At 43.9% G+C, this 139,850-nt stretch overlaps 2 protein-coding genes across 5 annotated transcripts in view; both read right to left on the minus strand.

Annotated features, from left to right (window-relative positions):
• Window positions 1–33,863: 33,863 nt before the first annotated feature.
• ephb4a (eph receptor B4a) lies at window positions 33,864–120,574 on the minus strand. Its single transcript, XM_042311271.1, is given in 17 exon segments — window positions 33,864–35,406; window positions 35,657–35,815; window positions 36,272–36,615; window positions 37,464–37,679; window positions 37,915–38,162; window positions 84,170–84,283; window positions 84,423–84,487; window positions 86,023–86,122; window positions 86,378–86,546; window positions 87,391–87,515; window positions 87,616–87,951; window positions 89,171–89,284; window positions 89,287–89,322; window positions 96,405–96,795; window positions 97,044–97,325; window positions 101,445–101,515; window positions 119,588–120,574. Coding segments are annotated over 17 exon segments (2,955 nt in total). The 5' UTR covers window positions 119,667–120,574; the 3' UTR covers window positions 33,864–35,300.
• Window positions 120,575–132,848: 12,274 nt separating this feature from the next.
• Window positions 132,849–139,850, minus strand: part of LOC112231273 (disks large homolog 4-like) — a 117,280-nt gene continuing 110,278 nt past the window's right edge. For all 4 annotated transcript variants that reach the window (XM_042311432.1, XM_042311430.1, XM_042311431.1 and 1 more), the window contains 6 exons: window positions 138,363–138,410; window positions 138,158–138,259; window positions 137,864–138,036; window positions 137,035–137,147; window positions 136,789–136,880; window positions 132,849–136,515 (listed from right to left, as the gene is read on the minus strand). In XM_042311432.1, the coding sequence (XP_042167366.1) occupies window positions 136,409–136,515; window positions 136,789–136,880; window positions 137,035–137,147; window positions 137,864–138,036; window positions 138,158–138,259; window positions 138,363–138,410 (635 nt within the window). In that variant the 3' untranslated portion in view covers window positions 132,849–136,408. The remainder of the gene's footprint in view (window positions 136,516–136,788; window positions 136,881–137,034; window positions 137,148–137,863; window positions 138,037–138,157; window positions 138,260–138,362; window positions 138,411–139,850) is intronic.

Below are 139,850 nucleotides of genomic sequence, written 5' to 3' on the forward strand. Positions count from 1 at the left end.
ATAAAGGAGTACAGGAGATATGCATCAAGATATGCATCAAATTGTATGCATAGAAAGCTTGATGAAATTTTGCTACCATTTCTGTCAAGCTGTCTACGCATAGCCTACAATTTGATGCATACCTTTGATGAATCAGGTGTATGCACCACAGAACGCAAGGCGAACACAGTGTCCCCATTGGAAATGAATCTACTTCTGGTGTACCAAAACGCAATGATGCTGTCGGTGTGGCCGAGGCATTAGTTTCTTCTCCACAATGTGGTGAACAAGCAGCAAAATATCTCAGTTTGAGTCATCAGGAAAGCTGATGACAGTGTGTTTGCTAGATGCCAGACAAAAGGCAATTTTAAAACCCGCGACTGCTGTCATGTCTACAGACATCCCCAAAACAAAAACCGAATCTCTGAGACAGAGACTTCTATTGCAGCAGTCTAACGCCTGGATTACACCTAAAAAATCATTGCAAAATGGTACACAGCATCATCTGGATATGTATGCAACAAAGTTCAACATTCACCTTCTGCTACCATTTCTGTCAAGCCGTCTACGCATACAAGTTGATGCGCATGTTCGATAAATCCAATGTATACACCACACAAAGCAGAACACATTGCTAATGCCTCTGCAATGCAATGCTGCAGGGCCATTGTAGCATTCCATTGGAAATTAATGTACCTCTGGTGTACCAAAATTTACACCAGAAGTACATTTCTGTACATCAGAAGTACACTTGATTTGTGATCAAGGCATTATGTTGAAGAGCTCTGGCTAGTATTTCTTAGTCAGCTACACTCTTAGAAAAAAAATTGCTATCTAGAACCTAAAATGGTTATTGGTTATAGAAAATGGTTATAGGATAACCCTTGGAAGAACCCTTTTTGGTTCCTGGTAAAACCCTTTTGGTTACAGGTAGTACTCTTTCCACAGAGGGTTGTACATGGAACCCAAAAAGGTTATCCTACGTGGACAGCCAAAGAACCCTTTCAGTATCTACAACAGATACTAGAATGATGAAGTAAGAATCTACTGATAAAAGGAGCCTATCTCAGCAGGAGCAAATACTCTGCTAACTTTTCATAATAACTTTGCTTTACAGAGAGTAGACTACTGAGACTGAGACCAACACACTGTCATCAGCTTTCCTGATGACTCAAACTGAGTTATTTTGCTGCTTGTTCACTACATTGTGGAGGCAATCAAATAAGCTAAGCGTCACTATAGAGACAAAGTAGAGTTGCAATTCAATGGCTCAGACACAAGAGGTATGTGGCAGGGTCTACAGTCAATCACGGATTACAACAAAAAAAACAGCCCCATCGCGGACCAGGATGTCTTGCTCCCAGACAGACTAAATAACTTCTTTGCTCGCTTTGAGGACAATACAGTGCCACTGACACGGCCCACTACCAAAACCTGCGGACTCTCCTTCACTGCAGCCGAGGTGAGTAAAATATTTAAACGTGTTAACCCTCGCAAGGCTGCAGGCCCAGACGGCATCCCCAGCCGCGTCCTCAGAGCATGCGCAGACCAGCTGGCTGGTGTGTTTACGGACATATTCAATCAATCCTTATCCCAATCTGCTGTTCCCACATGCTTCAAGAGGGCCACCATTGTTTCTGTTACCAAGAAAGCTAAGGTAACTGAGCTAAACGACTACCGCCCCGTAGCACTCACTTCCGTCATCATGAAGTGTTTTGAGAGACTAGTCAAGGACCATATCACCTCCACCCTACCTGACACCCTAGACCCACTCCAATTTCCTTACCGCCCCAATAGGTCCACAGACGACGCAATCACAACCACACTGCAAACTGCCCTAACCCATCTGGACAAGAGGAATACCTATGTGAGAATGCTGTTCATCGACTACAGCTCGGCATTTAACACCATAGTACCCTACAAACTCGTCATCAAGCTCGAGACCCTGGGTCTCGACCCCGCCCTGTGCAACTGGGTACTGGACTTCCTGACGGGCCGCCCCCAGGTGGTGAGGATAGGTAACAACATCTCCACCCCGCTGATCCTCAACACTGGGACCCCACAAGGGTGCGTTCTGAGCCCTCTTCTGTACTCCCTGTTCACCCACGACTGCATGGCCATGCACCGCCCACAACCGTAAGGCTCTCCAGAGGGTAGTGAGGTCTGCACAACGCATCACTGGGGGCAAACTACCTGCCGTCCAGGACACCTACACCACCCGATATCACAGGAAGGCCATAAAGATCATCAAGGACAACAACCACCAGAGCCACTGCCTGTTCACCCCGCTATCATCCAGAAGGCGAGGTCAGTACAGGTGCATCAAAGCAGGGACCGAGAGACTGAAAAACAGCTTCTATCTCAAGGCCATCAAACTGTTAAACAGCCACCACTAACATTGAGTGGCTGCTGCCAACATACTGACTCAACTCCAGCTCACTTTAATTATGGAAATTGATGTAAAAAATGTATCACTAGCCACTTTAAACAATGCCACTTAATATAATGTTTACATACCCTACATTACCCATCTCATTTGTTTTTACTGTACTCTATACCATCTACTGCACCTTGCCATCTTTATGTAATACATGTATCACTAGCCACTTTAAACTATGCCACTTTTATGTTTACATACTCTACATTGCTCATCTCATATGTATATACTGTACTCGATACCATCTACTGCATCTTGCCTATGCAGTTCTGTACCATCACTCATTCATACAGTATATCTTTATGTACATATTCTTTACACACTTGTGTGTATAAGGTAGTAGTTGTGGAATTGTTAGGTTAGATTACTCGTTGGTTATTACTGCATTGTCGGAACTAGAAGCACAAGCATTTCGCTACACTCGCATTAACATCTGCTAACCATGTGTATGTGACAAATAAAATTTGATTTGATTTGATATGGCAGGCAGAAATGCATGCAGGAGGAAGCAGAGGAGATAGACAGAGAGGAAGCAAGCAGAAAGAGAGTGGTTCCCAAACTTGGGGTTGGAGGCCCATGTGGGGTCCCCTGAGAAAATCTGTACTAATATTATCAAACAAGTTAGGAACTTTAAAAAATAAGATATGTTTCACTATGAACACCTCCGCATGGCCTTCCTTCCTATCGCCCTACATTCATCATGACATGGTGTCAGAATTAAAGAACTCACACGCCGAAGAGTAGTTTGGAAAATGTTGAAATTCTAATGTGGTGATCGAAAAACTGAATCCACATTTTGTGCCACGGCGCAACATGATTCACGAATGAGCATGTTTCCATAAACGGATTCAACATGAGGGAGAGACAGTGGAATATGTTGTGAGGAATCTGTATGAGCTAGCTGAACACTGCAAGTTTGGAACTACAAAGAACGAACAAATAAGGGATTGGCATTGTGATTGGCATTATGGACAGCGATGTTTCACAAAAGCTGCAGCTCTTGCCAGACTTGACAGTGACAGATAAAGAAGCAGCACGCACCAGTCTGACGTGTCTTTACTATCATTAACTGAAGACTGATAGTTTTTTTTATCAAAGAGTCTCTGTAATTAGTTACTGCGCCATCAACTGATTTATCACGTAACTAATTAACTAGGAAGTTGGGGCACCAAGGAAAAATATTCAGATGACAAAGTTATCATTTCCTAAAATAACTTTTCAGATATTTTATCTGATTAATTAGTCTTCGAATTAAGGAATTATTTACTTTACCTCACGTTAGTCTCACTCCAAATGTAGTAAATTGTTGGTTATCTGCACAAACCCAGTGTTCACTATGAGTCATCCATACATCAATTGTCTCAAATCATTTATTTATTACTAACTAAGTAATTCACAGAAATGCATAAACAAACAAACAAACAAGTTAAATGTAATGATAGGAAAATGTGCCCCAGTGGGCTGAACCGGCATTGCGGCTTGTTAGACAAAAAGGGGAAGTGGGGGTCAACTAAGAAGTCACTACAGAGTTAATAATTATAACAATTGAAATGCTAATCCTTTACACATGAACGCTCACGCTCACTCATCAACAATTGCAATCGATATATATATATTTCTGCTCAGTGTGTCGTCTTGATCGCTGGTGAAAAGTCTGTTTCTTTTGTAGAATTTTCCATCTCTCTCCCTCTCTCATGGTTGTGGTTAGAGGGGATAGTTCAGAGTGACATTGTTTATAGAATGGATGTTTCGGCGGTTGTCGTTCTTCGCGTTCAATGATACCGAATTCCTAGCTGCAGACTAGTAATTATTATTATTATTATCAAAGACTTGTTCCCATTCTGTCGGTATCGATAGTCTAAGAGTCTAACCACGTGGTATGGTTAAAATATTCAGCAATGGTCCACAACCTCTGTCCCTCCTAATGGAGAAAACATGGTCTGCAACATTTAGCCATCTCGTAATTGAGGTAAGCTCGGTCTGCTGATCGAAAACCCGAGTGGGGTTTTATTCGGAAGGGCCGAAGAGGGCTGTCTCAGGATGTCTGGCCCTAACTGGGCTCAGGGGGCAGTCCTCTGATTTAGTTCAAATCAAAAGGGAATTGTATTTTTCTTCATTAAACAGTCCAAAATCATATTACATAATTATACAAACAGTATCATACTCACTCATTCATCTTATACAACAATTAGATGTAAACCTCATATCTGAGGCTATTATATAAACAGCGTTATGGTAATGTGGCCACACCGTCTCCCATGAGCTTCCCAAGTTGTGACAAATGGACCAATTCGTAGCTGGATTCTTCACCGATCTTTTATAATTTCTCCGGAACATGAAATTTGTTCGTACCTCAAGTTCTGTAAGGTGGAAGGATTTCCTTTGTTCTCCTTGAAAAACTACTCTCTATAACTGTGTGTCCATGAGGTCTTCTCAGGAATTTACGACCTCTGACCACAGCAGCCTAGTTGAAGGAGGCAAGGAGGAGGCAGGGAGAGGGGGATGGGGTTGCTATACCCAAAGAAGCCAACGTCATGACAAGTCAGAGCAGATAAAGAAGCAGCACGATCCAGTCAGAGCAGATAAAGAAGCAGCACGATCCAGTCAGAGCAGATAATGAAGAAGCACACTCCAGTCAGAGCAGATAAAGAAGCAGCACGATCCAGTCAGAGCAGATAAAGAAGCAGCACACTCCAATCAGAACAGATAAAGAAGCAGCACGATCCAGTCAGAGCAGATAAAGAAGCAGCACGCTCCAATCAGAACAGATAAAGAAGCAGCATGCTCCAATCAGAACAGATAAAGAAGCAGCATGCTCCAGTCAGAGCAGATAAAGAAGCAGCATGCTCCAGTCAGAGCAGATAAAGAAGCAGCACGCTCCAGTCAGAGCAGATAAAGAAGCAGCACACTCCAGTCAGAGCAGATAAAGAAGCAGCACACTCCAGTCAGAGCAGATAAAGAAGCAGCACGCTCCAATCAGAACAGATAAAGAAGCAGCATGCTCCAATCAGAACAGATAAAGAAGCAGCATGCTCCAGTCAGAGCAGATAAAGAAGCAGCACGCTGACATGCACGCGGGAGCTGAGAACTACATTGATGAGGTGAGACCCAAACTACAGCATTACAACAAACAGATCAAACAGTGTAAGCGAAGAAACAGTCAGTCAAAACAGGGAAATTGCTCACGTTGTAACCGTAGCCATGAATAGAGTGAAAATTGTCCAGCATTCACAAAAGATGCAGGAAGTGTAATAAAATGGGACATTTTGAGATTTGTGTGCAAAACAAAAATGGTCACGAGACGTTACAGCTGAGGATGAAGAGGAAATACAAGGGGCATTCTTTTTAGGATCAGTTACTAGCAGTCTGATTCTGAAGATCAGTGGCATGTTGATCTCCCAGTGAATGGCACAAAAAAATTGACACTGGTGCTGATATTACATTGACGTCTCAGAGCACTTTCCAGAGCTTGCCACAGCGTCCCCTGCTGGTTAACATTGAAACTGATGTTCGCAGCCCAGGTGGCAGGATTGATTGTATGGGGAAATTCCAATAGCCACGATTGAAAGAAATACAAATTCTGGATCTTTGTGATTCGAGGACCATATGCTAATAACCTACTTAGCAGAACCATTGCATGCACGATGGGTTTGGTCCTCAGAGCAGATGAGATCAGCACAGATGTGCTTGGGGAGATAGGGCTACTGAACTGTGAACCGGTCAAGATTGAGTTTAGGCCCGAGGCAGTCCCCTATTCTTTGACTTTGCCACACAAAAGGAGGAAGAAACTGAACAGAATGGAAAGAAATGGCATCACGGAGGGAGTCACCGATCCTAGACTGGTGTGCTCCCATGGTGCTGGTGATTAAGAAAAATGGCAAAGTGAGAACATGCGTAGACTTAAAACGACTCAGTGGAGCAGTGAAATGGGAGAGGTTCATCTTCCCCAGCTTGAAGGATATAGCACCACAGCTATCCGGGGCGAGAGTCTTCTCCACACTTGATGTGTCTAGTGCTTTTTGGCGGATACTGCTTGAAACCAGCTGCACAAATCTGATGACTTTCATCGCTCCCTTGGGGAGATTCTGCTTCAAGCGCCTCTGGAATAACCAGTGCACCAGAGATCTTTCAGAGGCACAGTCGTCGTGACGGATGACGTAGTGGTCTACGGTGCAAACAAGAAAGAACCCAACAGGAATCTGAACAAAGTGCTACAGACCATCAAAGAGTCAGGACTAAAGCTGTGTGCCACTTTGTGCCACTTTGGGAAGTCGGAGATTAACAGGATGGGATAAAGCCGGATGACAGCAAAGTGAAAGCCATTTCCAAGATGCCCAGTCCAACAAACATCACTGACATTCTCCAAATGCTGGGACTGGTGAACTACTTTGGCAAATTCTTGCCAGGACAGTCATCAGTGCTACATCCCATCACTGAGCTGTTGAAAAAGAGACAGGGTGGACGTGGGGAGACCCACAGGAGCAGGCCTTCCACAAGGTTAAGACTATGTTAGTGTCAACACAGGTATTGGCATACTACGACGCCGGCAAACCAACTGTGGTCAGTGCGGACGCAGGCAGCTCTGGCCTCAGAGCTTTATTCCGACAGGAACAAGAGGGTGGCGAGCTCCATCATGTTGCATTTTGTTCACTAACAGAGACTGAGAGAAGGTACACGCAAATGGAAAAAGAGTGCCTGGCAGGTGTATGAGCATGTGAACGGTTTGACCGCTACCTGCAGGGCACGGGCAGCTTTGTCTTACAGACAGACCATAAGCCACTCGTTCCATTGATCAACACGTACGACCTGGACAAAGCACCACTCAGGTGTCAGCGACTGCTCATGCGCCTCATGCGTTTCAATGGGAAAGCAATGTTCCTGGGAAGCAGTCAGTGTCAAGAAACCCACTGAAAGAAAACACGTCACATCACGAGAAAAGTGATGTCATGCAGTTTCTGTACAGAGAAAAAACCAACTCAAAAGAGAGAACCACTCGTCATGACACCTTTACCTAAGGGTCTGTGGCAGAAGATCGCAGCCAACCCATGTGAGCTAGAGGGCAAGAAATACCTCATTGTGGTGGACTACTATTCTAGGGACATAGGAATAGCTCATCTGCCCATTACGACTAGCCAGCAGGTCATCACTCACCTCAAAGGTATGTTTGTAAGACGGGGGATACCTACCGAGCTTGTTAGCGACAACGCTACTTAGTTTGTCTGCACTGAGTTCAAGGAGTTCAGAAAGAAGTATGGTTTCGTTCATACCTATAGTACCCGCAGGCAAATGGAGCTGCGTCGAGAGCTGTGCAGACAGCTAAGCAAATTCTTAAACAACCAGACCCACAAGGCTCTGATGTGCTACCAAGCCACACCCATCAGCGCAACAGGAGCAAGACCAGCGCAACTCATGACTGGACGTCAGATCCAGACGACGGCCCCCGTGCTGGATGGAAAACGCATCAGCCACAATAGTGTTAAACAGAAGGACCATTGTTATTATTTGACCCTGCTGGTCATCTATGAACATTTGAACATCTTGTCAATGTTCTGTTATAATCTCCACCCGGCACAGCCAGAAGAGGACTGGTTCCTCTCTAGGTTTCTTCCTAAGTTCGGGCCTTTCTAGGGAGTTTTTCCTAGCCACTGTGCTTCTACAACAGCATTGCTTGCTGTTTGGGGTTTTAGGCTGGGTTTCTGTACAGCACTTTGTGACATCAGCTGATGTAAGAAGAGCTTTATAAATAAATGTGTTTGTTTGTTTGTTTGTTTGTTTGTTTGTTTGACCAGAAAGCCAATGAAGCTTACCAGTTCTTCTATAACAGGAGGCATTCAGTGTGCCCCCTACCAGAATTACACCCTGGACAGAGTGTCAGAGTCAAGCTGGATGGAGAGAAGGGATGGAAAACCCTAGCAGTTATTATCAGCAAATCTCCAGAGCCGAGATCCTACGTTGTGGAAACTGAACACGGCACCATCGCTCGGAGAAACAGGTGACACCTTCAGGCATTTCCAGAGCCACCTACTCCAGAGAGACAGCAGCAGAACAACAAAGGAGTCACCTAGTATACCGGTGAGGGCACACAGTCCCCACCTGTGAGCCAACCAACTCCTATCCCCTCAATCGTTTATTCCATGTGTAACTCTGTGTTGTTGTTCTGTGTCGAATTGCTTTGCTTTATCTTGGCCAGGTCGCAGTTGCAAATGAGAACTTGTTCTCAACTAGCTTACCTGGTTAAATAAAGGTGAGAATGACAACTGGTGAGAATGACCTCCAGAGGTCGAGAGGTAAAACTACCACTGAGGTTCAGAGACACTTGAAAAAAAAAAAGAAAAGAAGGAAAGCGGTATAGGAACAGCGACAGCGACTGTTTCAGGGCAGAATAATCCTTATGCTGCTGTGGACAAAGGGCTGTCTACCCCCATGTCCTAGTTGACACAGTTATATGTATTGTTGATGTTAAAGAAAAACTAAATGTTTGTTACAAAAAATATATATGTAATTGAAATATAAAATAGTTTGTTTTGGAACGGTCCACAGGGTGAATATTTGTATTAGGTAGAGAGGATGTTATAGTTTTGATTTCTCTCTGACAGGGGGAGATGTAGTGATGTCTGAAAGATATCTCCATAATGGATTGGTTATTCGTGTCATCGTCATAATCGGATATGTCTAACCTAGCAATGAGGGCTAGCATATTGTAGCTCGGTGGACTGCATGTTAATTGTCTGATTTAAGAGTTATTAAACTAACTAAACCGGATAATTCACTGCCTCGTCTCCATCATGACAAACGGGAAGTGATAACTATGGGAGAATTTGACTTCTTGGTAACCCAAGATTAAAATACAAGCAAGATGTAAACAATACAGCTCTGAAAATGTCATATGTTTTCCTTTTGTCGCTGGTGCTACGTGTCAATGTGAATGATTTTTCATATTTCACCCCCTTTCATGGGTATAGCATTACAATTGTACAGCTAATAGGCTATGTGTTTGTAGATCGACTGAGGTGATGGAACCTACAGCCGTCAAGGTGATAATGGCCGGGGTCTGTTCTCCAAATAGCATTTGAAAGCATTTTAATTGTAAAGAAATGCAGTAAATGAGCTTCAACTTTCAAAAAGTTGGAAGGAGGACCTCACTAAAACTCAAACCCTAGTTACGACCCAGATAGTACAGTAACGCCCTTCTAATGTACTGTAATAACAGCAGTAGGAATAATAATGGTATAAGCATCAGTAAGGCAGGGTCCATCGGATTTACCAGCATCAGGAATCACTGATTCATTAGTTTGTAAGCTGAACATCACAGTAAGGTACAGAACGTTGGATTTGCTTGCTGGGGAGTAAGGAGATCCCCAGCTCTGCTAAATACATTGACAACTGTGTGCCATTTTCAAAGGACTGTTAAATAAACTTTATAACTATTTGGTTGCAACATCATCACCTCTTGAAGAGCACAGTCAGAACTACAAATGAACTAGCTTTAACGGTGTGCCACTGAAAAATCATGTCTTAATAAAACACAATTTTCCACCACCATGCTAGAGTGGCTAATGCCACTTTCTGATGTTGGCCACCCTATTCAGCCAGGTGTAAACAACAGACTGCTGCAACCTGATTGGCTGTACGTGAGGTGCAACATCCGGAAGTTGTCAAAAAATCTGAAAATTGTGTTGGAAAATGGTGTTTTAATGAGACGGTAAGCATTTTTTCACAGTGTCACACTGGTAAAGCTAGTTAAGGAGGAAACCGACCAGGGGTTAAAAAACGTTTACGGAACACAACCAAAAGACAAAAAATAACAAACTTTTTGAGGAACGGAAACAGAATAGGAAACGAAAGTGATCCGGAACAGAACCATTCATTTTTTTTCTTGAGAACTTTTCTTGAGAACGTTCCTTTTTTTCCCAAGTATATAATCTGTAATATAGTGAAGTTAGGATGCTAGTAATAGCCTAAAAACATTCCAATTCACGTCACATAATGATCATGTCCAGCACTTCAAGCCAAGCCTCCTCCAAGTCTACCCCTCTCTCCCACTCTCTCCCCACCGGTGAAATTTCAGTCTCTTCTCGTGCCTGTCCATCAAACACGTTAAACTACACTACATGACCATAAGTATGTGGACACCTGCTCGTTGAACATCTCATTCCAAAACCATAATTCTATCCTACTGATTCCTGCTTACAAGCAAAACCTACCAGTGACTCAATCAATATGGAAGTGGTCAGATGAAGCAGAGGCTAAGCTATAGGACTGTTTTTCTAGCACAGACTGGAACATGCTCCGGGATTCATCAGATAGGATTGAGGAGTACACCACATAATTTCTCAATAAATGCATTGATGACATTGTCCCCACAGTAACCGTACATACATATCCCAACCAGAAGCCATGGATTATAGGCAACATCCGCACTGAGCTGAAGAGTAGAGCTGCTGCTTTCAAAGAGCAGGACAGTAATCTGGATCCTTATAAGAAATCCCCCTATGTCCTCCGACTAACCATCAAACAGGCAAAGGGTCAATACAGGACAATGATTCAAACCTACTACACCGGCTCTGACGCTCACCGGATCTGGCAGGGCTGGCACACTATTACAGATTACAAAGGGAAGCCCAGACGCGAGCTGCCCGGTGACACGAGCATACCGGATGAGCTAAATGACTTCTATGCACGCTTTGAGGCAAGCAACACGGAAGCATGCATGATTGCACCAGCTATTCCAACTGTGTGATCACGCTGTCTGTAGCCGTTGTGAGACCTTTTGAACTGGTCAACATTCACAAGGCTGCAGGGCCAGATGGATTACCAGGACGTGTACTCAGAGCCTGCGCTGACCAACTCGTATGTGTCTTCAATGACATTTTCAACCTGTCCCTGACCAAGCTTGTAATGCCTACATGTTTCAAGCAGACCACCATAGTCTCTGTGCCCAAGAACACCAACACCATCATTAAGTTTGCCAACGACACAATAGTCGTTGGCAACCTCTCCCTCAACGTGATCAAGACAAAGGAGCTGATCGTGGACTACAGGAAAAGGAGGACCGAGCACACCCCCATTCAAATCGACGGGGCTGTAATGGAGCGGGTTGAGACAACAAACTATTATGGTCCAATCATGGTCCAAACACAGGGCACGACAATGCCTATTCCCCCTCAGGAGACTGAAAAGATTTGGCAGATCCTCAAAAGGTTCTACAGCTGCACCATCGAGAGCATCCTGACTGGTTGCATCACCGCCTGGTATGGCAACTGCTCAGCCTCCGACGCAAGGCACTACAGAGGGTAGTGTGTACAGCCCAGTACATCACTGGAGCCAAGCTTCCTGCCATCCAGGACCTCTATACCAGGCGGTATTGGGAAGGCCCTAAAAATTGTCAAAGACTCTAGCCACCCTTGTCATAGACTGTTCTCTCTACTACCGCATGGCACGCGGTACAAGATCGCCAAGTCTAGGTCCAAAAGGCTCCTTAACAGCTTCTACCCACAAGCCATAAGACTGCTGAACAGTTAACCAAATGGCTACCTGGACTATTTGCATTGACCCCCTTTTTTTAAAGCTGCTGCTACTCAATGTTTATTATCTATGCATAGTCACTTTAACCCTACCTACAGTACCAGTCAAAAGTGTATTTATTTTATTTCATAGTGTTGATGTCTTCACTATTATTCTACAATATAGAAAATAGTAAAAATGAAGAAAACTTGAATGAGTAGGTGTCCAAACTTTTGACTGATACTGTACATATGACCTCTACTACCTCGACTAATCTGTACCCCTGGACATTGACTCGGTACCTCCTGTATAAGGCCTTGTTATTGTTATTTTATTGTGTTACTTTTTTTACTTTAGTTTATTTAGCAAATATTTTCTCACTCTGCACTGTTGGTTAAGGTCTTGTAAGTAATCATTTCACGGTAAGGTCTACCTGTTGTATTTGGCGCATGTGACAGATACAATTTGATTTAATTTGTGGAGATTGCATGGCTTTGTGCTCAATTTTATACAGTTGTCAGCAACGGGTGTGGCTGAAATAGACAAATCCACTCATTTGAATGGGTGTCCACATACTTTTGCATGGCTTACCTGTTCCATAGCAAGCTGCTCTATCCACACCAATGTTCGGAGTAAATTAACGAGCTAAATCTACAGTAGTTTGATAATAGGCCAGAGAGGTAGTAGAGGTGGTAGAGATTGGAGCGAGAGATGGTCACTTACAAAAATGTGTTGGTCTTGTATTTCCATGGTTTCCAGGCGGAGTGGAGCGATCGCCCTGACCTAGATAGTGTTCAAAGGCAGATCTCTAGATAGCTCCTTTCCCACCATGTACACTGTCAGGATAGACACACAGGTATTATTCACACTCTGCAACGTAGCAGAAATGAATACAATGGAACAGGGTGAACGGTCACCAAACACACAAGCAGCGAGCGCGTGCATATACCTAAACACACAACACCTACTCTGGCACTGAAAAACCTCTCACAGTTGAGACCTTGAGAATAGGATAATATCCATAAATGGGTTCAGGGCTAGCTGTCTGAAGGTCTACATAGCGTGTGTCCTGGATATAACTCTAGAGGGCACTGTAAACGTAGCTAAATACACAAGATATAGTCATATCGTTATATCTTGCCTCCCAGGTTTTCTGCTAGTCTCTCTAGCTGTAAGTGAGGTTTTTACTATGTTTATGAAGCAAAGTGAAGTCAACAGAGATAACGTGAAAGGAAGCAAGCAAGATGAAAAGGGGTTCCAAGTGGATTGTGCTCTTTTATAATGGATTTTTATCTAATTGTATATTTCTAATTGTATAAGCTTGAAAGCATGGTTTCTACAACTGTCTTTTTGTGACAGAACCATATAAACTGACTCAGAGCTCACCGATAATATTTACATTCAGCGAAAACCCACATTCCTCTCTTCCTCTGGTATAGCCTTGTTTTTTATTGAACTGATTCTCAGGCTCCCACTGCCTTGGGTTTATTGTTGCTTTAAGGGAGAAAGGCAGAGTAATCCTGAGAGATCCTGTTGCAACAGACCTCTGTTATACAGACCTGTTAGACTACAGACCTCTGTTGCTACAGACCTCTGTTATACAGACCTGTTAGAGTACAGACCTCTGTTGCTACAGACCTCTGTTATACAGACCTGTTAGACTACAGACCTTTTTTCTACTACTACTACTACTACATACCTAGACTACAGACCTGAGGTTTCTGTCTCATTTTACAGGCTCATCCAGCTCTGTAATTATCTACACACACTGGAGTGCCCTTCCTGTTACATTAATTACAGCCTTTCATATTCTTTGTGTTTCGTGTTTTACAGAGAATTTGCAACAGTGGAAGGCAGGGAGAGAGAAAGAGAGTGGGGGTGATCGAGAGAGAGAGAGAGAGAGGGAGAGAAAGAGAGTGGGGGTGATCGAGAGAGAGAGAGAGAGAGAGGGAGGGAGGATGGAGGGGGGAGAGAGGAGCAGTGGGGAGAGATATGGAGGGAGGGAGGTGGTCAGAGACAGGATGCAGCCGTCACAACCCTGTCAGAAGACCATCTACAGTGCATTCGGAACGTATTCAAACCCCTTCCCACTTGTTACGTTACAGCCTTATTCTAAAATTGATTAAATACAATAATTCCTCATCAATCTACACACAATAACCCACAATGACAAAGCGAAAACAGTTTTACCTTATTTACATAAGTATTCAGACCCTTTGCTATGAGACTTGAAATTGAGCTCAGGTGCATCCTGTTTCCATAGATCATCCTTGAAATGTTTCTACAACTTGATTGGTGTCCATCTGTGGTAAATTCAATTGATTGGACCTGATTTGGAAAGGCACACACCTATCTATATACGTTCCCACAGTTGACACTGCATGCCAGAGCAAAAACCAAACCATGAGGTCGAAGGAATTTTCTGTAGGAAAAATTTAATGATCTGCAGCATTGAAGGTCCCAAAGAACACAGTGGCCTCCATCATTCTCAGATGGAAGAAGTTTGGAGCCACCAAGACTCCTAGAACTGGCTTCCCGGTCAAACCTGAGCAATCGGAGGACAAGGGCCTTGGTCGGGGATGTGACCAGGAACCTGATGGTCACTCTGACAGAGCTCCAGAGTTCTGTGGAGATGGGAGAACCTTCCAGACAGACAACCATCTCTGCAGCACTCCACCTTAATGGTAGAGTGGTCAGACGGAAGCCACATCTCAGTAAAAGGCACATGACAGCCCACTTGGAGTTTGCCAAAAGGCACCTAAAGGACTCTCAGACCATGAGAAACAAGATTCTCTGGTCTGATGAAACCAAGATTGAACTCTTTGGGCTGAATGCCAATTGTCACATCTGGAGGAAACCTGTTTCCATCCCTACGGTGAAGCATGATGGTGGCAACATGCTGTTGGAATGTTTTTCAGCGTCAGGGACTGGGAGACTAGTCAGGATCGAGGGAAAGATGAACAGAGCAAAGTACAGAGAGATCATTGATGAAAACCTACACCAGAGCGCTCAGGACCTCAGACTGGGGCGAAGGTTCACCTTCCAACAGGATAACGACCCTAAGCACACAGCCAAGACAACGCAGGAGTGGCTTTGTGTCAAGTCTTTGAATGTCCTTGAGTGGCCCAGATTGAACATCTTGAACCTGATTGAACATCTCTGGAGAGACATGAACATAGCTGTGCAGCAACGCTCCCCATCCAACCTGACAGAGATTGAGAGGATCTGCAGAGAAGAATAGGATAAACTCCCCAAATGCAGGTGTACCAAGCTTGTAGCGTCATACCCAAGAAGACTCAAGGCTGTAATCGCTGTCAAAGGTGCTTCAACAAAGTATTGAGTAAAGGGTCTGAATACTTCTGTAAATGTAATATATGTAATATATTTTTTGTATTTTTTTGCAAAAATGGCTAAACCTGTTTTTGCTTTGTCATTTTGGGGTATGATGTGGAGATTGATGAGATTGATTAGAATAAGGCTGTTAAGTAACACATTTTTGAAGAAGTCAAGCTGTCTGAATATTTTACGAATGCGCTGTATATAAGGAGAGAGCGATTAGGTTCATTTTTAGTTGTAGGAAGAGATGTTGTTATGGTCAGTGCAGATTTGATGATTTATCACCGTAACCACAGGAGCAGCAGTTGTGTTGTTGTCCTTCTCCCTTTCTCTCTCCTCAGGAAGTGGCTCAAGGAGAGGAACACAAACACTCACTGACCACAGCCCACAACCCTGTTTACACTCAAACAGACTTAGCGTCTATCAGTCTCTGTCTCTACATCCGAGTCCTGGTGCTTTTAATTCACTACACTAAACATGCCGCCATGGCAGACATTATGGCCTGATGTTCTGGTCTCAGTATTTCCTTCCAGTACTATACCGCCATAACAATTTTCTCTATCCCTTTTATATTCCCCTCCACACGCTCATCCTTTCTTGTATCGCACATCTGAGTCTCTCCCTAAATCCTAATAACTCAGAAGCAGCTATAATTTACCGACATGGACTTCAACATGCTGGGAGACTAAGCTGCTGTACTTCGGGGAGCTCATTTATTCCTGTTAACTGCATGCTGGTACGATCCCCAATAAAGATTCACATCACATCCCGAGAGAAAAACAGTGGACACAGAATCACAGATAGCCAGTTGGGGATTTGTTGTGATGGAGACTTCATTCATAATTGATCAGAGCTAATTAGGGAGCAGGTCTTTTGTTGAGACGATGCTAATTATACATGCAAATTAGCAAATCAGAAATTGCCCGAGTCTACATTTTAAACAGGAACAAAAAGATAAACTTAGAAATGGGACTTTATGGAAGTACTAACACAAATAGACACTAGTATACACTATATAGGCTCAGAGACCACACATTTAACAAAAACTTAAGCTCAGAACTGCTCATATACATTGCAAAGGCTTTGTAAACTAAACAGTTGGTTTACCATGGTTAAGAGCTGGGACACATAATGAGTTTGGGATTACACACTGCCGTGCCAAAACCAGTCATGGGCAATAGGTCTGGAAACTGTGATCGACACAATCACTCACTGTGGAACATTTTCCAACCTGACATCAAAGCTCATAGAGGGGGAAACACATTGAAACGTTTAATGCTCAAAGGCGAGAGGTTGACTAAGTGGTGGTCAGATGTCTGTTAACGAGAGTGTGTGGTGCAGTCACTGCTCTAACATTCAGATCATACAATCCAGGACAATGAGCTCAACTCTCTCCTGGAATACAGCACAGTCCCTTCGCATAGCACACATTCGTTAAAGCAGGCATTTCAGTCAGTATAACACACAACAAACGGCTTCCTATGTAGTGTGGTGTAACCATCCGCCTCAGCCTACGTGTGAGGGGCTCCACAGATGAGCAACACTTCAGTCAGCGGGTGTATTTGGTCCCTCAGGCCATTTAGGAAGACAGGTTGTGTGAAGAGGCCTCTTATGCTCTGTCAGAAGCCTCATTTAAACCTGGTTGTAACATGTGTCCTTCATCCTGATATTTTCCTGATCTTGTTCGTTTACACTTAACAATCAGATCACAATGACTCTTTTAATCGTCTACACCTGTCTAAAAATGTGGGCACAATCAGAATGTGGACAAGATCAGGACAAAGGACACACATTATTATCAGGTATAAATGGGGTTATAGAGGCATGAGTACGGTGGTTCCACCACTCTGGTTCCACACAATTAGTCCCTGTATTACCACCACCTCCAGATACTAATTCCTGGCTCCGTCATGCTTCTTGGCTCTTGCTGCTCATCATCTACCACAGAAGTATAGAGGGTTTTAGATTGTCTGTCTCCATGTTGAAAACAGTCTTCATCCGTTTCTCTGGACCAGTGGTCAGATGGTCAAGAAGTGAAGCCACGTATCATTATGGAACCTTGGCTTTCTCAAACCACTGAGCCTCTGAAAATGTTTCCCTGTACTTTTCCTGTCATCTTCAAGTGACCAGGTTCAAAAACACACATCTATTTTAAGTTGTGGGCAGATGCCGCAGTGTGTCCAGTTGTGCTTGTGACCTTTGTTAGCTAAGACCTGGAGAAAAGGGCTTTCTGCAACTTTACCTCATTCATTGGGTTCAATCGAACTGAGAATGTATATGCAGAAAAGACACCGTTGGTTCTTCTTCACACCCTCAACATCTGAAAGACACCGTTGGTTCTTCTTCACACCCTCAACATCTGAAAGACACCGTTGGTTCTTCTTCACACCCTCAACATCTGAAAGACACCGTTGGTTCTTCTTCACACCCTCAACATCTGAAAGACACCGTTGGTTCTTCTTCACACCCTCAACATCTGAAAGACACCGTTGGTTCTTCTTCACACCCTCAACATCTGAAAGACACCGTTGGTTCTTCTTCACACCCTCAACATCTGAAAGACACCGTTGGTTCTTCTTCACACCCTCAACATCTGAAAGACACCGTTGGTTCTTCTTCACACCCTCAACATCTGAAAGACACCGTTGGTTCTTCTTCACACCCTCAACATCTGAAAGACACCGTTGGTTCTTCTTCACACCCTCAACATCTGAAAGACACCGTTGGTTCTTCTTCACACCTTCAACATCTGAAAGACACCGTTGGTTCTTCTTCACACCCTCAAAATCTGAAAGACACCGTTGGTTCTTCTTCACACCTTCAACATCTGAAAGACACCGTTGGTTCTTCTTCACACCTTCAACATCTGAAAGACACCGTTGGTTCTTCTTCACAACCTCAACATCTGAAAGACAACGTTGGTTCTTCTTCACACCTTCAACATCTGAAAGACACCTTTGGTTCTTCTTCAAACCCTCAACACCTGAAAGCAAACAAAGACATGATAATCCCTATTTTTCAGAATGAGCTCTGTTTAATGTCAGTTATGTGTACAATCAATATCATGCTTAAAGACAAGTATTTAAACTGACTCCTAAATGAAAACGAGAGAATTATTGCTTTTGAGGATTGAACTCAAAAGTGGGTTTCAGTCAACCTGAATGACAGGAGTAAATGTTGCTGCAAGAGTTAAACGTAGAGACACAATTAGAATAATATTTGTGTTCAATAGCAGGACAATTATAGTCTCTCTAGTCTGTGGAGTAAAGACAGCTTTGAAAACATGTCAGTTGTTCATGAGTGAGTGGGATTTGCGGGGTGTAGAGGAGGGATGTGATCTAGTTGGTACATTCATGTGGTAGTAGTGATCACAGCTGAACAGCCTCCTGTGTCACTGAATGGCCAATAAGTGGTTGTATACAGACCAGGGAGAGACAGAACATGAAAATATGAACACACATGTTTGTGTGTGTGTGTCATTGGAGAATGTTGGATGAGGTTTGCAGTATAAAGACAGAGGACAAAAAAACACATCTTACTGCATTGAAGAAAATCTCAATCCAATCCAATGTTATTCGTCACATGTTTGGTAAACAACAGGTGTAGAGTAACAGTGGAATGCTGACGTACGGGTCCTTCCTTCCAAAAATTACAACACAAGGAACAAATACACAATGAGTAACTTGGCTACATACACGGGGTACCAGTACAGAGTAGATGTGCAGGGGTACGAGGTAGTTGAGGTAGCTATGCACATAGGGATAAAGTGACTAGGCATCATCCCACACACAAGCACATGGACACACACACACACACACATACACACAGTGCATCCTTTGGGAGTTGAGGACTTTCATGGAATAAGAGGCTCAATTAGATAAATGAACACACAGTTATTACAGTCAGTTATGGCAGTCATTAAAATGGTCTTTAGGGGTAGTGTTGGGAAAAGGCAGTGGTCGGGCTGAACTGTGTCTGGGAATGTGGAAGAAGCAGGGGATAATTGGTGGCATAATATTGTGACAGCGTGTTTGATGGATGAGCCTCTAATTTTGAAAACCACAAGGGAAATCAGTGATGGAGAAAGTGAGTTACTGTTGTTAGCAGAGACACAGAACTCCAGGTACCTCAGTTAGAGCAGGCACTCACTGTCACCTCATAAAACAACTGATATTAATGCCAGCCTGAACCCTTGGGACTCTGAGTCACAGAAGATTATCTAACAGCGCTGAATCCAACAGAAACAGGAAATGTGAATTATTATGTGGATTATAATTAATGAACACTTTTGTAGCAGTTGATACATTTAATAAGGGAAAATCAAGTCTGAAATGTCAAAGTGGAAATGACAAACTTGAGAAGTCAAGTACACCACAAGTTTTACATTTCCTGCGTTGCAAGTGTAACCGATGTGAAATGGCTAGCTAGTTAGCGGTGGTGCGCGCTAATAGCGTTTCATTCGGTGACGTCACTCCCTCTGAGACCTTGAAGTAGTTGTTCCCCTTGCTCTGCAAGGGCAGCAGCTTTTGTGGAGCGATGGGTAACGATGCTTCGTGGGTGTCAGTTGTCTATGCGTGCTGAGGGTCCCTGGTTCGAGCCCGGGTAGGGGCGAGGGGACGGACTAAATTTAAACTGTTACACAAGAAAGTTCTCCTGCAACAGGGTGATCAACTTAAGACTCTACATCTGTACTAGGAAGCCTCTGAAATGAAGTAAGATATGAAACAATGTCCCAAACCACGTGTGTGGAGCCCGACCTACAATGCGCAAGCATAAGCAATAGTGGAGAGAAACTGAAAAAGAACTGAGCATGAAAAAAGAGTGAAGGAACTGTAGAGAATGGCAAAGTAGCATATGCAATATCACATTGGTCCAGCCCCCTAGAGAGAGTAAGGCCAGCTATGTAACCTTATAGATGCAGTAATGGGAGAGAGGGGGGATCTGAATGGATCTAGGATTTTAGAGAAAGATGAGCAAAAACCGTTTGATGCTAAGCTAACTTCTAACCTTTCCTACATATCTATACATTCTGAGCCCTAGCACCTAGCATAAAGCACAGATAGGGTTTCATCAAAATGAGCCCAAATTGACCTTAAATGTTCCCTCTGCATCACCCTCGCAGGCACGTGACCAGCTTGATTAGCTACGTACCCTCTTCCTACCCTTTGCATGTTTACCACTAGAAGAGCAGGGGCCTTGGGGGAGGGGTCTGCTGCTGGTTACAGAGGTGAGCAGAGAAACCTGCCTTTCATTACCAGCAGAGAGAAGGGCCAGGGGTTCAAGGAGAGGGTAGGTTCTGTTCTCTGTTACATACGCCTTTCTGTGATCTCACACACACACACACACACACACACACACACACACACACACACACACACACACACACACACACACACACACACACAAACACACACACACACACACACACACACACACACACACACACACACACACACACACACACACACACATGCACACACACATGCATGCGCGCACACACACACACGCACATACACAGGTATTGTGAGGTACACTACAAGGTGACATCATGCATATTCTGTCTCTAATGTGGGACTAAACAGAGAAAAGATGAGGTAGTTGACCTCCATTTTCCAGAGGCATCCACAGGATGATTTACTGCAGCCATTTTGTGTAACAACATCTTCAAAACTTCCCTGAACATAACAAATCTGCTTTTTAGAAGGTGATGACAGATCTTTATGAACTGTCACCTGTAGTTATACATTGTCATTTGAGAATAAACACAATTATGGCTATTGAATATGTTTGGCTACATTTCATTGCAGCCTGAGACAAATAAGTATTGAACTTCTGCAGTAGCTTTCCTCAGACATGCTTCTAATACTGAGTGCTCTGATCTCCTGGAGGAATTCAGTGGTCCCCTAACCAACAACACACACACACACACACACAACCTCTGAAAAACATGCATATTGACACCAGATGCCAGATAAATCAAGCCATATGCTCTGTCCTCAAGTTTCTAAGTATCTGCATGGTGAACAAAGATACAGGGATTCAAAGAAGCACACATGCATAAAGGATTGAGTTCCCTGCAGACCGTCATGATGGGAGTTCCCATAAACCATGCTGGCGGTTTGTAGAACAGGTCAGTAATGAGCGTGAGTGAGCATGTGTTTTCAGTCTAATGAATGAGTGATTATGAGGGGCTGTAAATCATCCACATGGGTCTGAAAGGAAAAGGAGGTAAGTGGGGGTTCAGGGGGACTCAGGGCGATGTGGGGGTGGAGGGTTCAGGGGGACGGGGGAGATGGGGGAGAGTCAGGGGGAGGTGGGGGCGGGGGAGATGGGGGAGGTGGGGGGGAGGTGGGGGGCCTCAGGGGGAGATGGGGGAGAGTCAGGGGGAGGTGGTGGGGGGCTCGGGGGTGGGCCTCAGGGGGAGGTGGGGGCCTCGGGGGGGAGATGGGGAGAGTCAGGGGGAGGTGGGGGGCCTCGGGGGAGATGGGGGAGGTGGGGGGCCTCGGGGGAGATGGGGGAGAGTCAGGGGAGGTGGTGGGGGAGAGTCAGGGGGTGGGCCTCAGGGGAGGTGGGGGCCTCGGGGGAGATGGGGAGAGTCAGGGGAGGTGGGGGCCTCGGGGGAGATGGGGGAGGTGGGGGGCCTCGGGGGAGATGGGGAGAGTCAGGGGGAGGTGGTGGGGGGCTCGGGGGTGGGCCTCAGGGGGAGCTGATGGGGGCTCATGGTGGAGTTGGGGAGTGTAGTGGGCTGAGGGACTTGGCCCAGGGAGGAGATTCTCATTCACTCACTGTAAATGGATCTTATCAACTAAAGACGTCACTGATGATAGCTGTTCGTATTAATAAACATAAAAAACAAATGTGTTTTTCCATTTGGTTTCATCTGATTCAAAACCAAGCATAGTCTCCCCTCCCCTCAACAAAGGTAGTTTTTAATGTCCTGCCCAATGCGTTTGGCAAGTAATCAAGCCTACTTTTGGTTCTTTAGACTGCTTTGAAATAAATCTTAATCACTGAAGCTTAAAAGATCAAGTTTGGGGGTAGCAGGACAGTGAGCGGACATCTGTTTTGCAGGGAACGGCAATACATAGAAAGCCCTTGGATCAATAAAAACTAAGAAAAAGGGTTTTTACAGGAACTCAGTTTTGGTCTCAACTTACTGCATAGTAAAATACACAAGATGTAATTTTGAAATTTGGTTGTGTTTCAGCAGAATTTCTCTTGTTATATCAGTCACTGACAGTCACTCAATTAGCCATGTCAGCTAACATTTTTTAGATTGGTACGTTAGTCTAGTGGCCAGCTATCTAAACTTAGTAATCATGGTCAAATTACCAGCCGGGGGGCCTCATTGATTTTGTTAGTCAGTCTAACTAAAAATATCATCTTAAAAACTGCAAACATTCCTCTCCACCCCATGGCAAAATGTGTAGAATTGCAGAAAATGATCTGTAAACATCATTTTTAGCCAGCTCCTGTTTTGGTTGTGTGTAAAACATCATTTTTAGCCAGCTCCTGTTTTGGTTGTGTGTAAAACATCATTTTTAGCCCGCTCCTGTTTTGGTTGTGTGTAAAACATCATTTTTAGCCAGCTCCTGTTTTGGTTGTGTGTAAAACATCATTTTTAGCCAGCTCCTGTTTTGGTTGTGTGTAAAACATCATTTTTAGCCAGCTCCTGTTTTGGTTGTGTGTAAAACATCATTTTTAGCCAGCTCCTGTTTTGGTTGTGTGTAAAACATCATTTTTAGCCAGCTCCTGTTTTGGTTGTGTGTAAAACATCATTTTTAGCCAGCTCCTGTTTTGGTTGTGTGTAAAACATCATTTTTAGCCAGCTCCTGTTTTGGTTGTGTGTAAAACATCATTTTTAGCCAGCTCCTGTTTTGGTTGTGTGTAAAACATCATTTTTAGCCAGCTCCTGTTTTGGTTGTGTGTAAAACATCATTTTTAGCCAGCTCCTGTTTTGGTTGTGTGTAAAACATCATTTTTAGCCAGCTACTGTTTTGGTTGTGTGGAAAACATCATTTTTAGCCAGCTCCTGTTTTGGTTGTGTGGAAAACATCATTTTTAGACAGCTCCTGTTTTGGTTGTGTGTAAAACATCATTTTTAGCCAGCTCCTGTTTTGGTTGTGTGTAAAACATCATTTTTAGCCAGCTCCTGTTTTGGTTGTGTGTAAAACATCATTTTTAGCCAGCTCCTGTTTTGGTTGTGTGTAAAACATCATTTTTAGCCAGCTCCTGTTTTGGTTGTGTGTAAAACGTCTTCATGTCGGCTAGATTTATATGCCCAACATGAAACAAGAGATATGAGGATGCTGGTGACCTTTGTATTCACAACTTATTTTCCTGTAACAATTGCTTGATTTCTGTTTCATATCATTTTTAAACCAAGCCCTCCGTAGACTACCCTGACCCTGGTCTATAGGCTATTACGAAGGCTGGTTCAACAGACATTTTTAAACCAAGCCCTCCGTAGACTACCCTGACCCTGGTCTATAGGCTATTACGAAGGCTGGTTCAACAGACATTTTTAAACCAAGCCCTCCGTAAACTACCCTGACCCTGGTCTATAGGCTATTACGAAGGCTGGTTCAACATACATTTTTAAACCAAGCCCTCCGTAGACTACCCTGACCCTGGTCTATAGGCCAGGCTGGTTCAACAGACATTTTTAAACCAAGCCCTCCGTAGACTACCCTGACCCTGGTCTATAGGCCAGGCTGGTTCAACAGACATTTTTAACAACAGCAAAGTTTCCTTTTTCATCCTGTTGATTTTATGATATCATGCATCCGACCCGAACCTATTTACAACTCTTGTTGTTGTTTACGAAAAGCAACAGTTATTTTGGGGGGGGTTTGATTTGAAAAAGCAAACTTATATGAATGATTCACCGTCCTGGCTCGTGGTCCAGCTTGCATGCGATGCAATTTAGGTGCCATCTGCAATCTCTGGAGAAGTATGAATGCCATCTGTAAAGTGGTTCCACTATGTTTATAAAGCATTATATTTGGGAGCAGTATAACAGTGAGATTTTGGATATTTGTCAAAGCTTCTGTGAAAAGTGTTCATAAAAGCCTTCATTTTCTGCATTGCCTTAATATTATATGCACAGACTGTGCAACTATGGTCCCTATATCTGTATTTATCCTGTTTAAAACAAGCTGCTGTTTTGTTTGGATTCTAATTTGATTTTAATTATTCACTCTCTTTTTAAGCCTTATCAATAGTGCCTTATCAATAGTGCCTTATCAATAGTGCCTTATCAATAGTGCCTTATCAATAGTGCCTTATCAATAGTGCCTTATCAATAGTGAATTCATTTACTTGCTTATTGACAACATTTGGCATGTCCATGGCTCAGACATGGCAGACATAATGCAATTTACAGTAGGCCTGGCTCCTAATGTATGTCAGGGCGAATGCTGTGTTTAACAATATATTTAGATATTGAATCCATGCAATTAGGCTTCTTACAATGCAGACTGCAGCTCTGACGTCACATAAAAAAGCTATTATTTGAGTGCTGAAATACATTGTTTTTTAAATAAAAACGTAATTTTATGTGACATCAGAGCTGCAGTCCGCCCACACTTGTCGCTGCTCAACTCCATTGTAAATCATGGAGTTGAGTTTAGCCAGTAAGTTAAAATAGAGCTCTAGATTGAATACTGACAGGCATCATCATTCTGCTAATTCTGACCCAATCTGTTGAATCGGCAATCTATTGGGCACTTCTATGAAGAGCCAGACTTGCTTGAAGACAAATAACAGTTATTTATGTGGTCCTGGGTTGAGTGGTCTAAAGAACAGACAGTAGTAAAGATAACACACCCAGATAGGCTAGAGAGTAAACCAGGATAGGACAAGGACCAGACCCTGTTAGGAGGAAGGACAGCCAGACCTCAGAAAGAACAGAGCTTACTAGAGGAGATAACATCAGAAGAAAAAGCTGAGAAACACAGCATGTAGCAGCACAGAAAAGGGGGATTGGCTAAAGGGATTTACGCTTGTGGGGGTCAGAGGTGAGGAGGGGTTGGTCAGAGGTGAGGAGGGGTTGGTCAGAGGTGAGGAGGGGTTGGTCAGAGGTGAGGAGGGGTTGGTCAGAGGTGAGGAGGGGTTGGTCAGAGGTGAGGAGGGGTTGGTCAGAGGTGAGGAGGGGTTGGTCAGAGGTGAGGAGGGGTTGGTCAGAGGTGAGGGGTTGGTCAGGTGAGGAGGGGTTGGTCAGAGGTGAGGAGGGGTTGGTCAGGAGGGGTTGGTCAGGTGAGGAGGGGTTGGTCAGAGGTGAGGAGGGGTTGGTCAGAGGTGAGGAGGGGTTGGTCAGAGGTGAGGAGGGGTTGGAGTTAAGATGAGAGATTAAGCTGGGGCCTGTGTGAAAGGTTAAAGACATCCTCCAGTGATTTTTGAAGTTTTCCTGTTGAAAAGCAATATCCCAAGTATAAATACAGTAATATAGTTTCAGTTTAATTTCAAGTTATATTAGTTGTATGTACAGTGGTATATACATTGTCCAATGAAATGCTTACTTGCAGGTTTCTTCTCGACAATGCAACAACAATTATAAATAATAAAAGATAATAGAACAAAGTAAAAGGCTCAGTAGAATAGTATAAACATTTTAGCATAAGCAGGGGCGCAACTTTCACTGGGGACAATGAAAGCTGTATTTTTGTCTCCCCATTTTATAATTGGAATGTGATACAAAACGTGGAGCGGGTGGTCTTTAGGATCATGCGGACGCCTCCAAGATGTCGGGTAGGCTGTTTGGAATGTTTACCCATCTGGATAAAAAAAATCTATTTAATTATGCCCCCCCACACTTCTAAAACCAAAGTTGCACCCCTGTGCATAAGTATAATACAGGAAGGCACAATTTATAGTCCAATATTTACGTATTTTAGGGAATGGGGGATTAGGGAACAAGTTTTTAATTTGGCAGTATTTAGCAATCATAATAAGAGTCTGGTATCAGCAGTTGTGTTTTTTGTGTAGCATGAAGATTCTGTAAGTATATGTGTGTGGATGTGTTTATGTCTGTGTGGGTGTGTGTGTATGTGTGTGGATGTGTTTATGTCTGTGTGGGTGTGTGTGGATGTGTGTGGATGTGTGTGTGGATGTGTGTGGATGTGTTTATGTCTGTGTGGGTGTGTGTGGATGTGTGTGGATGTGTGTGTGGATGTGTGTGGATGTGTTTATGTCTGTCTGTCTGTCTGTCTGTCTGTCTGTGTGTGTGTGTGTGTGTGTGTGTGTGTGTGTGTGTGTGTGTGTTTATGTCTGTGTGGGTGTGTGTGTGGATGTGTGTGGATGTGTGTGTGGATGTGTGTGGATGTGTTTATGTCTGTCTGTCTGTCTGTCTGTGTGTGTGTGTGTGTGTGTGTGTGTGTGTGTGTGTGTGTGTGTGTGTGTGTGTGTGTGTGTGTGTGTGTGTGTTTATGTCTGTGTGTGGTGTGTGTATGGATGTGTGTGGATGTGTTGTGTGTCTGTGTGTGTGTGTGTGTGTGTGTGTGTGTGTGTGTGTGTGTGTGTGTGTGTGTATGTGTGTGGATGTGTGTGGATGTGATTATGTCTGTGTGGGTGTGTGTTTGTGGATGTGTTTATGTCTGTGTGGGTGTGTATGGATGTGTTTATGTCTGTGTGGGTATGTGTGTGTGTGTGTGTGTGTGTGTGTGTGTGTGTGTGTGTGTGTGTGTGTGTGTGTGTGTGTGGATGTGTGTGGATGTGATTATGTCTGTGTGGGTGTGTGTTTGTGGATGTGTTTATGTCTGTGTGGGTGTGTGTGGATGTGTGTGGATGTGTTTATGTCTGTGCGGGTGTGTGTGGATGTGTGTGGATGTGTTCATGTCTGTGTGGTTGTGTGTGTATGTGTGTGTATGTGTTTATGTCTGTGTGGGTGTGTGTGGATGTGTGTGGATGTGTTTATGTCTGTGTGGGTGTGTGTGTGGATGTGTGTGTGGATGTGTTTATGTCTGTGTGTGTGTGTGTGTGGATGTGTTTATGTCTGTGTGGGGGTGTGTGTGGATGTGTGTGGATGTGTTTATGTCTGTGTGTGTGTGTGTGTGTGTGTGTGTGTGTGTGGATGTGTTTATGTCTGTGTGGGTGTATGGGTGTGTGTGGATGTGTTTATGTCTGTGTGTGGGTGTGTCTGGATGTGTGTGGATGTGTTTATGTCTGTGTGGGTATGTGTGTGTGTGTGTGTGTGTGTGTGTGTGTGTGTGTGTATGTGTGTGGATGTGATTATGTCTGTGTGGGTGTGTGTTTGTGTATGTGTTTATGTCTGTGTGGGTGTGTGTGGATGTGTTTATGTCTGTGTGGGTGTGTGTGTTTATGTCTGTGTGGGTGTGTGTGGATGTGTTTATGTCTGTGTGGGTGTGGGTGTGTGTGGATGTGTTTATGTCTGCGTGGTTGTGTGTGTATGTGTGTGGATGTGTTTATGTCTGTGTGGGTGTGGGTGTGTGTGGATGTGTTTATGTCTGCGTGGTTGTGTGTGGATGTGTTTATGTCTGTGTCTGTGTGTGTGTGTGTGTGTGGATGTGTTTATGTCTGTGTGTGTGTGTGTGTGTGGATGTGTTTATGTCTGTGTGGGTGTGTGGGTATGTGTGGATGTGCTTATGTCTGTGTGGGGGTGTGGGTGTGTCTGGATGTGTGTGGATGTGTTTATGTCTGGGTATGTGGGTATGTGTGTGTGTGTGTGTGTGTGTGTGTGTGGATGTGTGTGGATGTGATTATGTCTGTGTGGGTGTGTGTTTGTGTATGTGTGTGGATGTGTTTATGTCTGTGTGGGTGTGTGTGGATGTGTTTATGTCTGTGTGGGTGTGGGTTTATGTCTGTGTGGGTGTGGGTGTGTGTGGATGTGTTTATGTCTGCGTGGTTGTGTGTGTATGTGTGTGGATGTGTTTATGTCTGTGTGGGTGTGTGTGTATGTGTGTGGATGTGTTTATGTCTGTGTCGGTGTGTGTGTGGATGTGTGTGGATGTGTTTATGTCTGTGTGTGTGTGTGTGTGTGTATGAATGAGTGCACGTGTGTTAAGGTGCTAAGTACACACACTAAAGACTCAAAAACAATGTTTGGAGCACAATAATGTTGGGTCTTCAAGGGGTTGGTTTGATGGGAAGTTATGATGTCATCGACCTCCCCCCTTGCTTGAGGAACAACAGAGGATTAATAGAGGACAAAAGAGGAAAGCCCCCTCCCCTCCCCCCACTTGTGCCATGTCATGATTTACCTAGAACACTTATTGAGATGTCCCTTTTGTTAAGTAAATCTGGTGTTAGACGTGGTGAAAAGGAGAGTGGGCCGAAGAGTGTTTTGCATCCCCAGTGGCTGTGCAAGCGCAGCGAGGATACTCTCTGGCCTACTCTCCAGGCACCATCGCATGAGCCTGAAGACACAGACTCTGGCCAAACTTGAGTTTCTGAAAGGGAATTCAAAGGCACTGAAGACTGGGGCATTTTTAGGTACATTTTTATTCAATTCTAAGTCACAGCCTATATGAACAGTTTAAAGACTATACTGATTTAATTCAACAAAATGTCTTTTAAATACTGAGAGCTTATTGTTCCTGCCAGCCTGGTGTGTCACACTTGCAAATGCTTCACAATGTATTTATTTGTAGGCTATAACCTTAAAATAATAGGCTAGTAATACAGCCTAAATAATCCCTTTTCATTGGGCTACCTGTCTGGCTCCTGACCTATTTACAGTGTGTTTACATCCGGTACAATAGCACTATTTGAATTGATGAGGGCTTCATCTTTTCAAGTTGTTTATTCAAATACTTTTCATTCAAATCATATGGTTTAGTTTCAATACTTCCAAACCAAATAGTTGGTCCAGGTCGTCACCATAATAGACGGGTGTTGGCTAAAATGTTGATGATGATTTTAATGAATTCATTTAAGGAGCTGCAGTTTCTTTCTTCCTGTGAGAAAAGAGCAGTTGGAAAGGACATGGAGTGGTGAGCGATGAGCGGGATTTCCAGCCACTCAACTCCGCTCACATACTCTGTATCCTGCCCAACTTCAATCTTTGGAGAAGGTCAAATGGAAGAGGTCAGATGTTCTCTCTGAACGAGGTTTGTATACCTATACAATGAAGGTGCAGAGGCCTGTGAAATGCTGTCATGGGATCAGAGAGTTCAGCTGGAGTTGTCAGTCATGAAGTGGGATTAAAAGTGGCAGAAGGAGTGAAGAAATCCCCTTGTCTAACAGTTTGGTGAGAATTAAGAGCAGCAGTTGGGACCCTGGCCAAGTTCATCCTTAAAACCGAACACACCTTGATAAGGAAGTTATGAGGTCATGATAGGCACTCATCTTTCGACCATGGCCACATTTACGAGACACACACACATAAATATATCACGTCATATGACTCCTCTCACCTAAAGTCATTGATTCTGACTCTTTTTAGATTTTTCTTGGAATAACTAGTGTTTTCCCGTTCACTACTCCCCTGTTCCCAGAAGAGCCAGAGGGGCCTAGAAGCCTGGGGCTTGAGTTTCAGCACAGTGCAGACTTGGGAGGGGAGGCAAGGTATGTGTGGCAGGACAGCCTAGTCTCATAGACTAGACGTAACATAGTAAATGTAAATCCGGGACACCAAATTACTGTGTTAGGTTTGGTATGTTTACATAAGACAAGGTTACTGAAGGCATAAACAAAAGTACAGTGATTGGTGGGTGTATAACCTGAACATTTAGCAACCCAAAGGTTGCATGGCCGAATCTCATCACAGACAACTTTAGCATTTTAGCTTATTAGCAACTACTTACTACTTTTTAGCTCATTTGTAACTACTTGGCATATTAGCTAACCCTTCCCCTAACTTTAACCCTTTAATCTAACTCCTAAACCTAACCCAAACCTTAACCCTAACCCCTAGCCTAGCTAACGTTAGCAAATTCGTAACATATTGTACGAATTACAATTCGTAACACACCATACTAATTGGAGAGTCCCAGATTTACATTTACTACGTTACTTCTACCCTTGAGTCCAGGTTGTGCAGGAAGGCCCCTTTGTTTCCTCCTCAGATGGTGGGGGAAGATCTGGATGAGAGATAAAGGGACAGGGGACAAGATGGGATGGCGTGGATGTGTGGACAGGGGGAAAGATGGATAGAGGAAGTTATTGACAGACAAGGGGGATGAGGGATATGTGATGATGACTATATAAACACAAACGTAAGCTTGAGTAAAGACTGGTTGTGGACACAAGACAGACTGGTTGACAGAGAGATGGATGGACATTCTTATAGTTGAATAGATAAAACTAAATGTTGTAACGTCAGTCCCCAACTACCAAGAGGTACTTTCCTTAGAGTCTGCCCAGAAGAAGATGTCTATATGGAATGATTGTTATAAAGTAAGCAGACAGTTCTTAACAACCTCCACTATATACACAGACTCTCTCACACACACACCTGTCTTTCTGCTCTGTCTCTCACTAGGCCCCCACCACCCTGGCTCCACACTTGAGTGCACACAGGAATGTAAGGGGAATGACACCATCCTTTAAGTACTGAAACCTGATTGGCCCAGGCTTTTATCTCTTCAACAACAGCCCTAATGGATAGGCATTCAGATAGGGGTTAAAGGTCACGCAGACAGACACTAGGAACCAGAGCTAGCTCACTACCCATCTATCTCTGACACACACTCATCTCTCACACACACCCACTCACACAGACACACGCACCCATATGCACGCACACTGCCTGGGACTGCCTATGTTGAAAATATCCAATTATAAAACCATTTCAAACTGGGACACTCCAACTCTTTTGTTTGCGAGGGGATTTAACAGCAGGACTGAATGGCACATTTCTACAGCAACCCCCAATAAAGGTTGATTTGATTCGAAGTGTGGGTCTGGAGAGGGCATTTATTGTTTTACATTGGGGGAAGGGTCAGAGGTCAGTGGGCTTGGAGGGGTCATCCTCTCATTGTTTATTTGCAGCACATGAAAGCCTCTGTGACACACTTCCTCTGAAACAGCATAGTGGAGGGCACGGGAGGGCCATGGGACCTAGGACTGACTCAGCAACAACACAGATAACAGAAGCACATACATTATCTTTAATGATTTGAAAAACCCAACACCCAGATTAAGATTATAGTCTGTGTGAGTAACTCAATAAATCAATCAAATGTATTTATAAAGACATTTTTAAATCAGCAGATGTGCTATACAGAAACCCAGCCTAAAACACCAAACAGCAAGCAATGCAGGTGTAGAAGCACAGTGGCTAGGAAAAACTCCCTAGAAAACGAAGAAGAATCCTAGAGAGGAACCAGGCTCTGATGGGGGGCCAGTCCTCTTCTGTCTGCACTGGGTAGAGAGGAACCAGGCTCTGAGGGGTGGCCAGTCCTCTTCTGTCTGCACTGGGTAGAGAGGAACCAGGCTCTGATGGGGGCCAGTCCTCTTCTGTCTGCACTGGGTAGAGAGGAACCAGGCTCTGATGGGGGCCAGTCCTCTTCTGTCTGCACTGGGTAGAGAGGAACCAGGCTCTGAAGGGTGGCCAGTCCTCTTCTGTCTGTACTGGGTAGAGAGGAACCAGGCTCTGAAGGGTGGCCAGTCCTCTTCTGTCTGTACTGGGTAGAGAGGAACCAGGCTCTGAGGGTGGCCAGTCCTCTTCTGTCTGTACTGGGTAGAGAGGAACCAGGCTCTGAGGGTGGCCAGTCTCTTCTAGCTGTACTGGGTAGAGAGGAACCAGGCTCTGAAGGGTGGCCAGTCCTCTTCTGTCTGTACTGGGTAGAGAGGAACCAGGCTCTGAGGGGTGGCCAGTCTCTTCTAGCTGTACTGGGTAGAGAGGAACCAGGCTCTGAGGGTGGCCAGTCTCTTCTAGCTGTACTGGGTAGAGAGGAACCAGGCTCTGAAGGGTGGCCAGTCCTCTTCTGTCTGTACTGGGTAGAGAGGAACCAGGCTCTGAGGGTGGCCAGTCTCTTCTAGCTGTACTGGGTAGAGAGGAACCAGGCTCTGAAGGGTGGCCAGTCCTCTTCTGTCTGTACTGGGTAGAGAGGAACCAGGCTCTGAAGGGTGGCCAGTCCTCTTCTGTCTGTACTGGGTAGAGAGGAACCAGGCTCTGAAGGGTGGCCAGTCCTCTTCTGTCTGTACTGGGTAGAGAGGAACCAGGCTCTGAGGGTGGCCAGTCCTCTTCTGTCTGTACTGGGTAGAGAGGAACCAGGCTCTGAAGGGTGGCCAGTCCTCTTCTGTCTGTACTGGGTAGAGAGGAACCAGGCTCTGAAGGGTGGCCAGTCCTCTTCTGTCTGTACTGGGTAGAGAGGAAACCAGGCTCTGAAGGGTGGCCAGTCCTCTTCTGTCTGTACTGGGTAGAGAGGAAGCAGGCTCTGAGGGGTGGCCAGTCCTCTTCTGGCTGTACTGGGTAGAGAGGAAGCTGGCTCTGAGGGGTGGCCAGTCCTCTTCTGTCTGTACTGGGTAGAGAGGAACCAGGCTCTGAGGGGTGGCCAGTCCTCTTCTGTCTGTACTGGGTAGAGAGGAACCAGGCTCTGAGGGGTGGCCAGTCCTCTTCTGTCTGTACTGGGTAGAGAGGAAGCAGGCTCTGAGGGGTGGCCAGTCCTCTTCTGGCTGTACTGGGTAGAGAGGAAGCTGGCTCTGAGGGGTGGCCAGTCCTCTTCTGTCTGTACTGGGTAGAGAGGAACCAGGCTCTGAGGGGTGGCCAGTCCTCTTCTGTCTGTACTGGGTAGAGAGGAACCAGGCTCTGAGGGGTGGCCAGTCCTCTTCTGGCTGTGCCGGGTGTTAATTATAAGAGTACATGGCCATTAAGGCCAGATTGTTCATATATTCTTCAAGATGACCAGCAGGGTCAAATAATAATCACAGTGGTTGTAGAGGGTGCAACATGTCAGTGCCTCAAGAGTATATTTCAGTTGGCTTTTCAATGTAAAGCATTCAGAGGTCGAGACAGCAGGTGCGGTGGAGAGAGAGAGTCGAAAACAGCAGAAAACAGTCCGTGGTGAGCTCTCTGTGGGCTGCTCTGAGATGGGGCAGTGGACGTGCTGTTAACAGGGTCGTTCGTAGCAGGGTGAGAGCAGAGCACTACTCCAGAGGACTAAGGGCTGAGGAGCAGGGGGAGAACACACAGGAGAGGGTCAGTGAACAGAGTCAAGGACAAGCTGAGAGGTCTCTGGGGTACGGGTTGTCTCTCTGAAGGAAGGAGCAGGAGAGAGAGGAATGTCCGTGAGGGAGATAAACTGAAATGGGTGAGGGTTGGGGGGGGGGGGTGTAGGCTCAATTCCCAAACCACAACCCCCCTCGCCCTCCCTCACTGTGGAGGTCACAGTATCTGTGGGGAGGAATGTTTGAAAACAAGAGCTGCCAAAGAAACGGATCACCTTAAAACGATTAGGAATATGGATGATATACTGAAGTTGGCTGTGTATACGTGTGAATGTGTGTGTGTACTCCATTTTTGGGATGCTTCACTTAGTATGCATTAGAGTGTGTGGGCTTACTTGTGTTTCACTTTGTATGTGTGTGTGTGTGTGTGTGTGTATGCATTCATGTGTGTGCATTTGAGAACTCTAAAGGGAGTGTGTGTAATGTGTGTGTTATAACAAGCTCAGTTGCCTGTTAAAAGAGGTGCAGGAGTCCTAGGTGATAAACACTGGTATGTGTCTTTATTGTGACTGAATACACATTACACACAGAAAGGAGGGGGAATCAAAACATACTTATCTACACAATATTTTAAAAGGCAACTTTATAAAAGATAGGTCCCTGTTTTCATAACAGATCCTCAATGTGAAGACCACTTACCCACAATCCTTTAGTTAACAAGGAAGCACACAATCTCCCCAAACATAAACATGTGAAACTGTTGGCATCTGAAGGGACTTTGTATGGTAGATCTAACTGTATCACCCTGGGAAGGCTTTCCGCTTTATAGAAAAGGCATTTTGATTTCAAATCACATAGAATATCAAATGGCACTCGAGCAAGACAGAAACACACCAACAGTAATATCAATCAAGTAATGAGAGGCCAGGCTGATGTCTGTCCAGGTCAAGTCGTCCAATTAGAAAATACTTAAGCAGTGTTCTCTTAGTCTCGTTAACCACGGTCAGGGACCTCCTTCAATCTGAGTGTGTGGAAGTGAGCTGCCCAGTCCAGCAGCAACAGGAAGTGGAAATGCCCAGCCAGCCATACCCCAAGAGAAACACAGGAAATACTGCAGCTTCTGAGAGGAGCAGAGGTGTAGTCAGACAGAGAGATCTCTATCTCTGACTAAAAAACCCAATTTCTCTGTTCAGGCTATAAAAGTGCTGATCTCAGTCCTGCTCTCCTCCCACACAGCTGACCCAGGAGAGTCATGCACAGTCACGGAGGAAGATGAGGAGAGGAAGGCTTGTATGACTACAGTCTGTTCTGGTCTAAATGCCTACATTAACCATAACACCTGAGGAAAGGCAAGGCATTTTGAAACCAAAAGAAAACGTCCATCCGGTAAGAGTCCAAACACACATTTTCCAGTCCGTTGAAAGAGCTGTAATCACATCATCATATAATCCACATGGGATGAATAATCCAAGACACAACATTTGTGAAAGTGTCACCATGTTGCAGTAGTGTCGTCCGCTACTGGCTAGTTCATATTCTTCATCATGAAAAACACCAATAGAAAAGCTATAGTCCTTAGGTTGACGTTGATCTGTGCTTCCACTAGTATCACCAGTGTGTTAAACATTCAAGCAGTGAAGCAGAGGAGGAGTAGTGAGGGTGAACTGGCCAGTGAGGCAGTCTCCCACCAGACCCCAGCACCAGGCCTGACTGACCGCTCAGTGGTCAATAAGGACAGGTTGAACAGGTTGGAGGGAAGGTCGTCTATAATAAGTTCGTATTGAAGCTCTGTCACGACACTGATGGACTTCATGTCTAAGAAGGGACTGGTACCAGGGTGAGGAACTGCGTGGGTGCAGCACCACAGGGTGCTGGATAGGTCCATGGGTGTGCGATGTTCTGTGTGGTGTGTGCGTGCTGGTGTCTGTGTTGGGTCAGGGCAAGAGGTCAGGGGTCAAGTTGAGTTGTGCTGGGGTTAGAAGCGTATGGTTCCAGGGCTCTTGGTCATGGTCAGAGTCTGGATACTGGACAGGATCTTCCTCTGGTGTCCAGCCAGGATCACTCCCAGACGCAGCAGGTCCCTGAGAAGAAGGACATACTATTAGATAAACAGACAGACAGATAGACAGACAGGCAGACAGACAGACTGACGCATAGGCAGACAGACTGATAGACAGGCAGACAGACCGACAGACTGATAGACAGATAGACATGCAGACAGACTGATAGACAGGCAGACAGACAGACTGACACATAGCCAGACAGACAGACAGATAGGCAGACAGATAGACAGACAGACAGACAGCTACATTGTTGTAGGTATGAACTCACTCAGCAGTGATCTGGGCCAACAGGTCTACAGAGGTGAATCCAGCCTGGAGGAAGCTGTCCTCGTAGCGCTCCATCTTGATGGCCCTCAACCACTCCCCCACGGAGCCACACGCTGAGGGAGCCGGGGGGGCCCGCTGGTCCAGCAGGGGGTGGGATGGCCTGGGGACAGGGGACACACACAGGGACACGTCACACACACACCAGGGGCCTCACAGGCATGTCTACGGAGTAGGGGCGGGATCTAAGGCTGCATAAGTGACAGGCAACAACAATGGCTGCTGGAGGGGAGGGGGCATGGGCCAGGCTGTGAGTGACAGGTCAGTATTTGGGGTGGGAGAGGGGGAGAGGATAGGCACAGCTAGAGCCTGACAGGTCACAGCAGGACAGAGGAGGGACAGTAGACTGACTCTCTGAAAGACAGGACTGTATTCTAGGAATGAAGTAGTGGAGACTGGGGCTCTATTAGGGGACAGGATATACAGTACTCCAGCTGGTTAGACAGTAATTTCCCTGTCTTTACCCTAGGCTTTGTGTTTAAACCCACACTACCTTATCTGACTCTCCCACACACCCTCCACACCCACCCCTCTCGCCTATAGATCTGTGCCCACTCACCCTGCACCATCCTGGGCCATGATCTTGAGCGAGGCAGGGTTGCGGATCAGCTTGTCCAGGGCGCTAACGATGGCGGCAAAGCGGGGGCGGGCCGAGCGCTCCTTCTGCCAGCAGTCCAGCATCAGCTGGTGGAGGTGGGTGGGGCAGTCAGGGGGCGGGGGTAGGCGGTAGTCCTGCTCTATGGCGTTGATCACGTCCTGGTTGCTCATGTCCCAGTAGGGCCTCTCTCCGAACGACATGACCTCCCACATGACGATGCCGTAGCTCCAGGCGTCGGAGGCTGAGGTGAACTTCCTGAAGGCAATGGCCTCTGGGGCGGTCCAGCGGATAGGGATCTTACCACCCTGATAGAAGACAGGATGAAACAACCACACACCATGACCATCTGTAGTCAACAACCACACACCATGACCATATGTAGTCAACAACCACACACCATGACCATCTGTAGTCAACAACCACACACCATGACCATCTGTAGTCAACAACCACACACCATGACCATCTGTAGTCAACAACCACACACCATGACCATCTGTAGTCAACAACCACACACCATGACCATCTGTAGTCAACAACCACACACCATGACCATATGTAGTCAACAACCACACACCATGACCATCTGTAGTCAACAACCACACACCGTGACCATCTGTAGTCAACAACCACACACCATGACCATCTGTAGTCAACAACCACCCACCATGACCATATGTAGTCAACAACCACACACCATGACCATCTGTAGTCAACAACCACACACCATGATCATATGTAGTCAACAACCACACACCATGACCATCTGTAGTCAACAACCACACACCATGACCATCTGTAGTCAACAACCACACACCATGACCATATGTAGTCAACAACCACACACCATGACCATATGTAGTCAACAACCACACACCATGATCATCTGTAGTCAACAACCACAAACCATGACCATCTGTAGTCAACAACCACACACCATGACCATCTGTAGTCAACAACCACACACCATGACCATATGTAGTCAACAACCACACACCATGACCATCTGTAGTCAACAACCACACACCATGACCATATGTAGTCAACAACCACACACCATGACCATCTGTAGTCAACAACCATACACCATGACCATATGCACACACACACAAAGGGCTTGGTGTTGAGGAAGAACAGGGTGCAGTAGTCTCACCAGAGAGCTGGTGTAGGTGGGGTCTGAGGAGTTCTCCTGGAGGAAACGGGACAGGCCGAAGTCAGACACCTTACACACCAGGTTGCTGTTGACCAGGATGTTGCGGGCGGCCAGGTCTCTGTGGACGTAGCTCATCTCAGACAGGTACTTCATGCCCGACGCGATGCCACGCAGCATGCCCACCAGTTGGATGGGAGTGAACTGACCATCATTCAACTACAGAGAGAGAGACGAGAGAGTTAGAGATCTGGAAGAAACAATTCAATATGCGTGTAAGAGGGATGGGTTGAGGGAGAGTCAGAGACCAGAAGTGACATAGTGAAATAATGACGCAAAAGGAAGGGGTTGTGAGTGTGTGTTTGTGTTTGTTTGTGTGTGTCTGTGTTTGTGTGTGTGTGTCTGTGTGCGTTTCTGTGTGTGTGGAAGGCTCAGAGACGGTATATAGACTGACCCTAAGGAAGGAGTCAAGCGCTCCGTTCTCCATGAACTCAGTGAGGATCATGACGGGACAGGAAGCAGTGATGATGCCCTCCAGGTGGATGATGTTGGGGTGCTGGAACTGGCCCATGATGCTAGCCTCCGACAGGAAGTCCCGCCTCTGTTTGTCTGTGTAGCCACTCTTCAGGGTCTTGATGGCCACGTAGTTCTCCTTCTTCCCTGGGACCTTCAGCCTCCCCCGACACACCTCCCCAAACTCCCCTAGAGACAAGCAAGTGAAACATGAGTCAGTATAGTACATACATGATAGTACAGCAGCCTATCCACCAGTCTGTTTAATAATTTCACAGAGACAGCCTATCCACCAGTCTGTTTAATAATATTACAGAGACAGCCTATCCACCAGTCTGTTTAATAATATCACAGAGACAGCCTATCCACCAGTCTGTTTAATAATATCACAGAGAGACAGCCTATCCACCAGTCTGTTTAATAATATCACAGAGACAGCCTATCCACCAGTCTGTTTAATAATATCACAGAGAGACAGCCTATCCACCAGTCTGTTTAATAATATCACAGAGAGACAGCCTATCCACCAGTCTGTTTAGTAATATCACAGAGACAGCCTATCCACCAGTCTGTTTAATAATATCACAGAGACAGCCTATCCACCAGTCTGTTTAATAATATCACAGAGACAGCCTATCCACCAGTCTGTTTAATAATATCAGAGAGAGACAGCCTATCCACCAGTCTGTTTAATAATATCACATAGACAGCCTATCCACCAGTCTGTTTAATAATATCACAGAGAGACAGCCTATCCACCAGTCTGTTTCATAATATCACAGAGACAGCCTATCCACCAGTCTGTTTAATAATATCACAGAGACAGCCTATCCACCAGTCTGTTTAATAATATCACAGAGAGACAGCCTATCCACCAGTCTGTTTAATAATATCACAGAGAGACAGCCTATCCACCAGTCTGATTAATAATATCACAGACACCCTATCCACCAGTCTGTTTAATAATATCACAGAGAGACAGCCTATCCACCAGTCTGTTTAATAACATCACAGAGACACCCTATCCACCAGTCTGTTTAATAATATCACAGGGAGACAGCCTATCCACCAGTCTGTTTAATAATATCACAGAGAGACAGCCTATCCACCAGTCTGTTTAATAATATCACAGAGAGACAGCCTATCCACCAGTCTGTTTAATGATATCACAGAGAGACAGCCTATCCACCAGTCTGTTTAATAATATCACAGAGAGACAGCCTATCCACCAGTCTGTTTAATAATATCACAGAGAGACAGCCTATCCACCAGTCTGTTTAATAATATCACAGAGAGACAGCCTATCCACCAGTCTGTTTAATAATATCACAGAGACAGCCTATCCACCAGTCTGTTTAATAATATCACAGAGAGACAGCCTATCCACCAGTCTGTTTAATAATATCACAGAGAGACAGCCTATCCACCAGTCTGTTTAATAATATCACAGAGAGACAGCCTATCCACCAGTCTGTTTAATAATATCACAGAGACAGCCTATCCACCAGTCTGTTTAATAATATCACAGAGAGACAGCCTATCCACCAGTCTGTTTAATAATATCACAGAGACAGCCTATCCACCAGTCTGTTTAATAATATCACAGAGAGACAGCCTATCCACCAGTCTGTTTAATAATATCACAGAGAGACAGCCTATCCACCAGTCTGTTTAATAATATCACAGAGAGACAGCCTATCCACCAGTCTGTTTAATAATATCACAGAGAGACAGCCTATCCACCAGTCTGTTTAATAATATCACAGAGAGACAGCCTATCCACCAGTCTGTTTAATAATATCACAGAGACACCATATCCACCAGTCTGTTTAATAATATCCCAGGGAGACAGCCTATCCACCAGTCTGTTTAATAATATCACAGAGAGACAGCCTATCCACCAGTCTGTTTAATAATATCACAGAGACAGCCTATCCACCAGTCTGTTTAATAATATCACAGAGAGACAGCCTATCCACCAGTCTGTTTAATAATATCACAGAGAGACAGCCTATCCACCAGTCTGTTTAATAATATCACAGAGAGACAGCCTATCCACCAGTCTGTTTAATAATATCACAGAGAGACAGCCTATCCACCAGTCTGTTTAATAATATCACAGAGACACCATATCCACCAGTCTGTTTAATAATATCCCAGGGAGACAGCCTATCCACCAGTCTGTTTAATAATATCACAGAGAGACAGCCTATCCACCAGTCTGTTTAATAACATCACAGAGACACCCTATCCACCAGTCTGTTTAATAATATCACAGGAGACAGCCTATCCACCAGTCTGTTTAATAATATCACAGAGAGACAGCCTATCCACCAGTCTGTTTAATAATATCACAGAGAGACAGCCTATCCACCAGTCTGTTTAATAATATCACAGAGACAGCCTATCCACCAGTCTGTTTAATAATATCAGAGAGACAGCCTATCCACCAGTCTGTTTCATAATATCACAGAGACACCTATCCACCAGTCTGTTTAATAATATCACAGCCTATCCACCAGTCTGTTCAATAATATCACAGAGAGACAGCCTATCCACCAGTCTGTTTAATAATATCACAGAGAGACAGCCTATCCACCAGTCTGTTTAATAATATCACAGAGAGACAGCCTATCCACCAGTCTGTTTAATAATATCACAGAGAGACAGCCTATCCACCAGTCTGTTTAATAATATCACAGAGAGACAGCCTATCCACCAGTCTGTTTAATAATATCACAGACAGACAGCCTATCCACCAGTCTGTTTAATAATATCACAGAGACAGCCTATCCACCAGTCTGTTTAATAATATCACAGAGAGACAGCCTATCCACCAGTCTGTTTAATAATATCACAGAGAGACAGCCTATCCACCAGTCTGTTTAATAATATCACAGAGAGACAGCCTATCCACCAGTCTGTTTAATAATATCACAGAGAGACAGCCTATCCACCAGTCTGTTTCATAATATCACAGAGACAGCCTATCCACCAGTCTGTTTAATAATATCACAGAGACAGCCTATCCACCAGTCTGTTTAATAATATCACAGAGACAGCCTATCCACCAGTCTGTTTAATAATATCACAGAGACAGCCTATCCACCAGTCTGTTTAATAATATCACAGAGAGACAGCCTATCCACCAGTCTGTTTAATAATATCACAGAGACAGCCTATCCACCAGTCTGTTTAATAATATCACAGAGACAGCCTATCCACCAGTCTGTTTAATAATATCACAGAGACAGCCTATCCACCAGTCTGTTTAATAATATCACAGAGAGACAGCCTATCCACCAGTCTGTTTAATAATATCACAGAGAGACAGCCTATCCACCAGTCTGTTTAATAATATCACAGAGAGACAGCCTATCCACCAGTCTGTTTAATAATATCACAGAGACAGCCTATCCACCAGTCTGTTTAATAATATCACAGAGACAGCCTATCCACCAGTCTGTTTAATAATATCACAGAGAGACAGCCTATCCACCAGTCTGTTTAATAATATCACAGAGAGACAGCCTATCCACCAGTCTGTTTAATAATATCACAGAGAGACAGCCTATCCACCAGTCTGATTAATAATATCACAGACATCCTATCCACCAGTCTGTTTAATAATATCACAGAGAGACAGCCTATCCACCAGTCTGTTTAATAACATCACAGAGACACCCTATCCACCAGTCTGTTTAATAATATCACAGAGAGACAGCCTATCCACCAGTCTGTTTAATAATATCACAGAGAGACAGCCTATCCACCAGTCTGTTTAATAATATCACAGAGAGACAGCCTATCCACCAGTCTGTTTAATAATATCACAGAGAGACAGCCTATCCACCAGTCTGTTTAATAATATCACAGAGACAGCCTATCCACCAGTCTGTTTAATAATATCACAGAGAGACAGCCTATCCACCAGTCTGTTTAATAATATCACAGAGACAGCCTATCCACCAGTCTGTTTAATAATATCACAGAGAGACAGCCTATCCACCAGTCTGTTTAATAATATCACAGAGACAGCCTATCCACCAGTCTGTTTAATAATATCACAGAGAGACAGCCTATCCACCAGTCTGTTTAATAATATCACAGAGACAGCCTATCCACCAGTCTGTTTAATAATATCACAGAGAGACAGCCTATCCACCAGTCTGTTTAATAATATCACAGAGAGACAGCCTATCCACCAGTCTGTTTAATAATATCACAGAGAGACAGCCTATCCACCAGTCTGTTTAATAATATCACAGAGAGACAGCCTATCCACCAGTCTGTTTAATAATATCACAGAGAGACAGCCTATCCACCAGTCTGTTTAATAATATCACAGAGACAGCCTATCCACCAGTCTGTTTAATAATATCACAGAGAGACAGCCTATCCACCAGTCTGTTTAATAATATCACAGAGAGACAGCCTATCCACCAGTCTGTTTAATAATATCACAGAGAGACAGCCTATCCACCAGTCTGTTTAATAATATCACAGAGAGACAGCCTATCCACCAGTCTGTTTAATAATATCACAGAGAGACAGCCTATCCACCAGTCTGTTTAATAATATCACAGAGACAGCCTATCCACCAGTCTGTTTAATAATATCACAGGGAGACAGCCTATCCACCAGTCTGTTTAATAATATCACAGAGAGACAGCCTATCCACCAGTCTGTTTAATAACATCACAGAGACACCCTATCCACCAGTCTGTTTAATAATATCACAGGGAGATAGCCTATCCACCAGTCTGTTTAATAATATCACAGAGAGACAGCCTATCCACCAGTCTGTTTAATAATATCACAGAGAGACAGCCTATCCACCAGTCTGTTTAATAATATCACAGAGAGACAGCCTATCCACCAGTCTGTTTAATAATATCACAGAGACACCCTATCCACCAGTCTGTTTAATAATATCACAGGGAGACAGCCTATCCACCAGTCTGTTTAATAATATCACAGAGAGACAGCCTATCCACCAGTCTGTTTAATAACATCACAGAGACACCCTATCCACCAGTCTGTTTAATAATATCACAGGGAGATAGCCTATCCACCAGTCTGTTTAATAATATCACAGAGAGACAGCCTATCCACCAGTCTGTTTAATAATATCACAGAGAGACAGCCTATCCACCAGTCTGTTTAGTAATATCACAGAGACAGCCCATCCACCAGTCTGTTTAATAATATCACAGAGAGACAGCCTATCCACCAGTCTGTTTAATAATATCACAGAGACAGCCTATCCACCAGTCTGTTTAATAATATCACAGAGAGACAGCCTATCCACCAGTCTGTTTAATAATATCACAGAGAGACAGCCTATCCACCAGTCTGTTTAATAATATCACAGAGAGACAGCCTATCCACCAGTCTGTTTAATAATATCACAGAGAGACAGCCTATCCACCAGTCTGTTTAATAATATCACAGAGAGACAGCCTATCCACCAGTCTGTTTAATGATATCACAGAGAGACAGCCTATCCACCAGTCTGTTTAATAATATCACAGAGACAGCCTATCCACCAGTCTGTTTAATAATATCACAGAGACAGCCTATCCACCAGTCTGTTTAATAATATCACAGAGACAGCCTATCCACCAGTCTGTTTAATAATATCACAGAGAGACAGCCTATCCACCAGTCTGTTTAATAATATCACAGAGAGACAGCCTATCCACCAGTCTGTTTAATAATATCACAGAGAGACAGCCTATCCACCAGTCTGTTTAATAATATCACAGAGAGACAGCCTATCCACCAGTCTGTTTAATAATATCACAGAGACAGCCTATCCACCAGTCTGTTTAATAATATCACAGAGACAGCCTATCCACCAGTCTGTTTAATAATATCACAGAGAGACAGCCTATCCACCAGTCTGTTTAATAATATCACAGAGAGACAGCCTATCCACCAGTCTGTTTAATAATATCACAGAGACAGCCTATCCACCAGTCTGTTTAATAATATCACAGAGACAGCCTATCCACCAGTCTGTTTAATAATATCACAGAGACAGCCTATCCACCAGTCTGTTTAATAATATCACAGAGACAGCCTATCCACCAGTCTGTTTAATAATATCACAGAGACAGCCTATCCACCAGTCTGTTTAATAATATCACAGAGAGACAGCCTATCCACCAGTCTGTTTAATAATATCACAGACAGCCTATCCACCAGTCTGTTTAATAATATCACAGAGAGACAGCCTATCCACCAGTCTGTTTAATAACATCACAGACACACCCTATCCACCAGTCTGTTTAATAATATCACAGAGAGACAGCCTATCCACCAGTCTGTTTAATAATATCACAGAGAGACAGCCTATCCACCAGTCTGTTTAATAATATCACAGAGAGACAGCCTATCCACCAGTCTGTTTAATAATATCACAGAGAGACAGCCTATCCACCAGTCTGTTTAATAATATCACAGAGAGACAGCCTATCCACCAGTCTGTTTAATAATATCACAGAGAGACAGCCTATCCACCAGTCTGTTTAATAATATCACAGAGACAGCCTATCCACCAGTCTGTTTAATAATATCACAGAGAGACAGCCTATCCATCAGTCTGTTTCATAATATCACAGAGACAGGCTATCCACCAGTCTGTTTAATAATATCACAGACAGACAGCCTATCCACCAGTCTGTTTAATAATATCACAGAGACAGCCTATTCACCAGTCTGTTTAATAATATCACAGAGAGACAGCCTATCCACCAGTCTGTTTAATAATATCACAGAGAGACAGCCTATCCACCAGTCTGTTTAATAATATCACAGAGAGACAGCCTATCCACCAGTCTGTTTAATAATATCACAGAGAGACAGCCTATCCACCAGTCTGTTTAATAATATCACAGAGAGACAGCCTATCCACCAGTCTGTTTAATAATATCACAGAGAGACAGCCTATCCACCAGTCTGTTTAATAATATCACAGAGAGACAGCCTATCCACCAGTCTGTTTAATAATATCACAGAGACAGCCTATCCACCAGTCTGTTTAATAATATCACAGAGAGACAGCCTATCCACCAGTCTGTTTAATAATATCACAGAGAGACAGCCTATCCACCAGTCTGTTTAATAATATCACAGAGACAGCCTATCCACCAGTCTGTTTTAGCCTATACCAGTCTGTTTAATAATATCACAGAGAGACAGCCTATCCACCAGTCTGTTTAATAATATCACAGAGAGACAGCCTATCCACCAGTCTGTTTAATAATATCACAGAGACAGCCTATCCACCAGTCTGTTTAATAATATCACAGAGAGACAGCCTATCCACCAGTCTGTTTAATAATATCACAGAGAGACAGCCTATCCACCAGTCTGTTTAATAATATCACAGAGACAGCCTATCCACCAGTCTGTTTAATAATATCACAGAGACAGCCTATCCACCAGTCTGTTTAATAATATCACAGACGGACAGCCTATCCACCAGTCTGTTTAATAATATCACAGAGAGACAGCCTATCCACCAGTCTGTTTAATAATATCACAGAGAGACAGCCTATCCACCAGTCTGTTTAATAATATCACAGAGACAGCCTATCCACCAGTCTGTTTAATAATATCACAGAGACAGCCTATCCACCAGTCTGTTTAATAATATCACAGAGACAGCCTATCCACCAGTCTGTTTAATAATATCACAGAGACAGCCTATCCACCAGTCTGTTTAATAATATCACAGAGAGACAGCCTATCCACCAGTCTGTTTAATAATATCACAGAGAGACAGCCTATCCACCAGTCTGTTTAATAATATCACAGAGAGACAGCCTATCCACCAGTCTGTTTAATAATATCACAGAGAGACAGCCTATCCACCAGTCTGTTTAATAATATCACAGAGACAGCCTATCCACCAGTCTGTTTAATAATATCACAGAGAGACAGCCTATCCACCAGTCTGACAGCCTATCCACCAGTCTGTTTAATAATATCACAGAGAGACAGCCTATCCACCAGTCTGTTTAATAATATCACAGAGAGACAGCCTATCCACCAGTCTGTTTAATAATATCACAGAGACAGCCTATCCACCAGTCTGTTTAATAATATCACAGAGAGACAGCCTATCCACCAGTCTGTTTAATAATATCACAGAGAGACAGCCTATCCACCAGTCTGTTTAATAATATCACAGAGAGACAGCCTATCCACCAGTCTGTTTAATAATATCACAGAGAGACAGCCTATCCACCAGTCTGTTTAATAATATCACAGAGACAGCCTATCCACCAGTCTGTTTAATAATATCACAGAGAGACAGCCTATCCACCAGTCTGTTTAATAATATCACAGAGACAGCCTATCCACCAGTCTGTTTAATAATATCTGTTTAATAATATCACAGAGAGACAGCCTATCCACCAGTCTGTTAAATAACATCACAGAGACACCCTATCCACCAGTCTGTTTAATAATATCACAGGGAGACAGCCTATCCACCAGTCTGTTTAATAATATCACAGAGAGACAGCCTATCCACCAGTCTGTTTAATAATATCACAGAGAGACAGCCTATCCACCAGTCTGTTTAATAATATCACAGAGAGACAGCCTATCCACCAGTCTGTTTAATAATATCACAGAGAGACAGCCTATCCACCAGTCTGTTTAATAATATCACAGAGAGACAGCCTATCCACCAGTCTGTTTAATAATATCACAGAGAGACAGCCTATCCACCAGTCTGTTTAATAATATCACAGAGACAGCCTATTCACCAGTCTGTTTAATAATATCACAGAGAGACAGCCTATCCACCAGTCTGTTTAATAATATCACAGAGAGACAGCCTATCCACCAGTCTGTTTAATAATATCAGAGAGAGACAGCCTATCCACCAGTCTGTTTAATAATATCACATAGACAGCCTATCCACCAGTCTGTTTAATAATATCACAGAGAGACAGCCTATCCACCAGTCTGTTTCATAATATCACAGAGACAGCCTATCCACCAGTCTGTTTAATAATATCACAGAGAGACAGCCTATCCACCAGTCTGTTTAATAATATCACAGAGAGACAGCCTATCCACCAGTCTGTTTAATAATATCACAGAGAGACAGCCTATCCACCAGTCTGTTTAATAATATTACCAGTCTGTTTAATAATATCACAGAGAGACAGCCTATCCACCAGTCTGTTTAATAATATCACAGAGACAGCCTATCCACCAGTCTGTTTAATAATATCACAGAGAGACAGCCTATCCACCAGTCTGTTTAATAATATCACAGAGAGACAGCCTATCCACCAGTCTGTTTAATAATATCACAGAGACAGCCTATCCACCAGTCTGTTTAATAATATCACAGGAGACAGCCTATCCACCAGTCTGTTTAATAATATCACAGAGAGACAGCCTATCCACCAGTCTGTTTAATAATATCACAGAGAGACAGCCTATCCACCAGTCTGTTTAATAATATCACAGAGAGACAGCCTATCCACCAGTCTGTTTAATAATATCACAGAGACAGCCTATCCACCAGTCTGTTTAATAATATCACAGAGAGACAGCCTATCCACCAGTCTGTTTAATAATATCACAGAGAGACAGCCTATCCACCAGTCTGTTTTAATATCAAGAGACAGCCTATCCACCAGTCTGTTTAATAATATCACAGAGACAGCCTATCCACCAGTCTGTTTAATAATATCACAGAGAGACAGCCTATCCACCAGTCTGTTTAATAATATCACAGAGAGACAGCCTATCCACCAGTCTGTTTAATAAATCACAGAGACAGCCTATCCACCAGTCTGTTTAATAATATCACAGAGAGACAGCCTATCCACCAGTCTGTTTAATAATATCACAGAGACAGCCTATCCACCAGTCTGTTTAATAATATCACAGAGAGACAGCCTATCCACCAGTCTGTTTAATAATATCACAGAGAGACAGCCTATCCACCAGTCTGTTTAATAATATCACAGAGAGACAGCCTATCCACCAGTCTGTTTAATAATATCACAGAGAGACAGCCTATCCACCAGTCTGTTTAATAATATCACAGAGAGACAGCCTATCCACCAGTCTGTTTAATAATATCACAGAGAGACAGCCTATCCACCAGTCTGTTTAATAATATCACAGAGAGACAGCCTATCCACCAGTCTGTTTAATAATATCACAGAGACAGCCTATCCACCAGTCTGTTTAATAATATCACAGAGACAGCCTATCCACCAGTCTGTTTAATAATATCACAGAGAGACAGCCTATCCACCAGTCTGTTTAATAATATCACAGAGAGACAGCCTATCCACCAGTCTGTTTAATAATATCACAGAGAGACAGCCTATCCACCAGTCTGTTTAATAATATCACAGAGACAGCCTATCCACCAGTCTGTTTAATAATATCACAGAGACAGCCTATCCACCAGTCTGTTTAATAATATCACAGAGAGACAGCCTATCCACCAGTCTGTTTAATATCATCACAGAGAGACAGCCTATCCACCAGTCTGTTTAATAATATCACAGAGAGACAGCCTATCCACCAGTCTGTTTAATAATATCACAGAGACAGCCTATCCACCAGTCTGTTTAATAATGTCACAGAGACAGCCTATCCACCAGTCTGTTTAATAATATCACAGAGACAGCCTATCCACCAGTCTGTTTAATAATATCACAGAGACAGCCTATCCACCAGTCTGTTTAATAATATCACAGAGACAGCCTATCCACCAGTCTGTTTAATAATATCACAGAGAGACAGCCTATCCACCAGTCTGTTTAATAATATCACAGACAGACAGCCTATCCACCAGTCTGTTTAATAATATCACAGAGAGACAGCCTATCCACCAGTCTGTTTAATAATATCACAGAGACAGCCTATCCACCAGTCTGTTTAATAATATCACAGAGAGACAGCCTATCCACCAGTCTGTTTAATAATATCACAGAGAGACAGCCTATCCACCAGTCTGTTTAATAATATCACAGAGACAGCCTATCCACCAGTCTGTTTAATAATATCACAGAGAGACAGCCTATCCACCAGTCTGTTTAATAATATCACAGAGAGACAGCCTATCCACCAGTCTGTTTAATAATATCACAGAGAGACAGCCTATCCACCAGTCTGTTTAATAATATCACAGAGACAGCCTATCCACCAGTCTGTTTAATAATATCACAGAGAGACAGCCTATCCACCAGTCTGTTTAATAATATCACAGAGACAGCCTATCCACCAGTCTGTTTAATAATATCACAGAGAGACAGCCTATCCACCAGTCTGTTTAATAATATCACAGAGACAGCCTATCCACCAGTCTGTTTAATAATATCACAGAGAGACAGCCTATCCACCAGTCTGTTTAATAATATCACAGAGAGACAGCCTATCCACCAGTCTGTTTAATAATATCACAGAGAGACAGCCTATCCACCAGTCTGTTTAATAATATCACAGAGAGACAGCCTATCCACCAGTCTGTTTAATAATATCACAGAGAGACAGCCTATCCACCAGTCTGTTTAATAATATCACAGAGAGACAGCCTATCCACCAGTCTGTTTAATAATATCACAGAGAGACAGCCTATCCACCAGTCTGTTTAATAATATCACAGAGACAGCCTATCCACCAGTCTGTTTAATAATATCACAGAGAGACAGCCTATCCACCAGTCTGTTTAATAATATCACAGAGAGACAGCCTATCCACCAGTCTGTTTAATAATATCACAGAGAGACAGCCTATCCACCAGTCTGTTTAATAATATCACAGAGACAGCCTATCACAGTCTGTTTAATAATATCACAGAGAGACAGCCTATCCACCAGTCTGTTTAATAATATCACAGAGAGACAGCCTATCCACCAGTCTGTTTAATAATATCACAGAGACAGCCTATCCACCAGTCTGTTTAATAATATCACAGAGAGACAGCCTATCCACCAGTCTGTTTAATAATATCACAGAGAGACAGCCTATCCACCAGTCTGTTTAATAATATCACAGAGACAGCCTATCCACCAGTCGGTTTAATAATATCACAGAGAGACAGCCTATCCACCAGTCTGTTTCATAATATCACAGAGACAGCCTATCCACAAGTCTGTTTAATAATATCACAGACAGACAGCCTATCCACCAGTCTGTTTAAAAATATCACAGAGAGACAGCCTATCCACCAGTCTGTTTAATAATATCACAGAGACAGCCTATCCACCAGTCTGTTTAATAATATCACAGAGACAGCCTATCCACCAGTCTGTTTAATAATATCACAGAGACAGCCTATCCACCAGTCTGTTTAATAATATCACAGAGACAGCCTATCCACCAGTCTGTTTAATAATATCACAGAGAGACAGCCTATCCACCAGTCTGTTTAATAATATCACAGAGAGACAGCCTATCCACCAGTCTGTTTAATAATATCACAGAGAGACAGCCTATCCACCAGTCTGTTTCATAATATCACAGAGACAGCCTATCCACCAGTCTGTTTAATAATATCACAGAGACAGCCTATCCACCAGTCTGTTTAATAATATCACAGACAGACAGCCTATCCACCAGTCTGTTTAATAATATCACAGAGACAGCCTATCCACCAGTCTGTTTAATAATATCACAGACAGACAGCCTATCCACCAGTCTGTTTAATAATATCACAGAGACAGCCTATTCACCAGTCTGTTTAATAATATCACAGAGAGACAGCCTATCCACCAGTCTGTTTAATAATATCACAGAGACAGCCTATCCACCAGTCTGTTTAATAATATCACAGAGAGACAGCCTATCCACCAGTCTGTTTAATAATATCACAGAGAGACAGCCTATCCACCAGTCTGTTTAATAATATCACAGAGAGACAGCCTATCCACCAGTCTGTTTAATAATATCACAGAGAGACAGCCTATCCACCAGTCTGTTTAATAATATCACAGAGAGACAGCCTATCCACCAGTCTGTTTAATAATATCACAGAGACAGCCTATCCACCAGTCTGTTTAATAATATCACAGAGACAGCCTATCCACCAGTCTGTTTAATAATATCAGAGAGACAGCCTATCCACCAGTCTGTTTAATAATATCACAGACAGCCTATCCACCAGTCTGTTTAATAATATCACAGAGAGACAGCCTATCCACCAGTCTGTTTAATAATATCACAGAGAGACAGCCTATCCACCAGTCTGTTTAATAATATCACAGAGAGACAGCCTATCCACCAGTCTGTTTAATAATATCACAGAGAGACAGCCTATCCACCAGTCTGTTTAATAATATCACAGAGACAGCCTATCCACCAGTCTGTTTAATAATATCACAGAGAGACAGCCTATCCACCAGTCTGTTTAATAATATCACAGAGAGACAGCCTATCCACCAGTCTGTTTAATAATATCACAGAGAGACAGCCTATCCACCAGTCTGTTTAATAATATCACAGAGACAGCCTATCCACCAGTCTGTTTAATAATATCACAGAGAGACAGCCTATCCACCAGTCTGTTTAATAATATCACAGAGAGACAGCCTATCCACCAGTCTGTTTAATAATATCACAGAGAGACAGCCTATCCACCAGTCTGTTTAATAATATCACAGAGACAGCCTATCCACCAGTCTGTTTAATAATATCACAGAGAGACAGCCTATCCACCAGTCTGTTTAATAATATCACAGAGAGACAGCCTATCCACCAGTCTGTTTAATAATATCACAGAGAGACAGCCTATCCACCAGTCTGTTTAATAATATCACAGAGAGACAGCCTATCCACCAGTCTGTTTAATAATATCACAGAGACAGCCTATCCACCAGTCTGTTTAATAATATCACAGAGAGACAGCCTATCCACCAGTCTGTTTAATAATATCACAGAGAGACAGCCTATCCACCAGTCTGTTTAATAATATACAGCCTATCCACCAGTCTGTTTAATAATATCACAGAGACAGCCTATCCACCAGTCTGTTTAATAATATCACAGAGAGACAGCCTATCCACCAGTCTGTTTAATAATATCACAGAGAGACAGCCTATCCACCAGTCTGTTTAATAATATCACAGAGAGACAGCCTATCCACCAGTCTGTTTAATAATATCACAGAGACAGCCTATCCACCAGTCTGTTTAATAATATCACAGAGACAGCCTATCCACCAGTCTGTTTAATAATATCACAGAGACAGCCTATCCACCAGTCTGTTTAATAATATCACAGAGACAGCCTATCCACCAGTCTGTTTAATAATATCACAGAGAGACAGCCTATCCACCAGTCTGTTTAATAATATCACAGAGAGACAGCCTATCCACCAGTCTGTTTAATAATATCACAGAGAGACAGCCTATCCACCAGTCTGTTTAATAATATCACAGAGAGACAGCCTATCCACCAGTCTGTTTAATAATATCACAGAGACAGCCTATCCACCAGTCTGTTTAATAATATCACAGACAGACAGCCTATCCACCAGTCTGTTTAATAATATCACAGAGACAGCCTATCCACCAGTCTGTTTAATAATATCACAGAGAGACAGCCTATCCACCAGTCTGTTTAATAATATCACAGAGACAGCCTATCCACCAGTCTGTTTTAATATCACAATATCAGTCTGTTTAATAATATCACAGAGAGACAGCCTATCCACCAGTCTGTTTAATAATATCACAGAGAGACAGCCTATCCACCAGTCTGTTTAATAATATCACAGAGAGACAGCCTATCCACCAGTCTGTTTAATAATATCACAGAGAGACAGCCTATCCACCAGTCTGTTTAATAATATCACAGAGAGACAGCCTATCCACCAGTCTGTTTAATAATATCACAGAGAGACAGCCTATCCACCAGTCTGTTTAATAATATCACAGAGACAGCCTATCCACAGTCCTATCCACCAGTCTGTTTAATAATATCACAGAGAGACAGCCTATCCACCAGTCTGTTTAATAATATCACAGAGACAGCCTATCCACCAGTCTGTTTAATAATATCACAGAGAGACAGCCTATCCACCAGTCTGTTTAATAATATCACAGAGAGACAGCCTATCCACCAGTCTGTTTAATAATATCACAGAGAGACAGCCTATCCACCAGTCTGTTTAATAATATCACAGAGAGACAGCCTATCCACCAGTCTGTTTAATAATATCACAGAGAGACAGCCTATCCACCAGTCTGTTTAATAATATCACAGAGAGACAGCCTATCCACCAGTCTGTTTAATAATATCACAGAGACAGCCTATCCACCAGTCTGTTTAATAATATCACAGAGACAGCCTATCCACCAGTCTGTTTAATAATATCACAGAGAGACAGCCTATCCACCAGTCTGTTTAATAATATCACAGAGAGACAGCCTATCCACCAGTCTGTTTAATAATATCACAGAGAGACAGCCTATCCACCAGTCTGTTTAATAATATCACAGAGACAGCCTATCCACCAGTCTGTTTAATAATATCACAGAGAGACAGCCTATCCACCAGTCTGTTTAATAATATCACAGAGACAGCCTATCCACCAGTCTGTTTAATAATATCACAGAGAGACAGCCTATCCACCAGTCTGTTTAATAATATCACAGAGAGACAGCCTATCCACCAGTCTGTTTAATAATATCACAGAGAGACAGCCTATCCACCAGTCTGTTTAATAATATCACAGAGAGACAGCCTATCCACCAGTCTGTTTAATAATATCACAGAGAGACAGCCTATCCACCAGTCTGTTTAATAATATCACAGAGACAGCCTATCCACCAGTCTGTTTAATAATATCACAGAGACAGCCTATCCACCAGTCTGTTTAATAATATCACAGAGAGACAGCCTATCCACCAGTCTGTTTAATATCATCACAGAGACAGCCTATCCACCAGTCTGTTTAATAATATCACAGAGAGACAGCCTATCCACCAGTCTGTTTAATAATATCACAGAGAGACAGCCTATCCACCAGTCTGTTTAATAATATCACAGAGAGACAGCCTATCCACCAGTCTGTTTAATAATATCACAGAGAGACAGCCTATCCACCAGTCTGTTTAATAATATCACAGAGACAGCCTATCCACCAGTCTGTTTAATAATATCACAGAGAGACAGCCTATCCACCAGTCTGTTTAATAATATCACAGAGAGACAGCCTATCCACCAGTCTGTTTAATAATATCACAGAGACAGCCTATCCACCAGTCTGTTTAATAATATCACAGAGAGACAGCCTATCCACCAGTCTGTTTAATAATATCACAGAGAGACAGCCTATCCACCAGTCTGTTTAATAATATCACAGAGAGACAGCCTATCCACCAGTCTGTTTAATAATATCACAGAGACAGCCTATCCACCAGTCTGTTTAATAATATCACAGAGAGACAGCCTATCCACCAGTCTGTTTAATAATATCACAGAGACAGCCTATCCACCAGTCTGTTTAATAATATCACAGAGAGACAGCCTATCCACCAGTCTGTTTAATAATATCACAGAGAGACAGCCTATCCACCAGTCTGTTTAATAATATCACAGAGAGACAGCCTATCCACCAGTCTGTTTAATAATATCACAGAGAGACAGCCTATCCACCAGTCTGTTTAATAATATCACAGAGAGACAGCCTATCCACCAGTCTGTTTAATAATATCACAGAGAGACAGCCTATCCACCAGTCTGTTTAATAATATCACAGAGAGACAGCCTATCCACCAGTCTGTTTAATAATATCACAGAGACAGCCTATCCACCAGTCTGTTTAATAATATCACAGAGACAGCCTATCCACCAGTCTGTTTAATAATATCACAGAGAGACAGCCTATCCACCAGTCTGTTTAATAATATCACAGAGACAGCCTATCCACCAGTCTGTTTAATAATATCACAGAGAGACAGCCTATCCACCAGTCTGTTTAATAATATCACAGAGACAGCCTATCCACCAGTCTGTTTAATAATATCACAGAGACAGCCTATCCACCAGTCTGTTTAATAATATCACAGAGACAGCCTATCCACCAGTCTGTTTAATAATATCACAGAGAGACAGCCTATCCACCAGTCTGTTTAATAATATCACAGAGAGACAGCCTATCCACCAGTCTGTTTAATAATATCACAGAGACAGCCTATCCACCAGTCTGTTTAATAATATCACAGAGACAGCCTATCCACCAGTCTGTTTAATAATATCACAGAGACAGCCTATCCACCAGTCTGTTTAATAATATCACAGAGACAGCCTATCCACCAGTCTGTTTAATAATATCACAGAGAGACAGCCTATCCACCAGTCTGTTTAATAATATCACAGAGAGACAGCCTATCCACCAGTCTGTTTAATAATATCACAGAGAGACAGCCTATCCACCAGTCTGTTTAATAATATCACAGAGAGACAGCCTATCCACCAGTCTGTTTAATAATATCACAGAGACAGCCTATCCACCAGTCTGTTTAATAATATCACAGAGAGACAGCCTATCCACCAGTCTGTTTAATAATATCACAGAGAGACAGCCTATCCACCAGTCTGTTTAATAATATCACAGAGAGACAGCCTATCCACCAGTCTGTTTAATAATATCACAGAGAGACAGCCTATCCACCAGTCTGTTTAATAATATCACAGAGAGACAGCCTATCCACCAGTCTGTTTAATAATATCACAGAGAGACAGCCTATCCACCAGTCTGTTTAATAATATCACAGAGACAGCCTATCCACCAGTCTGTTTAATAATATCACAGAGAGACAGCCTATCCACCAGTCTGTTTAATAATATCACAGAGACAGCCTATCCACCAGTCTGTTTAATAATATCACAGAGAGACAGCCTATCCACCAGTCTGTTTAATAATATCACAGAGACACCCTATCCACCAGTCTGTTTAATAATATCACAGGGAGATAGCCTATCCACCAGTCTGTTTAATAATATCACAGAGAGACAGCCTATCCACCAGTCTGTTTAATAATGTCACAGAGAGACAGCCTATCCACCAGTCTGTTTAATAATATCACAGAGAGACAGCCTATCCACCAGTCTGTTTAATAATATCACAGAGAGACAGCCTATCCACCAGTCTGTTTAATAATATCACAGAGAGACAGCCTATCCACCAGTCTGTTTAATAATATCACAGAGAGACAGCCTATCCACCAGTCTGTTTAATAATATGCCTATCCACCAGTCTGTTTAATAATATCACAGAGAGACAGCCTATCCACCAGTCTGTTTAATAATATCACAGAGAGACAGCCTATCCACCAGTCTGTTTAATAATATCACAGAGACAGCCTATCCACCAGTCTGTTTAATAATATCACAGAGACAGCCTATCCACCAGTCTGTTTAATAATATCACAGAGAGACAGCCTATCCACCAGTCTGTTTAATAATATCACAGAGAGACAGCCTATCCACCAGTCTGTTTAATAATATCACAGAGACAGCCTATCCACCAGTCTGTTTAATAATATCACAGAGAGACAGCCTATCCACCAGTCTGTTTAATAATATCACAGAGAGACAGCCTATCCACCAGTCTGTTTAATAATATCACAGAGACAGCCTATCCACCAGTCTGTTTAATAATATCACAGAGACAGCCTATCCACCAGTCTGTTTAATAATATCACAGAGACAGCCTATCCACCAGTCTGTTTAATAATATCACAGAGAGACAGCCTATCCACCAGTCTGTTTAATAATATCACAGAGAGACAGCCTATCCACCAGTCTGTTTAATAATATCACAGAGACAGCCTATCCACCAGTCTGTTTAATAATATCACAGAGACAGCCTATCCACCAGTCTGTTTAATAATATCACAGAGACAGCCTATCCACCAGTCTGTTTAATAATATCACAGAGACAGCCTATCCACCAGTCTGTTTAATAATATCACAGAGAGACAGCCTATCCACCAGTCTGTTTAATAATATCACAGAGAGACAGCCTATCCACCAGTCTGTTTAATAATATCACAGAGAGACAGCCTATCCACCAGTCTGTTTAATAATATCACAGAGAGACAGCCTATCCACCAGTCTGTTTAATAATATCACAGAGACAGCCTATCCACCAGTCTGTTTAATAATATCACAGAGACAGCCTATCCACCAGTCTGTTTAATAAATATCAGAGAGACAGCCTATCCACCAGTCTGTTTAATAATATCACAGAGAGACAGCCTATCCACCAGTCTGTTTTAAATCACAGAGAATATCCACCAGTCACAGAGAGACAGCCTATCCACCAGTCTGTTTAATAATATCACAGAGAGACAGCCTATCCACCAGTCTGTTTAATAATATCACAGAGAGACAGCCTATCCACCAGTCTGTTTAATAATATCACAGAGAGACAGCCTATCCACCAGTCTGTTTAATAATATCACAGAGAGACAGCCTATCCACCAGTCTGTTTAATAATATCACAGAGAGACAGCCTATCCACCAGTCTGTTTAATAATATCACAGAGAGACAGCCTATCCACCAGTCTGTTTAATAATATCACAGAGACAGCCTATCCACCAGTCTGTTTAATAATATCACAGAGACAGCCTATCCACCAGTCTGTTTAATAATATCACAGAGAGACAGCCTATCCACCAGTCTGTTTAATAATATCACAGAGAGACAGCCTATCCACCAGTCTGTTTAATAATATCACAGAGACAGCCTATCCACCAGTCTGTTTAATAATATCACAGAGAGACAGCCTATCCACCAGTCTGTTTAATAATATCACAGAGACAGCCTATCCACCAGTCTGTTTAATAATATCACAGAGAGACAGCCTATCCACCAGTCTGTTTAATAATATCACAGAGAGACAGCCTATCCACCAGTCTGTTTAATAATATCACAGAGACAGCCTATCCACCAGTCTGTTTAATAATATCACAGAGAGACAGCCTATCCACCAGTCTGTTTAATAATATCACAGAGAGACAGCCTATCCACCAGTCTGTTTAATAATATCACAGAGAGACAGCCTATCCACCAGTCTGTTTAATAATATCAGTCTGTTTAATAATATCACAGAGAGACAGCCTATCCACCAGTCTGTTTAATAATATCACAGAGAGACAGCCTATCCACCAGTCTGTTTAATAATATCACAGAGAGACAGCCTATCCACCAGTCTGTTTAATAATATCACAGAGACAGCCTATCCACCAGTCTGTTTAATAATATCACAGAGACAGCCTATCCACCAGTCTGTTTAATAATATCACAGAGAGACAGCCTATCCACCAGTCTGTTTAATAATATCACAGAGAGACAGCCTATCCACCAGTCTGTTTAATAATATCACAGAGAGACAGCCTATCCACCAGTCTGTTTAATAATATCACAGAGAGACAGCCTATCCACCAGTCTGTTTAATAATATCACAGAGAGACAGCCTATCCACCAGTCTGTTTAATAATATCACAGACAGACAGCCTATCCACCAGTCTGTTTAATAATATCACAGAGAGACAGCCTATCCACCAGTCTGTTTAATAATATCACAGAGACAGCCTATCCACCAGTCTGTTTAATAATATCACAGAGAGACAGCCTATCCACCAGTCTGTTTAATAATATCACAGAGAGACAGCCTATCCACCAGTCTGTTTAATAATATCACAGAGACAGCCTATCCACCAGTCTGTTTAATAATATCACAGAGAGACAGCCTATCCACCAGTCTGTTTAATAATATCACAGAGAGACAGCCTATCCACCAGTCTGTTTAATAATATCACAGAGAGACAGCCTATCCACCAGTCTGTTTAATAATATCACAGAGAGACAGCCTATCCACCAGTCTGTTTCATAATATCACAGAGACAGCCTATCCACCAGTCTGTTTAATAATATCACAGAGACAGCCTATCCACCAGTCTGTTTAATAATATCACAGAGAGACAGCCTATCCACCAGTCTGTTTAATAATATCACAGAGAGACAGCCTATCCACCAGTCTGTTTAATAATATCACAGAGAGACAGCCTATCCACCAGTCTGTTTAATAATATCACAGAGAGACAGCCTATCCAGCAGTCTGTTTAATAACATCACAGAGACAGCCTATCCACCAGTCTGATTAATAATATCACAGACAGCCTATCCACCAGTCTGTTTAATAATATCACAGAGAGACAGCCTATCCACCAGTCTGTTTAATAACATCACAGAGACACCCTATCCACCAGTCTGTTTAATAATATCACAGAGAGACAGCCTATCCACCAGTCTGTTTAATAATATCACAGAGAGACAGCCTATCCACCAGTCTGTTTAATAATATCACAGACAGCCTATCCACCAGTCTGTTTAATAATATCACAGAGAGACAGCCTATCCACCAGTCTGTTTAATAATATCACAGAGACAGCCTATCCACCAGTCTGTTTAATGATATCACAGAGAGACAGCCTATCCACCAGTCTGTTTAATAATATCACAGAGAGACAGCCTATCCACCAGTCTGTTTAATAATATCACAGAGACAGCCTATCCACCAGTCTGTTTAATAATATCACAGAGAGACAGCCTATCCATCAGTCTGTTTCATAATATCACAGAGACAGGCTATCCACCAGTCTGTTTAATAATATCACAGACAGACAGCCTATCCACCAGTCTGTTTAATAATATCACAGAGACAGCCTATTCACCAGTCTGTTTAATAATATCACAGAGAGACAGCCTATCCACCAGTCTGTTTAATAATATCACAGAGAGACAGCCTATCCACCAGTCTGTTTAATAATATCACAGAGAGACAGCCTATCCACCAGTCTGTTTAATAATATCACAGAGAGACAGCCTATCCACCAGTCTGTTTAATAATATCACAGAGAGACAGCCTATCCACCAGTCTGTTTAATAATATCACAGAGAGACAGCCTATCCACCAGTCTGTTTAATAATATCACAGAGAGACAGCCTATCCACCAGTCTGTTTAATAATATCACAGAGACAGCCTATCCACCAGTCTGTTTAATAATATCACAGAGAGACAGCCTATCCACCAGTCTGTTTAATAATATCACAGAGACAGCCTATCCACCAGTCTGTTTAATAATATCACAGAGACAGCCTATCCACCAGTCTGTTTAATAATATCACAGAGACAGCCTATCCACCAGTCTGTTTAATAATATCACAGAGAGACAGCCTATCCACCAGTCTGTTTAATAATATCACAGAGAGACAGCCTATCCACCAGTCTGTTTAATAATATCACAGAGAGACAGCCTATCCACCAGTCTGTTTAATAATATCACAGAGAGACAGCCTATCCACCAGTCTGTTTAATAATATCACAGAGACAGCCTATCCACCAGTCTGTTTAATAATATCACAGAGAGACAGCCTATCCACCAGTCTGTTTAATAATATCACAGAGAGACAGCCTATCCACCAGTCTGTTTAATAATATCACAGAGAGACAGCCTATCCACCAGTCTGTTTAATAATATCACAGAGAGACAGCCTATCCACCAGTCTGTTTAATAATATCACAGAGACAGCCTATCCACCAGTCTGTTTAATAATATCACAGAGACAGCCTATCCACCAGTCTGTTTAATAATATCACAGACAGACAGCCTATCCACCAGTCTGTTTAATAATATCACAGAGACAGCCTATCCACCAGTCTGTTTAATAATATCACAGAGAGACAGCCTATCCACCAGTCTGTTTAATAATATCACAGAGACAGCCTATCCACCAGTCTGTTTAATAATATCACAGAGAGACAGCCTATCCACCAGTCTGTTTAATAATATCACAGAGACAGCCTATCCACCAGTCAGTTTGTTTAATAATATCACAGAGACAGCCTATCCACCAGTCTGTTTAATAATATCACAGAGAGACAGCCTATCCACCAGTCTGTTTAATAATATCACAGAGACAGCCTATCCACCAGTCTGTTTAATAATATCACAGAGAGACAGCCTATCCACCAGTCTGTTTAATAATATCACAGAGACAGCCTATCCACCAGTCTGTTTAATAATATCACAGAGAGACAGCCTATCCACCAGTCTGTTTAATAATATCACAGAGAGACAGCCTATCCACCAGTCTGTTTAATAATATCACAGAGAGACAGCCTATCCACCAGTCTGTTTAATAATATCACAGAGAGACAGCCTATCCACCAGTCTGTTTAATAATATCACAGAGAGACAGCCTATCCACCAGTCTGTTTAATAATATCACAGAGAGACAGCCTATCCACCAGTCTGTTTAATAATATCACAGAGAGACAGCCTATCCACCAGTCTGTTTAATAATATCACAGAGAGACAGCCTATCCACCAGTCTGTTTAATAATATCACAGAGAGACAGCCTATCCACCAGTCTGTTTAATAATATCACAGAGACAGCCTATCCACCAGTCTGTTTAATAATATCACAGAGACAGCCTATCCACCAGTCTGTTTAATAATATCACAGAGAGACAGCCTATCCACCAGTCTGTTTAATAATATCACAGAGAGACAGCCTATCCACCAGTCTGTTTAATAATATCACAGAGAGACAGCCTATCCACCAGTCTGTTTAATAATATCACAGAGAACAGCCTATCCACCAGTCTGTTTAATAATATCACAGAGACAGCCTATCCACCAGTCTGTTTAATAATATCACAGAGAGACAGCCTATCCACCAGTCTGTTTAATAATATCACAGAGACAGCCTATTCACCAGTCTGTTTAATAATATCACAGAGAGACAGCCTATCCACCAGTCTGTTTAATAATATCACAGAGAGACAGCCTATCCACCAGTCTGTTTAATAATATCACAGAGAGACAGCCTATGCACCAGTCTGTTTCATAATATCACAGAGACAGCCTATCCACCAGTCTGTTTAATAATATCACAGAGAGACAGCCTATCCACCAGTCTGTTTAATAATATCACAGAGACAGCCTATCCACCAGTCTGTTTAATAATATCACAGAGAGACAGCCTATCCACCAGTCTGTTTAATAATATCACAGAGACAGCCTATCCACCAGTCTGTTTAATAATATCACAGAGAGACAGCCTATCCACCAGTCTGTTTAATAATATCACAGAGAGACAGCCTATCCACCAGTCTGTTTAATAATATCACAGAGAGACAGCCTATCCACCAGTCTGTTTAATAATATCACAGAGAGACAGCCTATCCACCAGTCTGTTTAATAATATCACAGAGAGACAGCCTATCCACCAGTCTGTTTAATAATATCACAGAGAGACAGCCTATCCACCAGTCTGTTTAATAATATCACAGACAGACAGCCTATCCACCAGTCTGTTTAATAATATCACAGAGACAGCATATTCACCAGTCTGTTTAATAATATCACAGAGAGACAGCCTATCCACCAGTCTGTTTAATAACATCACAGAGAGACAGCCTATCCACCAGTCTGTTTAATAATATCACAGAGAGACAGCCTATCCACCAGTCTGTTTAATAATATCACAGAGACAGCCTATTCACCAGTCTGTTTAATAATATCACAGAGAGACAGCCTATCCACCAGTCTGTTTAATAATATCACAGAGAGACAGCCTATCCACCAGTCTGTTTAATAATATCACAGAGAGACAGCCTATCCACCAGTCTGTTTAATAATATCACAGAGAGACAGCCTATCCACCAGTCTGTTTAATAATATCACAGAGACAGCCTATCCACCAGTCTGTTTAATAATATCACAGAGAGACAGCCTATCCACCAGTCTGTTTAATAATATCACAGAGGAGACAGCCTATCCACCAGTCTGTTTAATAATATCACAGAGAGACAGCCTATCCACCAGTCTGTTTAATAATATCACAGAGAGACAGCCTATCCACCAGTCTGTTTAATAATATCACAGAGACAGCCTATCCACCAGTCTGTTTAATAATATCCAGAGAGACAGCCTATCCACCAGTCTGTTTAATAATATCACAGAGAGACAGCCTATCCACAGCCTATCCACCAGTCTGTTTAATAATATCACAGAGAGACAGCCTATCCACCAGTCTGTTTAATATCATCACAGAGACAGCCTATCCACCAGTCTGTTTAATAATATCACAGAGACAGCCTATCCACCAGTCTGTTTAATAATATCACAGAGAGACAGCCTATCCACCAGTCTGTTTAATAATATCACAGAGAGACAGCCTATCCACCAGTCTGTTTAATAATATCACAGAGAGACAGCCTATCCACCAGTCTGTTTAATAATATCACAGAGACAGCCTATCCACCAGTCTGTTTAATAATATCACAGAGAGACAGCCTATCCACCAGTCTGTTTAATAATATCACAGAGAGACAGCCTATCCACCAGTCTGTTTAATAATATCACAGAGACAGCCTATCCACCAGTCTGTTTAATAATATCACAGAGAGACAGCCTATCCACCAGTCTGTTTAATAATATCACAGAGACAGCCTATCCACCAGTCTGTTTAATAATATCACAGAGAGACAGCCTATCCACCAGTCTGTTTAATAATATCACAGAGACAGCCTATCCACCAGTCTGTTTAATAATATCACAGAGAGACAGCCTATCCACCAGTCTGTTTAATAATATCACAGAGAGACAGCCTATCCACCAGTCTGTTTAATAATATCACAGAGAGACAGCCTATCCACCAGTCTGTTTAATAATATCACAGAGAGACAGCCTATCCACCAGTCTGTTTAATAATATCACAGAGACAGCCTATCCACCAGTCTGTTTAATAATATCACAGAGAGACAGCCTATCCACCAGTCTGTTTAATAATATCACAGAGAGACAGCCTATCCACCAGTCTGTTTAATAATATCACAGAGACAGCCTATCCACCAGTCTGTTTAATAATATCACAGAGAGACAGCCTATCCACCAGTCTGTTTAATAATATCACAGAGACAGCCTATCCACCAGTCTGTTTAATAATATCACAGAGAGACAGCCTATCCACCAGTCTGTTTAATAATATCACAGAGACAGCCTATTCACCAGTCTGTTTAATAATATCACAGAGAGACAGCCTATCCACCAGTCTGTTTAATAATATCACAGAGAGACAGCCTATCCACCAGTCTGTTTAATAATATCACAGAGAGACAGCCTATCCACCAGTCTGTTTAATAATATCACAGAGAGACAGCCTATCCACCAGTCTGTTTAATAATATCACAGAGACAGCCTATTCACCAGTCTGTTTAATAATATCACAGAGAGACAGCCTATCCACCAGTCTGTTTAATAATATCACAGAGAGACAGCCTATCCACCAGTCTGTTTAATAATATCACAGAGAGACAGCCTATCCACCAGTCTGTTTAATAATATCACAGAGACAGCCTATCCACCAGTCTGTTTAATAATATCACAGAGACAGCCTATCCACCAGTCTGTTTAATAATATCACAGAGAGACAGCCTATCCACCAGTCTGTTTAATAATATCACAGAGAGACAGCCTATCCACCAGTCTGTTTAATAATATCACAGAGAGACAGCCTATCCACCAGTCTGTTTAATAATATCACAGAGAGACAGCCTATCCACCAGTCTGTTTAATAATATCACAGAGACAGCCTATCCACCAGTCTGTTTAATAATATCACAGAGAGACAGCCTATCCACCAGTCTGTTTAATAATATCACAGAGACAGCCTATCCACCAGTCTGTTTAATAATATCACAGAGAGACAGCCTATCCACCAGTCTGTTTAATAATATCACAGAGAAGCCTATCCACCAGTCTGTTTAATAATATCACAGAGACAGCCTATCCACCAGTCTGTTTAATAATATCACAGAGAGACAGCCTATCCACCAGTCTGTTTAATAATATCACAGAGACAGCCTATCCACCAGTCTGTTTAATAATATCACAGAGAGACAGCCTATCCACCAGTCTGTTTAATAATATCACAGAGAGACAGCCTATCCACCAGTCTGTTTAATAATATCACAGAGAGACAGCCTATCCACCAGTCTGTTTAATAATATCACAGAGAGACAGCCTATCCACCAGTCTGTTTAATAATATCACAGAGAGACAGCCTATCCACCAGTCTGTTTAATAATATCACAGAGAGACAGCCTATCCACCAGTCTGTTTAATAATATCACAGAGAGACAGCCTATCCACCAGTCTGTTTCATAATATCACAGAGACAGCCTATCCACCAGTCTGTTTAATAATATCACAGAGACAGCCTATCCACCAGTCTGTTTAATAATATCACAGACAGACAGCCTATCCACCAGTCTGTTTAATAATATCACAGAGAGACAGCCTATCCACCAGTCTGATTAATAATATCACAGACATCCTATCCACCAGTCTGTTTAATAATATCATCACAGAGACAGCCTATCCACCAGTCTGTTTAATAATATCACAGAGAGACAGCCTATCCACCAGTCTGTTTAATAATATCACAGAGACAGCCTATCCACCAGTCTGTTTAATAATATCACAGAGAGACAGCCTATCCACCAGTCTGTTTAATAATATCACAGAGAGACAGCCTATCCACCAGTCTGTTTAATAATATCACAGAGAGACAGCCTATCCACCAGTCTGTTTAATAATATCACAGAGAGACAGCCTATCCACCAGTCTGTTTAATAATATCACAGAGAGACAGCCTATCCACCAGTCTGTTTAATAATATCACAGAGAGACAGCCTATCCACCAGTCTGTTTAATAATATCACAGAGACAGCCTATCCACCAGTCTGTTTAATAATATCACAGGAGACAGCCTATCCACCAGTCTGTTTAATAATATCACAGAGAGACAGCCTATCCACCAGTCTGTTTAATAATATCACAGAGAGACAGCCTATCCACCAGTCTGTTTAATAATATCACAGAGAGACAGCCTATCCACCAGTCTGTTTAATAATATCACAGAGACAGCCTATCCACCAGTCTGTTTAATAATATCACAGAGAGACAGCCTATCCACCAGTCTGTTTAATAATATCACAGAGAGACAGCCTATCCACCAGTCTGTTTAATAATATCACAGAGACAGCCTATCCACCAGTCTGTTTAATAATATCACAGAGAGACAGCCTATCCACCAGTCTGTTTAATAATATCACAGAGAGACAGCCTATCCACCAGTCTGTTTAATAATATCACAGAGAGACAGCCTATCCACCAGTCTGTTTAATAATATCACAGAGACAGCCTATCCACCAGTCTGTTTAATAATATCACAGAGAGACAGCCTATCCACCAGTCTGTTTAATAATATCACAGAGACAGCCTATCCACCAGTCTGTTTAATAATATCACAGAGAGACAGCCTATCCACCAGTCTGTTTAATAATATCACAGAGAGACAGCCTATCCACCAGTCTGTTTAATAATATCACAGAGAGACAGCCTATCCACCAGTCTGTTTAATAATATCACAGAGAGACAGCCTATCCACCAGTCTGTTTAATAATATCACAGAGAGACAGCCTATCCACCAGTCTGTTTAATAATATCACAGAGAGACAGCCTATCCACCAGTCTGTTTAATAATATCACAGAGAGACAGCCTATCCACCAGTCTGTTTAATAATATCACAGAGAGACAGCCTATCCACCAGTCTGTTTAATAATATCACAGAGAGACAGCCTATCCACCAGTCTGTTTAATAATATCACAGAGAGACAGCCTATCCACCAGTCTGTTTAATAATATCACAGAGACAGCCTATCCACCAGTCTGTTTAATAATATCACAGAGAGACAGCCTATCCACCAGTCTGTTTAATAATATCACAGAGACAGCCTATCCACCAGTCTGTTTAATAATATCACAGAGAGACAGCCTATCCACCAGTCTGTTTAATAATATCACAGAGACAGCCTATCCACCAGTCTGTTTAATAATATCACAGAGAGACAGCCTATCCACCAGTCTGTTTAATAATATCACAGAGAGACAGCCTATCCACCAGTCTGTTTAATAATATCACAGAGACAGCCTATCCACCAGTCTGTTTAATAATATCACAGAGAGACAGCCTATCCACCAGTCTGTTTAATAATATCACAGAGAGACAGCCTATCCACCAGTCTGTTTAATAATATCACAGAGAGACAGCCTATCCACCAGTCTGTTTAATAATATCACAGAGAGACAGCCTATCCACCAGTCTGTTTAATAATATCACAGAGACAGCCTATCCACCAGTCTGTTTAATAATATCACAGAGACAGCCTATCCACCAGTCTGTTTAATAATATCACAGAGACAGCCTATCCACCAGTCTGTTTAATAATATCACAGAGAGACAGCCTATCCACCAGTCTGTTTAATAATATCACAGAGAGACAGCCTATCCACCAGTCTGTTTAATAATATCACAGAGAGACAGCCTATCCACCAGTCTGTTTAATAATATCACAGAGACAGCCTATCCACCAGTCTGTTTAATAATATCACAGAGAGACAGCCTATCCACCAGTCTGTTTAATAATATCACAGAGACAGCCTATCCACCAGTCTGTTTAATAATATCACAGAGAGACAGCCTATCCACCAGTCTGTTTAATAATATCACAGAGACAGCCTATCCACCAGTCTGTTTAATAATATCACAGAGAGACAGCCTATCCACCAGTCTGTTTAATAATATCACAGAGACAGCCTATCCACCAGTCTGTTTAATAATATCACAGAGAGACAGCCTATCCACCAGTCTGTTTAATAATATCACAGAGAGACAGCCTATCCACCAGTCTGTTTAATAATATCACAGAGAGACAGCCTATCCACCAGTCTGTTTAATAATATCACAGAGAGACAGCCTATCCACCAGTCTGTTTAATAATATCACAGAGACAGCCTATCCACCAGTCTGTTTAATAATATCACAGAGAGACAGCCTATCCACCAGTCTGTTTAATAATATCACAGAGACAGCCTATCCACCAGTCTGTTTAATAATATCACAGAGACAGCCTATCCACCAGTCTGTTTAATAATATCACAGAGAGACAGCCTATCCACCAGTCTGTTTAATAATATCACAGAGAGACAGCCTATCCACCAGTCTGTTTAATAATATCACAGAGACAGCCTATCCACCAGTCTGTTTAATAATATCACAGAGAGACAGCCTATCCACCAGTCTGTTTAATAATATCACAGAGAGACAGCCTATCCACCAGTCTGTTTAATAATATCACAGAGAGACAGCCTATCCACCAGTCTGTTTAATAATATCACAGAGACAGCCTATCCACCAGTCTGTTTAATAATATCACAGAGAGACAGCCTATCCACCAGTCTGTTTAATAATATCACAGAGACAGCCTATCCACCAGTCTGTTTAATAATATCACAGAGAGACAGCCTATCCACCAGTCTGTTTAATAATATCACAGAGAGACAGCCTATCCACCAGTCTGTTTAATAATATCACAGAGAGACAGCCTATCCACCAGTCTGTTTAATAATATCACAGAGAGACAGCCTATCCACCAGTCTGTTTAATAATATCACAGAGAGACAGCCTATCCACCAGTCTGTTTAATAATATCACAGAGACAGCCTATCCACCAGTCTGTTTAATAATATCACAGAGAGACAGCCTATCCACCAGTCTGTTTAATAATATCACAGAGAGACAGCCTATCCACCAGTCTGTTTAATAATATCACAGAGACAGCCTATCCACCAGTCTGTTTAATAATATCACAGAGAGACAGCCTATCCACCAGTCTGTTTAATAATATCACAGAGACAGAGACAGCCTATCCACCAGTCTGTTTAATAATATCACAGAGAGACAGCCTATCCACCAGTCTGTTTAATAATATCACAGAGAGACAGCCTATCCACCAGTCTGTTTAATAATATCACAGAGAGACAGCCTGTTTATCCACCAGTCTGTTTAATAATATCACAGAGAGACAGCCTATCCACCAGTCTGTTTAATAATATCCAGAGACAGCCTATCCACCAGTCTGTTTAATAATATCACAGAGAGACAGCCTATCCACCAGTCTGTTTAATAATATCACAGAGACAGCCTATCCACCAGTCTGTTTAATAATATCACAGAGACAGCCTATCCAGCAGTCTGTTTAATAATATCACAGAGAGACAGCCTATCCACCAGTCTGTTTAATAATATCACAGAGACAGCCTATCCACCAGTCTGTTTAATAATATCACAGAGAGACAGCCTATCCACCAGTCTGTTTAATAATATCACAGAGAGACAGCCTATCCACCAGTCTGTTTAATAATATCACAGAGAGACAGCCTATCCACCAGTCTGTTTAATAATATCACAGAGAGACAGCCTATCCACCAGTCTGTTTAATAATATCACAGAGACAGCCTATCCACCAGTCTGTTTAATAGTATCACAGAGTGACAGCCTATCCACCAGTCTGTTTAATAGTATCACAGAGAGACAGCCTATCCACCAGTCTGTTTAATAATATCACAGAGAGACAGCCTATCCACCAGTCTGTTTAATAATATCACAGAGACAGCCTATCCACCAGTCTGTTTAATAATATCACAGAGAGACAGCCTATCCACCAGTCTGTTTAATAATATCACAGAGAGACAGCCTATCCACCAGTCTGTTTAATAATATCACAGAGACAGCCTATCCACCAGTCTGTTTAATAATATCACAGAGACAGCCTATCCACCAGCCTATCCACCAGTCTGTTTAATAATATCACAGAGACAGCCTATCCACCAGTCTGTTTAATAATATCACAGAGAGACAGCCTATCCACCAGTCTGTTTAATAATATCACAGAGAGACAGCCTATCCACCAGTCTGTTTAATAATATCACAGAGAGACAGCCTATCCACCAGTCTGTTTAATAATATCACAGAGAGACAGCCTATCCACCAGTCTGTTTAATAATATCACAGAGACAGCCTATCCACCAGTCTGTTTAATAATATCACAGAGAGACAGCCTATCCACCAGTCTGTTTAATAATATCACAGAGACAGCCTATCCACCAGTCTGTTTAATAATATCACAGAGAGACAGCCTATCCACCAGTCTGTTTAATAATATCACAGAGAGACAGCCTATCCACCAGTCTGTTTAATAATATCACAGAGAGACAGCCTATCCACCAGTCTGTTTAATAATATCACAGAGAGACAGCCTATCCACCAGTCTGTTTAATAATATCACAGAGACAGCCTATCCACCAGTCTGTTTAATAATATCACAGAGAGACAGCCTATCCACCAGTCTGTTTAATAATATCACAGAGAGACAGCCTATCCACCAGTCTGTTTAATAATATCACAGAGACAGCCTATCCACCAGTCTGTTTAATAATATCACAGAGAGACAGCGTATCCACCAGTCTGTTTCATAATATCACGGAGAGACAGCCTATCCACCAGTCTGTTTAATAATATCACAGAGAGACAGCCTATCCACCAGTCTGTTTAATAATATCACAGAGACACCATATCCACCAGTCTGTTTAATAATATCACAGAGAGATAGCCTATCCACCAGTCTGTTTAATAATATCACAGAGAGACAGCCTATCCACCAGTCTGTTTAATAATGTCACAGAGAGACAGCCTATCCACCAGTCTGTTTAATAATATCACAGAGAGACAGCCTATCCACCAGTCTGTTTAATAATATCACAGAGAGACAGCCTATCCACCAGTCTGTTTAATAATATCACAGAGAGACAGCCTATCCACCAGTCTGTTTAATAATATCACAGAGAGACAGCCTATCCACCAGTCTGTTTAATAATATCACAGAGAGACAGCCTATCCACCAGTCTGTTTAATAATATCACAGAGAGACAGCCTATCCACCAGTCTGTTTAATAATATCACAGAGAGACAGCCTATCCACCAGTCTGTTTAATAATATCACAGAGAGACAGCCTATCCACCAGTCTGTTTAATAATATCACAGAGAGACAGCCTATCCACCAGTCTGTTTAATAATATCACAGAGAGACAGCCTATCCACCAGTCTGTTTAATAATATCACAGAGACAGCCTATCCACCAGTCTGTTTAATAATATCACAGAGAGACAGCCTATCCACCAGTCTGTTTAATAATATCACAGAGAGACAGCCTATCCACCAGTCTGTTTAATAATATCACAGAGAGACAGCCTATCCACCAGTCTGTTTAATAATATCACAGAGAGACAGCCTATCCACCAGTCTGTTTAATAATATCACAGAGAGACAGCCTATCCACCAGTCTGTTTAATAATATCACAGAGACAGCCTATCCACCAGTCTGTTTAATAATATCACAGAGACAGCCTATCCACCAGTCTGTTTAATAATATCACAGAGAGACAGCCTATCCACCAGTCTGTTTAATAATATCACAGAGAGACAGCCTATCCACCAGTCTGTTTAATAATATCACAGAGAGACAGCCTATCCACCAGTCTGTTTAATAATATCACAGAGAGACAGCCTATCCACCAGTCTGTTTAATAATATCACAGAGAGACAGCCTATCCACCAGTCTGTTTAATAATATCACAGAGACAGCCTATCCACCAGTCTGTTTAATAATATCACAGAGAGACAGCCTATCCACCAGTCTGTTTAATAATATCACAGAGAGACAGCCTATCCACCAGTCTGTTTAATAATATCACAGAGACAGCCTATCCACCAGTCTGTTTAATAATATCACAGAGAGACAGCCTATCCACCAGTCTGTTTAATAATATCACAGAGAGACAGCCTATCCACCAGTCTGTTTAATAATATCACAGAGAGACAGCCTATCCACCAGTCTGTTTAATAATATCACAGAGAGACAGCCTATCCACCAGTCTGTTTAATAATATCACAGAGACAGCCTATCCACCAGTCTGTTTAATAATATCACAAAGACAGCCTATCCACCAGTCTGTTTAATAATATCACAGAGAGACAGCCTATCCACCAGTCTGTTTAATAATATCACAGAGAGACAGCCTATCCACCAGTCTGTTTAATAATATCACAGAGAGACAGCCTATCCACCAGTCTGTTTAATAATATCACAGAGAGACAGCCTATCCACCAGTCTGTTTAATAATATCACAGAGAGACAGCCTATCCACCAGTCTGTTTAATAATATCACAGAGAGACAGCCTATCCACCAGTCTGTTTAGTAATATCACAGAGACAGCCTAACCACCAGTCTGTTTAATAATATCACAGAGAGACAGCCTATCCACCAGTCTGTTTAATAATATCACAGAGAGACAGCCTATCCACCAGTCTGATTAATAATATCACAGACATCCTATCTTCCAGTCTGTTTAATAATATCACAGAGAGACAGCCTATCCACCAGTCTGTTTAATAACATCACAGACACACCCTATCCACCAGTCTGTTTAATAATATCACAGAGACAGCCTATCCACCAGTCTGTTTAAAATATCACAGAGAGACAGCCTATCCACCAGTCTGTTTAATAATATCACAGAGAGACAGCCTATCCACCAGTCTGTTTAATAATATCACAGAGAGACAGCCTATCCACCAGTCTGTTTAATAATATCACAGAGAGACAGCCTATCCACCAGTCTGTTTAATAATACCACAGACAGACAGCCTATCCACCAGTCTGTTTAATAATATCACAGAGACAGCCTATCCACCAGTCTGTTTAATAATATCACAGAGAGACAGCCTATCCACCAGTCTGTTTAATAATATCACAGAGAGACAGCCTATCCACCAGTCTGTTTAATAATATCAGAGAGAGACAGCCTATCCACCAGTCTGTTTAATAATATCACAGAGAGACAGCCTATCCACCAGTCTGTTTAATAATATCACAGAGACAGCCTATCCACCAGTCTGTTTAATAATATCACAGAGACAGCCTATCCACCAGTCTGTTTAATAATATCACAGAGAGACAGCCTATCCACCAGTCTGTTTAATAATATCACAGAGAGACAGCCTATCCACCAGTCTGTTTAATAATATCACAGAGAGACAGCCTATCCACCAGTCTGTTTAATAATATCACAGAGAGACAGCCTATCCACCAGTCTGTTTAATAATATCACAGAGAGACAGCCTATCCACCAGTCTGTTTAATAATATCACAGAGACAGCCTATCCACCAGTCTGTTTAATAATATCACAGAGAGACAGCCTATCCACCAGTCTGTTTAATAATATCACAGAGACAGCCTATCCACCAGTCTGTTTAATAATATCACAGAGAGACAGCCTATCCACCAGTCTGTTTAATAATATCACAGAGAGACAGCCTATCCACCAGTCTGTTTAATAATATCACAGAGACAGCCTATCCACCAGTCTGTTTAATAATATCACAGAGACAGCCTATCCACCAGTCTGTTTAATAATATCACAGAGACAGCCTATCCACCAGTCTGTTTAATAATATCACAGAGACAGCCTATTCACCAGTCTGTTTAATAATATCACAGAGAGACAGCCTATCCACCAGTCTGTTTAATAATATCACAGAGAGACAGCCTATCCACCAGTCTGTTTAATAATATCACAGAGAGACAGCCTATCCACCAGTCTGTTTCATAATATCACAGAGACAGCCTATCCACCAGTCTGTTTAATAATATCACAGAGACAGCCTATCCACCAGTCTGTTTAATAATATCACAGACAGACAGCCTATCCACCAGTCTGTTAAATATCACAGAGAGACAGCCTATCCACCAGTCTGTTTAATAATATCACAGAGAGACAGCCTATCCACCAGTCTGTTTAATAATATCACAGAGAGACAGCCTATCCACCAGTCTGTTTAATAATATCACAGAGAGACAGCCTATCCACCAGTCTGTTTAATAATATCACAGACAGACAGAATATCCACCAGTCTGTTTAATAATATCACAGAGACAGCCTATCCACCAGTCTGTTTAATAATATCACAGACGGACAGCCTATCCACCAGTCTGTTTAATAATATCACAGAGAGACAGCCTATCCACCAGTCTGTTTAATAATATCACAGAGAGACAGCCTATCCACCAGTCTGTTTAATAATATCACAGAGACAGCCTATCCACCAGTCTGTTTAATAATATCACAGAGACAGCCTATCCACCAGTCTGTTTAATAATATCACAGAGACAGCCTATCCACCAGTCTGTTTAATAATATCACAGAGAGACAGCCTATCCACCAGTCTGTTTAATAATATCACAGAGAGACAGCCTATCCACCAGTCTGTTTAATAATATCACAGAGAGACAGCCTATCCACCAGTCTGTTTAATAATATCACAGAGAGACAGCCTATCCACCAGTCTGTTTAATAATATCACAGAGACAGCCTATCCACCAGTCTGTTTAATAATATCACAGAGACAGCCTATCCACCAGTCTGTTTAATAATATCACAGAGACAGCCTATCCACCAGTCTGTTTAAATATCACAGAGAGACAGCCTATCCACCAATCTGTTTAAAAATATCACAGAGAGACAGCCTATCCACCAGTCTGTTTAATAATATCACAGAGACAGCCTATCCACCAGTCTGTTTAATAATATCACAGAGACAGCCTATCCACCAGTCTGTTTAATAATATCACAGAGACAGCCTATCCACCAGTCTGTTTAATAATATCACAGAGACAGCCTATCCACCAGTCTGTTTAATAATATCACAGAGAGACAGCCTATCCACCAGTCTGTTTAATAATATCACAGAGAGACAGCCTATCCACCAGTCTGTTTAATAATATCACAGAGAGACAGCCTATCCACCAGTCTGTTTAATAATATCACAGAGAGACAGCCTATCCACCAGTCTGTTTAATAATATCACAGAGACAGCCTATCCACCAGTCTGTTTAATAATATCACAGAGACAGCCTATCCACCAGTCTGTTTAATAATATCACAGACAGACAGCCTATCCACCAGTCTGTTTAAATATCACAGAGAGACAGCCTATCCACCAGTCTGTTTAATAATATCACAGAGAGACAGCCTATCCACCAGTCTGTTTAATAATATCACAGAGAGACAGCCTATCCACCAGTCTGTTTAGTAATATCACAGAGAGACAGCCTATCCACCAGTCTGTTTAATAATATCACAGAGAGACAGCCTATCCACCAGTCTGTTTAATAATATCACAGAGAGACAGCCTATCCACCAGTCTGTTTAATAATATCACAGACGGACAGCCTATCCACCAGTCTGTTAAATATCACAGAGAGACAGCCTATCCACCAATCTGTTTAAAAATATCACAGAGAGACAGCCTATCCACCAGTCTGTTTAATAATATCACAGAGACAGCCTATCCACCAGTCTGTTTAATAATATCACAGAGACAGCCTATCCACCAGTCTGTTTAATAATATCACAGAGACAGCCTATCCACCAGTCTGTTTAATAATATCACAGAGAGACAGCCTATCCACCAGTCTGTTTAATAATATCACAGAGAGACAGCCTATCCACCAGTCTGTTTAATAATATCACAGAGAGACAGCCTATCCACCAGTCTGTTTAATAATATCACAGAGACAGCCTATCCACCAGTCTGTTTAATAATATCACAGAGAGACAGCCTATCCACCAGTCTGTTTAATAATATCACAGAGAGACAGCCTATCCACCAGTCTGTTTAATAATATCACAGAGACAGCCTATCCACCAGTCTGTTTAATAATATCACAGAGAGACAGCCTATCCACCAGTCTGTTTAATAATATCACAGAGAGACAGCCTATCCACCAGTCTGTTTAATAATATCACAGAGAGACAGCCTATCCACCAGTCTGTTTAATAATATCACAGAGACAGCCTATCCACCAGTCTGTTTAATAATATCACAGAGAGACAGCCTATCCACCAGTCTGTTTAATAATATCACAGAGAGACAGCCTATCCACCAGTCTGTTTAATAATATCACAGAGACAGCCTATCCACCAGTCTGTTTAATAATATCACAGAGACAGCCTATCCACCAGTCTGTTTAATAATATCACAGAGACAGCCTATCCACCAGTCTGTTTAATAATATCACAGAGACAGCCTATCCACCAGTCTGTTTAATAATATCACAGAGAGACAGCCTATCCACCAGTCTGTTTAATAATATCACAGAGAGACAGCCTATCCACCAGTCTGTTTAATAATATCACAGAGAGACAGCCTATCCACCAGTCTGTTTAATAATATCACAGAGAGACAGCCTATCCACCAGTCTGTTTAATAATATCCCAGAGACAGCCTATCCACCAGTCTGTTTAATAATATCACAGAGAGACAGCCTATCCACCAGTCTGTTTAATAACATCACAGAGACACCCTATCCACCAGTCTGTTTAATAATATCACAGGGAGACAGCCTATCCACCAGTCTGTTTAATAATATCACAGAGAGACAGCCTATCCACCAGTCTGTTTAATAATATCACAGAGAGACAGCCTATCCACTAGTCTGTTTAATAATATCACAGAGAGACAGCCTATCCAGCAGTCTGTTTAATAATATCACAGAGACAGCCTATCCACCAGTCTGTTTAATGATATCACAGAGAGACAGCCTATCCACCAGTCTGTTTAATAATATCACAGAGAGACAGCCTATCCACCAGTCTGTTTAATAATATCACAGAGACAGCCTATCCACCAGTCTGTTTAATAATATCACAGAGAGACAGCCTATCCACCAGTCTGTTTAATAATATCACAGAGAGACAGCCTATCCACCAGTCTGTTTAATAATATCACAGAGAGACAGCCTATCCACCAGTCTGTTTAATAATATCACAGAGACAGCCTATCCACCAGTCTGTTTAATAATATCACAGACAGACAGCCTATCCACCAGTCTGTTTAATAATATCACAGAGACAGCCTATCCACCAGTCTGTTTAATAATATCACAGAGAGACAGCCTATCCACCAGTCTGTTTAATAATATCACAGAGAGACAGCCTATCCACCAGTCTGTTTAATAATATCACAGAGAGACAGCCTATCCACCAGTCTGTTTAATAATATCACAGAGAGACAGCCTATCCACTAGTCTGTTTAATAATATCACAGAGAGACAGCCTATCCAGCAGTCTGTTTAATAATATCACAGAGAGACAGCCTATCCACCAGTCTGTTTAATAATATCACAGAGAGACAGCCTATCCACCAGTCTGTTTAATAATATCACAGAGAGACAGCCTATCCACCAGTCTGTTTAATAATATCACAGAGACAGCCTATCCACCAGTCTGTTTAATAATATCACAGAGACAGCCTATCCACCAGTCTGTTTAATAATATCACAGAGAGACAGCCTATCCACCAGTCTGTTTAATAATATCACAGAGAGACAGCCTATCCACCAGTCTGTTTAATAATATCAGAGAGACAGCCTATCCACCAGTCTGTTTAATAATATCACAGAGACAGCCTATCCACAAGTCTGTTTAATAATATCACAGACAGACAGCCTATCCACCAGTCTGTTTAATAATATCACAGAGACAGCCTATCCACCAGTCTGTTTAATAATATCACAGAGAGACAGCCTATCCACCAGTCTGTTTAATAATATCACAGAGAGACAGCCTATCCACCAGTCTGTTTAATAATATCACAGAGAGACAGCCTATCCACCAGTCTGTTTAATAATATCACAGAGAGACAGCCTATCCACCAGTCTGTTTAATAATATCACAGAGAGACAGCCTATCCACCAGTCTGTTTAATAATATCACAGAGAGACAGCCTATCCACCAGTCTGTTTAATAATATCACAGAGAGACAGCCTATCCACCAGTCTGTTTAATAATATCACAGAGAGACAGCCTATCCACCAGTCTGTTTAATAATATCACAGAGACAGCCTATCCACCAGTCTGTTTAATAATATCACAGGGAGACAGCCTATCCACCAGTCTGTTTAATAATATCACAGAGAGACAGCCTATCCACCAGTCTGTTTAATAACATCACAGAGACACCCTATCCACCAGTCTGTTTAATAATATCACAGGGAGACAGCCTATCCACCAGTCTGTTTAATAATATCACAGAGAGACAGCCTATCCACCAGTCTGTTTAATAATATCACAGAGAGACAGCATATCCACTAGTCTGTTTAATAATATCACAGAGAGACAGCCTATCCAGCAGTCTGTTTAATAATATCACAGAGACAGCCTATCCACCAGTCTGTTTAATGATATCACAGAGAGACAGCCTCACCAGTCTGTTTAATAATATCACAGAGAGACAGCCTATCCACCAGTCTGTTTAATAATATCACAGAGACAGCCTATCCACCAGTCTGTTTAATAATATCACAGAGAGACAGCCTATCCACCAGTCTGTTTAATAATATCACAGAGAGACAGCCTATCCACCAGTCTGTTTAATAATATCACAGAGAGACAGCCTATCCACCAGTCTGTTTCATAATATCACAGAGACAGCCTATCCACAAGTCTGTTTAATAATATCACAGACAGACAGCCTATCCACCAGTCTGTTTAATAATATCACAGAGACAGCCTATCCACCAGTCTGTTTAATAATATCACAGAGAGACAGCCTATCCACCAGTCTGTTTAATAATATCACAGAGAGACAGCCTATCCACCAGTCTGTTTAATAATATCACAGAGAGACAGCCTATCCATCAGTCTGTTTAATAATATCACAGAGAGACAGCCTATCCACCAGTCTGTTTAATAATATCACAGCAGAGAGACAGCCTATCCACCAGTCTGTTTAATAATATCACAGAGAGACAGCCTATCCACCAGTCTGTTTAATAATATCACAGAGAGACAGCCTATCCACCAGTCTGTTTAATAATATCACAGAGAGACAGCCTATCCACCAGTCTGTTTAATAATATCACAGAGACAGCCTATCCACCAGTCTGTTTAATAATATCACAGAGACAGCCTATCCACCAGTCTGTTTAATAATATCACAGAGAGACAGCCTATCCACCAGTCTGTTTAATAATATCACAGAGAGACAGCCTATCCACCAGTCTGTTTAATAATATCAGAGAGAGACAGCCTATCCACCAGTCTGTTTAATAATATCACATAGACAGCCTATCCACCAGTCTGTTTAATAATATCACAGAGAGACAGCCTATCCACCAGTCTGTTTCATAATATCACAGAGACAGCCTATCCACCAGTCTGTTTAATAATATCACAGAGAGACAGCCTATCCACCAGTCTGTTTAATAATATCACAGAGAGACAGCCTATCCACCAGTCTGTTTAATAATATCACAGAGAGACAGCCTATCCACCAGTCTGTTTAATAATATCACAGAGAGACAGCCTATCCACCAGTCTGTTTAATAATATCACAGAGAGACAGCCTATCCACCAGTCTGTTTAATAATATCACAGAGAGACAGCCTATCCACCAGTCTGTTTAATAATATCACAGAGAGACAGCCTATCCACCAGTCTGTTTAATAATATCACAGAGAGACAGCCTATCCACCAGTCTGTTTAGTAATATCACAGAGACAGCCTAACCACCAGTCTGTTTAATAATATCACAGAGAGACAGCGTATCCACCAGTCTGTTTCATAATATCACGGAGAGACAGCCTATCTACCAGTCTGTTTAATAATATCACAGAGACACAGCCTATCCACCAGTCTGTTTAATAATATCACAGAGAGACAGCCTATCCACCAGTCTGTTTAATAATATCACAGAGACAGCCTATCCACCAGTCTGTTTAATAATATCACAGGAGACAGCCTATCCACCAGTCTGTTTAATAATATCACAGAGAGACAGCCTATCCACCAGTCTGTTTAATAATATCACAGAGAGACAGCCTATCCACCAGTCTGTTTAATAATATCACAGAGAGACAGCCTATCCACCAGTCTGTTTAATAATATCACAGAGAGACAGCCTATCCACCAGTCTGTTTAATAATATCACAGAGAGACAGCCTATCCACCAGTCTGTTTAATAATATCACAGACAGACAGCCTATCCACCAGTCTGTTTAGTAATATCACAGAGACAGCCTATCCACCAGTCTGTTTAATAATATCACAGAGAGACAGCCTATCCACCAGTCTGTTTAATAATATCACAGAGAGACAGCCTATCCACCAGTCTGTTTAATAATATCACAGAGAGACAGCCTATCCACCAGTCTGTTTAATAATATCACAGAGAGACAGCCTATCCACCAGTCTGTTTCATAATATCACAGAGACAGCCTATCCACCAGTCTGTTTAATAATATCACAGAGACAGCCTATCCACCAGTCTGTTTAATAATATCACAGACGGACAGCCTATCCACCAGTCTGTTAAATATCACAGAGAGACAGCCTATCCACCAATCTGTTTAAAAATATCACAGAGAGACAGCCTATCCACCAGTCTGTTTAATAATATCACAGAGACAGCCTATCCACCAGTCTGTTTAATAATATCACAGAGACAGCCTATCCACCAGTCTGTTTAATAATATCACAGAGAGACAGCCTATCCACCAGTCTGTTTAATAATATCACAGAGAGACAGCCTATCTGTTTAATAATATCACCAGTCTGTTTAATAATATCACAGAGAGACAGCCTATCCACCAGTCTGTTTAATAATATCACAGAGACAGCCTATCCACCAGTCTGTTTAATAATATCACAGAGAGACAGCCTATCCACCAGTCTGTTTAATAATATCACAGAGACAGCCTATCCACCAGTCTGTTTAATAATATCAGAGAGACAGCCTATCCACCAGTCTGTTTAATAATATCACAGAGAGACAGCCTATCCACCAGTCTGTTTAATAATATCACAGAGAGACAGCCTATCCACCAGTCTGTTTAATAATATCACTGACAGCCTATCCACCAGTCTGTTTAATAATATCACAGAGACAGCCTATCCACCAGTCTGTTTAATAATATCACAGAGACAGCCTATCCACCAGTCTGTTTAATAATATCACAGAGACAGCCTATCCACCAGTCTGTTTAATAATATCACAGAGACAGCCTATCCACCAGTCTGTTTAATAATATCACAGAGAGACAGCCTATCCACCAGTCTGTTTAATAATATCACAGAGAGACAGCCTATCCACCAGTCTGTTTAATAATATCACAGAGAGACAGCCTATCCACCAGTCTGTTTAATAATATCACAGAGAGACAGCCTATCCACCAGTCTGTTTAATAATATCACAGAGACAGCCTACCAGTCTGTTTAATAATATCACAGAGACAGTCTCCACCAGTTTAATAATATCACAGACAGACAGCCTATCCACCAGTCTGTTTATAATATCACAGAGAGACAGCCTATCCACCAGTCTGTTTAATAATATAATATCACAGAGAGACAGCCTATCCACCAGTCTGTTTAATAATATCACAGAGAGACAGCCTATCCACCAGTCTGTTTAATAATATCACAGAGTGACAGCCTATCCACCAGTCTGTTTAATAATATCACAGACAGACAGCCTATCCACCAGTCTGTTTAATAATATCACAGAGACAGCCTATCCACCAGTCTGTTTAATAATATCACAGAGAGACAGCCTATCCACCAGTCTGTTTAAAATATCACAGAGAGACAGCCTATCCACCAGTCTGTTTAATAATATCACAGAGAGACAGCCTATCCACCAGTCTGTTTAATAATATCACAGAGACAGCCTATCCACCAGTCTGTTTAATAATATCACAGAGACAGCCTATCCACCAGTCTGTTTAATAATATCACAGAGACAGCCTATCCACCAGTCTGTTTAATAATATCACAGAGACAGCCTATCCACCAGTCTGTTTAATAATATCACAGAGAGACAGCCTATCCACCAGTCTGTTTAATAATATCACAGAGAGACAGCCTATCCACCAGTCTGTTTAATAATATCACAGAGAGACAGCCTATCCACCAGTCTGTTTAATAATATCACAGAGAGACAGCCTATCCACCAGTCTGTTTAATAATATCACAGAGAGACAGCCTATCCACCAGTCTGTTTAATAATATCACAGAGACAGCCTATCCACCAGTCTGTTTAATAATATCACAGAGAGACAGCCTATCCACCAGTCTGTTTAATAATATCACAGAGACAGCCTATCCACCAGTCTGTTTAATAATATCACAGAGACAGCCTATCCACCAGTCTGTTTAATAATATCACAGAGACAGAATATCCACCAGTCTGTTTTGTAATATCACAGAGACAGCCTATCCACCAGTCTGTTTAATAATATCACAGACGGACAGCCTATCCACCAGTCTGTTAAATATCACAGAGAGACAGCCTATCCACCAGTCTGTTTAAAAATATCACAGAGAGACAGCCTATCCACCAGTCTGTTTAATAATATCACAGAGACAGCCTATCCACCAGTCTGTTTAATAATATCACAGAGACAGCCTATCCACCAGTCTGTTTAATAAAATCACAGAGACAGCCTATCCACCAGTCTGTTTAATAATATCACAGAGACAGCCTATCCACCAGTCTGTTTAATAATATCACAGAGAGACAGCCTATCCACCAGTCTGTTTAATAATATCACAGAGAGACAGCCTATCCACCAGTCTGTTTAATAATATCACAGAGAGACAGCCTATCCACCAGTCTGTTTAATAATATCACAGAGAGACAGCCTATCCACCAGTCTGTTTAATAATATCACAGAGAGACAGCCTATCCAGCAGTCTGCTTAATAATATCACAGAGACAGCCTATCCACCAGTCGGTTTAATAATATCACAGAGAGACAGCCTATCCACCAGTCTGTTTAATAATATCACAGAGACAGCCTATCCACCAGTCTGTTTAATAATATCACAGAGACAGCCTATCCACCAGTCTGTTTAATAATATCACAGAGAGACAGCCTATCCACCAGTCTGTTTCATAATATCACAGAGAGACAGCCTATCCACCAGTCTGTTTCATAATATCACAGAGAGACAGCCTATCCACCAGTCTGTTTAATAATATCCCAGAGAGACAGCCTATCCACCAGTCTGTTTAATAATATCACAGAGTGACAGCCTATCCACCAGTCTGTTTAATAATATCACAGACAGACAGAATATCCACCAGTCTGTTTTGTAATATCACAGAGACAGCCTATCCACCAGTCGGTTTAATAATATCACAGAGACTGCCTATCCACCAGTCTGTTTAATAGTATCACAGAGACAGCCTATCCACCAGTCTGTTTAATAGTATCACAGAGAGACAGCCTATCCACCAGTCTGTTTAATAATATCACAGACAGCCTATCCACCAGGTTGTTTAATAATATCACAGAGAGACAGCCTATCCACCAGTCTGTTTCATAATATCACAGAGAGACAGCCTATCCACCAGTCTGTTTCATAATATCACAGAGAGACAGCCTATCCACCAGTCTGTTTAATAATATCCCAGAGAGACAGCCTATCCACCAGTCTGTTTAATAATATCACAGAGTGACAGCCTATCCACCAGTCTGTTTAATAATATCACAGAGACAGCTTATCCACCCGTCTGTTTAATAGTATCACAGAGTGACAGCCTATCCACCAGTCTGTTTAATAGTATCACAGAGACAGCCTATCCACCAGTCTGTTTAATAGTATCACAGAGAGACAGCCTATCCACCAGTCTGTTTAATAATATCACAGAGACAGCCTATCCACCAGTCTGTTTAATAGTATCACAGAGAGACCCTATCCACCAGTCTGTTTAATAATATCACAGAGACACCCTATCCACCAGTCTGTTTAATAGTATCACAGAGAGACAGCCTATCCACCAGTCTGTTTAATAATATCACAGAGACCCTATCCACCAGTCTGTTTAATAGTATCACAGAGAGACAGCCTATCCACCAGTCTGTTTAATAATATCACAGAGAGACCCTATCCACCAGTCTGTTTAATAGTATCACAGAGAGACAGCCTATCCACCAGTCTGTTAATAATATCACAGAGAGACCCTATCCACCAGTCTGTTTAATAATATCACAGAGACACCCTATCCACCAGTCTGTTTAATAATATCACAGAGAGACAGCCTATCCACCAGTCTGTTTAATAGTATCACAGAGAGACAGCCTGAGACCCACCGGCACCAATGACCTCCTCGATCTTGACAAAGGAAACATCGATCTCCTTGGCAAACTCCCGTACGGCTTCGTTAGGGTCCTCGTAGGTAAAGGGGTCAATATAGACCTTGACTCCTGAGGAGGGGGGAGTGGGGGAATTAAACGACGAAACAGCCATGGTCACATACTGACTAAAATATGAATAACATGACTTTTAACAAATCTGTATGCACTATTTGCGTGTGTGTGTGTGTGTGTGTGTGTGTGTACTCACCTTGGCCCAGGAGGTACTGTCCATGTTTGTCACTCAGCTCTGGGTCCTTCATTCTACTGTGTCTGCTGTGGAAAAGAACCGAGTGTGGGAGAGGAAGTAGGGAGAGGGGGAAAGAGTGTGGGAGAGGAAGGAGGGAGAGGGGGAAAGAGAGTGGGAGAGGAAGGAGGGAAGGGAGAAAGAGTGTGGGAGAGGAAGGAGGGAGAGGGGGAAAGAGAGTAGGAGAGGAAGGAGGGAGAGGGGGAAAGAGTGTGGGAGAGGAAGGAGGGAGAGGGGGAAAGAGAGAAATGCGCCAAGGTGTCAGAGAAAGAGCGATAGAGGGAAGAAAGATGTGGTTAGCCTGGTGACAAAACACGGTCTCTCCCTGTCTCTCTCTCTCCCTGTCTCTCCCTCTCCCTGTCTCTCTCTCTCCCTGTCTCTCTCTCTCCCTGTCTCTCACAAACAAGCTCATTTGCTATCTGTCTCAGACACAATACATGACTGTTAAATATTGTAATGTCTTGACCCTGGGCCCTCCTCTACTGTTCTCCCCCATTCAGGAGCCACTCTGCTCTGTGTTACTGACTGTGTGTCTGCTGCACTGGGCTGGAGGCCTCCATTAGTGAGACTTTGGCCCCATCCTAGTAGGACTGTACAGCCCTGTAGCTACTGGGCACCTGCCTCTCTCTCTCCCTCTCTCTCTCTCTCTCTCTCTCTCTCTCTCTCCTTTCTCACAGGCCCAAAATAGCAACACTGTCCCCACCCTCGGCTGGCGGTTGGTCCAGACCTCTACTGTGAGTGTGTGTTTGTGTGCATGTGTGTGTGTTTAAATGTGATTGCACACATCTGTGTATTTCTCAGAGTATGTGCAATGTCTGTGTACTGAATGTGTTCGTATTAGTGTAACGCATGTATGCGTGTGCACAACTCTGTATGTGTGTGTATGGTGTGTGCCCCAAGGTCAGAACTATTGTTCTCCTGTCCTGTGGAGACAGGGTTGGGACGGCTGCATCCTGTCTCTGACCGCCTCCCTCCCTCCATCTCTCCCTCCCTCTCTCTCTCTCTCCCTCTTTCCTCCTCTCTCTCTCTCTCTCTCTCTCTCTCTCTCTCTCTCTCTATATATATATATATATATATATATATCCATCTCTCTCTCTCTCCCCCTCGCTCTATCTCTATCGCTCTATCCCCCTCTCTCTATCTCTCCATCCCTCCCTCTCTCTATATATATATATCCATCCCTCTCTTTCCCTCTCTCCCCGTCCCCCTCTCTCTCCCTCCCCCTCACTCTTTCTAGTTCCCAGAACCTTTTTTCTGAGGGCATGTGGGGCTATTTGCTGAAACAATGAGGGTTATAATGAGTGGAATAACTTCTAGCCTCGTAAGCACAAAGTCACAAAGAAAATGTATTTGGTTTACTGGGAGTTTTGCTGAAATATGACATAGTGTTTGTATATAGCATAGTTATTATCTAAGATATAAGATATGATTAGTGCAGGTTACAAAAACACAACATGTCAAATGTTAAGATAAGATTCATGTTTCCTTTTTGTAAAATGAACATTACAGAATTGATGTCCCTGTCTTCTCTCCCTCTCCCCTCTCCCCTCTTCCTGGTTCTCACCGTATGCAGAAAACAGCCACAGTGACGACAGTGATGAGCAGAAGCATCCCCATGGCGATAAGTACACCGGTCATCAGAAGCTGGTTAGGAGAGTCGTCCCCTGAATAAAGGATGAAAAGGAGGGGGGGAGTGCAAAGGAAAAGTAAAACAATTAGTAACAAGGAAATGTCAAAAATACACCAAAACAAACCTTATAAATAATTAACTGATGTATTCTGGGTAATAAACTAGAAGAACAGGGCGGACCTAACACACAAAACTAGAAGAAACCTAGAAGACTTTGTTGGCCTCTCTGATATGGACAGGCTATATTGACAGGCCCCTCTCAGAGAGTGAAGCCTGGGCCTTTCCTTACCGTCAGGCAGTGTTCTAAAGGAGGCTGCTGGGCTGAAGCTGCCGTAGCCGGCCATGGTGCGGGCCCGAACCTGCACCTCATACTGAGTGGCCCTGCGGAGATCACTCAGCACCACCTGGTTACTGTCACTCTCCCTGTAGCTACACAACTGCTCCTCACCTCGACGCTCCTGCGGGGCGGACAGAGACGATGAAGGGAGAGAGAGACGATGAAGGAAGAGAGAGATGATGAAGGGAGAGAGAGACGATGAAGGAAGAGAGAGATGATGAAGGGAGAGAGAGATGATGAAGGGAGAGAGAGACGATGGAGGGAGAGACGATGGAGGGAGAGAGAGACGATGGAGGGAGAGAGACGATGGAGAGACGATGGAGGGAGATGAAGGAGAGAGATGATGAGAGACGATGGAAGGGAGAGAGAGACGATGGAGGGAGAGAGAGATGATGGAGGATGGAGAGAGATGATGGAGGGAGAGAGAGACGATGGAGGGAGAGAGAGACGATGAGGGAGGGAGAGAGAGATGATGAATGGGGAGAGAGAGACGATGGAGGGAGAGAGAGATGATGAAGGGAGAGAGAGACGATGGAGGGAGAGAGAGACGATGGAGGGAGAGAGATGAGAGAGACGATGAAGAGAGAGAGACGATGAATGAAGAGAGAGATGATGAAGGGAGAGAGAGACGATGGAGGGAGAGAGAGACGATGGAGGGATGGACGATGGAGGGAGAGAGACGATGAAGGAGAGAGAGAGAGAAGGAATGAAGATGGAGGAGAGAGAGACAATGGAGGGAGAGAGAGACGATGGAGGGAGAGAGACGATGAAGGGAGAGAGAGACGATGGAGGGAGAGAGAGACGATGGAGGGAGAGAGAGACAGGATGGAGGTTGAACAAAAGCAGATAAGAAAAATGGGTTGAGCCAGTGGGTGAAAGGTCAGAGTGATGGACAGAGATAGAACAGTCAACTCCCTAAGACCTGAGGTGAGTCAGTGGGAGAGGAGAGATCTGGTTCTCCTCACCGTCTCACAGTAACGTAGCTGGTACTGCAGGATGGTGTAGTGGGGCTGGGCTGGAACGGACCAGTGGAGAGTCAGACTGCTCTCTGTAGAAATACTCTTCCTGATCACAGACAGCAGCACTGGAACTGCACTCAGACCAACACAAAGAAACGACTTTAAAAGATAGAACAACATTCAACTTCCTCTTCTAACCATGCAACACCAACCCAAACATCCCTCTCTCACCCTCGTGACTGGTGGTGATGTTAACTCTATCGCTGGGTGCCCCCTTGCCATTGGAAGGGGAGACCCCGTTGAGGGCCTGGATAGAGAAGGTGTATGTGGTGTGAGGCATGAGGCCCCAGACCACCACCCTGCGGCCCAGCAGGCCTCGCTGAGAGGGTCTGTAGCTGACACTGTCCCCGCAGGGTGAGCACGGACCCCTAGGGGACCCACACAGGGAACACTCCACAGAGTAGCTCAGATCAGTCCTGCCACCGCTGTCCATGGGCTCGCTCCACTCTAGAGTCACCGTGGTGTCGTTGATCTGGGTCACGATGCTGCGTGGGGCAGAGGGGGGTCCTGGAGGACGGGGGAGAGGAGAGGGTCACACACCTCCTCATCAGGTAATCAGCAGTCATAAATACTTCATCAGCCACAAGTACAAAGACATTTTCCATTTGAAGGCAATTCACTGGAGCGATGTGTATTATTACCATTCCTCTGTTTCACATTTACATTGTCAATTAAATCACTTGCATTTTATTTGCTATTTGTTATGCTCCCGACACATGTTCAGATAGCGTTTGGAGGAGCCGCCGGGGAAGAGGGGCACAGCAGGAAACAACATTGAGATGCAGGATTGAATTGGTGCTCCAATTACACGCGTCTACATTTCGATAATGATCAGCAGCTGAAGATTGTACTAGGGGGATTGTGATTGCTGCCACAATTGCAACGCCACTCAGCCAGTGTGAATGAGTTCCTGTTCCTGCCAAGGAGGCTGTGTGGCTAGGCCATTTACAGCTACTGTAAAATGCTTAGTAATATCAGGCACAATGCTCTCTGGGAGGTTGGGCTGGCCACAAGTAGGAGGCAGTTGACTACCATCACATAGACCTACATTAATTTAGGTTCAATTTACGTCAAATTCAAAAAGTCTATATTTGGGGGGCCTGTGATGAGCAAAACAATCAGGAGTGATTGAAATAAATGAAGTGATGTAAGAGGTTTTATCAGAGTCTACAGGGAATCGTGTTGGTCCTCCACGGGGTGTCCGTCTTCTGCCACTACAAGGAACAGAGTTTCAGATTGCTGTTAGTCCCGAAGTCTTTTCATGGCCGTTCTGAGTGACTGTGCCCAATTAAAAATGCCCCCCCTTTCACACACGTGGCTGAATTGAAATTCTGAATTGAAATTCCTGAATCCACATGCCCACATGGGCAATCAATGCGTCCCTTACTGGGAGTGACCACCAGGTTCTGCCCTGCCCCCTCTACACAGTCACAAAGGAGCTGCACCTCAATACTCTCAGCCCTGGGACAAAGACCACAGAGCAGGTGACAGGGGCTGAGCAACACAGCAACACCAGAGGAAAAGAGAAATAGCAAGGGACAACAAAAGAGGAGGGGAAATAAGATACACATGTTGAAAGTGGAACTAGGACAGAAACAGAGAGAGAGAGGGAGGTTAGCAGAGTCTGCATGGAATTGTGTTGGTCCTCCACAGCGTTTGCGTTGAGAGAATATCAGGGGAAAGTAAATAGAGGGTAGAGTATGTAGATAATAATGCTTGTACTCACTGGTACATGGGGTGTCTGGAGTGTCCGAGTCAGCGCGGAGGTATCCTGGACGACACTGACACACAGGTGAGCCTGTCACCACAGCATGACTGAACCCTGGACAAGCCTGGCACTGGCCCCCGAGCCAGACCTAAACTGACCCACAGAACAGGCTGTGTGGAGGGAGGGAGGGAGGGAGGGAGGGAGGGAGGGAGGGAGGGAGGGAGGGAGGGAGGGAGGGAGGGAGGGAGGGAGGGAGGGAGGGAGGGAGGGAGGGAGGGAGGGAGGGAGGGAGAGGGGGAGAAGGAAAGTTAGCATGGCCCTGAACATCATCACAAAGCAGCACAGCATCCCGTCGTGGTGCGTCAGGTCAGGACGCGTGTAAACGTCAGGTCAGGACGCGTGTAAACAGCCTATAAATGGAGCCTGCTCCCTGACCCACCGGGCTCATTCAGCCAGGGTGTACGTGTGTGTGGTATTGCAATATCTGCTCTGTTCACTTTCTGTTGAATAAAAGTCTACTCAAATACATCTAATATATGACTGGACATCATAAGTATTCATTAGTGGATATTGAAGGTCTAATTTTCTGTGACGTACAGAGTAATAATAACAGACAGACTTCTGACCAAGCAAACCATTCCCAGAACATTAGCTGAGGTTCCCATTAAGTTGTAGTGAGGGTTGTATCTAACATTAGGATGATAACATCCTAAAAACATTCAAATAATGTTTTTGATAAGAAAAAAAAAATATATATTTTTTTTTTAAATGAAATATCCTTGGAATGTTCTCCTAACATTCACTAAAACTAACATCTGTACCAACCATCAGAGAACATTCCCCAAACGTTCTCATTAGGTTTCCAGGTCATGTAATAACACAACATACCAGTAATGTTTCTGAGCAAACCAACATTTGATATGTTAAAGTTCCCAGAACATTAGTTGGGTTGCGGCAAATGTTCTCATAACACAGTAACTGTCCAGTCATGCTGATGATTATATCATGTTTGTATAAAACATTCCCAGAACATATTTAGTCTGTTATTTAAAGGTTCCCAGAATGTTTCATTAGGTTGTGGGAACAGTCTGGTGGGAACATTGTGGGGACAGTCTGGTGGGAACATTGTGGGGACAGTCTGGTGGGAACATTGTGGGGACAGTCTGGTGGGAACATTGTGGGAACAGTCTGGTGGGAACATTGTGGGGACAGTCTGGTGGGAACATTGTGGGAACAGTCTGGTGGGAACAGTCTGGTGGGAACAGTCTGGTGGGAACATTGTGGGGACAGTCTGGTGGGAACATTGTGGGAACAGTCTGGTAGGAACATTGTGGGAACAGTCTGGTGAGAACATTGTGGGAACAGTCTGAACAGTCTGGGAACATTGTGGGAACAGTCTGGTGGGATTGTGGGGACATTGTGGGAACAGTCTGGTGGGAACATTGTGGGAACAGTCTGGTGGGAACAGTCTGGGAACATTGTGGGAACATTGTGGGGACAGTCTGACAGTCTGGGAACATTGTGGGAACAGTCTGGTGAGAAGAACATTGTGGGGGCAGTCTGGTGGGAACATTGTGGGAACAGTCTGGTGGGAACATTGTGGGAACAGTCTGGTGGGAACATTGTGGGAACAGTCTGGTGGGAACATTGTGGGGACATCACAAAAGTTCCCTAAACACCAAAACATATTTTACAATGTTTCTTTTAGGGAGCAATAAACATTCACCTGATGTAACAAGAACATTCCCAGAACATAGTTTATCTGTTCTATAAAGGTTCCCAGAATGTTTCATTAGGTTGTAGGAACAATCTGGTGGGAACATTGTTCTAGTTGTTATCTAAGAACTGTATTTCCCCATGAGCGACAATTAAGTTGTATTTTATTGTACTGAATAACATGGTTACTCTATTCATCAGCAGTGAGGTAGGGCTACAGTTTGGTTGTTATTCTACTTGTTTAATGGGTAGTTGTAGGGTTAATACTAAGCCAGGTTGCCTAACAGTTGAGGACTTTACGACTCCTACGAGCCAAGTTATCATTAACCAAATAGAGAGGCTAAACAGTTAAGGCGCTAACTCTGCCAGGCAGGAAGCAACATGTCGGCAGAAAAAAGCCCCACGTCAGCCTAATCGCTGAATAAGATGACATCATTACAATTCAAGTGGCCCTGGCCTTCCTTTCCCAGACAGTGTAAATATACTGTCTCTTTGTTATCCATGTACAGGGTATAACTTTCACCCACTCTCTCTCTCTCTCTCTCTCTCTCCCCCTACCTCTCTCTCTCTCTCCCCCTACCTCTCTCTCCCTACCTCTCTCTCTCTCTCTCCCTACCTGTCTCTCTCTCTCTCTACCTGTCCTCTCTCTCTCTCTCTCTCCCCCTACCTCTCTCTCTCTCTCTCTACCTGTCTCTCTCTCTCCCTACCTGTCTCTCTCTCTCTCTCTCTCTCCCCCTACCCTCTCTCTCTCTCTCTCTCTCCCCCTACCTCTCTCTCTCTCTCTCTCTCTCTACCTGTCTCTCTCTCTCTCTCTCCCTACCTGTCTCTCTCTCTCTCTCCCTAACTCTCTCTCTCCCCCTCTCCCCTACCTCTCTCTCTCTCTCTCTCTCTCTCTCCCCCTACCTCTCTCTCTCTCTCTCTCTCTCTCTACCTCTCTCTCTCTCTCTCTACCTGTCTCTCTCTCTCCCTACCTGTCTCTCTCTCTCTCTCTCTCTGACTACCTGTCTCTCTCTCTCCCTACCTGTCTCTCTCTCTCTCCCTAACTCTCTCTCTCTCTCTACCTACCTGTCTCTCTCTCTCTCCCTCTACCTGTCTCTCTCTCTCTCCCCCTAGCTGTCTCTCTCTCTCTATCTCTCTACCTCTCTCTCTCTACCTGTCTCTTTCTCTATCTACCTGTCTCTATCTCTCTACCTCTCTCTCTCCCTACCTGTCTCTCTCTCTCTCTACCTGTCTCTCTCTCTCTCTCTACCTCTCTCTCTCTCTCTCCCTACCTGTCTCTCTCTCTCTCTCTCTCTCTTTCTCTCTCTCTACCTCTCTCTCTCTTTCTCCCTCCCTACCTGTCTCTCTCTCTCTCTCCCTACCTGTCTCTCTCTCTCTCTCTCTCTCCCTACCTGTCTCTCTCTCTCTCTCTCCCTACCTGTCTCTCTCTCTCTCTCTCTCTCTTTCTCTCTACCTGTCTCTCTCTCTCTCCCTACCTGTCTCTCTCTCTCTACCTCTCTCTCTCTCTCTACCTCTCTCTCTCTTTCTCCCTCCCTCTCTCTCTCTCACTCCCTCCCTCTCTCTCTCCCTATATCTCTTTCTCCCTCCCTCTCTCTCTCCCTACCTCTCTTTCTCCCTCCCTCTCTCTCTCCCTACCCTCTCTCTCTCCCTACCTGTTTCTCTCTCTCTCTCTACCTGTCTCTCGCTCTCTCTCTACCTCTCTCTCTCTCTCTCTCTCTCTCTCTCTCCCTACCTGTTTCTCTCTCTATCTCTACCTGTCTCTCTCTCTCTCTACCTCTCTCTCTCTCTTTCTCCCTCCCTCTCTCTCTCTCTCTCTCTCTCGCTCCCTACCTCTCTCTCTCCCTACCTGTCTCTCTCTACCTGTCTCTCTCTCTCCCTACCTCTCTTTCTCCCTCCCTCTCTCTCTCTCTCTCTCCCTACCTCTCTCTCTCTACCTGTCTCTCTCTCTCTCTACCTCTCTCTTTCTCCCTCCCTCTCTCCCTCTCTCTCTCCCTACCTGTCTCTCTCTCTCTCTCTCGCTCTCTCTTTCTCTCTACCTGTCTCTCTCTCTCCCTACCTGTCTCTCTCTCTCCCTACCTCTCTCTCTCTTTCTCTCTACCTCCCTCTCTCTCTCCCTACATTTCTCTCTCTCTCTCCCTACCGCTCTCTTTCTCCCTACCTCTCTCTCTCTCTAACTGTCTCTCTCTCTCTTTCTCTCTAACTGTCTCTCTCTCTCTCCCTACCTGTCTCTCTCTCTCTTTCTCTCTACCTCTCTCTCTCTACCTGTCTCTCTCTTTCTCTCTACCTCTCTCTCTCTCTCTCTCTACCTGTCTCTCTCTCTTTCTCTCTACCTGTCTCTCTCTTTCCCTCTACCCATCTCTCTCTCTTTCCCTCTACCCGTCTCTCTCTCTCTCTCTCGCTCTACCCCTCTCTCTATTTCTCTATACCTGTCTCTCTCTCTTTCCCTCTCTCCCTATTGTGTCTGAGCTGGTCCTTTGTGTAAAAACCCATGTACCCAAGCAGTGCAAGGGTTAAAACCATGTGCAAACAGCTACGGAGTGCAACACAAAATTATCTCTACTGAATCACAAAAGAATCATCAAATAAATCTTACCTGGATATTGCATAGTCTACAATGTATCTTAATGAAAGGCTTTGACAGAGAGTGGAACTGCTCTTAGGGTCATACTGATAGATGTGGGATCTTCATTTGAGCCAGTTTGCTACAGCAGGAAAATAAACCTGCAGCAACAGGAACTGTGCATTATTATGTGGATTATAATTCATGGACATTTTTATAGGGATTGATACATTTTTTTGTTTGGGAAAATCAAGTCTGAAATGTCTAAGTGGAAATTACAAACATTAAAAGCCTTCTAAAACTCAAATACACTACAAGTTTGCATTTCCTGCTTTGCAGGATTTTTTTTTTGCAACAAAAGACTGATCAAATGAAGATCCTACATCTGTAGTTTCCCCTAACAAGCCCAACCTCTGTTACCAGAGCACAGGGAGCAAAACAGCCACCCAGAGACAGAGACATCAGAGTGCTGTTCATAAATACCCTCTAACTGGCTGGCTGCTGGTGGGATGCTGCAGGGGGGAGAGGTTTATAGCTAACAGATAGGCTCGAGCTGGGCCACTTAAAGAGCTTTATGACCTATCCCCCCTCCCGCTGATGGCACACTCTCAATACAGCAACAAACACACTGCCTTTTACCACCCACTTCCCTCTTCTCTGGTGGAGAGAGACATTAAAACAAGAAGACAGCAATAGAAGTTAGCTAAAACACTGTCTGCTGAATGATATGCTGGGCTGTGTGTTTATTCTGATGAGCTAAGAGACAGAAACAGAGAGGAGAGAGAGGGTGAGTGAGAGGAGGTGAGAGAGGAGGAGAGAGAGAGAGGAGAGGGAGAAAGGAGGAAAGAGAGAGAGAGAGGAGAGAGAGAGGCGGAGGAGATAGTGTGTGTGTGTGTGTGTGACTAAGGTTGCAAAATTCCAGTGTGTTAGAATGGCAGAGATGTATTGCCTTATCGTGCTCTTATCTTCCATTTTCAGTCATCTGCTGTTGTGTTCCAGTAGCGACCTGCTGAGAGGGACCTGTCAGAGCAGCATCATACCACATCTAACCATTGACATGGAGGAGGGGAAGATAGAACACCATGGAATTGTTCACTGTATCTGCATTTCTGTCCATCTGTCCCTCTCCACCTGTGTGTATGTGTGTGTGGCTGTACATGGATAATTCATCTCATTATGGGAGTTGTAGTGCCCAAGGGGGAATACCCCCCCTGCTTCTCTCTCTCTGTTGTCAGGTTGGCTTTGATGTACCGCTAACAGTAGATGCTTTACCTTCACTCCCTCCTTTATTTTCCTCCATCCTCTCTTCTCTTCTCCTCCCTCTTCTCTTCTCCTCCCTCTTCTCTTCTCCCTCCTCCCTCTTCTCTTCTCCTCCCTCTTCTCTTCTCCTCCCTCTTCTCTTCTCTTCTCCTCCCTCCTCTCTTCTCCTTCCTTCTCCTCTCTTCTCCTTCCCTCATCTCTGCTCCTCCCTCCCTCTTCTTTGCTCCTCCCTCCTATTCTCTTCTCTTGCTCCTCCCTCCTTCTCTTCTCCTCCCTCTGCTCTTCTCCCTCCTCTCTTCTCCTCCCTCCTCTCTTCTCCTCCCTCTTCTCTCCTCCTCCCTCTTCTCTTATCCACCCTCTTCTCTGCTCCTCCCTCCTCCCCCCCTTCTCCTCCCTCTTCTCTTCTCCTCCCTCTTCTCCTCCCTCCTCTCTTCTCCTCCCCTTCTCCTCCCTCCTCTCTTCTCCTCCCTCCTCCCTCCTCTCTTCTCCTCCCTCTTCTCCTCCCTCCTCTCTTCTCCGGCCCTTCTCCTCCCTCCTCTCTTCTCCTCCCTCTTCTCTTCTCCTCTCCTCCCTCCATTAATGACTGATTCACTGGGTCTGACTGACAAACAGTCCTACAATGTCCTAAACGCCACCCTAAGCCACCTAGCCCTGTGACACTGCCCTCACCTCTGCCCTCTGCCCTGCGCCCCCTGACCTCCCTCAGTCCCCTCAATATTCCAGGCCCAGCCCCATCACTCTCACTGGTATAATACTGCTTATGTAAGCCTCTTCTCTTCTGTCCCCCGCTCGTCTGCCCTCCATCCCCACCCGCCGCCTCCATTGTTTCATTGTTTAAGCCTCAGCTCTCTCTGTATGAGTAATAGAGAGGGGGGGGGTGAGAGAGAGAGAGAGAGAGAGAGAGAGAAGGGTTGAGAATGAGTGAGTGAGTGTGAGAGAGCATGAGAGAGAGAGAGAGAGGGAGAGAGAGTGAGAGAGCGTGAGAGAGAGAGAGAGAGGGGTGAGAATGAGTGAGTGAGTGTGAGAGAGTGTGTGAGAGAGAGAGAGAGAGAGAGAGAGAGGGTGAGAATGAGTGAGTGAGTGTGAGAGAGCGTGAGAGAGAGAGGGTGAGAATGAGTGAGTGAAGTTGAGAGAGCGTGAGAGAGAGAGTGAGAATGAGTGAGTGAGTGTGAGAGAGCGTGAGAGAGAGAGAGAGAGAGAGAGAGAGAGAGAGAGAGAGAGAGAGAGGGTGAGAATAAGTGAGTGAGCATGAGAGATCGTGAGAGAGAGAGAGAGAGAGGGAGAGTGAGAGAGAGAGTGAGAGAGAGGTGAGAATGAGTGAGTGAGTGTGAGAGAGCGTGAGAGAGAGAGAGAGAGAGAGAGAGGTGAGAATGAGTGAGTGAGTGTGAGAGAGTGTGAGAGAGAGAGAGAGAGAGAGAGAGAGAGAGAGAGAGGGAGAGTGAGAGTGTGAGAGAGAGAGGATGAGAATGAGTGAGTGAGTGTGAGAGCATGAGAGAGGGAGAGTGAGAATGAGTGAGTGAGTGAGAGAGAGAGAGAGAGGGTGAGAATGAGTGAGTGAGTGTGAGAGAGCGTGAGAGAGAGAGAGGGTGAGAATGAGTGAGTGAGTGTGAGAGCGTGAGAGAGAGAGTGAGTGAGTAAAAGGACAGAGAGAATAGCTTCCCATCTAAACAGATGAGACAGCATATTATCCTCTCTTGTCTTCAAACCCCCCCTTACCTGAGCAGCGGGTGTGTCCGTCGGCGGGCTCGTACCCGGGCAGACAGCCACAGGAGGTAGTGGGCTGGCCCACCCATTGGCCGTCCTCTCCACAAAAGAGTTTAGGTGGGCGTGGCCGGGGCCCCTGCTGGGCAGCGTTGTCCACACACACCCCCTGGGCCTCCTGCACCAGGGTACGGGGCACGGTCTCAGGGAAGGAGGACAGGGAGCTGGCCAGGGCAGGACACTTCTTGAAGAACACCCTGGCAGACAGCAGGGCCATGCAGGCTCCCTGGGCCTGGAAGGCCAGGTAGAAGCCCCTCTTAGACAGAGGCCCCAGTCGCAGCGTCTTCACATTGAACTTACGCTCCCCGCCCTTCCTCAGCAGGAAGTCTGCAGCCACTGTGTCCACCTACAGGATGACAGGAGGGAGAGGCAGGTGGTCAACACAAACACAGGAAGTAATATCTCTACATAGAATTCAACATCCCAAAAGTCTACTTGAAGAGCTCCCATTCCAGTGGGTCCGTGTGTGTTCAGTGTAGGTGTGTGTGTCAGCATGTGTACAGCTGTTCACCGTGATGTAGGGGTTCTCCCCATCGAGGAGGGTTTTGTCGTTGACTGTTGATGTGTGTGTGTGTGTGTACAGTAGCTGTGTACCTTAGTATAGGGGTTCTCCATCCAGGATGGGTGAGTGGGTGTAGCCTCGTCAGAGTCGGCCTGGTAGTAGAAGAGGTTGAAGGTCTCCTTGCAGCTGCGGTGGTGTGTGACTCTGGATGAACACTCGATCATGGTGAAGCGCAGCTCCACGTACACCTGGGACGCTCCCCGACGCTGGATCAGCCCGCTGCGCAGCCAATGGCTGGAGGCGCCATCCATCTGGCAGATCTGATAGGTCCTCACGCTATTGTTCTCTTCGTCCAGACCACTCACCTCCTCCCACTGAGACAAAGGGCGGGAAGTGAGGAGAAGAGATGGTTAGATAGCAATACCATCAATGACACATCATTATATAGTAGGTATGCAGGGTATAAAGAGAGTTCAAAGGTAGGAGGATGGACCCAGGATTGGATGGACCCAGGGTCTACAGAGAGAGAGTGGCTCTCAAGAGAAGACAGGCTATGTGCACACTGCCCACCAAATGAGATGGAAACTGAACTGCACCTTTAACCTCCCGCCAAATGTATGACCAGATTAGAGACACATACAGTTGAAGTCGGAAGTTTACAAACTCGTCGTTAAAACTCGTTTTCCAATCACTCCACAAACTTCTTGTTAACAAACTATAGTTTTGGCTAGTCAGTTAGGACATCTACTTTGTGCATGACACAAGTAATTGTTCCAACAATTGTTTACAGACAGATTATTTCACTTATAATTCACTGTATCACAATTCCAGTGGGTCAGAAGTTTACATACAAAAAATTTACTGTGCCTTTAAACAGCTTGGAAAATTCCAGAAAATGATGTCATGGCTTTAGAAGCTTCTGATAGGCTAATTGACATAATTTGAGTCAATTGGAAGGTAGAGGTTGACCGATTAATCTTAATGGCCCGATTAATTAGGGCCGATTTCAAGTTTTCATAACAATCGGTAATCAGCGTTTTTGGACACCGATCATGGCCGATTACATTGCACTCCACGAGGAGACTGCGTGGCAGGCTGACTACCTGTTATATGAGTGCAGCAAGGAGCCAAGGTAAGTTGCTAGCTAGCATTAAACTTATCTTAAAAAACAATCAATCTTAACATAATCACTAGTTATCTACACATGGTTGATGATATTACTAGTTTATCTAGCTTGTCCTGCATTACATATAATTGATGCGGTGCCTGTTAATTTATCATTGAATCACAGCCTACTTCGCCAAACGGGTGATTTAACAAGCGCATTCGCGAAAAAAAGCACTGTAGTTGCACCAATGTGTACCTAACTATAAACATCAATGCCTTTCTTAAAATCAATACACAATTATATATTTTTAAACCTACATATTTTGTTAATATTGCCTGCTAACATGAATTTCTTTGAACTAGGGAAATTGTGTCACTTCTCTTGCGTTCTGTGCAACAGAGTCAAGGTATATGCAGCAGTTTGGGCCACCTGGCTCATTGCGAACTGTGTTAAGAGTATTTCTTCCTAACAAAGACAGCCAACTTCGCCAAACGGGGGGTGATTTAACAAAAGCGCATTTGCGAAAAAACCACAGTCGTTGCACAAATGTACCTAACCATAAACATCAATGCCTTTCTTAAAATCAACACACAGAAGTATATTTTTTAAAACCTGCATATTTAGTTAAAAGAAATTCAGGTTAGCAGGCAATATTAAACTAGGGAAATTATGTCACTTCTCTTGCGTTCATTGCACGCAGAGCCAGGGTATATGCAACAGTTTGGGCCGCCTGGCTCATTGCGAACTAATTTGCCAGAATTTCAACATAATTATGACACAACATTGAAGGTTGTGCAATGTAACAGGAATATTTAGACTTATGTATGCCACCCGTTAAAATAAAATATGGAACAGTTCCGTATTTCACTGAAAGAATAAACACTTTCTTTTCTAAATGATAGTTTCCGGATTTGACCATATTAATGACCAAAGGCTCATATTTCTGTGTGTTATTATGTTATAATTAAGTCTATCATTTGATATTTGATAGAGCAGTCTGACTGAGCGGTGGTAGGCAGCAGCAGGTTCGTACACATTCATTCAAACAACACGTTACTGCGTTTGCCAGCAGCTCTTCATTGTGCTGTTTATGACTTCAAGCCTATCAACTCCTGAGATTAGGCTGGCAATACTAAAGTACCTATTAGAACATCCAATAGTCAAAGGTATATGAAATACAAATGGTATAGAGAGAAAAAGTCATATAATTCCTATAATAACTACAACCTAAAACTTCTTATCTCGGAATATTGAAGACTCATGTTAAAAGGAACCGCCAGCTTTCATATGTTCTGAGCAAGGAACTTAAACGTTAGCTTTTTTACATGGCACATATTGCTCTTTTACTTTCTTCTCCAACACTTTGTTTATGCATTATTTAAACCAAATTGAACATGTTTCATTATTTATTTGAGACTAAATAGATTTATTGATGTATTATGTTAAGTTCATTGTTCATTCAGTATTGTTGTCATTGTCATTTTCACAAATATATATGTATAAAAATCGGCCAATTAATCGGAATTGGCTTTTTTGGTCCACCAATAATCGGTATCGGTATTGAAAAATCATAATTGGTCGACCCTAATTGGAGGTGTACCTGTGGATGTACTGACATCATGGGTAAATCAAAAGAAATCAGCCAAGACCTCAGAAAAAAAATTGTAGACCTCCACAAGTCTGGTTCATCCTTGGGAGCAATTTCCAAGCACCTGAATGTACCACGTTCATCTGTACATACAATAGTACGCAAGTATAAACACCATGGGACCATGCAGTCGTCATACCGCTCAGAAAGGAGAGGCGTGAAAAGTGCAAATCAACCCCAAAACAACAGCAAAGGACCTTGCGAAGATGCTGGAGGAAACAGGTACAAAAGTATCTATATCCACAGTAAACAGAGTCCTATATCGACATAACCTGAAAGGCCACTCAGCAAGGGAGAAGCCACTGCTCCAAAACCGCCAGAAAAAAGACAGACTACGGTTTTCAACTGGACATGGGGACAAAGATTGTACTTTTTGGAGAAATGTCATCTGGTCTGATGAAATGAAAATAGGACTGTTTGGCCATAATGACCATCGTAATGTTTGGACGAAAAAGGGGGAGGCTTGCCGAAGAACACCATCCCAACCGTGAAGCACGGGGGTGGTAGCATCATGTTGTGGGGGTGCTTTGCTGCAGGAGGGACTGGTGCACTTCACATAATAGATGGCATCACGAGGTAGGAAAATTAGGTGGATATATTGAAGCAACATCTCAAGACATCAGTCAGGAAGTTAAAGCTTGGTTGCAAATGGTTCTTTCAAATGGACAATGACCCCAAGCATACTTCCAAAGTTGTGGCAAAATGGCTTAAGGACAACAAAGTCAAGGTATTGGAGTGGCCATCATAAAGCCCTAACCTCAATCCTATAGAAAATGTGTGGGCAGAACTGAAGAAGCGTGTGCGAGCAAGGAGGCCTACAAACTTGACTCAGTTACACCAGCTCTGTCAGGAGGAATGGGCCAAAATTCACCCAACTTATTGTGGGAAGCTTGTGGAAGGCTACCTGAAACGTTTGACCCAAGTTAAACAATTTAAAGGCAATGCTACCAAATACTAATTGAGTGTATGTAAACTTCTGACCCACTGGGAATGTGATGAAAGAAATAAAGCTGAAATAAATCATTCTGTCTACTATTATTCTGACATTTCACATTCTTAAAATAAAGTAGTGATCCTAACTGACCTAAGACAGGGAATTTATACTATCATTAAATGTCAGCAATTGTGAATAACTGAGTTTAAATGTGTTTGGCTAAGGTGTATGTTAACTTCCGACTTCAACTGTATTTTCCTCAGACTACACAGAACCACAAAGAATTCGAAAACAAATAAACTCCCATATCTAGCAGCAAGATTTGTGACCTGTTGCCACAAGAAAAGGGCAACCAGTGAAGAACAAACACCATTGTAAATCCAATCTATATTCATGCTTATTTATTTTCCCTTTTGTACTTGAACTATTTGCACATCATTACAATACTGTATATAGACCTAATATGACTTGAAATGTCTTTATTATTTTGGAACTTTTCAATTGAAATGTCTTTATTATTCTGGAACTTTTCAATTGAAATGTCTTTATTATTCTGGAACTTTTGTGAGTGTAGGAAGAATCTCAACTCGTTTTGCTCTTGTGAATCCTCTGCAGAAGTAGGTAATCGAGGAGGGGAGCATAGCCCTCCGTTCACCTACTAACGAATTGACACTCAACCTTGGTTTCCGGGTCCAGGAGGATCAGAGGAGCTGTGGAGAGGACAGACTTTTTTCCAATTGAGAATCTCCCAGAAAGAAAGTAGAAGATAATGAGAGGATCCATTTGGGGGTCAGTATACACACCTGAGGGTTGTCATGGGAGTAGACGGTCCATCTGAGATCTGACGTCTCTGTCTTAGTGTTCATCAGGACCTCTGTGAAGACAGACATGTAACAACATGCTAAGGACACACACACTTCAACAGTAGACCCAGAGACATTTTAATACAGATATACACACTGGTTGAGGCAGTAGAACTGTGTCATGTATAAATCAAGTAGCTCTAGCTATACCCACTGCTTCAATGTAACGGGGGGTTGATGATACGTCACTACTGAGAGGGACATTAGACAGTGAAAAACAGAGTTCTGTGCCAAATAGACCCTGTTCTTTCCCCCCTCCCTCCCTCCCTCCCTCCCTCCCTCCCTCCCGCTCCTCCATGTCTGTGGTCAGTATCATACAGGTCTGGCTTAATACCTCCCCCTTGTTTCTAGATTAAAAATAACCTGCTGAGAAACCTCTCTGTCCTCAGGGGGAGAGGAGGACATTGGGACTAGCTGTGGGAACAAGGGGATATTCCAATTGCACATACACAACCCAACAGACACACACACAACACTCAAGCTCACTCTCATGTATTCACAGAGCACACACAAACACGCTTGTATAGCGCCTACACCTACTGAACAACATGCACACCCCTCCAGCCGTGAGCTGTGATTAAAAATGCAATGATTTTGTGTAATCTCCTGAAGCGTCGGCCGAATACCAGCTCTCTTACAGCCAGAACATTTCTGCTATGATTGAGTAATTCAATACGGATTGAGAACGTAAGAGGAACAATGCAGAAATATCACAGGCAAGCGGAACTGAAATGATTTCCTTTCCTGTGAAAATGTCTCTTCTCCCAGCTGTCCCTCAGTAGACTGGCTCGTTCCTGTATTGTAGGTTGACCATTAGTTATTGATGGGATGAGGTTTCCTTCCATCTGAAGCCCAGTGGTGTGTTTTTAAAACCGTGTCCTGTTTGTCCATCCCTAAGGGGTTTCCCTGCAGGGGTCCTTCTCAGGGGTCAGGCTGTCTGCAGGTAAGCCAGTCACATGACCATCCCCAGCCGTGCCCACATCGTCTCCCCACTACCAGGCTTCCTTTGATCTATGATTACACCTCCTCAGAGCACCGTGCACAAATACCAACATCTCTCTTTATCTCTTCAATTCCTTCCTTCCTCTCTCTCACCCCACCCTGCCTTTGTCTCAAAAGGGAATTACTTTTATCTATCTTGGTACACTCTCTGGCACAGTCTGCTTTTGGAAAGATAGAATGAAAGGTTTCTATCACGTGTGTGTCTCTGGGTGAGCTGTCTTTAGAACAGAGCAGAATCATGCCATCAATAATTCCAATTTGATAAGAATCCTGCAGGTTTGACAGATTGTCGTTACACTGAGGCTCATTTGATACCTGTGCCTGGCTTTAACAGTCTTCCCTCACTGTCTCTGACAGGCTAAACACTTCCTTCTCTCTCTCTCTCTCTCTCTCTCTCTCTCTCTCTCTCTCTCTCTCCATATCTCTTGTTTTCTCCATTGACAGTCCCTGAGAGCCCTGACATCTCTCTCCCTCTCTTTCTCCCTCCGTCTCTCAACTACACTCTTCTCCCATCCTTCCCTGGGACTAGCAGGCTGCAGAGGGCTGATAACCACAGTCCAACACCCTGAATAAAGAGATGGACACCCGGGAGGCAAGGAGAGTTGAGTTTGGGGGGTGAGGAGATGGAGGAGGATGATGGGTGAGGAGGTAGAGGAGGATGATGGGTGAGGAGGTTGAGGAGGATGAAGGGTTGAGGAGGATGAGGGATGAAGGGTTGAGGAGGATGAGGGCTGAAGGGTTGAGGAGGATGAGAGGTGAAGTTTTGAGGAGAATGAGGGGTGAAGGGTTGAGGAGGATGAGGGGTGAAGGGTTGAGGAGGATGAGGGGTGAAGGGTTGAGGAGGATGAGGGATGATGGGTTGAGAAGGGGGATAAGGGATGATGGGTTGAGGAGGATGAGGGCTGAAGGGTTAAGGAGGATCTGGGATGATGGGTTGAGGAGGATGAGGGGTGAAGGGTTGAGGAGGACGAGGGATGAAGGGTTGAGGAGGATGAGGGATGAAGGGTTGAGGAGGATGAGGGATGAAGGGTTGAGGAGGATGAGGGCTGATGTAGGGAGCGGCAGGGTCGCTCTCAGCTTTAGACAGGAGTGTAAAAAGTGTAACTCCATCCTTGGGGAATGGAGGAATGGGAAGGTATGGTGGTGAGGTGTTTCCCCAGTTTGTGTTCTGCCTCAAGTTCACAGGAAAACAAATTATACAGCGTCTTCATGGTGGTAACTGGTGCACCACTTTAGAATTGAGTCACGTGCGCACCCATATACACACTGTGCCATTCCTCACCTGCTCCTGCTGATGTCCTATGATGATCATTTATAAGGAGCAGCAGAAACAAAGCAGTCACCCCCTCCAGGCACAGCCTGGTACGGCAGCCGGGTGTATGAGGTGTGTGTGTAATCAGTGTTTATCACTGCTCTATCATTATGTTTTATGAGACAGGATGCATGTGTGTGTTTGTCTGAGGGTTTATATATATGCATGTACAGACATGTAAAACTATATGATACAGTACAGCCCATCCAACAGTAAATGGAGGATATCATTGAGATGGGACTGACTGAACATCCTGGGACTGACTGAACACACTGGGACTGACTGAACACACTGGGACTGACTGAACACACTGGGGCTGACTGAACACACTGGGGTTGACTGAACACACTGAACACACTGGGACCGACTGAACACACTGGGACTGACTGAACACACTGGGGCTGACTGAACACACTGGGGCTGACTGAACACACTGGGGCTGACTGAACACACTGGGGCTGACTGAACACACTGGGGCTGACTGAACACGCACACATGCAGACACAGACACAGACACACACACAGACACACACACACACACACCACACTCTTAGAAAAAAGGGTTCCAAAGGGGTTCTTCGGCTGTCCCCATTGGAGAACCCTTGTTGGTTCCAGGTAGAGTCCTCTGTGGGACAGGTTTTACATGGAACCCAAAGGGGTTTTACCTGGAACCAAAAAGGGTTCTTCAAAGGATTCTCCTATGGGGACGACCAAAGAACCCTTTTAGGTTCTAGATAGCACCGTGCAGGGTTGGGATCAATTCAGAATATTGGAATTGACTCCCATCCAACTCATGAGTTGAAATTCAAACTGATTTGGCCACACCTCACAGGATATAGAATTTGAATTTGAGTGACAGGAAGAAGATTTAACTGAGTACAATTCAAATACATTCCAGTCAGTCAAATGACATGAGAGTTGAATTATATCTGACAGGTCACACTTACAGATACCAAACAATATATCACATTTCTCTGGAAACAATGTTCATAAACTCTTTTAACCTTCATGCTTAGAATAGCCAGTTACAGTATATTTCCACCAACCATTTCTTTTGATTGGATTCTTTTTGAAGGCCTTAGAGTCAACTTGAGGGTGAAACTAAATATAATTAAAATTAGACTATTCACATACAGGTTTCATTTTCCTTTATCAGGGAAAACCAATTATTTCAACAATATTTTGTATGCATGTAATTAACAACATGTTTGATGTTTTATGTACAAGATGTATATTTGTATAGACTACACCTAATATAGAATAGAAGAGGCCTTTGAATTTAATTTCATTTAATTTCACTGAATTCAATTATATTTCCTTTCATTCAAATTCGAATTGGAGATGGAGCCGTACCTCATCCTGACCTTCCACCACTCCAGAGAGCAGTAAAGACTCCTGACCTTCCACCACTCCAGAGAGCAGTAAAGACTCCTGACCTTCCACCACTCCAGAGAGCAGTAAAGACTCCGGATCCTCCACCTCCCTAGAGAGCAGTAAAGACTCCTGACCTTCCACCACTCCAGAGATCAGTAAAGACTCCTGACCTTCCACCACTCCAGAGAGCAGTAAAGACTCCGGATCCTCCACCTCCCTAGAGAGCAGTAAAGACTCCTGACCTTCCACCACTCCAGAGATCAGTAAAGACTCCTGACCTTCCACCACTCCAGAGAGCAGTAAAGACTCCTGACCATCCACCACTCCAGAGATCAGTAAAGACTCCTGACCTTCCACCACCCCAGGGAGCAGTAAAGACTCCTGACCGTCCACCACCTCAGGGAGCAGCAAAGACTCCTGACCTTCCACCACCTCAGAGAGCAGTAAAGACTCTTGAACTTCCACCACCTCAGAGAGCAGTAAAGACTCCTGTCCTTCCACCACCTCGGAGAGCAGTAAAGACTCCTGATCCTCCACCTCCCTCGAGAGCAGTAAAGACTCCTGACCTTCCACCACCTCAGAGAGCAGTAAAGACTCCTGTCCTTCCACCACCTCAGAGAGCAGTACAGACTCCTGAACTTCCACCACCTCAGGGAGCAGTAAAGACTCCTGACCTTCCACAACCTCAGGGAGCAGTAAAGACTCCTGACCTTCCACCACCTCAGAGAGCAGTACAGACTCCTGAAATTCCACCTCCCTAGAGAGCAGTAAAGACTCCTGAGCTTCCACCACAGAGAGCAGTAAAGACTCCTGACCTTCCACGACCTCAGAGAGCAGTAAAGACTCCTGACCTTCCACCACCTCAGAGAGCAGTAAAGACTCCTGACCTTCCACCACCTCAGAGAGCAGTAAAGGCTCCTGACCTTCCACCACCTCAGAGAGCAGTAAAGACTTCTGACCTTCCACGACCTCAGAGAGCAGTAAAGACTCCTGACCTTCCACCACCTCAGAGAGCAGTAAAGACTCCTGACCTTCCACCACCTCAGAGAGCAGTAAAGACTCCTGACCTTCCACCACCTCAGAGAGCAGTAAAGACTTCTGACCTTCTACGACCTCAGAGAGCAGTAAAGACTCCTGACCTTCCACCACCTCAGAGAGCAGTAAAGACTTCTGACCTTCTACGACCTCAGAGAGCAGTAAAGACTCCGAACCTTCCGCGACCTCAGAGAGCAGTAAAGACTCTGAACCTTCCACCACCTCAGAGAGCAGTAAAGACTCCGGATCTTCCACGACCTCGGAGAGCAGTAAAGACTCCTGATCCTCCACCACCCTAGAGAGCAGTAAAGACTCCTGACCTTCCACCACCTCAGAGAGCAGTAAAGACTCCTGACCTTCCACCACCTCAGAGAGCAGTAAAGACTTCTGACCTTCTACGACCTCAGAGAGCAGTAAAGACTCCGAACCTTCCGCGACCTCAGAGAGCAGTAAAGACTCTGAACCTTCCACCACCTCAGAGAGCAGTAAAGACTCCGGACCTTCCACGACCTCAGAGAGCAGTAAAGACTCCGGACAGGGCTCTCCCTACTGTAGAAGAACCCTACCATACTACCAGCTCTGTTCCAAAGACTCCAACTCCATCCACTCCACACAGCAGGTGAATAAACCCACGTCTCCAGTCTTTAAATAAGTGACCTTGAATATGATAGCTGCTGCATGACCCAACCTATTCAGAGTTGGAACACAAACCCTCTCCTTAATTACAGACCGACTTCTTCACTTTCCTCTCTACCTCTCTGCTACTTGCCCTTCCACTTTCTCGCTTTTCCTCTCTCTCTCTTTCTCTGGCTGCTCTGGAGTGTCATAAGGAAATGATAGGCCTGTGAGCCTTCGCTCTGCATTGGCTACAATTAGACCCATGCTTTAATTAAGGAAACCCAGAGTGCCAATTACCCCCTACACGCCTACAGAGAGAAGGAGCGAGGAGAGATAGAGAAGAGATAAAGTGGGAAGGTGGCTGAGAAGGAGAGAACAGAGATTCTGGTTAGGGTAGGATGGAAGAACATGCTAAGAGGAGAGGGAAAGAGAAAGTCAGGGGTGGGGAGAAGAGTGCAGGAGTGTTGGACAGCGCTGACCTGGGTTAAGGATGTATGGGAGTGCTGGGAGGGAGAAACAGACAGAAACAGATGAAGGCAGAGAAGGAGAGATGAAAAAAGACTGGTGGAGCTTATCAGGGCATTTGGCCACTAAGACACCACCTTGCAGTCTTCGTGTGTGTGTGTGTGTGTGTGTGTGTGTGTGTGTGTGTGTGTGTGTGTGTGTGTGTGTGTGTGTGTGTGTGTGTGTGTGTGTGTGTGTGTGTGTCTTCAAGCACAAGAGTGTGCGTCATATATCACAATACAGATGTAAGATCTTAATTTGATCACTCTTTTGTTGCTGAGAATTGTCCTTCACAGCAGGAAATGGAAACTTGCAGTGTATTTGAGTTTTTAAAAGGGTTTTAAAGTTTGTAATTTCCACGTAGAAATTTGCCGTAATGAAAAATGTATCAACCCCATCAAATGTCCATTCATTATAATCCACATAGTTATTCACATTTCCTGTTGCTGCAGGATTTTTCTTCTGCTGTAGCAAACTGGCTCAAATTAAGATCCTACATCTGTAGTGTATGTTCAAAACCTGATGTGTGTCTGTTTATGTGTGTTTGACAAAGAGTTGAGCCTGTGAGATTAGGTCTCCCCCTCTCCTATAATCCCACTCCCCTCCTTCCCGTTTCCTGCTTCTCTCCTGGTCTGAAGGAAGCTGAGGAGTGATGGACTGACATCCTCACAGTGCATTCAGCAGGCCGAGTGAGAGGCCCTCTGAGAAAAACATAACACTTCACTCTCTAATCTTATCATAAGATGATAGCGCATGGACCTGTGTGACTGTCTACATGTGTGAGAGAGAGAGAGAGAGAGAGAGAGAGAGAGAGAGAGAGATGTTTTCCTCCTTTATTCCTACTCCAACTCATCTATTCCTCTTCAGGGATGTCAAACAGCCCGGTGGTACTACTGTCCTTGTTCTCTCCTCTCCCAGGACATCACCTGACCCAGTTACTGTAGGGAGCTGGCTACTGGCTACTGGACAGGGTCCATTCTGTGTGGGTGTTCAGCCAGAGTTGAATAACACAGCTGTGAACCAAAATGGCTGACCTTAGCAGTGGGGATTAAGTGTATTAAACCTACCCTACATGTCTGGCATTCATTTGGGCTCAGAAATGTGCAAGTTACAATTGACTCAATGCCTGGAATGGTGGGTAACGTTGTAATATGGTGGCTGAAATGTCTGTGCCACAGCAGAACTTATTCAAGTAGAAACAGCAGAATTTCCACACAACAGACAACAGTTTTAAACATTCATAGACTGTTGTCTGCAGAACGTTGGAAAATATTGAAGGTGCACTATGCAGAAATTGCTCTGCCATTTCCTGGTTGCTAAAATTCGAATAGTTTGCCTTATTTCAGTTTATGTGACAAAACAAGCAAGTATAGTGTAGAGAATCAATGTACCATCTAAACCACTGTTCATTATATTTTGCAAAACCTAAAGTAAAAGACGCAAAACTACATTTATGAATGTGAAGCATAGAAATAGCGCACATAGAACAGATCTACCGCTTCTTAGACTTGCGTTCAATGAGAATAACAGAAGTATAACTCCAATTTCTATGTGAATTTGGTCGGGTCACCCAAAAGGTTACATATTGCAGCTTTAACTCAACATTTATGTCACGTTGCAGTGAGCTAATTGCTGAGATTGTTCAAGAGTTGACAGAAGTAATGTTCTGGGGTTTTTCTTCTCCCTGGTTGGATTTTAGTTCTGTAGCTAATCTCACACCAAAGGGGGGATCTGAAAGAGTCCAGATGACTTCCCACATCTCCCTCCCTGGCTAACAAAAGACACTGAGCTATGGGTGAGATTAAACTTCATAAAAGACCAATTAAGGAGAGCTGGAGTGGAACAAAGAAGCTCCCTCCCTTCCCTAGAGAGAGACACACAGTGGAACAGCTTTCTACATGATCAAGGAGCCTCACCGACTACTGAGAAAGACAGTGGTACAGTTGGCATGGTTTGATAGGCATCGTAACTAAACCAGAGTCACTGTTGATGTTTTGAACAAAGGGTTTAGGATTAAGTCAACCTCAAATCAAAGGGATCCTTGTTTCTCTGTAATTGTTTCTGTTCAACTGATAGGGACTCAATGGTAACAACCATGACAGAGATAACTCATTATGTTTATAAGGGTTTATAACAAGTTTATAAAGAGTAGTTCACGATTATCATGGTGTGTTGAAGGGGACACACAGGATTGTTTCCAAAGTGTGTACAATCTCCATATGCTTTCAGCATGTTGACTGTCGTGTGTTTTAGTGGTTCTTTTCCTTTTTGTGGATCTGTTGTTCAATCTTGACCCATTTCTCCCCCCACCCATCACTCAAGTCTCATCCTTATAAGAAACTCTGTACAGAAAATGGTTTGTATGTATCTCCATGTCAGACCGACTGGGAGATTCTCCAGCACACTAAATACCGAGACATAAACTAAAGAAAAGGTCAGCTCTCGCACACACTTCTACATACGCACTCAAATGTGCTCTGACGCAAAAGTACACACATCGACTGCAGAAATAATATGACCAACATCTACTGTCAGGTTCCACTCGCTAACGTCTGCCATACTAACCATATCAACGTTGGGGTCCTCATTGGTTATAGAGTAATACAAACTGTATTACAACTATATATAGATATTTTCACAAGAGAAAACATGCAGATATACCTCACACACACACACACACGCGCACACACACACACACACACACACGCGCACACACACACACACACACGCACGCACGCGCACACACACGCACGCACACGCACACACACACACACACACACACACACACACACACACACACACACACACACACACACACACACACACACACACACACACACACACACACACAGTGACTAATCCGCAGTGGGAGGTGGACAGCTTGACGCTGGAGGACAGTCAGTCTGAATGGCACAACAGACTCAGGCTAAATAAACCATTCAAAGATCTGCACATCCAAGCCCTGATACAACAGAGTACTTCCATGGGTCTCCTCTTTCATTTGACACCTCCTCCTAGAGCTCAAGATCTTCCTTCCAATGTTCTCTGTTCTTAGAGGCTTAATAAGACAGGGGGGTTTGAAGAGCTAAACACTTTTGGAAGGTTTTTAGGTTCCAAATTGAAATAAGACCTTGTATGAAACCTTGTATGATGATGGATGAAATTACTAGTGTGAACATGTAATGTGTATGCTCTGTGTGTGTGTGAGTGTTTGTATGAATCACAGCACACAGCACACCTCTGTCTCACAGCCAGGTGCAGATCACCTACTGCAGTGGTTCCCAACCAGGGATATTAGGACTTGAGTACTTGAGAAGACTCATGAGACCATAGGCTTACTGGTATAATGTACATGAGTGGGTACTTCAGGGGTACTCCGGGCAGAGCAAAATTAAATTGGTGGTACAGTAACTGGAAAAGGTTGGGAACCTACTGCACACACACATTAAAACACACACACACCCTCTCACTTTTTGTCAGCCCATTTCTAATTTCTACTTGACATGATAACAGTCTCTCCTCGACACCCTCTGACAGAAATGACCCTCTCCATAAGAGTCATTCTCTTGCTCTGTCCTATTTGATAGGCTGTGGCCTCATTCCCTCTCCTCTGTGTGCTCCCTCTCACAGTGAGTGGCATGTGGGTGGAGGAGCAGGGGAGAGCACTAGGGTCGCCTGCCTCGCCCCATGCCAGCCTGTCAGCGTGTCACTGACATTGATGCATGGCTTGGAGGGGTGGTGGTGGTGGGCTGGGTGGCTGTTTCATTCCCATCATCAACCCGACTGCCGTCCACCAGACTGCCGTCCACCAGACTGCCGTCCACCAGACTACCGTCCACCAGACTGCCGTCCACCAGACTACCGTCCACCAGACTACCGTCCACCAGACTACCTTCCACCAGACTACCTTCCACCAGACTGCCGTCCACCAGACTGCCGTCCACCAGACTACCGTCCACCAGACTACCGTCCACCAGACTACCTTCCACCAGACTACCGTCCACCAGACTACCTTCCACCAGACTGCCGTCCACCAGACTGCCTTCCACCAGACTGCCGTCCACCAGACTACCGTCCACCAGACTACCTTCCACCAGACTGCCATCCACCAGACTGCCGTCCACCAGATTGCCGTCCACCAGACTGCCGTCCACCAGACTGCCGTCCACCAGACTGCCGTCCACCAGACTGCCGTCCACCAGACTACCTTCCACCAGACTACCGTCCACCAGACTGCCGTCCACCAGACTGCCTTCCACCAGACTGCCGTCCACCAGACTGCCGTCCACCAGACTACCGTCCACCAGACTACCGTCCACCAGACTACCGTCCACCAGACTACCGTCCACCAGACTGCCTTCCACCAGACTGCCGTCCACCAGACTGCCATCCACCAGACTGCCGTCCACCAGACACATTTCCATGTCTATCACATCTCATTTATGACTAAAATATCATTGATAACCAACCCATACCCACTCAGAAAAATCTGCCTAGGACGAGGCCACAGTCTGCAGAGGCAACTTCATCAGAGAGAGAGAGTGAGAGAGAGAGTGAAGAAACAGAAAAGAGAGAAAGAGAGAGAGAGAGAGAGAGAGAAGAAACAGAAAGAGAGAGAGAGAGAGAGAGAGAGAGTGAAGAAACAGAAAAGAGAGAGAGAGAGAGAGAGAGAGAGTGAAGAAACAGAAGAGAGAGAGAGTGAAGAGAAAGAGAGAGAGAGAGAGAGAGTGAAGAAACAGAGTGAAGAAACAGAAGAGAGAGAGAGAGAGAGAGAGAGAGTGAAGAGAGAGAGAGAGAGAGAGAGAGAGAGAGAGAGAGAGAGAACAAGTGTTTCTGGAGTAGAGGCCGATTGGCCTGTAGATTACAGCTGCGTCACTCGGATGCCTGTTTAACTCTTCAAGGGGCTAATCGTGGGATTAAGCCACAGAGGATGATGTCTGGGGGTGTCAGTGAGGGGGGAGGATTGCTTAAAATGCAAATCCTTTTCTTATAAAAATCGGTTCCATTTAATAGGATTTCTGGGAAGAGATCCGCATTTCCGCGGCAGGGGAGACAGTCGGCAAGTCCTGACTGCACTGACACGCTCACACAGCAGAGAGAGGGGCGATGGAAAGAGTAACAAAATAAAAGAGTGCAGGGGAGGGGCGACGAGGCCCTAACTCTTTCACATAGGGCCTCTTGTATTCTGAATAAAAAACATTCTTTCAGCGTTTGCTGGTTTTAGACACTGAGTTTATGGGCTGTGAAGCAGAATGTCACTCATCGCGGCGCTCTATCCACAGAGAAGGTATGAAGAGAGAGAAAGAGCGAGGGGGTGATGAGAGAAAAGAGGAGGTGGAGGAAAAGCAACAGAGAGGATGGTGTCTTTTTGAGGTTTAGCTCATCATGGAGGCTGATTGTGAAGGCTCACTGGCTCAATGGCTCACTGGGATGGAAGTCTGTTTTTTCTTCAAACTCTTCTCAACAAAGACCACTAAATATCTGTTATACGATATGCGCCGGGATCAACCTTTGTTTAATCATTTACACACACACACGCACGCACACACACACGCACACACACACTAATCTCAGAAGGTTTAGGGCCCTTTTGAGGATTTTACCCTGTGGACCGAATCCAGTGTACCCCACGGACGCCTAGCTTAACTTGGCCAAATGGATAATTACCAGCATTGCCCTTTTTAATACCTTCACAGCCCTGCAGGGACCACATGCATGTAACGCTTAAAAAATGATCACATGCTGTTTGAATATTATTTTATATATATATATATCTTTAACAGTTGTTGGATTCTGGCTTGAAATATACCTATTCATGTTACCATGCTACAACTTATTGATGACTTTACATGTATAAGGAATGTATATGCTGGGGTCAATGAAGGGTGAATAGGAACTCTGTGTATGGAAAGTTATTAAGTAAGACAAGGGAAAGTGACGAAAGGTCATATTCTGTTCAAACATGTTATTGCTGAATATTCATATTTCTAAGGAAAGAGGCCAAGAGCAACAGTCTAGTTTCAGTTGCTGATAGGGCAGGCAAGTTGCTGTGGAACTAGGACAATGAGGGATGTAGAACTCAATCAACTCTAAAGAATGTCAACAGTTGAAGAGAGAAGACACTGCTGGGAGGGGGGCCATACCGAAGACCATCAGACTACAGTCATGTCCCATACACACTCACTTCCATGCCCATGAGGGTCCTGGACAATACCAGTAAGAGGAACCAACTGAGTTTCTGCCTAGCAACAGAGAAGGATTGTTTATCTTAGACATGCAAGGAGAAGACTCCGCCTAGTCCCAAGTGGCGTAGTGGTCTAAGGCACCGCATCTCAGTGCTAGAGGCGTCACTACAGACCCTGGTTTGATTCCAGGCTGTACCACATCCTGCCGTGATTGGAATTCCCATAGGGTGGAGCACAATTGGGTGAGGGTTTGTCCAGGGAAGGCTGTCACTAGTTAAGTAAAGGTTCAAATAAAAAATAGTCGGAAAGTATAAATATGTGTTAGTGTGACTTATAAGTTGTGCTTGCAGCTGAGGCACCCAGTGTGTTGAATAAACTTGGTTTGAGCTTTTTCTAGTCGCCCGTTTCAGTTTTTACCCTGTTTGTTCAAACCCTAACACAGTTAAGGGAAAGAGGTCACATTCAATAGATTAGCCTAACTCCCAGCTCACGGATTCTCTTTCTACTCCTTCTGTTGTGAGTCGAGAAGGAAAGTAGAGAGCAGATGTTAGAGGTGGGTTTTCTACAGTCTAAGCCTAGATCCTCAAAACTCTTCTCAACGGTAAGTGAAGCAAAGCCTACAGAGTATCGTTGTGGGCTAAGATGCAGAGTGAATCGTAATAGTTCAAAAACGTATTGAGGCAGGGAACAACAAGACCTCTAAAATGACCTGAACTGACATTTTTTAAATGAAACATAATCATGAATTGATTGTGGTGTTACTGTGGCTAATTAGTGACCTTGTAGTAGGCATACCAAACTAATCCCTTCAAGTCTACTGTAATGCCATAGCCGTGCTCGGGTGTTATCGATGCCTGTCAAACAGCACCATGTTAATTGTTTGTAGATAGAAGGGACCAGGTGTCTCCATTTCAGCATGCAGTGTGGAACTAATCGGAGCCATGCCGTTCAGGATTGATTGGTAGTGGAACACCACAGAACTGGGCAGGGTGCATATATACAGGCTGTGGACTGGCGGGGTCACCTTTCCAAAACGCACATGCTCCCACACACACAGACAAGCACAAATTCAACAATGTGCACACACACAACCACACACACACATACACACACACACACACACACCTAATTTATTATCACCTCTCTATCTTTAATGAATCCATGTAGGTATGTTGTCTTAGACTGTTTTTAAAAGACATACAAATATATACATACATATTTATATATATATATATACACACACTACTGTTCAAAAGTTTGGGGTTACATAGAAATGTCCTAGTTTTTTAAAGAAAAGCACATTTTTGGTCCATTAAAATAACATTGAATTGATCAGAAATACAGTGTAGACGTTGTTAATGTTGTTAATGACTGTTGTAGCTGGAAACTACTGATTTTTAATGGAATATCTACATAGGCGTACAGAGGCCCATTATCAGCAACCATCACTCCTGTGTTCCAATGGCACGTTGTGTTAGCTAATCCAGGTTTATCGCTTTAAAAGGCTATTTGATCATTAGAAAACCCTTTTGCAATTATGTTAGCACAGCTGAAAACTGTTGTGCTAATTAAAGAAGCAATAAAGCTGGCCTTCTTTAGACTAGATGTTCGATTACACGCTCAAAATGGCCAGAAACAAAGAAGTTTCTTCTGAAACTTGTCAGTCTATTTTTGTTCTGAGAAATGAATGCTATTCCATGCATCCCGGAGTTGCCTCTTCACTGTTGATGTTGGGACTGGTGCTTTGCAGGTACTATTTAATGAAGCTGCCAGTTGAGGAATTGTGAGCCGTCTGTTTCTCAAACTAGACACTCTAATGTACTTGTCCTCTTGCTCAGTTATGCACCGGAGCTTCTCAGTCCTCTTTCTATTCTGGTTAGAGCCAGTTTGATCTGTTCTGTGAAGGGAGTAGTACACAGCATTGTATGAGATCTTCAGTTTCTTGGCAATTTCTCACATGGAATAGCCTTCATTTCTCAGAACAAGACTAGACAGATGTGTTCCAGAAGAAAGTTCTTTGTTTCTGGCCCTTTTGTGTAATCAAACCCACAAATGCTGATGCTTCAGATACTCAACTAGTCTAAAGAAGGCCAGCTTTATTGCTTCTTTAAACAGGACAACAGCTTTCAGCTGTGCTAACATAATTGCAAAAGGGTTTTCTAATGATCAATTAGTCTTTTAAAGTGATAAACTTGGATTAGCTAACACAATGTGCCATTGGAACACAGGGGTGATGGTTTCTGATAATGGGCCTTTGTACGCCATAAGAATTACAGCCCTTTCTAGCTGCAATAGGAATTTACAATGTTAACAATGTCTACAATGTATTTCTGATCAATTTGATGTTCTTTTAATGGACAAAAATTTTGCTTTTCTTTCAAATTCAAGGACATTTCTAAGTGACCCCAAACTTTTGAACGGTAGTGTATATACAGTTGAAGTCAGAAGTTTACATACACCTTAGCCACATATATTTAAACTCAGTTTTTCACAATTTCTGACATTTAATCCTAATAAAAATTACCTGTTTTAGGTCAGTTAGAATCACAACTTTATTTTAAGAACGTGAAATGTCAGAATAGTAGAGAGAATTATTTAGTTCAGCTTTTATTTCTTTCATCACATTCCCAGTGGGTCAGAAGTTTACATTCACTCAATTAGTATTTGGTAGCATTGTCTTTAAATTGTTTAACTTGGGTCAAATGTTTCAGGTAGCCTTCCACAAGCTTCCCACAATAAGTTGTGTGAATTTTGGCCCATTCCTCCTGACAGAGCTGGTGTATCTGAGTCAGGTTTGTAGGCCTCCTTGCTCGCACACGCTTCTTCAGTTCTGCCCACACATTTTCTATAGGATTTAGGTCAGGGATTTGTGTTGGCCACTCCAATACCTTGACTTTGTTGTCCTTCAGCCATTTTGCCACAACTTTGGAAGTATGCTTGGGGTCATTGTCCATTTGAAAGAACCATTTGTGACCAAGCTTTAACTTCCTGACTGATGTCTTGAGATGTTGCTTCAATATATCCACCTAATTTTCCTACCTCGTGATGCCATCTATTATGTGAAGTGCACCAGTCCCTCCTGCAGCAAAGCACCCCCACAACATGATGTTACCACCCCCGTGCTTCACGGTTGGGATGGTGTTCTTCGGCAAGCCTCCCCCTTTTTCCTCCAAACATTACGATGGTCATTATGGCCAAACAGTCCTATTGTCATTTCATCAGACCAGAGGACATTTCTCAAAAAAGTACGATCTTTGTCCCCATGTGCAGTTGAAAACCGTAGTCTGGCTGTTTTCTGGCGGTTTTGGAGCAGTGGCTTCTCCCTTGCTGATCGACCTTTCAGGTTATGTCAATATAGGACTCTGTTTACTGTGGTTATAGATACTTTTGTACCTGTTTTCTCCAGCATCTTCACACGGTCCTTTGCTGTTATTCTGGGATTGATTTGCACTTTTCACACCAAAGTATGTTCATTTCTAGGAGACAGAACGCGTCTCCTTCTTGAGCGGTATGACGGCTGCGTGGTCCCATGGTGTTTATACTTGTGTGCTATTGTTTGTACAGATGAACGTGATATCTTCAGGTGTTTGGAAATTGCTTCCAAGGATGAACCAGTCTTGGCTGATTTCTTTTGATTTTCCCATGATGTCAAGCAAAGAGGCACTAAGTTTGAAGGTAGGCCTTGAAATACATCCACAGGTACACCTCCAATTGACTCAAATGATGTCAATTAGCCTATCAGAAGCTTCTAAAGCCATGACATCATTTTCTGGAATTTTCCAAGCTGTTTAAAGGCACAGTCAACTTAGTGTATGTAAACTTCTGACCCACTAGAATTGTGATACAGTGAATTATAAGTGAAATAATCTGTCTGTAAACAATTGTTGGAACAATGACTTGTGTCATGCACAAAGTAGATGTCCTAACTGACTAGCCAAAACTATAGTTTGTTAACAAGAAATTTGTGGAGTGGTTGAAAAAACAGTTTTAATGACTCCAACCTAAGTGTTTGTAAACTTCTGACTAAAACTGTATATACATAAATATATATTTCCAGTAACAGTCAAAATTTTCAACACATATACATACAACAGATTTTCTTTATTTGTACTATTTTCTACATTGTAGAATAATAGTGAAGACATCAAAACTATGAAATAACACATTGAATAATGTAGTAACCAAAAAAGTGTTAAACAAATCAAAATATGGTTTAGATTTGACATTCTTCAAAGTAGCCACAGTTTGCCTTGATAACTGCTTGCACACATTCTCTCAACCAGCTTCTCCTGGAACGCTTTTCCAACAGTTTTGAAGGAGTTCCCACATATACTGAGCACGTGTTGTCTGCTTTTCCTTCACTCTGCGGTCCAACTCATCCCAAACCATGTCAATTGGGTTGAGGTCGGGTGATTGTGGAGGCCCAGTCATTTGATGCAGCACTCCATTACTAGCCTTTTTGGTCAAATAGCCCTTACACAGCCTGGAGGTGTGTTGGATCATTATCCTGTTGAAAAACAAATAATAGTCCCACTAAGTGCAAACCAGATGTGATCGCGTATCGCTGCAGAATGCTGTGGTAGCCATGCTGGTTAAGTGTGCTTTGAATTCTAAATAAATCACTGACAGTGTCACCAGCAAAGCACCCCCAAACCATCACACCTCCTCCTCCATGCTTCACGGTGGGAACCAGACATGTGGAGATCATCCGTTCACCTACTCTGTGTCTCACAAAGACACTGCGGTTGGAACCAAAAATCTCAAATTTGGACTCATCAGACCAAAGGACAGATTTCCACTGGTTTAATGTCCATTGCTCATGTTTCTTGGCCCAAGCAAGTATATTATTCTTATTGGTGTCCTTTAGTAGTGGTTTCTTTGCAGCAATTCGACCATGAAGGTCTGATTCATGCAGTCACTAAACAGTTGATGTTGAGATGTGAGGTGCATTTCTTAGGGCTGGTAACTCTAATGAACGTATCCTCTGCAGCAGAGGTAACTCTGGGTCTTCCTTTCCTGTGGCGGTCCTCATGAGAGACAGTTTCATCATAGGACTTGATCGTTTTTCGACTATACTTGAATAAACTTTCAAAGTTAATGAAATGTTCCATATTGACTGACCTTCATGACTTAAAGTATGAAGGACTGTCATTTCTCTTTGCTTATTTGAGCTGTTCTTGCCATAATATGGACTTGGTCTTTTACCAACTAGAGCTATCTTTTGTATACCACCCCTACCTTGACACAACACAACTGATTTGCTCAAACTCATTAAGGAAATAAATTCCACAAATTAACTTTTAACAAGGCACACCTGTTAATTGAAATGCAATCCAGGTGACTACCTCATGAAGCTGGTTGAGAGAATGCCAGTGTGCAAATCTGTCATCATGGCAATGGTTGGCTACTTTGAAGAATCTCAAATCTCAAATATATTTAGATTTGTTTAACACTTTTTTGGTTCCTACATTATTCCATTTGTGTTATTTCATAGTTTTGATGTCTTCACTATTATTGTACAATGTAGAAAATAGTACAAATAAAGACAAACCCTTGAATGAGTAGGTGTTCTAAAACTTTTGATTGGTAGTGTGTACTGATATATATATATATAGTAGTATATAAAGTAGTAGTATATAAAGACACGTGCAACAAGTGAATCTTAAATATTGGCGAAGTCTCAGAGTTTAATTGCAATAGTTAGATAGTGGAGGCTTATGATTCTTCATACAAATAAAAATATGACACAGTAAAAACTTAGGAGTGTAGGATTGATTAACCATCATGATGATTTACAACCAGCATGTTACATTGTAACAAGCACGTGCGGCTGTTACAACGTAACAGTGCATTTGTTACAATGTAATATGTGATGCTGTTTCAATGTAACAACAATCTGAAGTTGAAGGAAAAATTGGACTAAATCATATTTTCAATAAGCTATTAGGTGGCCTAATAACGCCACAGTACATGTTTCGCCGACAATAAGCAGTACATGAAGCCTTTTAATTGAGAACGGTGTAGAGGAGGTCATATGAACCAATCCGACCTACCTTCCTCTGCTGTCGACAGAAGCAAACACTCCAGCAGGACCAGCCAAAGTGGGGCAATGCGACTGGATATGAACTCCATAATGGCATCCAGAATATCCGTAATATAAACGAACTCCTTCGGTTGTGTGTGTCAAAAAGGTTAAACTGGTGATTTACTGGCACCGTCAACTGGGCCGTGTACCCATTGGCCGCAACACTGACCACATCTGACACGGACAACAGTTCAAACACCAGTTTCACTGGGGAAGGAGTGGAAAAAAAATGTGTTCACAATATTACAAGGAAAACCTCGCTTTGACTGACTGACGGTGGGAAGTCAATGTCTCATGGAATAAGTCGATACAAATAAAAAAACACCAGTTTTTTAAAAATCTAGAATAGTCAATAAAGTATTAACTTTCATACTAAGAAAAACGTTGCTTTATAGCACTAGAACATATTGCATATAGTGGCTATACAATTATATAGCGGAGTTGTCCTATCATCTTGTCCCATGTCCCCCCTGTCACATTCAAGAAGGGGGACGCATGTAGATAAAACTTATCGTATCATTGGCTGTATTCGTTCCACTCTTTGTCCATGAACCCTCGACGACTACTCCCAAATCTCCTCTCAATTCGATGTCTGCAGTCAAGGCACTTGCAAAAAACTCAATTGTCGAGATGAATGAAAATCATGTTACTGCTGTGTTCTGTTTGTTTCTTTACAAACGACCAGATCCAAAATTGTATTGATATTTCTGTAAATTCCTCCCCAAAAATTAAGTGGATAGCTGGTCGGGAACAACTGCGTGTCTCTGCCCTTGTCTTTAGGCTGTTCCCAATGATGTAGAACGATGTACAAATCACAGAGCTGAAATATTTTTTTTTACGAGAAATCACTCTCAAGAAAAATAAACTAGAAACAAAAAGTTATGCACTTATCCCCGTCCACTCAGTAACCTCTCACTAGGGATATTTCAACACATTCAGAGCCGATTGCACTAACACACACTGACTGCTTACGCCCGCCTCCACGCACACAGTTTCGGCCAACCATAGGTCAATTCGAGCTGTAAGTCAAAATAATATGAAAATCAACGCATTCGCCCGACCCATTTTTGTGATATTTTTTGCAATTGTGTATATAAGAGGGGAGAGCTGTTACTTCCTTTTCGTTGTTGCGAGCTTCGGTAGCCTAAGTGCCGGGAGTGATATTGTTCATACCAGAGAGTTATCATGTTTCATTCATGACACACAAATTGAAATAGCCAACAGGTTTTTGATATACTTTGCAGTGTTCTCTTTTATGATATTTAGTTTCATTCCAGTCTGCTCTGTAAGAAATACATACTCGGCCTCCCGAGTGGCGCAGCGTTCTAAGGCACTGCATCTCAGTGCAAGAGGCGTCACTACAGACCCTGATTCGATTCCAGGCTGTATCACAACCGGCCGTCACCGGGAGTGCCATAGGGGGGCGCACAATTGACCCAGCGTCGTTAGGGTTTGGCCGGGGTAGGACGTCATTGTAAAATAAGAATATGTTCTTATCTGACTTGCCTAGTTATATAAAAAATAAATAAATACAGGCTACTACAATATCCATGGAAAAGAAACCTGAATGTTGTTGGTTTCATGTCATTCCCATGCAAATGCCCGATCTCCATGCAGAGTCGCAGGAAGCCGCATTGTGGATTGGCCTGTTATTTCCTCGGCAGTGACTTCATTAAAGTTATGGAGCGGTTGGTCCTTTTCTTATGTAAATGATCTGGAAGACCCATGTTGGAAAAGAATTAGTAGCAGCGAAAGACTGCCAGTGCAGGCTGAGAACGAGAAAGCTTGAGAATTAATTAGGTCTAAACTACGTGTCTGAAAGTATAAACAATGCTTATTATGATACACATTTGCTATACTATGATTGGCCTTTATTATGGAATTGGTCTGCAGGACACACAACGGACATTTCCTGTGTTCTAAGTTATTTTTTTATTAATTTCTTCATGGTTTGTAATGTTCTACAAATGTTTTTATATACATATCTCTCAGGCATTTCCTCTTGAGGCATTAGGTGAGTTAAAACTCCTTGTCCTACACAGAAAATGCTGTAATGTAAGTTAATGTACCTTGCTAAATGTGATAATAATCTTATAAATCGACTGTTTATAATAAAGGAATTATAAGCAATGGTGTTGAATTGAGCTATTTGCTCTGTACTTTATACGAAACACTTATATGTCACAAATGGGCTCCCGAGTGGCACAGTGGTCTAAGGTGCTGCATCTCAGTGCTAGAGGTGTCACTACAGACCCTGGTACAATTCCAGGCTGTATCACCACTGGCTGTGATTGGGGGTACCGTGGGCTGTGCACAATTGGCCCAACGTCGTTAGGGTTCAGCTGGGACAGGCCATCATTGTAAATAAGAATTTGTTCTTAACTGACTTGCCTGGTTAAATAACTAAACAAATAATATTATATGAGCGGTATGCACACAACCATACCTACATTTTTGGCATTTAGAAGTCACTTCTCCAGATCGACATAAATGAGTAATTAGGGTTAAGTGCCTTGCTCAAGAGCACATCGACAGATTATTCACCACTAGGCTACCTGCCTCTACCTACTATGCTCATTGTGCAGATGGTGTAGGCAGCTGTGTGTTGCAGTGAGAAACGTACTCGGTTGTGCTCTTGAGTTCAAGGTGGCCCAAAAAAAGCCTCGGCCCGTGGATAAACTGGGTCAAAGGAATGTGCTTAATGGGGTCAGGTCTGACTGGGCTTTAATCCCGGGCCCGTCTTACGGCTGTAAGCACATGGTATCCTGTGACACACACTCCCGGGCACGATTCCGTTCAGACACTACAGGGGTTCCAAAACGTTTCACTCTGGCCAACATCCCGCGTATGCCACGTGTACAGTACTTCAATGGGCACAAGCACTGTTCATGACACAAACCTTGTTAGCGGAGAGACATTTTGATTGCAGGTTTAAAGCTTATTTCCTGCAATTCTACACATTTTGTCATGGGGTCCAGAGAAAATGTTGCAGTTTTAAAGCAAATTTTCTTGAAATTTTATATATTTTGCCATGTCTAATATGTATTCAGGTGATATTTGAGTGACTCGAACATTACTACAATAAACGTAACGAAAACCGAAACAGCCTATACTTGTGTAACCTAACACATAGACAGGAACAAGGACACTAAGGACAATCACCCACGACAAACTCAAAGAATATGGCTGCCTAAATATGGTTCCCAATCAGAGACAATGATAAACACCTGCCTCTGATTGAGAACCACTCCAGACAGCCATAGACTTTGCTAGATAACCCCACTAGCTACAATCCCGATACATACACACCAAAACCACAAGACAAAACACACCACAATACAAAAACCCCATTCCACACCCTGGCCTGACCCAATACATGAAGAAAAACACAAAATACTTAGACCAGGGCGTGACAGAACCCCCCTAAGGTGCGGACTCCCGAACGCACCTCAAAACAATAGGGAGGGTCCGGGTGGGCGTCTGTCCATGGTGGCGGCTCCGGCACGGGACGTGGAACCCACTCAGTCAATGTCTTAGTCCCCTCTCCTCGCGTCCCTGGATAGTCCACCCTCGCCGCCGACCATGGCCTAGTAGTCCTCACCCAGAACCCCACTGGACTGAGGAGCAGATCGGGACTGAAGGACAGCTCGGGACTGAGGGGAAGCTCGGGAGTGAGAGAAAGCTCGGGAGTGAGAGGAAGCTCGGGAGTGAGAGGAAGCTCGGGAGTGAGAGGAAGCTCGGGAGTGAGAGGAAGCTCAGGCAGGTAGGTAGATCTACCAGATCCTGGCTGACTGGTGGTTTCTGCAGATCCTGGCTGACTGGCAGATCCTGGCCGACTGGCGGATCCCGGCCGACTGGCAGTTCTGGCAGATCCCGGCTGACTGGCGGATCTGGAAGAGTCTGGTTGACTGGCAGATCTGGAAGAGTCTGGTTGACTGGCAGATCTGGAAGAGTCTGGCTGACTGGCAGATCTGGAAGAGTCTGGCTGACTGGCAGATCTGGAAGAGTCTGGCTGACTGGCGGATCTGGAAGAGTCTGGCGGACTGGCGGATCTGGAAGAGTCTGGCTGACTGGCGGATCTGGAAGAGTCTGGCTGACTGGCGGATCTGGAAGAGTCTGGCTGACTGGCGGATCTGGAAGAGTCTGGCTGACTGGCGGATCTGGAAGAGTCTGGCTGACTGGCGGATCTGGAAGAGTCTGGCTGACTGGCAGATCTGGAAGAGTCTGGCTGACTGGCAGATCTGGAAGAGTCTGGCTGACTGGCAGATCTGGAAGAGTCTGGCTGACTGGCAGATCCTGGCAGACTGAAAGATCTGGCTGCTCCATGCTGACTGGCGGCTCTGGCTGCTCCATGCTGACTGGCCGCTCTGGCTGCTCCATGTAGGCTGACAGCTCTGGCGGCTTCTTACAGATTGGCAGCTCTGGCGGCTCCGTGCAGACTGGCAGCTCCTTGCAGACTGGCAGCTCCTTACAGACTGGCAGCTCCTTGCAGACTGACAGCTCCGTGCAGACTGACAGCTCCGTGCAGACTGGCAGCTCCTTGCAGACTGGCAGCTCGGGCTGCTTCATGCAGACTGACGGCTCTGGCTGCTCCATGCAGACTGGCATCTCGGGCTGCTTCATGCAGACTGACTGCTCTGGCTGCTCCATGCAGACTGACATCTCTGGCTGCTCCATGCAGACTGACATCTCTGGCTGCTCCATGCAGACTGACAAGCTCTGGCTGCTCCATGCAGACTGACAGCTCTGGCTGCTCCATGCAGACTGGCAGCTCTGGCTGCTCCATGCAGACTGGCAGCTCTGGCTGCTCCATGCAGACTGGCAGCTCTGGCTGCTCCATGCAGGCTGGCAGCTCTGGCTGCTCCGAACAGGCAGGAGACTCCAGCAGCGCTGTAGAGGAGGAAGGCTCTGGCAGCGCTGAACAGGCGGGAGACTCCGGCAGCGCAGGAGAGGAGAAAGGTTCCGACAGCGCTGGAGAGGCGGGAGACTCCGACAGCGCAGGAGAGGCGAGGCGCACTGTAGGCCTGATGCGTGGTGCTGGTACTGGTGGTACTGGACCGAGGACACGCACAGGAAGCCTGGTGCGGGGAGCTGCTACCGGAGGGCTGGAGTGTGGAGGTGGCACAGGATGGGCTAAACCGTGAAGGCGTACTGGAGATCTTGAGAGCAGTGCTGGCACAGGACGTGCAAGGCTAGGGATGTGCACAGGAGGCCTGGTGCGTGAGGCTGGCACCAACTTCACCAGCCGACTAACACGCACCTCAGGACGAGTATGGAGCGCTAACCCAGGTGCCATCAAATCCCGACACGTTCCGTCGGGCGAATTCCATGCAAAAAGCACCAACACAGCAACTCCCTCATTTCTCTCTCCTCCAATTTCCCCATTAACTCCTTCACAGTCTCTGTTTCGCTCACCTCCAACACCGGCTCTGGTTCTGGTCTCCTCCTTGGCTCCTCACGATAAACAGGGAGAGTTGGCTCAGGTCTGACTCCTGACTCTGCCACACTCTCCCTGAGCCCCCCCCCCAATAAATATTTGGGGCTGACTCTCAGGCTTCCTTCCGAGTCGCCGTGCTGCCTCCTCATACCGGCGCCTCTCCGCTTTCACCGCCTCCAGTTCTTCTTTGGGGCGGCGATATTCTCCAGGCTGAGCCCAGGGTCCTTCTCCGTTTAGGATTTCCTCCCATGTCCAGAAATCCTTATAGCGCATCTCCTCTTTGGGCTGCTCCTGCCTGTTGACACGCTGCTTGGTCCGTTGGTGGTGGGTGATTCTGTTACGGTTTTCTAGGTGTGAAGGAGAGTCGGACCAAAATGCAGCGTGTAGATTGCGATCCATGTTTAATAACGAACGTAAAACACGAATCAAATAACAAACACTAACAAAAACAATAAACGTAACGAAAACCGAAACAGCCTATACTTGTGTAACCTAACACATAGACAGGAACAAGGACACTAAGGACAATCACCCACGACAAACTCAAAGAATATGGCTGCCTAAATATGGTTCCCAATCAGAGACAACGATAAACACCTGCCTCTGATTGAGAACCACTCCAGACAGCCATAGACTTATCTAGAACACCCCACTAGCTACAATCCCAATACATACACACCAAAACCCCAAGACAAAACACACCACAATACAAAAACCCCATTCCACACCCTGGCCTAACCCAATACATGAAGAAAAACACAAAATACTTAGACCAGGGCGTGACAAATTGTAAGAGTAGTGGTGTTAACCCCGGTGTCCTGACTAAATTCCCAATCTGGCCCTCATACCATAATGGCCATCTAATCATCTCCAGCTTACAATTGGCTCATTCATCCCCTCTCCTGTAACTATTCCCCAGGTTATTGCTGTAAATGAGAAGGTGTTCTCAGTAAACTTACCTGGTAAAATAAGGGTTAAATAAAACTACATTCATGATAATGCACAGCCCCATGTTGCAAGGATCTGTACACAATTCCTGGAAGCTGAAAATATCCATGGCCTGCATACTCACCAGACATGTCACTCATTGAGAATGTTTGGGATGCTCTGAATTGATGTGTACAACAGTGTGGTCCAGTTCCTACCAATATCTGCAACTTCACACAGCCATTGAAGAGGAGTGGGAAAATGTTCCGTAGACCACAATCAACAGTCTGATCGACTCTATGCGAAGGAGATGTGTCGTGCTGCACGAGCTAAACGGTGGTCACACCAGATAATGAGTGTTTCTGATCTATGCACCTACTTTTCTGGGACCAACAGATGCATCTGTATTCACAGTCATGTGAAATCCATAAATTAGGGCCTGATAAATATATTTCAATTGACTGATTTCCTCAGTAAAATCTTTGAAATTGTTGCATGTTGCATTTATATTTTTGTTTAGTATATAAATATCTCTTTAAGGTATGAAATGACTGACATGACAAGAGGAACTGATGATGCACTACCCAATTTAGAAATGTCACCTTGTGCATTCTACTATTACAACTTCCACGAGTAAGTCGGACTGAGTTCCTTAAAAAACAAACACCCCCCGCTGCCGACCCACAACACAACAGCAGCAGGAAAACACCCTATCTGCCACTGTGTTAATGTGAATTCAAGGAAGAAGTTGGCTGGAATAAGGTTGGATCAGCAAGTTTCACAGAGAAGGCCTGCATCCATAGTGAGCCATAAACCCCATGTTCCCTCGCATATAATGGTAAAAGCTCGGAGGGTGTTGGGTGAGACTTTTCTCTCTGGGGTGAGACTGACACGGTGGAGGTGAGATATGGTGGAGGTCAGAACAGAGGAAACCACAATAATAAGTGAAAGAAAGACACATGGGGAAGAGCTGAGACTGGCACAGTGCCACAGAGGTGTGAAGTCTGCTGTGGTTCAACGTCAGTCCATGTGTGGTGTGAATGAGGAGGGAAGGCCATCAAGCAGCCACTGTTCTACCATGGCTTCAGGGCATTTGATGCTACTGTTATGTCTGGGCCAAAACACTTCCATCATCTATCTAGCCCCCGACAGTGGAGCAGGTGTGAGGTAGCAATGACCAAAGGTTTATATTCACAGATATCCTCTGCTTCTGACACTCATCCCAACATTTAAGTCATTTACCAGGCGTTCTTATGCAAAGCGACTGAAAGTGTGCATACAGCGTGTGCATACAGCGTGTGCATACAGCGTGTGCATACAGCGTGTGCATACAGCGTGTGCATACATTTTTCAGACTGGTCCCATAGGGGAATAGAACCCACAACCTCGGTATTGCCAGTGCCATGCACTACCAACTGCACCACACAATACCATCCATAATAGTCTTCCCATCCATAATATTGATGACTAATTTATGACTGCACAGTCTCTGTAATTCCCCCCAATGCTTTCATCTGCAATCCTCCTCAGCCCCCCTCTTCCCACCATGATCACATCTGTAATTGGGATATCAAAATGGAAACAACTTGAAAATATGGCATTGCCATGGTGACCAGGGAGGGTAGAAAGGTGTGGGGAGGGTAGTAAATTGTGCTGTGGAATGCATGATTATAATAATAACGCAGACACCAAATAGTTCATTACGCAAAAGAGAGCGGGATAGGATGGGAATGAGAGAGGAGGGGGAGAGGAGAAGGACACCAAGGATACAGGAAGAGAGAGTGAGCGTGTCAGGTAGAGGAGGGGGAGAGGAGAAGGACACAGAGGATACAGGAAGAGAGAGTGAGCGTGTCAGGTAGAGGAGGGGGAGAGGAGAAGGACACAGAGGATACAGGAAGAGAGAGTGAGCGTGTCAGGTAGAGGAGGGGGAGAGGAGAAGGACACCGAGGATACAGGAAGAGAGAGTGAGCGTGTCAGGTAGAGGAGGGGGAGAGAAGAAGGACACAGAGGATACAGGAAGAGAGAGTGAGCGTGTCAGGTAGAGGAGGGGGGAGAGGAGAAGGACACAGAGGATACAGGAAGAGAGAGTGAGCGTGTCAGGTAGAGGAGGGGGAGAGGAGAAGGACACAGAGGATACAGGAAGAGAGAGTGAGCGTGTCAGGTAGAGGAGGGGGAGAGGAGAAGGACACAGAGGATACAGGAAGAGAGAGTGAGCGTGTCAGGTAGAGGAGGGGAGAGGAGAAGGACACAGAGGATACAGGAAGAGAGAGTGAGCGTGTCAGGTAGAGGAGGGGGAGAGGAGAAGGACACAGAGGATACAGGAAGAGAGAGTGAGCGTGTCAGGTAGAGGATGGGGAGAGGAGAAGGACACAGAGGATACAGGAAGAGAGAGTGAGCGTGTCAGGTAGAGGAGGGGGAGAGGAGAAGGACACAGAGGATACAGGAAGAGAGAGTGAGCGTGTCAGGTAGAGGAGGGGAGAGGAGAAGGACACAGAGGATACAGGAAGAGAGAGTGAGCGTGTCAGGTAGAGGAGGGGGAGATGAGAAGGACACCGAGGATACAGGGAAGTAGAGCGTGTCAGGGAGGAGGGGGAGAGGAGAAGGACACCGAGGATACAGGAAGAGAGAGTGAGCGTGTCAGGTAGAGGATGGGGAGAGGAGAAGGACACCGAGGATACAGGAAGAGAGAGTGAGCGTGTCAGGTAGAGGAGGGGGAGAGGAGAAGGACACCGAGGATACAGGAAGAGAGAGTGAGCGTGTCAGGTAGAGGAGGGGGAGAGGAGAAGGACACCGAGGATCAGGTGAGCGTGTCAGGTAGAGGAGGGGGAGAGGAGAAGGACACCGAGGATACAGGAAGAGAGAGTGAGCGTGTCAGGTAGAGGAGGGGAGAGGAGAAGGACACCGAGGATACAGGAAGAGAGAGTGAGCGTGTCAGGTAGAGGAGGGGAGAGGAGAAGGACACCGAGGATACAGGAAGAGAGAGTGAGCGTGTCAGGTAGAGGAGGGGGAGAGGAGAAGGACACCGAGGATACAGGAAGAGAGAGTGAGCGTGTCAGGTAGAGGAGGGGGAGAGGAGAAGGACACAGAGGATACAGGAAGAGAGAGTGAGCGTGTCAGGTAGAGGAGGGGGAGAGGAGAAGGACACAGAGGATACAGGAAGAGAGAGTGAGCGTGTCAGGTAGAGGAGGGGAGAGGAGAAGGACACAGAGGATACAGGAAGAGGATACAGGAAGAGGAGAAGGACACCGAGGATACAGGAAGAGAGAGTGAGCGTGTCAGGTAGAGGAGGGGGAGAGGAGAAGGACACCGAGGATACAGGAAGAGAGAGTGAGCGTGTCAGGTAGAGGAGGGGAGAGGAGAAGGACAGCGAGGATACAGGAAGAGAGAGTGAGCGTGTCAGGTAGAGGAGGGGGAGAGGAGAAGGACACAGAGGATACAGGAAGAGAGAGTGAGCGTGTCAGGTAGAGGAGGGGGAGAGGAGAAGGACACCGAGGATACAGGAAGAGAGAGTGAGCGTGTCAGGTAGAGGAGGGGGAGAGGAGAAGGACACAGAGGATACAGGAAGAGAGAGTGAGCGTGTCAGGTAGAGGAGGGGGAGAGGAGAAGGACACCAAGGATACAGGAAGAGAGAGTGAGCGTGTCAGGTAGAGGATGGGGAGAGGAGAAGGACATGAAGGACACATAGAGAGAGTGTGTGGGTGGGTGTGTGAGGGGAAGGGGAGAGGGAAGGGAGAGGGGGGTAGCCAATATGGAGGCGAGAGAGGGGAGAGAGAAGGGAGAAGGAGAGGAGAAGGAAGGGAAGGGAGGGGAGAGGGAGAGAGAGGTGAGAGAGAGGGGAGAGGGAGAGGAGAGGTGAGAGAGAGGGGAGAGGGAGAGGAGAGAGAGGTGAGAGAGCTGTGAAAGGGCTGTTTCATGGCTCATGGTCTCGTGTTTGGCAAGCAGGTAGACTTTCAGCAGAACACAGCAATAAGTCATTCGAACAGAACCAGACCCTCTGAGTCTTGCAGACCATACAACATACACTGTCCTGCCATACCAGGTTCTACCCCCATCCCATCCCATCCCAACATAACATAAACACACCCCACCCCCCTTCACTACAACCCCTCCCTACAAACCTTTAGCCCCACCCATCGTAAAACAGCCCAACACAATCCAAACACCCATATATCCTAAGATATCCTAACACCGCCAAATGTTTGAGATGGATGTAACAACGTTACCAAACACAGACCAGTTCTGACTCTTACCTCTAGTATGTGTCTGTTAACCCCACACTTTACCCCATATCCTTGTGACACCCTATCCATACAACTAGTAACCCCACCCTGGTCATCCACTACCCCCAACAGTACACATTTATATTGTAACCCTGGTCATCCACTACCCCCAACAGTACACATTTATATTGTAACCCTGGTCCTCCACTACCCCCAACAGTACACATTTATATTGTAACCCTGGTCCTCCACTACCCCCAACAGTACACATTTATATTGTAACCCTGGTCCTCCACTACCCCCAACAGTACACATTTATATTGTAACCCTGGTCATCCACTACCCCCAACAGTACACATTTATATTGTAACCCTGGTCATCCACTACCCCCAACAGTACACATTTATATTGTAACCCTGGTCCTCCACTACCCCCAACAGTACACATTTATATTGTAACCCTGGTCCTCCACTACCACCAACAGTACACATTTATATTGTAACCCTGGTCCTCCACTACCACCAACAGTACACATTTATATTGTATCCCTGGTCCTCCACTACCCCCAACAGTACACATTTATATTGTAACCCTGGTCCTCCACTACCACCAACAGTACACATTTATATTGGATCCCTGGTCCTCTAGTAACCCCAACAGTACACATTTATATTGTAACCCTGGTCCTCTAGTACCCCCAACAGTACACATTTATATTGTAACCCTGGTCCTCCACTACCCCCAACAGTACACATTTATATTGTAACCCTGGTCCTCCACTACCCCCAACAGTACACATTTATATTGTAACCCTGGTCCTCCACTACCACCAACAGTACACATTTATATTGTAACCCTGGTCCTCTAGTACCCCCAACAGTACACATTTATATTGTAACCCTGGTCCTCTAGTACCCCCAACAGTACACATTTATATTGTAACCCTGGTCCTCCAGTACCCCCAACAGTACACATTTAGATTTTTACCCTGGTCCTCCAGTATCCCCAACAGTACACATTTATATTGTAACCCTGTACTGTTGGGGGTAGTGGAGGACCAGGGTTACAATATAAATGTGTACTGTTGGGGGTACTAGAGGACCAGGGATACAATATAAATGTGTACTGTTGGGGGTACTAGAGGACCAGGGATACAATATAAATGTGTACTGTTGGGGGTACTAGAGGACCAGGGTTACAATATAAATGTGTACTGTTGGGGGTACTAGAGGACCAGGGTTACAATATAAATGTGTACTGTTGGTGGTAGTGGAGGACCAGGGTTACAATATAATGTGTACTCTTGGGGGTAGTGGAGGACCAGGGTTACAATATAATGTGTACTGTTGGGGGTAGTGGAGGACCAGCGATGTTAAACACTGACTTAAAGGGAGGAAACCCAGGTATTATGGTTAATACCTATGATAATGTTTGTATTATTGTAAATTCTTATGTAATCCCATCCCTTTAACAGAGGTATCCATCCATAGTCCTGGGATTTCAAATCTCATTGCTCTAACCAACCCTATGAGGAGCTGACCCAGTTCTGACGGTATAATGTGCTCATAAATGAAACAGTAATGGAATACTGTTGTTGTGACCTGAAGTGCTGAACCACAGTGAGGAACATGTGGATGAAACAAAGGTTGTACACCATGAGGGTGGGGTGGAACATCAGCACAGAGCGCAGATGAAGGGACCTGCCAGAGCATTCACACACACACACACACACACATATCCATACTCACAGGCCACACACATCCATACTCACAGGCCACACACACACAGACCACACACACGTGAAGGACTTGTTGAATAGTGATTTTCCAGCTCAAAGTGGTTTACAATGTAAGGAGGTGGGGGTTCACCTCATCCTCTCACACATTGCAGTGCCATGTGTTCTGGCTTCACTGAACACACACACACACACACACACACACACACACACACACACACACACACACACACACACACACACACACACACACACACACACACACACACACACACACACACACACATACACAACACACACACACATACACACACACACACAAAGCATCTTTGTTGTGTGATTTCCTAAAGGGATAAGGGTGGGACTTGAACTCCCCTGAGTGTCAGCAAGGTTGGGGGGACACAGAGAGATAGAAAAAAGGAAATCAATGAATTTGGGAAACACACAAAAACACCACAAGCAAAAGGAAAAATAAACAAATATAAGATGCTGCAGTAGGTGAAACTGGAGAATATAAGAGCCTGCAGTAGGTGAAACTGGAGAAGAGCCTGCAGCAGGTTAAACTGGAGAAAATAAGAGCCTGCAGTAGGTTAAACTGGAGAAAATAAGAGCCTGCAGTAGGTTGAACTGGAGAAGATAAGAGCCTGCAGTAGGTGAAACTGGAGAAGATAAGAGCCTGCAGTAGGTGAAACTGGAGAAGATAAGAGCCTGCAGTAGGTGAAACTGGAGACTGCAGAGAAGTTCTTACAAAAATGACATCTGAGCACCCCCTGGAGGCCAAATGTATTTTTCCTCTTCCCAGGCTGAGGACCAACGTTATCCTGCATGGTTTCTGTCTTGGTACCAAATAACAACATGGAATCTTCTTCAACCCCCCTCCCCAAAAAGGTGCCATGACACTGCTTTTTTTCAGAAAGCTTATTTTAATTATTGTATTGTTTTTATAGCTCATTTACAACAAGCAATTCACTGAAATGAAACATATTAGTTTGCTTGATATTGTTATCTTTTGCAAGATAAATCATTTTAAACATATTTTCAGCATCAGTTGACTTTGTCGTAATTTATCATCAGTCTTTTCAGTAAAAATGAATATATATTTTGTTTAGGAGTATCACACTATGATATGGATGACAAACAGAGAATAAGAAATACATTAGATTTTTCAAATAAACAAATTGATAGCATATTATTCCATTCATGTAGAATGTTTGTTCTTGTGTGTGTGTCTGCATGTGTGTGTGCATGTCTGTGTGCATATATGTGTGTGTGTGACCCACCCAAAGTGACGTGCTCCTGTGTATTAGAGGTTGTTGCAGGGCTGTGGGCTCAGGTCCCAGTGCTGAGGCTCTGATGGTTTCTCTAATGTCCAATCAGCAGTGTGCATGGCCAGAGTCCCACGCGACCCCAACATCTTTGTATTTACAATAGTTCTGGCCAGTCCCCCAAAACTGAGAATGTGAAACAACAAAAAAGTATACAATAAAATATACAGACTTCTAAGTGAGTAAAACTGAAAGAGCGAGAGCAGTTAACAATAAATAATCAATCCAAAACATTAACACTTTCCATCTCACACTGGGGAAAGCAAGTGAGACAAAATAAAGGAACAATAAATATGAACGGTCATTTCCACCTGTAACTTCACTCTTTTAAACATCAAATCAAAAGTTCTAAACAATGTTATAAATAAATGCAAACTAGTGTCTGTAAACCCCTGGAATTCATGTTGTATTCTGTCTGATTCTCACTCAATACCTGTATTAATGCTATCAGTGCAAATTATTACTAGGCTTGAATATATTTTAAAGACACACAAACCCACTCTCATTGCATATCATCATTACACCATTGCACTAAATCTCAAGAGCCTGGCACTCACACACACGAGCAAGAACACACACAGACACTCACAGTTGCACAACCACCCACATACAACACACACCATCTTTTTTATCCCATCCAATACTACTGTATTATATACTGCACCTCCAACCAGGAAGTGAGATGTGTAACTGGAGATAAATAATTGAGGCTCAGTTATATCTCAGTTACATCTCAGTTACATCTCAGTTATAGTCCAGTTATATCTCAGTTACATCTCAGTTACATCTCAGTTACATCTCAGTTACATTTCAGTTACATCTCAGTTATAGTTCAGTTACAGTTACATCCCAGTTATAGTCCAGTTATAGTTCAGTTATATCTCAGTTATAGCTCAGTTACATCTCTGTTATAGTCCAGTTATAGCTCAGTTACATCTCAGTTATAGTTCAGTTATATCTCTGTTATAGCTCAGTTATATCCCTGTTATAGTTCAGTTACATCTCTGTTATATCTCTGTTATAGTCCAGTTATATCTCAGGTATATCTCAGCTATATCTCAGCTATATCTCAGCTATATCTCAGCTACAGCTCAGGTACAGCTCAGGTACAGCTCAGGTACAGCTCAGGTACATCTCAGGTATAGTTCAGGTATAGCTCAGGTATAGCTCAGGTATAGCTCAGGTATATCTCAGGTATAGTCCAGTTATAGTTCAGGTATAGCTCAGGTATAGCTCAGGTATAGCTCAGGTATAGCTCAGGTATAGCTCAGGTATAGCTCAGGTATATCTCAGGTATAGCTCAGGTATATCTCAGGTATAGTTCAGGTATAGCTCAGGTATAGCTCAGGTATATCTCAGGTATAGCTCAGGTATAGCTCAGGTATAGCTCAGGTATATCTCAGGTATAGTCCAGTTATAGTTCAGGTATAGCTCAGGTATAGCTCAGGTATAGCTCAGGTATAGCTCAGGTATAGCTCAGGTATAGCTCAGGTATAGCTCAGGTATTTCTCAGGTATAGTTCAGCTATTATGTGTTTCTTTGTGTGTTTGTTTGTCAGGACTGTGTTGTGTGGAGGGGGAAATCAAGCAAAGTCAATGACCAAAACAAATCACCAAACACAAGAGAAACATTACCCAAAGAAAGCGATGGAAAATTGTTGAAGAGATTTACATTTTACAGTCTCCAACTCCTGTTAGAAATCGTCATTAAAAATATATATTTATATAGGCCATTTTGTCTGTTAGACGTGTTATATATAAGTAGCCTTCATGTGTGACGAAACAGAGCGAGAGAAAGAAAGAAAGAGGCAGAGAAAGAGTGGTCGGGAGGAAGAGACACACACACACACACACACACACACACACACACACACACACACACACACACACACACACACCACTGCTCAGAGCGGCCAGTGAGAACACTGTGTGTGGGTTGTTGGGGGGTCTTTTTGGAAGAGTGATCAGAGAATTGGCTGCGGTGCTCTTCACACTAAAGAGCTGAACATAAGAATTCTGCTGTTGTGCATTAAGAGAACATTCAGCCTGGGATCTGCCTGCCTGTTGCAAACAGGCAGTACAACCAGTGCTTTTGGAGAACAGCCAGGTGGATTAGAATGGTACTACTGTACGGCTGACTGTGTGTGCGGTACAGAAGAGACCCAGTGGTTATACTGTGAGGTCTTCCATTGTCAATGCACACAGTGAGTTTGCACACAAGAAAGACACCCCCCTTTTTCCCTGTCTGCACCGCTCTGCTCCTCTCTCTGTAGAGACATGCTAAAAACCTCCCACCATCAAAAAGGAGGGAAAAACAGAAAGACGGGTGGCCATTCTTCTTCTTCTTCTTCTCTATAGGGTCTTCATAATATCCGTCATTTTCCTCAACTCCCATCTCTGAGTCCTCTGAGGACGCATGCACAAGTTCAACTTCTGAGTTCTCATTTGTGCTGCTTTTTAAGAATGTTCTTGCAATGCTTTTCGTGGGTGACTGAGCAAATGCCTGTCTTGGTTAGTGGGATGTTGTTCATAGAGCAAAGCCTCTTCACTAGAAAAGAGCCTCCTCTGGATTAGAGGGACCCAATAGGATCTGTGTGTCCTTCCATAGTCTAGGCACTCTCCTTCTCTCTCTCTCTCCCTCCTTTTCATGTCCTGAAAGGAGAGAGGAGACAGGAGGAGGAGAGAAGGCTAAGGGATATAAAAAAGGAAGGATCAGATGGATGCTGATGGTTTTGCCACCTTGTCGGCAGGGATGTCAAAGGCAGCCAATGAGACAGAGAGAAGGAGAGGGAGAGATGGTGGATCATTTACCCTGTGCTAATCCGGGGACGCAACCCTGCCCCGCCCTGCCACCCCCAACTGGGTCACCCCTGTCCAGTCTTTCTCAGTACTCACCACACATTGATAATATATTCATATTTATTAAATACCGTCCATGTCTATCTCTCTGTTTTTTTATTCATGTGTCTCTTTTAGTGTTATTCTGTGTCTCTCTCTCTCTCTGTGTGATTATGTTTCCCCTCCTGTCTCTATCTTCACGTGTCCCTCTGTCTGTCTTTCTCTCTCTGTCTCTCTGCCCTGGTTGGGCTGGAGGGCAGACTGTCTGAGGGTGGTTGGGGGGGATGGGGGTGGGTTATGGGGCAGCCTCACAGCCTCTCCCGGGTGGGGATCCAGATGTAAGGCCCCGACTGCTCCTCGATCACCGTCTTCACCTTGTGGTAAACCTCCTCGAAGCTGTCTCCTTCCACCACAGCTGGAGAGAGGGAGTGAGAGACAGAGAGGGAGAGAGGGAGAGGGAGAGAGACAGAGAGGGAGAGAGAGAGGGAGAGAGGGAGGGAGAGAGAGAGACAGAGAGAGACAGAGAGAGAGAATGTCAGATATGTATCTGTGTGTGGTGTCATGAATAAAAAAAATTTGAGCAAACATCAAGATCAAGTCACACTCCACATGCAGAGTTAGAGGCTAATTAGGTCAACACATTCCTGCTTAAAGGGATTACAGCCCACAGTGTTCTAGACAGTGTTACCTGAGAAACACTCTAGAAAGTCCTGTTCCAGTTTGAGAGCACGGTCCAGGCCCTTTCTGGCCTGCTCTTCTGTCAGTCGAGTGTTGATCTCTCTGCACAACAACAACACATACACACACAATTATATAGCTAGTCTGTGTGTCCGTGTGTCCGTGTGTGTAAGTGTGTGAGTCTGTGTGTCCGTGTGTGTGTGTCCGTGTGTGTGTGTGTGTGTGTGTCCGTGTGTGTGTAAGTGTGTGTACATACAGGACATTCTCCAGTGACTTGGGCCGGACAAAGATGGCAACGGGGTGAAGCTGAGCGGCCTGTAGTCTGCGGACAGCATTGGCCGACACGTCCAGTATACAGTGTTTTCCTTGCTACTCACAGCAAAGGAGGGGTAAGGGGAGGGAGAGATGGAGGAAGAGAGAGGAGGGGGAACAAAGGGAGAGAGGGGAGTGGAGAGAACAGAGGGAGCGAACAGAGGGAGGGAGAGAGAGAAGGGAGAGAGAACAGAGGGAGGGAGAGAGAGAAGGGGAGAGAACAGAGGGAGGGAAAGAGAGAAGGGGGAGAGAACAGAGGGAGGGAGAGAGAGAAGGGGGAGAGAACAGAGGGAGGGAGAGAGAAAAGGGGGAGAGAACAGAGGGAGGGGGAGAGAGAAGGGGGAGAGAACAGAGGGAGGGAGAGAGAGAAGGGGGAGAGAACAGAGGGAGGGGATTCAATCAGCCAGATCCCTTTTCACTTCGTAAGCCAATTAATACAGAACAACAGCTGTTGTTGTGAGCATATTAAATAATGTAGATTGGCCTAATGTTTTTTTTTTTTTACCTTTACTTAACTAGGCAAGTCAGTTAAGAACAAATTCTTATTTTCAATGACGGCCTAGGAACAGTGGGTTAACTGCCTGTTCAGGGGCAGAACGACAGATTTGTGTCAGCTCGGGGTTTGAACTTGCAACCTTCCGGTTACTAGTCCAACGCTCTAACCACTAGGCTACCCTGTATCATCACTCTCATGTAAATATAATAGAAATATCACAATGATAATGCATCTCCAAAGCTTGATTGACAGGGTCTCTGATCTGTGCTGTCTGTACCTGCTCTGCCACCTGGCGAACACTCTGAACGCTGGTGCCGTACAGGTGGCTGTTGTACTGGCCCGCCTCGATGAAACGGTGGCTCTGGATGTCCTTCTCCATTTGTTCCCGCGACGACACAAAGTGGTAGTCCCGCCCGTCCACCTCGTACTCACGCTTGGGCCGTGTGGTGTCTGTGGGGGAAGGGCCAAGTGGTCATTCAGGCTGTCAATCAATCACCCTGTCAATAGATCAATGTAAACCACTGGAGTACTAAGCGGGCAAATGGTTACTCTGTGAAGGGGCAATACTTACGAGGGACACAAGATCCAAACTTGTCAGGGAACTCCGACAGCAGGTCATCATTTACCCTGTCCTTTATAGGACCCAATATTATGATGGGCCTGGCATAATGGACTATGTAGAGAGAGAGGAGAGAGGTAAGGGGGTACATAAGACATGGAATGAGCAGAAACACAAGTATAGTGTGAAAGGATAGTACTTCAAAGTGTATTCTCACCCTCCACTTGTGTGACTGTTTCATAGCTGTGTTGAGAATCATCCCTCCCTGGAAGCAGAACACAACAATACCAGTCAGTCAGAGCCAGTCAGTCAGCTAGTCAGAGAGTCAGTCAGCAGTCAGTCAGTCAGTCAGTCAGCTTGTCAGTTTGCTAGTCAGTCAGTCAGCAGTCATTCAGTCAGTCAGCTAGTCAGTCAGTCAGTCATTCAGTCAGCCAGTCTGCTAGTCAGCCAGCCAGTCTGCTAGTCAGCCATCTGCCAGTCTGCCAGCTAGTCAGTCAGCCAGTCTGCTAGTCAGCCAGCCAGCATGCTAGTCAGCCATCAGCCATCTGCCAGTAGTTAGTCAGTCAGCAGTTAGTCAGTCAGCAGTTAGTCAGTCAGCAGTCAGTTAACTAGTCATTCAGTAAGTCTGCAAGACAGTCAGTCTGCTAGTCAGTCAGTCATTCAGTCAGCAGTCAGTCAGATAACTAGTCATTCCGTTGTCTGCTAGACAGTCAGTCTGCTAGTCAGTCAGTCAGCTAGTCAGTAAGTCAGCAGTCAGTCAGCTAGTCAGTAAGTCAGTCAGTCAGCAAGTCAGCCAGACAGTCAGCTAGTCAGTCAGTCAGCTAGTCATTCAGTCAGCCAACAGTCAGCTAGTCAGTCAGTCTGCAGTCAGTCAGTCAGCTAGTCACTAAGTCAGCAGTCAGTCAGCTAGTCAGACAGTCAGTCAGTCAGCAAGTCAGTCAGTCAGACAGTCAGCTAGTCATTCAGTCAGCAGTCAGCCAACAGTCAGCTAGTCAGTCAGCAGTCAGTAAGCTAGTCATTCAGTCAGTCAGCTAGTCAGTCAGTCAGACAGTCAGTTAACTAGTCATTCAGTAAGTCTGCAAGACAGTCAGTCTGCTAGTCAGTCAGTCAGTCAGTCAGCTAGTCAGTCAGCTAGTCAGACAGTCAGTCAGCAGTCAGTCAGCTAGTCAGTCAGTCAGTCAGCTTGTCAGTTTGCTAGTCAGTCAGCAGTCATTCAGCCAGTCAGCTAGTCAGTCAGTCAGTCATTCAGTCAGCCAGTCTGCTAGTCAGCCAGCCAGTCTGCTAGTCAGCCATCTGCCAGTCTGCCAGCTAGTCAGTCAGCCAGTCTGCTAGTCAGCCAGCCAGCATGCTAGTCAGCCATCAGCCATCTGCCAGTAGTTAGTCAGTCAGCAGTTAGTCAGTCAGCAGTCAGTTAACTAGTCATTCAGTAAGTCTGCAAGACAGTCAGTCTGCTAGTCAGTCAGTCATTCAGTCAGCAGTCAGTCAGATAACTAGTCATTCCGTTGTCTGCTAGACAGTCAGTCTGCTAGTCAGTCAGTCAGCTAGTCAGTATGTCAGCAGTCAGTCAGCTAGTCAGTAAGTCAGTCAGTCAGCAAGTCAGCCAGACAGTCAGCTAGTCAGTCAGTCAGCTAGTCATTCAGTCAGCCAACAGTCAGCTAGTCAGTCAGTCTGCAGTCAGTCAGTCAGCTAGTCACTAAGTCAGCAG

This window comes from Oncorhynchus tshawytscha, linkage group LG33 (genome assembly GCF_018296145.1).
Source record: "Oncorhynchus tshawytscha isolate Ot180627B linkage group LG33, Otsh_v2.0, whole genome shotgun sequence".
In the NCBI taxonomy this organism is placed as follows: Eukaryota; Metazoa; Chordata; class Actinopteri; order Salmoniformes; family Salmonidae; genus Oncorhynchus; species Oncorhynchus tshawytscha.